The 121,896-nt window shown below is 41.0% G+C and overlaps 10 protein-coding genes and 1 pseudogene across 13 annotated transcripts; 5 read left to right on the plus strand and 6 right to left on the minus strand.

Annotated features, from left to right (window-relative positions):
• The window catches only part of LOC114432447 (protein NLRC3-like), a 4,029-nt pseudogene extending 2,700 nt beyond the window's left edge, over positions 1-1,329 (plus strand).
• Positions 1,330-1,348: 19 nt separating this feature from the next.
• LOC114432450 (NACHT, LRR and PYD domains-containing protein 14-like) lies at positions 1,349-5,737 on the plus strand. The gene is made up of 5 exons (XM_028400471.1): positions 1,349-1,374; positions 1,427-1,600; positions 1,675-1,848; positions 2,337-2,383; positions 3,628-5,737. Exons 1-5 carry the CDS (start codon positions 1,349-1,351, stop codon positions 4,215-4,217), a joined length of 1,011 nt encoding a protein of 336 aa, XP_028256272.1. The 3' UTR covers positions 4,218-5,737.
• A 24,673-nt stretch (positions 5,738-30,410) lies between these two features.
• Positions 30,411-37,656, minus strand: LOC114431588 (homeobox protein MOX-2-like). Its single transcript, XM_028399143.1, has 3 exons — positions 36,839-37,656; positions 34,330-34,502; positions 30,411-30,908 (listed from the first exon to the last, which is right to left on the minus strand). Exons 1-3 carry the CDS (start codon positions 37,326-37,328, stop codon positions 30,681-30,683), a joined length of 891 nt encoding a protein of 296 aa, XP_028254944.1. The 5' UTR covers positions 37,329-37,656; the 3' UTR covers positions 30,411-30,680.
• Positions 37,657-40,762: 3,106 nt separating this feature from the next.
• On the minus strand, positions 40,763-60,040 carry LOC114431735 (death-associated protein kinase 2). Its single transcript, XM_028399342.1, has 12 exons — positions 59,756-60,040; positions 52,940-53,106; positions 50,143-50,364; positions 49,584-49,722; positions 49,374-49,503; positions 48,079-48,127; positions 47,923-47,949; positions 47,582-47,734; positions 46,589-46,634; positions 46,405-46,494; positions 45,365-45,451; positions 40,763-42,433 (listed from the first exon to the last, which is right to left on the minus strand). The coding sequence occupies exons 2-12, from the start codon at positions 52,999-53,001 to the stop codon at positions 42,353-42,355; spliced, it is 1,086 nt and encodes a 361-aa protein (XP_028255143.1). The 5' UTR covers positions 53,002-53,106; positions 59,756-60,040; the 3' UTR covers positions 40,763-42,352.
• Positions 60,041-63,354: 3,314 nt separating this feature from the next.
• ssr2 (signal sequence receptor, beta) lies at positions 63,355-67,062 on the minus strand. The gene is made up of 6 exons (XM_028397207.1): positions 66,955-67,062; positions 66,282-66,442; positions 64,444-64,542; positions 64,105-64,213; positions 63,938-64,015; positions 63,355-63,860 (listed from the first exon to the last, which is right to left on the minus strand). The coding sequence occupies exons 2-6, from the start codon at positions 66,440-66,442 to the stop codon at positions 63,750-63,752; spliced, it is 558 nt and encodes a 185-aa protein (XP_028253008.1). The 5' UTR covers positions 66,955-67,062; the 3' UTR covers positions 63,355-63,749.
• A 1,323-nt stretch (positions 67,063-68,385) lies between these two features.
• Positions 68,386-71,211, plus strand: sostdc1b (sclerostin domain containing 1b). The gene is made up of 2 exons (XM_028399351.1): positions 68,386-68,584; positions 69,018-71,211. The coding sequence occupies exons 1-2, from the start codon at positions 68,386-68,388 to the stop codon at positions 69,449-69,451; spliced, it is 633 nt and encodes a 210-aa protein (XP_028255152.1). The 3' UTR covers positions 69,452-71,211.
• A 5,562-nt stretch (positions 71,212-76,773) lies between these two features.
• Positions 76,774-81,616, minus strand: LOC114431900 (ankyrin repeat and MYND domain-containing protein 2-like). 2 transcript variants are annotated; one of them, XM_028399577.1, is made up of 10 exons: positions 81,494-81,616; positions 80,553-80,617; positions 79,610-79,748; positions 79,442-79,540; positions 79,206-79,366; positions 78,811-79,025; positions 78,374-78,482; positions 78,057-78,185; positions 77,838-77,961; positions 76,774-77,496 (listed from the first exon to the last, which is right to left on the minus strand). In XM_028399577.1, the coding sequence occupies exons 1-10, from the start codon at positions 81,558-81,560 to the stop codon at positions 77,333-77,335; spliced, it is 1,272 nt and encodes a 423-aa protein (XP_028255378.1). In that variant the 5' UTR covers positions 81,561-81,616; the 3' UTR covers positions 76,774-77,332. The 2 variants fall into 2 exon arrangements, with proteins under 2 accessions (XP_028255378.1, XP_028255377.1); XM_028399576.1 differs by having other exon boundaries at positions 78,347-78,482.
• Positions 81,617-81,894: 278 nt separating this feature from the next.
• Positions 81,895-92,135, plus strand: bzw2 (basic leucine zipper and W2 domains 2). Its single transcript, XM_028395624.1, has 12 exons — positions 81,895-81,984; positions 85,758-85,828; positions 86,460-86,636; positions 87,586-87,689; positions 87,785-87,850; positions 88,918-89,053; positions 89,143-89,252; positions 89,978-90,148; positions 90,226-90,372; positions 91,074-91,212; positions 91,300-91,422; positions 91,757-92,135. Exons 2-12 carry the CDS (start codon positions 85,765-85,767, stop codon positions 91,783-91,785), a joined length of 1,266 nt encoding a protein of 421 aa, XP_028251425.1. The 5' UTR covers positions 81,895-81,984; positions 85,758-85,764; the 3' UTR covers positions 91,786-92,135.
• A 971-nt stretch (positions 92,136-93,106) lies between these two features.
• Positions 93,107-98,827, plus strand: tspan13b (tetraspanin 13b). The gene is made up of 6 exons (XM_028398148.1): positions 93,107-93,332; positions 94,456-94,623; positions 95,081-95,161; positions 96,865-96,978; positions 97,089-97,199; positions 98,210-98,827. Exons 1-6 carry the CDS (start codon positions 93,270-93,272, stop codon positions 98,282-98,284), a joined length of 612 nt encoding a protein of 203 aa, XP_028253949.1. The 5' UTR covers positions 93,107-93,269; the 3' UTR covers positions 98,285-98,827.
• A 5,369-nt stretch (positions 98,828-104,196) lies between these two features.
• On the minus strand, positions 104,197-106,565 carry agr2 (anterior gradient 2). Its single transcript, XM_028396349.1, has 8 exons — positions 106,450-106,565; positions 105,989-106,107; positions 105,839-105,902; positions 105,708-105,760; positions 105,516-105,592; positions 105,118-105,181; positions 104,530-104,613; positions 104,197-104,438 (listed from the first exon to the last, which is right to left on the minus strand). The coding sequence occupies exons 2-8, from the start codon at positions 106,098-106,100 to the stop codon at positions 104,389-104,391; spliced, it is 504 nt and encodes a 167-aa protein (XP_028252150.1). The 5' UTR covers positions 106,101-106,107; positions 106,450-106,565; the 3' UTR covers positions 104,197-104,388.
• A 1,232-nt stretch (positions 106,566-107,797) lies between these two features.
• Positions 107,798-117,382, minus strand: ppp1r10 (protein phosphatase 1, regulatory subunit 10). Of its 3 annotated transcripts, none has more exons than XM_028396564.1 (18): positions 117,353-117,382; positions 116,901-117,186; positions 113,666-113,774; positions 113,333-113,555; positions 113,200-113,251; positions 113,027-113,113; positions 112,812-112,940; positions 112,628-112,733; positions 112,391-112,494; positions 112,175-112,302; positions 111,742-111,898; positions 111,489-111,632; positions 111,147-111,393; positions 110,944-111,019; positions 110,610-110,828; positions 110,401-110,524; positions 109,910-110,281; positions 107,798-109,767 (listed from the first exon to the last, which is right to left on the minus strand). In XM_028396564.1, exons 3-18 carry the CDS (start codon positions 113,770-113,772, stop codon positions 109,616-109,618), a joined length of 2,427 nt encoding a protein of 808 aa, XP_028252365.1. In that variant the 5' UTR covers positions 113,773-113,774; positions 116,901-117,186; positions 117,353-117,382; the 3' UTR covers positions 107,798-109,615. The 3 variants fall into 3 exon arrangements, with proteins under 3 accessions (XP_028252365.1, XP_028252358.1, XP_028252375.1); XM_028396557.1 differs by having other exon boundaries at positions 113,666-113,885; positions 113,955-117,186; XM_028396574.1 differs by having other exon boundaries at positions 117,110-117,186; positions 117,353-117,378.
• Positions 117,383-121,896: the final 4,514 nt, after the last annotated feature.

Below are 121,896 nucleotides of genomic sequence, written 5' to 3' on the forward strand. Positions count from 1 at the left end.
GGAATCTGCAGCTTTCAACACCACCAGGTGGTCTTCATCTTTAACGGTCTGGATGAGTGTTGACTTCCTCTGGATTTCCACAACAATGAGATACTGACTGATGTCACAGAGTCCACCTCAGTATATGTGCTGCTGACAAACCTCATCAGGGGGAAGCTGCTTCCCTCTGCTCACCTCTGATTAACCACACAACCTGCAGCAGCCAATCAGATCCTTCCTGACTGTGTGGACGTGATGACAGAGATCAGAGGGTTCACTGACCCACAGAAGGAGGAGTACTTCAGGAGGAGATTCAGAGAGGAGGAGCAGGCCAGCAGGATCATCTCCCACATCAAGACATCACAAAGCCTCCGCATCATGTGCCACATCCCAGTCTTCTGCTGGATCACTGCTACAGTTCTGGAGGACATGTTGAAGACCAGAGAGGGAGGTGAGCTGCCCAAGACCCTGACTGAGATGTTTATCCACTTCCTGGTGGTTCAGACCAAAGTGAAAAAGGTCAAATATGATGGAGGAGCTGAGACAGATCCTCACTGGAGTCCAGAGAGCAGGGAGGTGATCCAGTCTCTAGGAAAATTGGCTTTTGAGCAGCTGCAGAAAGGAAACCTGATCTTCTATGAATCAGAACTGACAGCGTGTGGCATCGATATCAGCGCAGCCTCGGTGTACTCAGGAGTGTTCACACAGATCTTTAAAGAGGAGAGAGGCCTGTACCAGGACAAGGTGTTCTGCTTCATCCATCTGAGTGTTCAGGAGTTTCTAGCTGCTCTTCATGTCCATCTGACCTTCATCAACTCTGCTGTCAACCTGCTGGAACAACAAACAACATCTCTGTGGTCTAAAGGCTTTAGAGACAAACCTAAACTAAAACATCTCCACCAGAGTGCTGTGGACGAGGCATTACTGAGTCCAAATGGACACCTGGACTTGTTCCTCCGCTTCCTCTTAGGTCTTTCACTGAAGACCAATCAGACTCTCCTACAAGGTCTGCTGACACAGACAGAAAGTAGCTCACAGACCAATCAGGAAACAGTCCAGTATATCAAGAAGAAGATCAGTGAGAATGTGTCTGCAGTGAGAAGCATTAATCTGTTCCACTGTCTGAATGACCTGAATGATGGTTCTCTAGTGGAGGAGATCGAACACTCCCTGAGATCAGGACGTCTGTCCACAGATGAACTGTCTCCTGCTCAGTGGTCAGCTCTGGTCTTCATCTTACTGTCTTCAGAAGAAGATCTGGAGGTGTTTGACCTGAAGAAATACTCTGCTTCAGAGGAGGCTCTTCTGAGGCTGCTGCCAGTGGTCAAAGCCTCCAACAAAGTTCTGTAGGTGGATTTATACGATTTATATGACATATAATTCAAACATATTTCCGTCTTTACATGACAAAACATTAGGTTTATGTTTATTCTTAATTCTTCTTCAGGTTGAGCAGCTGTAACCTCTCAGAAAGGAGCTGTGAAGCTCTGTCCTCAGTCCTCAGCTCCCTGTCCTCTAGTCTGAGAGAGCTGGATCTGAGTAACAACAATCTGCAGGATTCAGGAGTGAAGCTGCTGGCCGCAGGACTAGATAATCCACAATGTAGACTGGGAACCCTCAGGTCTGTTGATCCTACTTTAGGTTCATCTAATTTTCTTTCTTGCTACTGAATGCATCATGTGTTTCCAACTGCAGGCTGTCAGGCTGTCTCATCACAGAGAGAGGTTGTGCTTCTCTGGCCTCAGCTCTAAGGTCCAACCCCTCCCATCTCAGAGAGCTTGACCTGAGGTACAATTACCTAGGAGACTCAGGTGTGAAGCTGCTGTCATCTGCAATAGAGAGGCAACAGTGTAAACTGGACACTTTCAGGTAACAGACAACAGGAGACTGTATTGTCTAATGTGTTCTTTCAGTTCATCCACAGAGAGTTGCATAGGATGAATCCTCCAGCTCTGTTTTCACACTTTTTTGTAAAGCATACTTACAATTATTGACAGAAGAGTAACTTGTACAGACATCATCAAATTATATGATACCACTTTGGTAGTGTATGGAGCTTGACACGCCCTGTCATTTGAGCTTCGGGCTGGAATACGTCAATTACACAAAAACATTGGAATCTGGATGTTGACTGATCTGTGAACAGGATAAAAAAAATGAATTTAGTATTCATGTTGGTGAAACTGACGCAACATGTCAAATCGAATCAGAAGAGAATCATCTTCTTCTTTCTTCTTTTTCCTGGTCTTTTCTTTATGGACAGTGGTGAAGCAATCAGAGACAACTGACACAGATAATATTCAGCTTGTTGTAGCTTGTTGGATAGAAAATTATTCCGACTGTGTTTCTTCCTGCAGGGTGGGCCAGGATGGAGAACAATGGTTAAAGCCTGGTCTGAAGAAGTGTAAGTTTGACTGTTGATAACAAAACAATAAACTGTCAGGTATCTTTAAATACAGTCATGTTCAGGTCAAGTCTGTCTTGAGGCTCTGCAACCACTCCTGGTTGCAGAGAGAACTCAAAATGCAGGCAAATTATTAAGCTTTCCATGTGAGTTTTATTGTAAAACAAGCATGAAAACCAACCATAAAGACTATGAAACTTTATCAAGAGGAAAAAAATAAAAAATAAACCATACTTACAATAACTCAGGGGAAACAAAAGGCAACAAGATGATCTGGCACAGACAAAGGGAAGAACAGGACTAAAATAGACAAGGTAACAATACACAGGTGAAAAACATTAGGACGGGGCAAACAATCACCAGAGGCGGGAACACAGGGGAAGTAAAACACATGGACAAACACAAGGGAGACAGGACTTTCACAATAAAACAGAAAACAAGACCGAATCAAAGCAACATCACACAGACAGCCAGAAACAGGACCACACAGGGAACGCCAGAAGTACATAACAAAGAAACTATAAATAAATTATAAAACAGGTAAATAACAAAATCACAATAAACCAAAAAAACAAATCATGACAAAGTTTCATTACACCATTATTTATCGCAAATGAAGTCTAAAAGAAAAGAAAAACATATGGGTTATGTTATGTTATACTAAGTACCCCCTTGTAGCTTATAGATTCACTTTTAGCAACATTAGCTTTCCTGTATGACTATAATGATTCTCTCACACCATTGTGGCGGAACCCTTCAATCAAACCCTTCAACCCTTCAATCAAACTGTACTGCCTTCTTCTAATTGTGTTGTCACATTATCACTGAGCATGCTCTGTAGGCTCTGACATGTAGCTCTTGGTTTTTTGTATTTCTCTGATCTTGGGGTGAATTAGCTGGGACATCCACTCCCGTGAAGATTGACATTGATTGTTGTTTTGAATATAGAACAATGAACTTCAAATAGTTTGAAATGGTTTTAGAAGTCTTTCCAGATTGGTGTGCAGCAACAGCTGCTTCTCTAACTGTAACTGTACAAGACTGACTGTACAAAGCTGATAGTAATGTATTTATTAATTCAAACATTAAGATATGAAATATAATATAATATAATATAATATAATATTTTATATATATATATATATATATATATATATATATATATATATATATAATTTTATTGACTTAATATGAATGAATGACATATCAGATCATACACTGCAGCTGTTTTCTCTTCCTGTGAGATTTCTGTGAACTTGAAGTCAACACAAACTCAGTACACAGAAACCTCAGACTGTCTGACAACAACAGGAAGGTGATACGTGTGGAGGAGGAGCAGCCATATCCTGATCATCAAGACAGATTTGATTGCTGGTGGCAGCTCCTGTGTACGAATGGTTTGACTGGTCGCTGTTACTGGGAGGTCGAGTGGACCGGAGTAGTTCGCGTGTCACTGAGTTACAGAGGAATCAGAAAAAAAGGAAACAGCACCGACTGCTGGTTTGGCGGAAATGATCACTCCTGGAGTCTGAGCTGTTATGATTGTACCGGTTACTCTGCCTGGCACGATAACAGAGGAACAACCATCCACTGCTCTTCCTCCTCCTCCTCCTCCTCTGCCTCTCACAGAGTAGCAGTGTATGTGGACTGTCCTGCAGGAATTCTGTCCTTCTACAAAGTCTTGTCTGACACACTGATCCACCTCCACACTTTCAACACCACATTCACTCAACCTTTGTATGCAGGATTTGGGTTCTGGTCATCTGGCCCTTCAGTGTCTCTGTGCTCGCCACAGCAGCTCCAGCTCTATAGATTAAATGTTGATAGTGAATGATGTTTCACTCTTTATGTGAATCACTAAACTCTTGTTTAAAAAAATAGAGCTGACTTGATTAATTCTGTCTGGATAATCCTGGACAGAAGTTCAAACATTTGCATTCAACTGCCTTTACACAGTCAGGGCAAAATACAGCCTGTGGCATAGGACCACCGTCCATAGCCTTGCAATCTGGACCAGTATTCCTTACTGCAAATGTTTATAGAATGACCATCTAAAAAGTATATATTCTTTATAAACAAAGCATGCCTGATCTGATCCAGATGTGTTTGCGTTCATATGACTTCCGATGTTTAATTGTTGACCAAAATTTGGAAGCTTTACTTTAAATGTATGCAAAGGTTTACCACTGAAAGTAACGTTAGTATTGACAAATGGAGCGACCCAAAAGCACGACAGTTCACAGATCAAAAGCCATAACCAGGGGTTCTCTATCATCTCGAGACTATTGGAGAGATAGTCTCTTCACTCAGAGAACCAGGGTTACATTGTAACCCGAGCGTTCAGTACATAAAAGGTCAGTCCAGAAAGTGGCAGTATACTTAAGGGAGCAGGTAAAGACAGAGGTTAAAAATTATCAGCCAAAATACAAACAGAGGGACAAAGAGGCAAAGGTAAAAATCCAGAAACACTAACGATCATGCACAGGAATCAGTCACAATCAAGGGAAAGCTGGAACGCACAAAATGATCTGGCAGGGAAGTAAGAGAGACACACACCTTAAAAAACACAGGAGACAATTGAACACAGGTGAGACACATGAGGGCAATTAGGTAAGGGTGGTGACACACGAGGAAGGTGGAGTAACTACAAAATAACAGGAAATGGCCACATTTTCAAAATAAAACTTAAGATACTGCTGGGACCAAGAATCATGTTAGTAACACTTTGTGTTTCCTGCAAACTGGTATGCTGTTGAAGTCACAACAAATTATGTTGTCCTCGGATGTCTCGTGGTTCCTTGTGTGTCCTGAGTCTTCAGCAGCAGCATGTTGCTGGTCTTGTATAATTATTGCACACCCCTTCAGGTTGTTTGTGTTGCAGTACTCTTCCTTTTCAGTTTCTTGGTTTTTGTTTAAGGGAGTGCAGTAAATGTAAATGTTGTTATAGGAGGACTGAGCAGGTTGTTGTATTTGTGTGAAAGTGTGGTCTCTGCTATGGATAAATGTGAGGACAGAGAGGAGGGACTTCCTTCCTCTAAGCCCACCCTGTGTGAGGAATATGATAGCTGAAACAAAACTTTAGTTCAGTCACACATAGTGTTGGTTTATTGGTTTGTTATAGATCCCCATTAGTCACTGCCTCAGCAGCGACTATTCTTCCTGGAGTCCACCACAACATCCTAACCGTGTTGTTCTCTATGGTTAAGATAAACACATAAATGCTTTCTGAAAGGGGTGACATGCGGCAAAGAGAGAGTGAGGATACAAATCTGCTGTTATGTGTAAAAAAAATGCCTAGGTTTATAGTATGTGTACAGTATAATCATATATAGGCAAAATCTGGCCCATTTTTGAAGACAAATTCACATACACAAAAAACACACAGAATGTTGATGTGTTAAGAAAAATAATTTCAGCTTATATTTAAATATACACTGAAATAAAGGGAACACTTCCACAACACACTTCTGTGAAATCAGCCTGTCCAGTTAGGATCAACACTGATTGTGAATCAGTTTCAGCTGCTGTTGTGCAAATGGAACAGACAACAGGTGTAAATGAGAGGCAATGATCAAGACAAGCCCTATAAAGCAGTGGTATGCAGGTAAAGAAAAATTAATAGCACTATTAGCAAAGACTAACTGTTAGCAAGTTTTCCCTAAATATTTAGAAATGAGCTTCACAACATCACCTTACCACAGAGAGCACATTAGTTCTTTGAGCAAAGTGATTTGTCCTCTTAATGTAAAGCGTTCCCAGCAAACACACACATCGCAAACGCAGCTGGCTGGTGACAAAAGCTTTCATTTACCTCCACTATTGACTGTAAATTCAATTGCAATAGTTACTTTTCAACCCATAGATGGCAGTCACCACATGTGCTTACAACACAATATGTAGAGTTGAAATACTTTGTACAGATGTGTCAGGACCTAAATCAGTTAACAGCACTAATATATATATATATATATATATATAATATATAATATATAAAAACAAGTACCTTTAAATCTGTGCCAAGACTGACAGGCAACCAGTGCAAAGACTTTAAAATAGATGTGATGTGTTCTCTCCTTCTGGTCCTGGTCAGCACTGGCTGCAGAGTTCTGCATAATCTGCAGCTGATTTATGACTTATTGAATAAACCAGACAAGAGAGCACTGAAAAGTTAAGTCTGCTTGAAATGAAAGCATGGAGGAAGGCCTCACCCACTTTTCTTGCCTGTTTGTTAGTTACTCTTCGGGTTTTTGACAGAGGACCATAACTCATCCTTTATTCTGTAGCACAGGTCAGGAAAAAGGAATAAAAGGTTAATAGCTTTCGTCCTTGAAAATAACTACTGTGTACCTGCGTGTCTTATGTGTGAGGGTTTAGGACTCATCACCATGGTAGCTGACAGATGCAAAGTTTGCTTTAAATATGTGTAATATAAATGTTAAGAAAGCCTATAATTCAGACCCAGGTGTTTTTTAATGCCTAATCCCAGTAAAGTGAAAACAAACTAAACTTTACATCCCATTTTAACAATCAAAATTCATTATTTCTTTATTGTATTTGGGCTCATTCAGGCATAAGCAACAATATTTTTTGTAGTTTTTTTCACATAGTTCGTTGTCTTGCTGTCACTGTTCTTACCAAGCATAACAAAAAGTTTGAAAAACGAAGCAGAGGGAAACCCTGAACAGGCCGGCCTCAGAGCAGTCTGAGCCAGGAGTCAAGTCTTTTTTCCACAGATGAAGAACAGTGGTCTTTCCTGCATTTTCTCACCAAAGTCCTCCAGCTCTGCTCCACAGCAGCTGCCAGGATCATTCAGGACATACAGAGGAGTGTGTGTGTAAGAGAGAGAGAGAGAGAGAGAGTGCAAGAATTTGGAAGTGGTTGGAGCACATTTGCTTGGATGGTCCTTTAGTTTTCTCTCACACCAGAGGATTGGGGAGGAAGCAGGAAGTTGTGGTATTAGGAGAAAGCATTAGGAGTGGTGCCTGAATTTTTATTTTTTTTTAATATATATATATATAGCCAATTTTTTATGTTCTGATGTCAAACATACAAAGTAATTGATCTGTCGAAAAATAAGAACTGTCATTGGCTGTTGGATGTCAAATTTGAAATCTTTCCAGCCCTTCATGAGGCAGTTTTTTAAATAAATACAACAAAGGGCATGCTTTGTGATGTTTGAACCAGAGCCGAATATAATTGTGTGTTTGAATGGAAGCTAATGGCATCATCCTCATTAACCAGACAGTGGGAACTCCTGAGGCCTCTGTAGGAATTTAAATGCTGGCACGCTGTACAGTGCGCCGGATATCAAACCAATGCTAACTCCCACTTTTTACGTGGCCAGTAGTCTGCCCACGCAGTATCACTCACAACGACATTGCCTGCTCATATTTCATTTAGTGCTTTAATACCCCCTCGACAAAAAGCAAACAGCTGGGTTGGAGTCTTCGTGTTGTTTCCTTGCTTCTCTTGCCTTGAAAAACGGTCTGTTGAGCATTATAAGGAAATTCTTATTTCTCTTTAATGAATAAGAGCAACTTCAGTGTCAATTGTTATTATGTCAAGATAACAGTCTAATTTGACAGCACGATTAGTACTCCTACAAAAATACACTTTAAGATGATCTCTTTAAAGATGAAGTGAAAGATCCTCTTGCAGCACTAATCTTTTTTTGCCCTGTCTGTACTTGTTCCTTGGATCAACCACCTGAGACTCATCCTACTACTAATGCCTGGTGCCCCAGATCTGCACTCCAGTCTTTGCCACTTTGTCTAGTCAACTATACCCAGCAGAATGCTAGTTGAGCTAATGCTAATATTTCTGATTCTCCTTGTGTTCAACCAACGTTTGCTCATCTTGATGTTGCCATAGATGATGGTAGGAATGTAGGGCAGCAGGTAAAACTAAGAGCTTCATATTGAGCCTCAGCTCCTCCCTCATCATGACATCTTGAAGGGGCAACCCTTTTTTTGCAGAGGCTGATGATCCCTAGCAGGACCAGATCAACCTGCAATCCTGAGGTCACTGAAGTGAACACTTCCTACCTCATATTTATGAAAATTCTGCCCTGGCACCAAATTTCAAAATAAGTTAAACTTTTTGAAATATATATACATAAACTTACATTTCCCATTCTGATTTCATCTCAATATTTCATCACCCAGCCAAGCTGAAAGATTTACGAGGAAGAGAGTGGGGAGTGAAGAATGTGTTTACAATGTGATGGTCTTTTATTTTCTCCATTCTAGTCTAGATCTTTCTTTGAGATATTTATTTTTTTACACGTAGAATGTTAGTGAGCATTATGTGGACACATTATTACACTTGAAAATCCGTGGTTCATAAAGGGTTAATACAAGCCACTCCAGGGCTTTTGGAGGAACTGCACTCGTGACTGAAATCAAAATATTCCAGAATCAGAGCCTGTCAGTCCTCTGATGTACGACTTGTAATGGGATGTTTCCAAAACCCCCCTCTCCATATGGCTGCTTACACGTTTAGCAACACCCACCGCCTACAGAGTGGGACTCTCACTGCTGCACATCTGGCAGACAGACCCTTTCTCTTTTACACAGATGCACGCACACACACACACACACACACATTGAACCTTCTGTTTCTATAAGGCCCTGCATCTGTCTTTGTATTTGCAAGCAAATGCAATCTGTGTAAAGCAAAGTGTAGAGTTAAGACTGCACATTGATTAAAGAAAAAAATGATAAGGAGTGTGAAATACATGGGTGGCAGAAGCTAACTTCTTTTGACCACTAGTCTTCTTTTGACCACTGTGGAAAAGAACCGCAATACCCAGTCATAACACCTCCAGCACTCTCCGCAGCCTCAAAGAGGCATAAATCAACACTGACACACTTGGCTATCTGTAGCACATCCACTTAGCTTAATGGACCCTCACTGTGTAGGTTGCCCCCCAACAACAACAAAGTAACTTCAGAGGCTGCCATCCAGTGGAGGGTCTGTCCAAATACCCTTCAGATTGATAGTAGAAAAATAAAATCACCTCATGTGTTCATCTTAAAGTCCCTAACAGACACATGGCCTTATGTGCTCTGAAGGTTTCCCTCAGCGAAATCCATTTTTCTTACTGCCATTAATTGTGGTCCAACATTTTAAGGCTGTTATTAAACAGTGATGATATACAACCATCAGAAGTATGCACTGGGGTGCAAAAGAAAGCTATGATTTCTACATCCTCTACATCTATTCAAACTGTGTGTTCATTTATTTTTCTAACCAGCCTGGAAATAAATCAGCTGCAATCAACTTTGAAAATTAATCATGCTACCTAACCAGGGACCCAAGGACAACCAAAGGTACTTTAAGGATTCCAGGTATCCCCGTAAGCAGGTTTAAAAATATCCAACTCAGATCTCTCAGAAGAGACACAAGGCTGTGAGAAGGAGTCTTTGAAAAGAAGGATGTTGGATGAGGTTATAGTGATCTTGCTCAAAGAGTCCCCAAAAGAGATGTCTATAAACACTGATCAAAAGTAAATAGAAACAATATGCATCTTTAGTGTACTGCTGCTCAGTTCTTGGTTAAAACAGTTGGTTAAAAATTCCACTGTCTAATTGTTGCAGCTTTAGAACATGCAATGAGTATTTAGATGATAACTTTGTGCTTCTGTTTCAACATGGAACACAGAAATCTCAAAGAAATCATCTTTCCAGTTTGGTGTGGAAGAACTCCTGACATCATAACCCTGCCTCACACTTAACAAATGAAGCTCTTAGCGCAAGTTCAATCAGGAACTCTGCTCTTCATCATTGTTTACAGCACATCATTCACCAATTATCTCTCCCCGATCTCTTCCTTATCTCCCACTCTCTCTTTCTCGCTCTCTCTCGCTTCCTTCATAGTAGGACAGGCAAAACTGACAATGACAGGAGCAGGAAGGACCAAAGACAAGAAGATCTAGCTTTCAGACTGACAGCCATGTTTAAAGGCCTGGTGAAAGCCAGGAGCCAAGTGGACTTCAGGTTCCACTCGTGACTCATGGACATAGAGGAGTTCTAGTTCTAGTTCACTAGAGCAGTGTGTTCTGTTGATGACGGACAAATGTCTTTTAAATCAGTGTTTTTATATTATATTTTGATTATTGTATCATGTTAAACTGATGGTTTTGATCATTTATCTGGAATAAAGGTGTTTTAAAAACTTTGTTTACCGTTTACTTTTGGGTTGCCTTCTATGCACATATTTTTCTTACAAAGCTAAAACCAACTTGCTAAAACATGCTAGTCTCCAAAAGTCCAATGATCCTCTAAAATTGTTGCTCTGGTTGGTTTAAACTGTGTGAAAAACATGACAGACAGATACTCCTTCCAATTATCTGCCAGTATTATTTCAAAAGTATTCCTTTCCAGTTTCCTTGTATCTCCCAGGTGGTTTGTTCACCTTGGTTCTGGGACCTTTTGTCTAACTCTGAGGCCTGTTGTAGATTTATTTGGTGCTGACATTAAAAAAAAAGCCTTGGAGATGTCCAGCCGTGAAGTGTCAGTGTTAAAGGCAGGCAGGTGGGTTTTTATTGGCTCCACTCTTCAGTGATTGTGACCTCACTGGTGGGACTTGCTGGGTAATTACCACAAGCCATGCTCAGCTATCAAATGTCCCAAACAAGTCCAGGTGTTACATCATTGTACACTCATACAGTATTCACACAGAGTATGAACACATGCACCCTCATCTACACATTCTACACTTTAATATGCATACATCAACATCTATGCATATCGCAATTGATTAGATATAGATAAATTGATGAGAAATAAGAGACATCTGAGATGTGTGTTAATCTGTCCCTGTTCAACACCATATAAGCTTCGGATTTTTGTATTTGTAAGCTATAGTGCCAAGTAACTGTTACATCATCCATCTATCCATCCATCCACCTTCAACCGCTTATCCAGGGCCATGTTGCAAGGGCAGCAGTCTAAGCAGGGACGCCCAGACTTTTCTCTCACCGGACACTTCTTCCAGCTTTTCCATTTCCATCCTTGAGGCGTTCCCAGGCCAGCCGAGAGACATAGTCTCTCCACTGAGTCCTGGTTCTCCCTGGGGTCTCCTTCCAGTGGGACATGCTCCTTCCCCCCCAGCAAGGTGACATTCCATGTCCCCAGAGCCATTCTCCGTGTCCAGTGATTGGGTTGCCGAGGCCCCTGCCTTCGACTGCTACCTGATCCTGTTTGCACCGGTCCCTTGCGGTTCCTCCCGCAGATGGTGAGCCCATGGGAGCCCAGCTGGGCCCCAGGGGGGAAAGGCCCGGCCACCAGGTGCTCGCATTCAAGCCCCAACCCCTGGCCTGGGGCCCCGGCTGCACCATGGAGGGGCGACATCACGGACCTTGTTAATGTGCTCATCATACGGGGTTTTGGAACATCATATTCTGCTATTATCAGCATAAATTGTGTTTCAATGATGTTGGAAATAGAACCTATTTAATTAGATATTGCACGTCTTGTAACAATACTAAATTATGCAAAATAAAAGTTTGTCAAATATTTGCTGATACATGTCTTGTTTGCCAATTTTATATGCAATTTAAGAGAGGGAAACCTGTGTGCAGAGTGGGAGAAACTGCATGTGGTTAAAGACCAAGACTGCTAGACTGCTTGTTTAGCATGGTGCTAAATAGACAATTCAGCCCTAATTAATTTCCACACTGTAACAACATTTAAACACCAACATGTGCATAGGACTAATCAGAGTCCAATAGAAATCACATTGTAACATTTATTTTAAGCATGCAAGGCAGATTCATTCATATGTGCTCCAGCATAAACAGTGAAAGAAAAGAAAATACTCTTCTGCTGGATTAGATGAATGTGGAATATTAATATAAAACCTATGCTGTTGTCTGGCTGAATGTTGATGAGAAGTCAGAGGGAGATCCAATAAACAATCAGACCTACACAATCAGAATTTTTGATGCAGAACTCTCAAGCTGATAAGATATCTGTGACTGGACTTCAACCTAACCCTCTCTCCATACTACACCCTTATAAACAACAAAAAAAGCAACATACTCATTTAACTGCAACAATCCCAGTCTCTTATATTACATTTTCTATCAGGAGTTTAAATACATCAGGTCTTTTGTTGTCTCTTTTGACTGTGTGTAATAATCCTGACAAGAGGGAGCCTGTGTTCCACCTGAGCTAGCAGATGTGAGGTGATACAGTAAATGACACCTTTAATGGGCACATGTGAATCCCATCAGTTTAGCAGTTAGCAGCAGACACTTGTAAATGATTCCAGATGGCTGATGGGAAGGGAGGAGGCAGAGTATCGCCTGTTTCTGACCCACAGATAATCCTCATGAGCATGACTGTCAAACAGATTCTTCACTTTAATATTTAGAGCAAATGACATCATATTCAACATGTGATTGTAAATACATGGGGAAGCTCAATCCAGCCAGAGTGGGATGGAATCGGGATTGTTTTTAAACTTTCATTCCACCTCTGAGAGGTGAAGCTAGCCTCTGAGAGGTGGATCTACCTGGGTGGAAATCAGCCAGATTTTCGCTGTTCAGATTGAGAAAAAAAAAATCAATCCGGTTCTAGCCATCTGAACGGGGTCTAGATGAACGGGGACACAGAGGCAGGACTGGGGTTGGTGGCTAAAGGCAGCTACTGTCCTGGCAGATCCCCACAGAAACCATGCCTGCCTCTTGGTGCCATTATGACCAGGTGCCCCCCCCCCCCCCAAGATTGAAACATGAAGGATATCAGATTAGAATACCCAAAATGATAAGAATAGTCTATGAAAACTATAAATATAATATTATATATAATAAACTAACAAACCAGATGGACTAAATACACCTGGGTAATGAGACACAGGTGGAAACAATGAAGGCTGTGTAGCCAATCACAAAGGAGGCAACACGACAGGAAAGAAGTGATTATTGTGCACATATGCACCTGTGTTTGTATCAGCTGTATGTAATGTACTTCAATTCGGCTGCAGTGTGAAGATCTGTTTTCTAAGGGCAGAAAGAAAACCAATATGTTGACGTGTTTGAGTGTGAGTGATGTGTTGGAATTAGAAGTTAGTAGGAAAGTACTTCTGAATCATCAACTATTAAGATATTTTTAGATGCCTTCACTGTTTTACTGTCATATTTCTGGCTCTGGCTCTTTAGTAGAAAAATGTACTGTTTTGCTCCTGTTACATAATGCCATGCTGTCATTGCTGGCAAGCCATTACAAACAAAAAGATGGTAGAAACTCCAGCCACACACACAGTTGGGATAGAACCGATTCATGAACATTCAGAATGATTTTTTTTTTTGTACGCAGGAAAGAGGAAGCAATGCTATATTTCAACTTCTCAGGATTAATATAATGAAACATAATCACATAATGAAACGAACCCTGCATAAAAAAGCCCTGGCTGTGAAATTTAATCCAGCTTCATGAGCCAAGAAACAAAATGCAAAAACAGGCACAGACACACTTTTATTTAAAAAAATAAAATAAAATGAAATAAAATCGCTTCATTTCTCTGAGAAACAATAAAAGCCTTGTTGTGTTCATGTTACCAGAGATGCCATTTTTACCATAGCCAGGTGGCCACTTAAAGTCCTGAGCATCCACACAGGAAATCTCTCTGGCTGTGGACTGGGATGGATTTATGGATGGATTTGTTAAAGGATATTCGGGCTGAACATCATTTATTAATTCACTTTACTTCCTAACATACCACAGTGGTCTTGTTGTGGCTACTTAATAACTTTTAATGCACATTGTATCCCCTAACTGTCATCTGGATATGACTCTTACAATGGACATATAGAAGGAGTAAGACCTTTAGATTCACTTAATTTTAGTTAGTGGGTCTTATAAATTGGTACTTGCTATCCCATCTTAGTACCTTTGCATTGCCACCATTGGTCTAAACATGTTATGATGATGTCCTTACATTTATGGATTACGGAAACTTACTTTGGTGAGTGCAGACATGTCACTACCAAAGAGTAACAAGGCTGTGACCACACTACAAACATGAATGCAACACTCAAATTCATTTTATTTTCATGTTTGTTTTAAAGTGAGTGTATGTATGTATGTATGCCAGAATATACATCTATATTATCGAACAAATGTGCCATTTTTGTTTTTTTTGTTTTTTGTGATGACGGGAATTAGCTTTGACCATGCTTTTTCAGCATTGACCAAAATCATTATGCCTGTGATGTCACAGGATGACAAAGTCACTGTGGTCACACCCACTGAGCGGTAAAAATCCATATACTGATGATTCATCTATTAAATATTTAGCACCTTTTAGTTCTATTTCGTAACTAATTTGTTGAAAACAACCATGATAATGAAGCTTTTGTTCTTTAAAAGAAAGGGGATGATCGCTACACAAAGATAACACATATTGTCTAAGTAAGGATGAAAGATATTAGTAAAGATAGTATTCGATATAAGTTCTCGGCTCAGATTGTAGGAGGTAGACCCAAACGGAAAATAACACAAGGAGCAAATACAGACATGCTGACAGGTGAAGCACACGGTTTAAATCCACAGAGAGAGATGACGAGACACAGGCGGAAACAATTAGGGCGGGGCATGCGATCACTGTGGAGGGAAAACAACAGGAAGTAACACACAGAGATACACAACGAAACTAGACCTTCAAAATAAACCAGGAAAGTGAAGGAGGACACAGAGACTGAGGACATGAAGTCAGCTAAACTAACATAAAGACAGACATACAAAATGCATGAAACTATACTACTAAAAACAAGACTACTGCAGAACTATGAAAACATAATAACACCAAGGATAGAATTAACCAAAGATCATGACAAAAGATGTATATTCCCTGTGCAAAGATGGAAATAAATGAATATTCATTAAATTAGCATTGTGTTTGATCTTTCCCTATCTAACTAGGTAAGTTATAATCTTTGGATCTGACTGACTTTTGATGCCTAATCTTAACAAAGTAGTCTCTCATGTCTAAACCTAACTGCACCTGATTATAAAAATAAAATGACAGTTGTAATAGGTGATAAACCACCTTAATAGAGGTTATATAGAGGGTCCCTTGGGGGAATCCAAGCCTAATTTGTGACAGTCTAAAGCAGAGATATAACCATTATCCACCCTTTCACCTGAATTTTGAAGCCTGTATACTCAGTTCTATTGCCAGATTACATCTTAACAATGGCAATATTTGTCATTCTGCCAATCTGTCCAAATGCGACCATGTAGCCATTTTGGAGATGATAAAAGTTGAGCCAGAAAAGTAAAATATACAAAAATTCCAGGCTGAAAGCCACATGTAAGATATGAATCAGTTATTAAATGTCAACAATTGGCCCTGGTCTGATATGAAAAATCAAAACTGGTTTGGCTTATTCATACTTCCCACTGCTCTGCTTTAGTTTCAGACCACCCCTCCATCTCTCTGAGGTTCTGGCAGCATCACAACATACAACACCAAGACTATTAGCTACCACTACATACAACAAGAGCAGGTTATCTTGATTATCACAGGCTAAGCTCTGTTTTAAAAAAAATGACTCTCATGCACCAACTTCAAAACAAACATTGTAGATGTGCGCAGTATTTATGTCACTTTCCCTCTTCTGACAGAGTGTTTCAGTCAGAGAGTATGAGGTAGCTCTGTGCCAAGTGAAATACACAAAGGAGAGCCTGCCAACCAAACGGAGCAGGACTTTGTGAAAGTAGGTTTGAAATATGCTTGCTGAGCGTTGTGTTAGTTGGCAGGCAAAAGCACTTCATGGAGGAAGGAAAAGAAAAAACTGCAGGGAAAGTGTTGTCGTGAGTGCTTTTATCATTTCTGTCACTGACATGCTAATGATATCGTTTCTCTAACAGATGTGATCCTAAGCTTCCATTAGGCCTGTATTCAGAAAGTGTTGACACTTGTACTGAAGCCTGATCTATTATCCAATCTGTGCGGGTCCCCCATAGCTTTCAAACATCTGCTAACATCTTTCCATTTATCCTTTATTAAAAACACTAGGAGTAACATTCCATTCCTTTTTTATAAATACATATATCTCATTTGGTTCCTCCACCTGATAGAATGAATGGGTGACTGTCACACCATCCAAGCCAAGTCAGAGGCACCTAAGACCTACTTTGTCAGACAAAGCTATAAATACAAATCTTTTTTTCAGAATGGCCTCTGGAGATCTCCTGGCATTTTGTGGGAGGTGCTCCAGGAGTACAGGGTCCGAGGCCCTTTGTTAAGGGCTGTCCGGTCCCTGTATGTCTGATGGTTATGAGCTCTGGGTAGTGACCGAAAGAATGAGATCATGAATACAAGCGGCCGAAATGAGTTGGAGAAGGGTGAGGCTGGGCACTCCCTTAGAGATTAGTGATTGTAAAGTCTGACGGCAGCAGGTAGGAAGGACTATCAGTGATGTGACAGTGCTGTGCATGGGGTAGGTCGTGTTCTCCATCAGGGAGGATAGCTTTGCCAGCATCCTCCGATCTCCCACCTCCTCCACAGGATCAAGTGGGCTCCCCAGCACAGAGCTGGCTTTCTGAGGTGCTGCTGCTCCAGCAGACCACTCCATAAAAGATGGCAGATGCCACCACAGTGTTTTATATATATATATATATATATATATATATATATATATATATATATATATATATATATATATATATATATGCAGCTGTGTTGTCAAACCAGTCCAGTTTCTTGTTTAGATGAACACCCAGGTACTTATAAGAGTCCACTATCTCAATGTCCAGTCCCTGGATGTTCACTGGTGTGGGGCAGGAGTAGTTGTGCCTACGGAAATCAACCACCAGCTCCTTGGTTTTACCTACGTTGATCTGGAGGCGGTTTCCGTGGCACCAGTCTGCAAAGTCGTGGATGAGTCCTCTGTACTCCCTGTCATCCTGATCCAGATGGGACGTCTGAGTGCCACTGGTCTGTAGCTGTTGAGGTCCTTAGGGTGAGAGATCATGCTACATCTTGTAGCATGTAGCTTCTCTATGTGTGTGCCACATCTGTCCTAAAATTCAGATATGTATTAACACTTCCTCTTCCCTTCTCATGTGTTTTATATGTTGTTGTACACACAGTATGTTGGTCAATACAGCACAAATTCCATCCATCCATCCATCAACCATTTTCAACAGCACAAAATTTTATTATGTTTTTATGCATCCTAAGTGATTTCAGGGATATTTAAATGTATTGCACTAGAACAGGTCAAGCCAAGCTGCTTGTCAAACGGCTAAAGTTACAGGGGGGAAAAGTTAGGAAAAAATCCTATTGGCTTTTTGTTGAGCGATCCCTTGTGATGCTAACTTTTTGGTTGGCCAACAAAAATACATTAGCCTGAGATCTAAGAAACTACCTCCACTGAAGCTAATGAATATAGCCCTCCTAAAGGATTTATTTGTAAAAGTTAAACCTGCTAGGGTTAGAATAATGCAGCGACATACTAAACAAAATAAATGAGTCCATTAGCAGCCGACTGCGGCACTGTGAAAGCCAGGAAATACATCCACAGTTGAAAGGGTAAGGGGTAAACCTTCTGCTTTAGACTTGAGTGATAAAAAGTTTGAGTCATCCCTGTTTTGCTTTAAGAGGGGCTTAGAACTGATGATTATGTGGGCTGTCATTTGAAGGTCAGTCAGTGAGGCCAAGCCTCAGCTCTGCATTTGGATTTTCTGCCATACAGAAGTACAGTGGTGAAGTATGGCTTCAGATGACACGGATGGTTGAGCCGGAGGAAACACTCAGTGCTATGTGGAAAGACGGCGAAATATGTTGAAGAATTCACCAGTTGGCCTATTTTGTCCAGTCAGAAGCATACAACAAGTCACAGCAGAGCTTGCTTACTAATCATGTTGAGATGTTGCCGCTGACTTCAGTAACTGGATGCCCCATCAGTCATGTTATCAGTGGGGTGTGAGAGGATTTTGTGTTTGGCACAAGATGTCTTACATCACAGGATGTCAGGTCAAACAGCAGCTTAAACCACAGGACAGTGGACAAACTGCCATTGACAGTGTTTCCAGTCACATTAAAATAATATAATATAATAAATAAATATATATAATTTTTAAATACCATTTAAAATAAAATGAAGAAAAGTTACCAGACTGAAACATTGAGTGTGAGGTGTGTCAAGGAATGTGGTAGGATGGTAGACACAAGACAGCAGAGGCACAGTCTTTATTACAGGTGAAGGTCTGAACACAGGTGGACAGGCAGCAAGCGAAGGCACAAAAAGAGTTAAGCAGAGGCAGGTCAAAACCGTCCAAAGTCTAACACAGGAGCTATCAATAATACACAAGGCTCAAGCACAAGAGTAATCCAAAAAAACACACGCTAAGGTCATACACAGAGATCTATGGTAAAACAAGAGCTGAGAAGGCTGGTGAGGCTTGAAACGCATCACAAGACAAACTGGCACAGAGTGAGGGGAAGAGAATGAGGCACAGGTGAAACACATTAGGGAGGAGCAGGTAATCACCGGGAGGAGGAGGGAGCATGCAAGGAAGGGGAAGACATGACATCTGAAAAGAGAGGGAGGTCAGTGACTTTCAAAATAAAACAGGAAATAATGCAAAGTACAACAAAACTACAAAATAAAGGCCCTGGCTGATGATGAAACCATTGACAGTAAAAACTATGGACAGAGCTTCCGTGACGTCACCCGTTTGTTTCGGAAGAGCTGTTTGGAGGCTCGGTGGGAGGCCCTGGGGCGCTTCGACCGCTGCCATGTTGGCAGTGTCACACACCACCAAAACCCCAAATACAGACAAAGAGGGGAGCACGAGTTGAGGAGGTTGGGCAATCGCGGAAGCAGGAAATTTGTCACTGAAAGCGGCAATGCCCAAAAGTCAGAACATAATTACCGTACTTACCGTACAATTGACAGTAGAAGAGAACTTATCATTCGAGACCAGAATGTTTTTTTTGTACCAGGCTGTAAACATGTTTATTTCTGCTGTGACGTTGGCCATTTTAGTTTTAACACTTCCGTGTGGGCTTCAAGTCTGAGACCCAGAGGTTGCTGCTTGGCTGGAGAAAAGTCTTATCATATTTTCCACATACCTCATACATGGCTCTGTTTTCACACTCTCTGCTGACAAGTTTGTTTCTTTTCTTTGAAGTGGCAAAAGGCATTTTTCATGCCCCACTGTATGACTATGCAGTGATGGAGTTCATATAGCCTCAGTGACATGTTTGTACCAATGGATTGGAGTTGCGTGGAGGAAGTGGACAGCTTGCAGTTGATGATTTAGGACAATTCAAATAAGTTCTGCTTCTCATCGAAGAGTGCTTGGAGATAATGTGAGGCTTTAATGCCTAACCATAACCAGCTTTGTTTTTATGCCTAACCATCACCACAAGTAGAAAAGTAAAACCAACACAGTGGCAGCACCAAAATAAAGCAATGGTGCCATAGGGTGAGCGGCCCACATGTGTGTGTGACTTCTGCAACCTTTTAGAGGGAGCATTCATTACTACCACTTTTTTAATTAAGCTATCTAACTACTGGAACCTCAAATCTGGCTTTTCTCAATCTGAACAGCACACATCTGTATAAAGCCAGATTGATTCTAACCACCTCTCTGAGGTGGATCTAGTTAGAGTCGCTGAAATCTTCGGCTAGCGAATCTGGCTAGCGGCATCATACTTACTGGGTTCAAAGGGACAGTATCCGGGGCACGTACAAAAGCTGTAAACTATGATAGCTTTCCTACAAAGGAATTAATTGCATTCTGGACCTACCTCAGCCTTTCAAGGTCTGAATTCTACGATGCACCACCGAGTGGTTTGCAGGATAGAAAAGTGTGTGTGCAAAAAAACAAACCGAATTCAATCCCACTCTAGGTGGATTGACTTTCCCCAGTCTGAACGTGTACTCAGGAACCCAGCCCAGTTTTCTCACTGTCCCATATTCTGTCATCCACACATGTGACACCACCCCTCAGCCCCCATGGTTGGAGCCAGTGTACACATTGTTTTACACTCCCTGGGGTGCTGCTGAAGTACAGCTTCCTGCCTGTTTTGATGCTTTTGTCCACTGTCCAGCACACACAGCCAGAAACTTCCAGTCACAGTGAAGATTTATGAAGCACTGGCTGTCAAGGGTTAACCTCTTTTTCACAGGCTAAGGTCCTGTTCTTTAAACAATGACAACGAGACATGTCAACTCTGTTCTGAAAAGATCTATAGATTTAGTTGTTAAAGTGTATTCACCTTCATGGGTGCAGACTGCCAGTTCAAATTACGAACACTCTTATGTACTTACTGGAAATTATGTAATTACACATAATTAAAAGGTCTATTCTTATGCTTAAATTTTAAGCTCAATGTTATCCTTCTATTAAGCTTTTCTCATTAAATGAAACCATGCACTGCTCAGGAAGGCTGTGCCTCTTGACACACCCAGTCAAGGATGTCACACAGAGTAGAGTTGACTGTGAGGCTGTGCTTATCCGCCCATGTGAGGGAGTAAATGTGTGTCTCCATGGCGACAACCTTATTGTAGCTTTGGATTGTTTCCTTATAATGTGCCACAAATGAGAGAAATAGAAAAATAGAGGTAGGTATAGTGCCTCACAATTTGACGCAGGTGTAGATGATTTTGATTTTGAAACCTTTAAGAGATTTGTTGTCCTGATCACAGGACCACCCTTTAACCACACTTCCAACTCTGAGTGTGCAGACAGCACAGACGTGAACTACTAGATTTGATTCATTCTGCCTCCTTCTTTCCTTTCTGACTCCCTCCCACATTGGCGTTTGCTTCTCTCCTTCTCAATTTTCGCCACCCTCCTTTTTGTTCTGGACAACCTAGCACATGCAGCGTCTCCTCTGAAATGTGCATGATTGAAAAAGAGAGAAAGTGATGAAAGACTGCTTTAAGCAAGTGAAAGAGACAGCCATTGGAGCATGTGCTTCTTGCATGTACAATATATTTTTGTATGGGTTTTCAGGGGAAAAAAGTTCGAGAGAAATGGCCTTTGTTTATTTAATTGTCAGCTGTGGCTCTTGACAAGTAAAGGGCCATTGTGGGGAAAGAGGTTTGTTTTGGACAAGTCTGACATCAATGTCTGGTTACTGTGTGTTTGGAGCTTGTGGCAGATATTTTAAAAGGAATCCATTCAAGATGAATGCTGACTTAAAAATGTTTGAATGTGAAAAAAAATCAGAGGAAAAATGCAATGTCCCATCAGCTGAAATTGTGTAGATGTGATTTGATGTGAGTCTCTGGGCATTTTTTCTCAGAATGCATATATAAAAATTAATGATGGTTTTTTTTAGTAGTATGTTTTTGAGGGGGTCACACACAATGTTTTGCTTCACTCACAAATAAATAAAAAATAATTTCAGTATTTTTTTTTGCATAATTTTTATGACAGCCTTTTTGTGACAACCTAAAGCATCATCCTTTTTGAATGCCTAACCTTGCCTAGTTGTGTGGATAATGCCTAACCCCAATCAGGATCACATATGCAGTGTTAGTCATGCCTAGTTCATGTATTTCTTTAAGGTTAGGTTAAAAAGGGATTCGGGTCTGCTGTAGCCCTTGCAGCTGGCATTGCCAACACCAGCACTTTATACAGCATACTGTCTTTTTTTTACCCTTTGCTTATGGTCCGGCTCCCCCTATCCCTTCCTCCTCTTTTTCACTGCACTGCTTTATAAATTGAAGTGTTGGTTTATGTAAACATTCTGATGCCACCTGAGCCCTGCACATTTTCATTATTTTCTGTAAAGGTAACTCCGGCAAGTATTACACTGTCAGTTGCAATTTTGTTATATCCTGATATGCAAGCAAAAGTTATCATGGAGTCGTGTGAACACAATCAGGCTGTCCTCACATCAGGGTCCATATTTCAGTGAAAACAGACTTAAAATGTGTTTAATGTTTTAAAATCGGTGCATTTTGAGACCATGATCTTTACCTCTGAGAAGTAAAAAAAGGAGTAAAAAAAAGACAATATGCAAAAACTAACGTTAACCGCAAAAGAAAAACAAAACAGCTTGTTGTCAGGGTGACCTGAGTGACAGGCATTGGCTGGCATTGTACTGCACCCCTACCTACCCCAGTGCAGACTTTTGCTGTTGTATTGGTCCCATGATTGGTTGTTAGTCACAAGTTGGTCACAATATTGTGGCGTGAACACAATCATTAATGTTGTGCCCAACAAGACACGCCCTCTGTTAGGAAATTTTCAAGAGAGGAAATATGTGTAAGCAGGATATATTTAAAGCTACTGGTGTGTTTTACAAAAACCCAACCTATTTTCTTGTCTTTATGCTAAGCTAAGCTGTGTCCTGACACATATAACAGAGTTACTTATAGTCAGAAAGAAGGCACGCAGAACATCTCACAAAAGCTGCAATCTGTTGCCCATACTACACTGAGACCTTTGGAGATATACATCTCTGGCAGCACTCCCAGGATGAGAGGATGGCAAGAATGGTGGTTCATCTGTCATTGACCTGGCCTCTCTGTCTCTCTTCCCTGGTTTTCCCTTTCCAGCTTTTCCCCATGGACCTGCAGCTCTTTACCACTTCAATCTGTCAGCACCCTCTTGCTGCATCTGATCTCTTTGTACTTTTTTTCTGTAATTCTTTCCCGTCCTCTTGCGATCAGGAATACTAATTGCATGCTGTATATCTTAACCATAAAAAGCAAAGAAGGAAACGACCTTTTCCTTGCAGTCTAGTTATTTGTGGTGTGTGGATCGTTGACTGAAGGTCTGCAGAGGGAGGTTTAATGAAGGACTGTGGTGTCAAAAGCTAGTGGTTGGAAAAAGCCAGCCGGCCAATGACAGCATGTGGCACTTTGGCAGCCGAAAAAGACTAGATCAGTAGTGGCAAAATGTCTTCATGACTGGAAAACAAAACCCTGGAAAATTGCACAGGGACTGGGAGGAACACACTGAGCTGAAAGAAGCATGGCAGGAAAAACAGACCTCTGGAAGAGGGAAGACCCTGGAAACCCCCGGGGGAAAAAAAGACAGCTCAAGTGAAACTGGTGGTGACATACCAGTCTATAACTGTGTCACAGTTCATTGAAATGACACTCACATTATACTTAGCTGTGTCAGGTCTTTGTACAGGAGGCATACAGCTGGATGTTTTCATTTGAGTTTTAACACAAGATGCAAAGTCAACTTTTTAAGATGTATTCAAACTTACGACTGCAGCGTTCCTTTTCTCTCTGAACAAAGACATTCCCCTTGCTGCCAAGCCTTACATTTAAAAAGTTGAAATCAGAGAATGTTTGATGTTTTTGCCAGATAGTAAATGTCAGTAAAGCCTCAAGTTCAGGTTCAGGTGACTTTATTAGTACCCATAGGTAGACATTGTGCAGAAACAATAGAGGAGGGTGTCTGTAATAATCATTAGACAGTAAAAGCATTAACAGGGGAACAGACACACCAGAGACATGGCAGACAAAGACGAAGCGTACTCCAAGGAATAACTAAAGTCAGAAGACTTCGGAAATGCTTTATCTGCCCATCTTTTTCTGGCACCTGGGCACCTGAGTACCTCTGCATTCACTGGGTGGATAGCATAGTCACTGGTCAGTCTGTATGGGAGGCTCCAACTGTAGCCATGATGGCACTCCTAAGGTATTAAGGTGGACGAGCAATGTGAGTCAGCATTCACGAGTCACTCAAAGCAGTCATTTCCTTAAGATATTAGTGAAATTGGCACTCCTTCAGTGTGGCCAAGGACATCACCTCCTCTGGCTGTGGTCTGAGCAGTTTGATCACAGTGCATCTAGAGTGCTTTCACACGCCATCTTGGCTGCATAGTGGAAAGAGGTGGATGACCAACAAAAGGTCCTCCGTGTGAAATCAGTAGTACAGTTTAAACTGCAAACACTGCACAATAGAAATGTTACCTTTCTCATGAATATCTATAAAACGATGGTGCAGTGCATTATTTTGTCCTGAGTAAGACACTGCCTCTACTCTATCCAAACCAATGATTCTTCCACTGCAAGGCTTGATTATTGATGACAAAATATTGTCATATTGAATATGCAAACCTGACTTCTGGGTTGGTAGACTAGAAGATGGTGGCATAGAGAACGGGCTCCCGACATTTGAGTTAAAAACAGCCCATAACAACCCGAATTTGTAAAAAATTTGAAAGATCATGAAGGATGATTAGGGCGTTAAGATGCCAAGAGGAAAATACAATAAGAAATCCAATGTTGTACAGCACGAGTTACATGAGGGAGACCAAGCTGAACGGGCTTCGCCGGTTAGCAGGACCATGGAGGATAACGATGGGCTAATTAATGATGGGGAACAAACTAACAACGCAAGCATGGACCTTATACTCAGAGAACGAAGGGAATATGCAGAAATCTGTGCTATAAGAGAAGAAAATCCAGACCCCGTTCCCGGCTAAAATGAATGTTTTTGTAAATGTCCATCAGGGAGGGGAGAGGGCAGCCGAAGATCTTCTGTGTTGTCTTTACAACTCTCTCTAACCTCTCCCTGTCTGCTACAGTGCAGCTGCCATACCAAACTGTGATGCAGTATGTCAGCAGGCTCTCTCTGTGAACTGTGGTAAGAGCAGAGGCCCCCTCCTCTGCTCTTACCGGAGTTCACAGTCCTGTCGCAGCGCATCAGAGTGCAGCCTGCTAGCTGCCCCGAGAATCGGGTATGTCCAGATGAAGCCAGGTTTCGGTGATAATCAGCACACAGCAGTCACAAACATATCAGTTTCCAGCGATTAGTGCTTCCAGGTCGTCCGTTTTATGCACTAGGGATCTGGCGTTGGAGAGAAACAGGCTCGGTAGAGGTGGCTTGTTGTTTTCTTAGCCTTAGCATAGTGCCGGACCGGCAGCCCAGCTTCTGCTTCCTCTTCCATCTGCGCCGCCTCCCAGACCCGATAACCATCCACAGAGGGCCTGGCGGTCTCGCTATGTAGTCTGGAATGCTGTGCATGTGGTTAAAGTCACTTGAAACAGATATCTGGTGTTGGTTCCCGATATCCAAAAGCATCTGGCGGGTGTACGGGATGTTCGCAGTACTGGTTGTGCAAAAAAAGAAGATAAACGACAAAGAAAGAAAACAAAAAGAGCACTGAAATGGAGAGCGACATCTGGATATTGCCAAGAATAGACTCAATTAAAATGAATATTCTACCTAAATTATTATCGTTGTTTATCGTGGAATAAAATTTTGTCTAGATAAATATGGCAGGGTAAAAGGCCTATATTCTATTTAAAACTTTACAATTAACCAAAGAAAAGGAAGGATGGGGCCTTCCCTCCCTCAGAGAGTACTACTGGGCAGCAATAGGCTGCAATATGTTTAAAAAGTATAGAAGAGAAACTGACCTCCATTAGACTTCATTAGAAAGATAGAAAACCCATGGATCAAATTAACTTTGACAATTTGGAAAACCATTGTACACGGTACTTGTTTGTTGTGTGTGTATGTCTGTTACGTGTGTCTCTGCCTTATATGGGCATATCAGTGGAAATGTAGTAGCTCACAGAGTTGGAGGGAATTTGGCTGGAAGAGCCTGATAAGATATTTTATTACACCTTGCCACAAACCTCACTATGAAGGCAACCTCTTTTACCCCTTTTTGGGGGGATTTTTTGGTTATTAAAATGTACTGGAAAGGAATACATAAGGCAATACAGGAAATATATGGATGCCACCTGCCTCTAGAAAGTAAAACTTTTTTCTTTGGATTTGTGCCTGGATATTGGCCAAAGAGAGACAAATATTTGTTTAATATTCTGTTGGCGGGAAAAAAAAAAAAGAACACGCAAACCTACCTGTAGGTAGCCAGTAGGCTAGTGCATGGTTCTGCACGCCCAACGGTGGCAGCAGCAAATGGCAGGAATCGATCATTATCATTATCAAAATGAAATGAAATTCGCTACTGAATGTATAATATCTCGTCTGTATTAATCAATGTTATGTTTTCAAATATATATTTTATCATGGATTTTTGGTGCTTATAAGAGCCCTAAGCGACTGCATATTTCGCATATGCCTTGGGGTAGCATTTCCATAGAATCTACTAGCCCGTAGGGCCCCAGTGGTACCTTCTTGCGTAGGGCCCCTATAGTGTCTAGCAACGGCTCTGGCTCTTGGGAGTGTATTTATTATTTTTGAAAATGATGATGTGTGCACAATGTTATTTTGGAAAATGGAAGGAAGGAAATATTCGTTTTTAAAAATGTAAACGGGGTCTCAGACTAAACCAGAAAACTATAAAAACAGAAAACCAATAATATAACAATAATATAACAAGACTATGCGTCAGCATATTGACCTGGTGGGAATTAAAGAATTTGTACAAAAATTAGCATATCCTGTAATGCAGTCTGTGAGTGTCTCTACATCCTCACCATGAGCGTCACAGAACACATTCCAGTCAGTCACCTCAAAACATCCCTGCTCTCAGGGTTTCAGGTGTGAGCCAGGGCTTTTGTTTTGAAATTGGTTTGTGGTTATTTGTGCTTGTCTTACTTCCTGTTTTATTTTGGTATTTCCTGTTTAGTTCTGTGTCACTGACTCTCCTCTCGTTCCAGGTGTCGTGACTTCCCCCTCCGTGTGTTCTCCCTCCTCCTCACCCCAGTGATTACCTGATCCTCCCTCATGTGTCTCACTTGTGTCTAGTTGTCTACCCTGATCCTTGTGTATTTAGTCTGCATCCTCCCTACTCTCGGTGCCAGTTTGTCTCGTCGCCTTGGGAATGTGTGCACGCTTTGCCAGTCTAGGTTACTTTGCCTTGCCATGCTTTTTGAACCTGCCTATGATTCCTTGCTAAGAGAATTTGTTTTGCCACGTCTTGTGTGATTTTGTGTTTTTGAACTTTGGACAATTAGCTCTCCTGGCGCTAAAATAAAGACTGTTAAATACCGCTCTGTATCCTGCATCTGTGTCCGCTCACCTGCACAAACCCTGACACCTGCAGCGTCTCCAGAACGCAAGTCCCCCTCCTTTCTTCCTGCCACTCTCAGTGTAATTCCTGTCCGCCCGTACCAACTGAAAGCCAGCTAAACTCATGGTAGAGTCCACATTGTTTCCTCCTCAGCTCTTTGGGGATTTCATGTCACTGGCCATACATCCCGCTGTGCTGGAGATTCATCAGCTGATCCCTGGTGTAATCAATGGAGCCCTGGCGTGTTTCTGCCATGACTGGGACGCGGCATGATAAAAGTGCTCCAAAAGCGATGAAGACCACGAAGAAAGTCCGAAAAAGAGGCATTATTGCAATGCCTGACCGCTTGTACTCTGGTTTACTGCGAAGTAAACTGTTTAAAATAGAAATAAATTATTCATGTCATATTTCATTTGAGCAGTTAAGGGTTAATTAATGTGTTAAGGAAATAATTTGACACTTGAAGTGTTTCAGATTAGTTTTAGGATAAGATTCAGTGTTATGCAGTATTTTGTCCCGTGTGCTTTCGATTCAGCTTATTAAAAAACCCCATCACAAACAGCTCATCAGAATAATACAATAGGCCTATAGACAGTGCAGGTGTGTGGGCACTCAGCCCAGAGATGGGAGGGCTGCTCTGCACCGTGAAGGTCATAACAGACCGCAGACTGTATGAATGCAGTGATTCAACAATGATTTGTGCAATGAGGAAAATATCTGCAGTTTCCTGACAACTCATAATTACATGGGTCAAATTGAATCTGAGAAAAGAGAAATGCATGTCCTGCACATTTATGGGATTTTTCCTCTCAAAGGATGCACATGCATTAAGGAATATCTTAAAGATGGTACAGTAAAGGATGTTTATTAAATTTACCCGATTCTAACCCAATGATGAGATTCAGCTTTGTCCACATTGACTTGTTGTGTTGTTGGCTCTTGTCTTATGTACCTCATGTGTCTCTGATGTGCCCTGCAACTGTGGCAGATGTACAAGCACTTTGAATTCAGGCCGTATCCGGATATATCCGGATAGTTTTTTTCTGAGACTGAACAACACAAATCCAGATATATCCGGATTGATTGTAATCCACCTCTCGGTGGTGGATCTAGCCGGATTGGCTTAAAACTGGCACAGGTAAAATAAGAGGGGAAAAAACGCATGAAACATGTACGTTGTCCTACCATGGCCTGAACGGACTCTGAATTTTTTACGAGGTGGAGGACAGCAAAGAAGCTGGTTCAAGCTGGCTCCAACCATCCAGTGCAGTGGTCTTTCACCAAACTCCTAAACACCTGTGACACTGATTGTTTGGCAAATTTAAGTGGCAGAAAGCAGATTTCTCTGTGGTCATGCACAAAGTAGAGTCCTCCACACTGGGAGGAGCCAGTTGAGGTGGTTAGGGCATCTGGCAGGAATAGCCCCTAGCTCATTCAGAGGGTTTACCAGGCATGACTTGGCAAAAAAGCTATAAGGGCAACCCAGGACCCGCTGGAGGAATTACACTTCTTAACTGGCCTTGGGGGCAGCTGGAGATCCCCCTGGAGGAGGGGATAACAGAAGAAGTTCCTGGAGATAGGGAGGTCTGGACATCTCTGCCCAGATCTCCCTGTCTCCCTTTATATATACAGTATACTGTACTATATGTATATAGTCAGCTTTAAATGGGTAAAACAGCTGTCAGTCAGGATCCATTGCCAGGTTATTGGAAGGCTTCCTGAGCACAAGAAAATTCCTTGGCAACAAATCCCATTTTCCACTCACACTGTGGTGTTAGACTTACAAATGTTATTTATCCCCCCCACAAAAAAAGTCAGTGTTTTTCTGATCGTGCAGCTCATCGATTTCAGCATCTACTCCATTTTCAGCCTTCACAAAGGATCACATTTCTCCCCCTTTCAGATGGGATTCACAAGATTTGCAGGAATATTCTCCAAAGTGAAACGGACCCCACTTCAGCATGCACCACCTATCAACACCAGCACAGCACTGTAAATCTTACTAAATCATTTGGTTGGGAAAGCAAAGCAGGCATTCCAGTTGAATGTGGAAAAGTCTTCAGCTGGCTGTGTTGATCTTGGCACGCTAGGCTATAATGACAACATGACCCTTCCTGCTTGAAGGAAAGCTGTTCTCTCTCAGGGGTCAAGGTACGAACCTCATCCAAGATCAGGGGTGATGCTGACCAGATGCATTCTAAAGCGCCTGGCTTTCTGTCCTCTTCTCACCACTAATGCAAACCTGGATCAGAGGGGGAATTCAAATATAACAACAGCACAGTCATTCTGACTTTAGTCATCACTGCAACTCATATAAAATATGTTCAGAGAACTTCAGAGGAGGATTTGGAGGCTTTTTCACACTAAAATATAACAATTTTGACTTTATGCTCAGAAGCCTGACTTTAATCTCGTAGTATTCTCAAAATTCTGACTTTTAACAGAGAAGTCTGAGATTTAAAAGAATTCTGACATTTTACTCAGAATATAGAATTTATTGGCATTTAGGTCAAAACTAACATTAGAGTCTGACATTTTTAGTCTGTTTTAAAGTTATGTTTTTGTTTTCTCTAAAAGAGTTCTGCCCAATTCTGAGAATAATGTCAAAACTCTCTCATAAGTTTGACATCGTGGTCAGAATACTGATTATTATTTTTTATTTTTTTCTGAGAAAGAAAAAAGTTCTGAATTTTAAAGATCATTTTGACAGAATTTTTCTTTCTTCTTCTTCTTCTTCCTTTCTAAAGTAAGAATTCTGACCCCCGTGAATTCTGGCAGTGATTAAACCAAGATGATGATAAAAAAAATACATATATATTTAAAAAAAAAACAGTAGTAAAACACATGCAAAACACTGCACAGGAGCGTTTCTAGGCAGAAAACACTTTTTTTCAAGTCAGATGACAAATTCACCCTTGTAAAGCCTGCCACCATACATGCTAAGTAATCCCAACAATGACAATTTAAACATTTCTGTTTTATTTGCATAGTAATTCCAACGTTTTGCAAGTTAAAAGTCTGTAAACATTTAGAGGAAGTGAGATGAAAAGCAATAGCAAAAAACACATGTTTATCAATATTTTACATTGCAAAAGCTCTCTTGAGTAGTTCATGTTTTATGATGGTACAGTCATGTAATCTCATGCGTTTTCATAACTTAACAATTCTAAATGGTTTAATAACACAAGTGCCTTCAGTTCAATGTATTTTACACACAATATAAAGATTATTTACTGAATTCAGAACGTACAGTTGGTAGTGCAAATCCAAGTCCTTTGATAAAATGCAAAGTGTGTCTGGAATGTCTCAGTTCTTACACATGTCACCATCACTTCTGTCTTCAGAAGAAGAAAAAGGAGCGCCTTTGGAGGGGTCATAGGTAAGGCTGCTCCGAGCTCTGATCACTGTCCTGGCTGTCCTCTTCTGTCGTCTGCCTGGGCGAGCTGGCTGAGCGCTGCAGTCCTACTATCCCTGAAATCTCTGATGGGAGTAATGTTCCTTTTTTTACATTCACCAGTTCTTTTTCCCGTGCCGCTGCCCCCTGCTGGCCTCCTTTCACGCGCTTCCACTTCATCCTCCTGTTCTGGAACCATACTTTAACCTGAGTGAAAACACACACAAAATCAGTGTGAAGAGGATGAGTGAGAAGCAAGCAAGCTAGCTTCACACATTAGCAATATTAATCTATTGGTGCACATATTCAACCTCTTTCATATTAAAGAACACTGTAGTGCGGTAGATGTGAATAACCCCCGATCAGAGTGGGTTGCCTCTCAGTGTGTTAGCCCAACAGAACTGCTGTCCATTGACCCCACCTCTTTCCCAATGACAGTCAATCATCTGTATTATACAAAGTTAAGATGAACTAAACTGTGGCTGATGCAGCGTGTACTTTAGACCAGAAAATGTACGCCCATGCATAAGCAGAGTTGGCTGACATCTGCCATCTGACTAATTCTTTTGGGTGTCAGTGTAACACTACAAGCCAATGACTAGATGTGTGGTGTGGTGGTTAGTATCACAGCGTCTGTATTTCCACATAGGCAGATATGTGCTGATGTATGAGTCACAGAGGCCTGCTGGCTCGCCCTTCCTCCTCCTATCCCTGACTCCACAGCTTACTGTCAGTATTTGTGTCTCTCATAGTGATGAATAAGCTGTTGCCTAAAACGGGGACATCCAATATGGACCAACGATGTTAGCCCCAGTCTTCTCCTGACTCCCTGTACCACCCCCCTCCTACAATATTACATTTCAATCCTAAACTCATATATTAACACACATGAACGTAAATGTATACTTAACTGCCTACTATCCATCCCAGGAGCAGCTTACTTTCTCAGAGGTCTTATGAGATATTGCAGCATAGTGGCCTGTGGGCCTTACAGTTATGCAGCTTTTTTTCTGATAAACAGCCTGGTTCTAACACAATACACAGTTAAAAGTTAGAGCATGGCAAGAAATGACTGGAGAAGCTGTGTTATGCTATGACATCACCCGTTGTATTTTTCAGACAAACCAATTGGGAATTTTTGTTGTCAGGATATCAGCAGTAGAATTTTGTACATTTGCTTTGTTCTACACATTCTCAAATTTGGTTGATAATTATGTCTCCCAAATATGACACACAGTTAACGTTATGTCAGATACCCAAAAAAAGACATGTCATCTGATTATGGGACGCATATAGCAAAGAAGTACACATAAGGAGGTTGTAAGGGGTGGGTGGTGGTATTAACCTGCAGTACACTTTCACCCAGGAGTCTGGGGTTTGTGTACACACAGACATTGTTGCTTTATTTTAGTTAGGGCAATTCTAATTCTTTGTCCTTAAAAAAAATTAGTCTGCTCTCTGTGGGTTTAAGTTCAATTTTCAGAGGGCAGTACTAATAGACAAAGAATAACTGTTCTCTGGATACATTCATACAACCAATCAGATAAATGAAGCATGTGATGCAAATATATAAATATGCATGGTCTTTAGGCATTAATCAACAGGGTTAGGTTTAGGTAAAGATAATTGAAAAAAATCTGCTGCCATCATTTTCTGTTACCATGGTGTCAAGTCTGGCCCCCACAACACATATGACATGACAGCATACGTGTACAGCACGATATGTATTCCCAAGTACTGGAAATATTGACTTCAAATTATGTTTTCCTGGTGATGACAGGTTGTCTTGACCTGCCAACTCAGGAGACGGGAGGTATGTTCCATTTTATAACATAAAACATCATTCAGGAGTTTGGAGAAGGGCAAGGGTTACCTTAGCTTCATTAGCAAATCTGATAAATGCTACAAGAAAAACAGCATAACACATGAACAAGATTTTTCCTTCTGTAGTGTAAAGTCCATATATGAGCTCAGGCTTAAAGTCTATCATTAATTTCCCAAATGCTAAACAGTAATATCTCATCTGTGCAATATTACCTCAGTATGCGGTATAATCAGAAATGATATGCAGTTGACACATATTGCTCCGGCTTCCCAGTCATCCTTCACGGTGACCGTTCACACAGCTGTTTCCAGACCCTTTTAACCCCACCAAAGGAGCAGCAGTAGCCTGTGCTGGTGTCAGCGCTGCCAACTCCATATAAATGTTTCTTTGTGAGCATTAAGAAGACCATCTGGAATGTGACATGCAGCATTAGGAAGTCACTTCACAGCCACTCCGAGACATTTCAAAGAGTCTCGGTGGTTTGGTATCAATTAGTCTCAGAGCATTAGTATGACATGTCCAAACGTTTGCTAATGTCAAAACAACTCCTGTGAAAAACGTTTACTGGTTTTTAATAGGAGCCATACATCAGCTGTCCTCATCCACAGAGTGATGGATGTCATGCTAGAAAATGTGGACAGCTAGAATTAAACATCTCTAAACGCAACTCTGCTATAAAGAATTCTTGGCTACAGCTCCTTGAGCAAAATACACAATTTTTTGTGCTGCTCAGTAACACAACACTACCTTCATCTAACCATTTTAACAGATTTGTTTTCTTTTTTTTAAAGAGAGAATATATGTATTAATGAGGGGTGAGTGGAAGATGTTTTATGAATTTTCAATAAAGTTTGGCTTCCCAACAAGAAGTTTCACACCGAGTAGCTATTGTGTACTACTAACAGTCAAACAGTTGCATGTTAAACAATGAACACTTCTCACCCTCAAAATTCACTAATCACTATTTTCCCTAGTGGAAAGGGAAGGAACAACCAACCAACAGAATGCAGCAGGTATGACACTTTTTTTTAAGACTAGGTAAGTAAGTTAGCATCGGTTACCTCATCAAAAAGCCAGAAAATAAGCACCATGACAAAACGTACGTAAGTTTATGATAGATGTTTTGATACAGAGAAAAATCACAAACAATCAGCTCTTTTATGATTTTTTTTTACAATCCCAAGCAATTCATGTGACCCTGGATAAGTCTGCATTTAAAGTACTGCTCTCTGAATAATTTAAAGGGCAATTCTGCTTTATTTGATTGCATATTACTGGAATGGAGTGTAGTATTTAAAGCTGTACTGATGTATCTATTTTAGTTCTGCTGTTACTCTGTGTTGTTATTTTTGGGGCCTTTTGCCTTTATTAGGCACAGTAGAAACAGGAAACAGTGGGTAGGAAATGCAGCATGGATCCCGCAGCCCGGAGTCAAACAGGGGCCTCCGTTGCTACTGGCATTCCAGCCCATGCGGAATGCAACCAAACCACTCATCCTTTGGGTCGTCTGCCTCTGGTACTATGAAGTAAACACACTTAGTATAGAAACCGCTAAAGTCTTTCCATGTAGTGAGACACCTACAGCACAGAGCAGCACCTTAACGTATTTATTTATAATTCCCAGCTAACTCATGTTTGAGACCTGTTGATTTTGTTGCTGTTCCTAATTGCCAATGAGTGTTAATAAAAGTTATGGGCCCATATAACCTCTCTTTATTTGCATTTCATGACTTGGACCATGTATGCTAGTAAGATTTCTTTGATGCCATTATTAAGCACTCAAGTTCAGCAGGTATACCGTACTTGTCGTTCCGTGAGGTCGAGGTTGACAGCTATTTCGTAGCGTCTCAGTCTGGTCAAATAGTTGTGGTGTGCAAACTCAGACTCCAGTTCCCGGATCTGTTCTTTGGTGAAGGCTGTGCGCTCCTTCCTGGGCTTGCTGCTCATGTCTGACTTATAGCTCCCGTCTTGGGACTCTGAAATGAAAAACAGAACATTTTCCAGCCACAACTCTGTGTCCAAAAGAGATGAGGAGGAAGAACAAAAAAGGGGGGGACTGAAAAAAAGTAGTAGGGGTGGGGGGGTTGGGGTGGTTGATATGCTGTGGGGGCCCACCTGAAACTGAAATTAAAAAATGAAAGCAAGATAAATGGGAGAGACCATCACCCTTGATTGTAAGTTTTGGACCTAATCAAAGATCAGAGTGAGTGTATGTTTTTACGATAGTGAATACTGGTTATGATAAAGTCATACATTCACATATCACAAGAGATTGTTCAGTTGTAGTAGTTTTTCTAATTAATCCATTCATTTTTTTGCTTTCTCTATTTTCTCTTTTGTTTTTGTGATTTTTTTTCCATGCATCAATTTTAGATTTTACTTATTTATTTAGTTATGATCTTTTTTTTTTACTCAATTACCCTTTTTTTCTTACACATGTATATATGATCTTAGCACGGCACAGACAAAAACATCAACAGTGCTGCTCCAAAGTCGCCTAGCAGTCCAAATTCCTCTCTGTTCAGTGCTTTTGTTTTAACTCTGTGTTTGATGTTATCACAGTGGCCCTGACCATATAACTCTATCTACCATTATAATTATTTGCCAGAGCAAATCTTTCACGGGATCATCTATCTGATTTTATAGGCCTGCAAGCTTATTGGTTGATTAACTTAACAAATATGACATTAGTATTACTAAGAGGCAAAGAATTATAATTCTTAGAAACAGTACATCGTGTCTTTTCAATGACTGAGACGTGCCGACTCTGACTATATAAACATATAAATTAAAAAGGCACCTTCTAGTCTTACTTGCTTGCATATAAACACAAGCCTTTCCCCGTTCACTCGTGTTTGGAGGGTGAAATCATATATTCCTCACTCATATTGTCTGTCATTACATGCATATATCAAATAGGCCTACCCCTTTTTATGGATTTGTGGTCAAGTGAATGGTGAAAATGAATGTGGCGTTGTGAAAGTGAGAAACACTCCGTTATTATCCATGCAGTTGGCAGCACGAAACTCCAGCTGACATTTCATTAGCTGTGTAAATGTGACATGTGCTGACAAACTACTGCATGCCAGGAAAGATGTGCTGCCTGTGCCTATAATGTCTGTTTCATCCATTTGTTGCAATTAATTACTTACAAATTACAGTTTGTAGTCTTTTTTGGTATTTTCTGTAACAGGTAATATTCTTACATTTTATTAATAGCTAGATTTTGTCCACACATACGCTCTTTGCAGTTGTATTTCATCATCACATTACAGTCTTTTTTTAAAAAAATGGATAAAAGAGCTGCGGCTTATGTAAGTTCCAATGAAGTTATAGTTAGGAAATTGGATTTGGGTTAGACCACTGGCAGCTTCAGCACATCCTTTCCAAGTGTTCAAACTGTCAGTCAAAGCTCCCCCCTTCTCCTGGCCGGGATGTCAGGTTGGATAGTTCTCAGCACCCAATTCCAAAATGCTCATCAGTGGAACTCAGTGATGCAGATATGGTTTAAACCCTGGGGAACTATCCTGCAGATGATGTGCTCCTTGTGACAGCGCGTGTGAGTGGATGTTAAACATCCTTAAACAACCTCACTATTTCAGTAGTCAACAAAAAATCAAAAAAATCTTTTTCAGTCTCTACATATAAATTTATGTCTAAAATTAACTGTTAGAAAGTCATCTGGTGTTTTTCTACAGCATTCAGGTGATGGATCTAATTAATGTTTCTTTTCTGAAACAGGCATTTCCTGCACCATTTAATCTTTCTCTTTCTTTTTCTTTCTTTTTTTTTTAAAGGTGTAATTTGTTACACAAATAAAGTAACTTTGTCATGTGAGCAAATGATTGCATTCTGCATTCATTTTAAATTGATAGCATCATTTACTTTTTAGTTAATTTTACAGTAGACTGTCATTTAGGTTATAAGCTAATGATAAATGAACTAAAAACAATTACATGTCAAAAATGTCATTGAATTGCATTTTTGTGAATTACATTATGTATGTATAATATTTGGGCTCTTCTTCTAAAATACCTCAGTTACCACTAACAGCTGTATGAAATCCACTGAATCAGTTGAAATATTAAAAAAGACTTAACTAAAACACAATAAAAGTGGACACATTTAAAACTTGGTAACAAGTAAAATATATACTTTTTTCAGTTTAAACTACAAATAACAGCTATAAGACAAGTAAAATCAGTTTATTCAAGGTGCAGGTCCTCTGAGAGATATCTTTGCTGTGAAGATCCTAAAAGTCTTTTTTTGTGTGTGGAGACAAAGAAAAACATTATAGACATCCTCATCTTACCTGCGTTATCACTCCTGCCCTTATTGCTTCTTCTCCCCGAGTCCTCAGAAGATACACCCTGTTGGCTGTAGTCCCTAGAAACACATGATGCCTCTGTAGGATCACCACTGCCCGAGCCCGGCTCACTGTCACTCACATTTGAAACTCCCAAGCACAGTTCTGGAGCGGTGGCCTCGAGTGATGGAAGGCAGACACCGTGCCGAGGGGTAGGTGAGGGCATCTGCGGCGGGACAGTCCAGCCTGGTGGGTGCTGAGGATTACGTGGGTGCTGCTGCTGAGTAGTCAGGGATCCTCGGTGGACTGGACGGCCAAACACACCATTGTCTTCTCCTTCTGGGTAGTTGCAGGAAGGTGAAGAACTATGTAGTTCCAGGTAGGAGACGTGATTGCTCCGACCATGCAGGGTCAGCGGCGACTGTGGGATGACCGGGTGCAGGCTCTGGGCCGAGGTGTGAGGGCTTCGTAAACAACCAAACAAAGAGTGATCCATGCTGTGGGGTGTCCACTAAACCCCCACTCTTGCCTGTCAGAGTCAAGGGAAAATTCTCCAAACAACAAGAAAGAATAGAAAAGTAGGAGTCAGGGTCCCAGGCTCCTCTGCAGCCCTTCTGAGGCCAGAACTCCAGACCCACTTAACTCCCAAGAAAAACCCAGCTGTAGGAAGGCAGTGGTGGGTTCGTTCAAGGAAAAAAGGCAATCCTGGTAATCCTGAGCATGCAGATGGTTGTCAGGCGGATGGTAGGTAAACACTGAGAAGAATCTAGGATGACAGCGGAGAACGCCAGGACCAGTGTGGAAGGAGAGCAGCTTCCAGGGAAGTTGTGTTGGAAAGGGAGGGAGGGAGCAGGAGGAGGAAGAAGGGGAAAGTTATATATAGGGTGTAACCTGAGAGGTAGGCTGGCTCACTGGCTACTGACCACATGTGATCATCTTCCAAAATGCAGCGCATAATAAATCTGAACCATTCCTATAGCCTTTCCTCAGGACAAGGAAAAGTGGGAAATTTATTTTGCAGCTGAGATCTGACCCAGCTGAGACTTTCAGAAACTGCACAGAAGGCAGCTGCAAATTCATTTCGTTCTGCAGAAAACATATTTAAGATAAAAGTCTATTCACTGTGAGTTTCCAGCCTGCGTACTGTTGACCTCATAATAGAGCACAGTCACCAAACAACTTGTAGATTTTTCTAATGAATCTAGTTTTCTAAAGATTTGAAATATGTGAAATTAGTAGCAACTATGCCATTATGATTCAGACCTTTGTGGATTCTGTTGCAGAGATATTAAAATAATAAGCATACCAACCTGGTAGAACCATACCACATTGAGCCATTAGATGGCCAAGCAAGATAATTTTGTGTCTTATCTGTCCCCAGGCCAAGAAGAACTAGGATACAGTTACTGGTATTTCAGTCTAGTACAAAAATCATTCAACAACAGTCTGTAAGAGGATCTTCTGGATGAGCTTCATGGTCACTGTCGCCTCACAGCATGAAGGTTCCCAGTACAAATCCAGCTGCGGCCTTTATGTGTGGAGGCATGATGAAAGTAGCTATTTCACACAAAGACTTGCCACCCTATTCAAGCAGTGGATGGGATTGCAGGATTGCATATTATAGTATAACCCTCTCAGCTGCAAACATGTTATTGTTGTCATTTATGGTGGCGCAGATATTTGCCCAGCACGCTCCTTTACATTGCTTACGTGACTTGTGTGTGAAGTGTGCAGTGAGGATCTGAAAGAGTGATGTCAGTCATTTGATGAGCCGGTCATACACACACAGCCCTTCTGCTGGCCCTGTGCAAGGTCCTGAACCAAAAAAACACTATGTTTGCTTAAGAAATTAGGATAATTAGTAGCTGTGTAACATAATCCCCCACAGCGAGCCAACACCGTGTATTATTGTAATCCTCACATGGTTTCATTTTAAGGCAAGTAGCAAGAGTAGTGGCCTGACTGGGCCTTCAGAGGTAGATGTGTTTCTCCTGGCAGTGTGTCATCACTCTGAAGCCTGTAATTTGACAGCTCCCACGGGGGGAGAAGGTTTCCACAGGTGAGTTTAAGCATGTGAGTGAGCGGTGGATGTGTGCTAAAAGCACTGGAGTCAGTAAGGAAGATCTGTTTTCTGTTATACTATTCCTCTTATTCCTCTATTCCTGATGCTCAATTGTTTTTTTCAATTCACTTTTCCCACACTGTCAAGATCACTTCATTCACAAACACAACACATCTCCATCCATATTCTATTAACCCACTTTGACCTGCAGTGCAGGGTCGCAGGGGGCTGGAGCCTAACCCAGCTAGCTTTGGGTGAGAGGCGGGGTACACCCTGGACAGGTTACCAGTTCATCACAGGGCAACATACAGACAGACAACCATTCACACCTACGGGCAATTTAGAGTGCAGGCACATAGAGAACGTGCAAACACCACACAGATAGGCCCCAGTCAGAATCGAACCGGGAACCTTCTTGCTGTGAGGCGACAGACCACCCGTGCCGCCCAACAACAACTCTATCAGTCTTATGAGCATCCTTTGAGACGAGCAGTCCCTAATACAGACATCCATAAACGTAATCCTCAGAAACCATTTAACAGCCTTGACTGCACATCAACTGATAAAAAGTCTGCTCATCAACGCATCCTCATAAAAAGTGCTACTATTCAGACACATTCAATTACATTTATGAGAATAGTACATATGATCATATTAATACAGCAACAAAAGTGTTAGGAGGTGGGTAGGGGATTATGGGGGTTCATGCAACATGGCAGACTTTGAGTCACAAGTTTAAGTCCCCCTCACTCCACGAGCCATTTTGTTTTTAATCATGGCATTAAAAGGTTTTGATTAAGGTTAAGCATTAAAAACAGGATCATCTTAAAACACACAAAGTCATAACATTAAACACTTTTTTTACAAGGAAAGCCGCTCTGGTCCCATGAACACATAGGAATGCAGTCAGAGAAATGCACACACATGTTCAGCTTACAGTAAGAAAAGTAAGAATATTTTTATAGAATTTAGTGAATTTTGTATTGAAACATTGTGGTTGTGTTTTCACCCAGGGTGCTTTCACCATTCGGAAAGTCAGACAATTCCGCCTCTATGATAAACGCTTTGTATTTCAGTACAGCTATCTCTAACTGTACTTTTTATCCTATCACCTACTTCAGTTGGCACACCTCTTTTTAAAATCACTCCCTAATATAAAAAAACAAGGCTTTTTTTAACTCTTTTATAGTCATCATTATGCTACAGCTGACATACTTTGATCTGGCTTTATGAGCTTTACAGTGGAGGTGATTCAATCCATATGGAGTCCTAGCAACAATATTTCCAATCAAATAAATGGATAAGCTAAATAGATGCTGCCATTTGTATTGAAGTAGAAGTGATCCATAAAAGAAATCTGTTATCTAAGAATGTTACAATTTAATTCACACATTTTGTGATTGGTCAGCAGTCTATTTTTACATCTTATTATCTTATTTAAGTTAATTTACTTATTGGAGCAAGCACAGATTTTCATTGAATAGGCCTTTCAACTAGAGACCCCTTAAAAATTACAAGTGAAGCACCAGAATTTTAAAGTACAGTATATTTCTAATAAAATACCCTCATCTCAAAGTAAGGTGGGATGGATTTTTATGCAACCCCAACATTTATTCTTCACCCAGTGACCAAAAGCCTCTTCCTTCCTGCATATGACTGCAAACTGTATAGTCTGTGTTTCACTGCAAAACCAATAACTTTACATTGGAAAACTGACACAGGAAAACATGACTTACTTCATGATAACACAAAGTTTCTTATAGATGTTATATAGAATGGGCAGCATAAGCTCAGCTATGGTGATGACAACCCTCCAATAACAAAGACTGTAAACCAGTTACACAGGGACACACAAGTTTACTCTATCATAGCTTTCCCTTTACCCACTTAAGCCTTTAATAATAAAAAATATTAAAATAAAATATGAATATATTTTAAACAGTTCCACACCTGAAGCTTATTACAGTCGCTGCAGTTGTGCTAGATTACATTTACTGCAGGGTGCTTTGTGAACAAATGAACTAAACACAGGTCATGCTAACACACATCTGAGGAGAAAACACACACAGTGAGAGCTTTGGCTGTATTTAACACAGTGATTGTTCAAGTATCAGATGAAACCATGTGATAATAAAATAACAACAGGTTATCGAAAAAGGTTATAAGACACACAATGCATAACAATACAAAAGTCATCTCTACAATACAAATTCAGATATATGTTCTGTTGTATGAAATATTACACAGACAAAAATCTACTATATAGTGTCATATCAACAGCAGTCACCCCCCCCCACCCCCTCCACACACACATACACACACTTTCCTGCCAGCTACAGTAACTGCTGATGCTTTGAACTTCAGTGGATTTCAGCTTAACACTTCATCCGTTAGCTTGGAAACAAGCTGTCCTTTGAGCTCCACCTTTAAACCAACACGGAGGAGGAGCTCTGAAAGGTTTTAATAACAACTACACCTAACTTAGAGTGTTACGGTTTAAAAAAAATGAAATATATAACTCTTTAAAATATGTTTAACACACTTAACAGAAACAAAAGATTACCAAATTACACACTCATATTTTATTGTCATAGAAATACATGGCCCAGGCTCAAAATGTGGATAACCAATGTAATGAAATGCATGGATATTACAGGGTTTTTGCACTGTTAACTTAAAGTTTTCTGTCATAATTTTGTGATTTTTAAAAGACGGAATATACTATAGTGATTTTTGTCCCCCGAAAAACTGATGTCAGAAAACATCTTAAGTTTATACCTTTGTAAGAAAATGCATACATTTCTCTTACAAACAAAATAATGACTTTAATGTCAGAGAATATGCAAGTAATTTCATGTGATGTCAGAAAAAGATGTCTCTCTTGTAAACATATACCTTTAATGTTAAAAAATATCTTTTGTTTGTTTTGTGTCATTCATATTTTATTTATTTATTTATTTGTGTATTTATTGTTATGTTTTAGAATTTGGGATTTTTGCAGTAATACTGCACCCTCTAGTTTAATCTAGAGTAAACTCCATTGCAGCTGAAATAAGAGTGATGTAAAGGAGTAATGAATCTTTACACCATCTGTCTGCCGACGTACAAGTCACAGGACAACACAAGATTATCAGTGTGAAAGTCATGGAAGACATTGGTTATGTAAAATGATTTTAGTTTTTTTACACTTTCTGTCTATCCAAAGCTTTTCTGAGAGCACGGCGTCATCAGAGAGTTCAAACCATCCAAATGTGTCCTGTGTAAAGGGATGCACCATACCTCCTCTATGAAGAATCCTTCCCCGGACAAGGCTCACACTCCAGGCACTTCAGACACTGTGTGTCTGTTGTCCTTTTTACTTGCACAGTGTAACAAAATAGTTTCCTTTAGTGACCCTTCTCCTGCAGCCTGGTCCTCTGTTGAAAACTGTGGACTCTGCTTCCCCCCTCTGGTCAGCTCTATGAACTGCTGCTGAGTCTTCGACGCAGCAGAGAGGTCGGTTTGGTCTCTGTGTCCTCCACGTCACTCTCACATTGTCTCTGGAGAAAAGCAGCTGGATGTCAGAAGGTAACCTTATTCGTGCTGTATATGACTTTGGTTTACTTTGGATCTAATCTTTTGGTAAAGATATCAAATGAATTAAATGTGGATGGTGCAGTAAACAACATGGTGTTTTGATAACAGCTTCATTCTCTCATCTAGCTTTATGAGCACATCACCTAAAGCTTGACTTCCTATTTGCATATGGTGCATGCATGTTGGCTGCAATCTGATTACTCTGGTCAGATAAGCTCATACTGAACCCAGGGTTCAGTAAAGTTAATTGCCTCGTTCATGTGGCAAAATGATGTGTAGATTATATTATTGCTTAAATTTAGGACATCAACACTTTGAGTAAGAGGTAAGTGCTGACTCAGAGATCAGTTTTGCCCATATTTAGATTAACTGGAATTAGACTGATTCAGGTACATCTAAGAGGACCACAGCTGGAGTCTTTAAAAGGTTGACCCATCTGACATACACTTATCAAGCATAACATTATGACCACATGCCTAATAAACTTAAAAAAACGGCCCTGATCCATTGAGGCATGGACCCCACTAGACCCCTGAAGGTGTTTTGGGGTATCTAGCACCAAGATATTAGCAACAGACCCTGTCCTGAAAGTTGTGAGGTGGGGCCTGCATGTCACAAAGACAAGAGAGCTGGTGGTGGACTTCAGGAAGCACCTCCCTAACCCGGTCAGCATCAAGGGTACCAACGTGGACATTGTGGACAGCTACAAATACCTGGGTGTCCACATTGACCACAAACTGGACTGGTCCACAAACGCAGAGGCAATATACAGGAAGGGACAGAGTCGCCTGTATCTACTGAGGAGACTCAGGTCCTTTAACGTCTGCCAGACCATGCTGCAGATGTTTTACCACTCGGTGGTCTCCAGCATCATCTTCTACGCTTTAGTGTGCTGGGGCAGCAGGATGAAGGCGGCCGACACCAACAGACTCAACAAGCTCATTAGCAAGGCTGGCTCGGTGCTGGGAGTGGAGCTGGAGTCTGTGGTGGAGGTGACGGAGAGGAGGATACTGAGGAAACTCCTCAGTATTCGTAACAACACGTCTCACCCCCTGCACGACACACTGCTGTCCTACAGGAGCACATTCAGCGGCAGACTGAGACTACCGAGGAGCAGCACAGAACGCCACAGGAGGTCCTTCCTGCCAGTGGCCATCAGACTGTATAACTCCTCCCCTTTCTGTAGGGAGAAGCCCTAGATAATCATGTCAGGCATCACTGTCATTCCTATATTATGTTTACTTAGCACCTTACATCTCCATATTGTATCCATGTATCATATATTGTGCTCATACCGCGTACTGTACTCTTTTTGGATCATAGTGACACTTATACTCTGTACTTAACTGCATTTAATGTAACTTAATACCTCTGGCACAAGAATTTCCTTCGGGATTAATAAAGTTTTATCTTATCTTATCTTATCTTATCTTATCTTATCTTATCTTATCTTATCTTATCTTATCTTATCTTATCTTATCTTATCTTATCTTATCTTATCTTATCTTATCTTATCTTATCTTATCTTATCTTATCTTATCTTATCTTATCTTATCTTATCTTATCTTATCTTATCTTATCTTATCTTATCTTATCTTATCTTATCAGACATGATTGTCATGTACATCCCACAGATGCTGGATTGGAGATCTGGGGGATTTGGAGGCCAAGTCAACACCTCAAACCTGTTGTTGTGCTCCTCATGGCACATTATCCTGCTAAAAGAGGCCTCAGCCAGATAATACCATTTCCATGAAGGGGGTCTGCAACAATGCTTGTGGTTCATGTCAAAGTAACATCCACGTAGATGGCAGGACCCAAAGTTTCCCAGCATAACATTACCCAAAGCATCACACTGCCTCCGCTGGCTTTCTATCTTCCCATAGTGCATCTTGGTGTCATGTGCTCTGCAGGCACCAGGCCATCCATTGCCCATCGTTGGCACTTGCAGCAGTGGCCAGAGGTCGGCGTGCCTTCCCTGACTGGTCAGCCCTATACACAACTAACCGTGATGCACTGACCCCTTTCTATCAGAACCAGCATTAACTTCTTCAGCAATTTGAGCAACAGTTAAGATCAGACCACACGGGCCGGCTTCACTCCCAATGTGCATCAATGACTGCAGACCAGGAGCACCACACAAGAGCTGCAGTTGTGGAGATACTCTGACCCAGTCATCTAGCCAGCACTATTTGGCCTCTGTCAAACTCACTTAAAATCCTTCTGCTTGCTCATTTTCCTGCTTCTAACACATTAACTATGAGGACAAACTGTTCACTTGCTGCCTAATATATCCCACCCACTAACAGGTGCCATGATGAAGAGACAATCAGTGTTATTCACTTTACCTGTCAGTGGTCATATTGTTATGCCTGATCGGAGTATAATACTATAGTAGCTAAAGAGGATATTTCTTTTGACTGACAATACTGGTCTCTCTCCACTGTCTGCCTTTGTATTTTAGAATGTGACATCAATAACTTTTAAAGTGTTTGGGACTAGCTACATACTAACAAAGTTAGTGGCCCTCAGGTTTGGATTGACCAACCTAAGGAGATCAGTGTATTCTTTTAGGTCATTTCTTCAAATTCATTTGTACAGAGAGGCTGCTGACCTGGTTTGAATGTCAGTTTTTAGGTATAAATAAAGTTATTGTCACTGTTATTATTTGCTGTACTGTCTCACAAAGACCTCACCATGGAATATATTTACTACATATAATATGTATTATAGTCTGTATGTCTTCAGTTCTACACTTTAGAAAATAGTAAAAAAATAAAGGCAAATCCCTGGAATAAAGAGAGTGCAGAGAGAAGTATGTTGTTACGAAGACTATGCATAGAACGTATATAAGTAGCATTGTATGACCAGAAAAATATAAACTAGTAACTCACCTGTAGTGGATCTGGTTCTGTGGTGCCCTTCCGCACCAGCTTCAAGTGTACCAGCCGGTTACACATCCTCACCATGTTGTAGGACATCTGGAACAAAGAGTGTTTGACATTTATCTGTCACATCAGCTCAGTGTTGTTTCTAATGTTTCATTTACAAGACATCTAAGCATATATATATATTTATGAGAACAACAGGCAGACCCCTATGCAGAACTCTCTTGTCTGATACAAGCAAACAGGATGAAAATGTGGGTTGTTCTTACTCCATTGCCTGGAACACATTTTCAATTTACCATACCTAACATTTCTTTACATTTGTATCATAATTTGTGCTCACAGGCCTTATTTACTTTACCATAGGCCTTATAAAAGCAGAGGTGGTTCCTGGTGTTTGTCCATCCTTGTAATAGTGATTCTGGAAGTGCAAGTAGTTAGTAGCACTGGGTGTGAAGAGGCGCCTGCCTGTATCCATCAGATGAACATTTCTGCACACCTACTGCTTTGCAGTATGCAGAGCTGATTGTATATGTGTGTATTTTTCCAGAATACAATGGGTTTTAGCAGGGAAAGAGCTAAATAAGTGTGCCTGTGAGAGAGGTAAGAGAGACATGGGGTGAGCATGCACAATGAATCTTCCTCTTCCTCTCTGTTTAGAACTTACAGAATTTAATTAAAAATACTTTTGTGAACGAAGTGATACCATTGTTAGATGTGCAGATTATGAAATTCATGTGGAGGAAAAGTAAAAGTCTAGGAGAGCAAAAAGAGAAGGACAGGAAAATGGAGATGACATGATTTATTTCACATGCAACAGATCATTTATATAGTTTATGGTGTATGCAGGGGACTAACGTTCTTAGCCAGATTGGCTCAAAGCACATGGAAAAGAAGACCAGACGCTAAAAACAAATGCTGATGATCACCTACCAGCTGTGGAACCATCAACGCTTTGTGGTGCTTTGCAGCTGTTCACTGTGTTTCTACATCCAATGTGAAGCTGAAAATTCATTACATGGCCAAAAACATACATTCAGACGCACCTTCCATTTCCTTCTGGCATTGAACTTCTTGAAGTTCTTCATATTGATGGATGACCGATTTCTCCTGGCCTCCTGTTTGCGTGTGATGGGCTGTAACAGTAACAGATTTTGTTTTTACTAAAATGATAACAAATGCACACTGAAACATGTGTGAGCCTTTATTTGTCTCAATAACGGTAACAACCTTAATCCATGGGTGAAGCAGACACACCTCAGCTGTCATTCTCTCACTGCAATACACACACAAGGAAGAACAACAGATCAGTAGTTAGAATACATTTCAATAGTCTCTGAGCAGAACACATAAGTAGCCTTCCTTTAATAAAATTCTCTACAAAACTGCAAAATAGAACCCAAACCATTATGACATACTGGATGTAAACATCCATCCTGTCTGTAGTGTATCTGTTTTATTTTTAAAGGTGTAGATTCTTGTGTGTCAATGTCAAGCAGCAAACTTCCAGGGCTGAAAAATGAAGCCAACGCAGAAAAAGTGCAGTTACCCCATGGCCTCTGGAGGCTGCCAGTGAGTCAATCCTGGAGGTGGGGTGATTTTTTATACTATTCAGTTATTTTAATGATATAAAGACTTTAACATCAACCATAATTTATGGTATTAATATCGTCAATGACAGGCTTGTGTACACTAACGTCAATTCTCCTTGTCTGCTCCACCCACACTTTGTCTCAGTGTGTGTCTTGTTATCCTCAGTCCTCTTCCATGTGCCCTCCTCCTCATATTTGTTTGCTTGTTGTTTTCTTTTTAGATTTGTCAGTCCTTTATTTTGTTCTATCTGCATTTACAGCTATTGGGAAGCTACATTTGTGTCCCATTTCATTTAACAAGCGTCAGAGCATCTTCTTTTTTTTGGTGATGACACTGAATTCTATCTATAATACTCTTTACCAATATCTGTTAAACCAACTAGTGTCAACTTGTTTTTGCCTTGGAGAACAAGAGGCATCAACCCCTACAGCTTCTCATCCATCTCTCTCCCCTCTTTACCACCTTTACTGTCTCTTTCTAATGTGCTGGATCAGCAACATACACTGAACATATTTTGCTATAAATCTGGACATAAGGGGGCAACAGTGTTGGACGTGTTCTTTCCGTGAACAGGGATAGCGAGTGGGAAAACTAAACATGAAAAATGCTGCATTGTAGTATAATACATACTTGGGATTCTTCACCAGCAGTTTCTGGATGAAGTCTTTGGCCATGGAGCTGGTCATCTTGAAAATCCGTTCATCAAACTCATACTTCATGGCCAGGATGTTTCCCAGAGTCTCTTCATCAGTATCACCTTGGAATGGTGACAATCCACTCAGGCTGAGGACACAAAGGTACACAGTGAGTGGGAGTCTCCTTCATTTTTACATCACTGATAAAAACTTAAATCTGACCATAAATCATATCACAAAACACATGAGGTATTTAAAAGTAGGCTTCCATACAAAGCATAGGATAAATGCGCCTTTAACTTATAACCACCCACCACACAAACACTTACAACTTACAGTATGTAGGTAATAACTCCGATGCTCCTGAAGAAACAGAGAACAGACAGGACACAGACAGTTAGGTAAGTGTGCTTTTAGCAGCAGGGAGCTACACATCCTCTGTTCAGAACAGGCCTCAACACGCAGAGCATACTGTGTGAAAGTGCAGCTCACCACATATCTGCTGCTGTGCCCAGAGGCTCACAGCTAATCACCTCAGGAGCTGAAAAGGAGAGACAGAGGCAGGGAGGGAGAGAAAATTAGGAAGTGAGATCAACAACACACACAGTTCCAGGACAAGCTGTGAATCTGCTTTATTTCAATAAATACCCAAGTTACACCAGCCGAGTATGTATGCTGCAGGCCTGTGTGAGTCATGGTGAAACAAATAAACACGCTTTGGTTTCTGGGAGGTTGTGGGAATGTGTTTCACTGAGGGCATATATCCTACAGACTATAAGGCTATAGGAGATAAAGTAAGAGATAAAGCTAGTATTAGCATCACATGTGGCATCAAAACCACAAAGCAAAGGCTCTGTTTGGTACAAAGTATTTGACTCAGTCTCAAAGGACAACGACAGGAAACTGTAAATCAACACAAAATCCCCAACACTGACCTGCTAGACTTATTTCCTGTATACTGTGTAAATAAACACAAGTTGATGCATATAAACAAACTGTGCATCCACAGAGCAGAATTTCATACACACCACTAACAGGCCACTGTCATTCTTAGTGTAACAGTGCAGCGGAATTGTTGCAACAACAGCTACATAAACTGTCTGCCTATGTAAACATTCAATGTAGACAAAGTAATTTACAGTGACAGAATTATTCATTTTCATTTATTCTAAAATAATTATCCTTAACTTAAAATAACGGCCGACACACTAAAAGTCCACAGATAACTGCATTCTCTGCTATGTGAGCCGAAAGTCCTATATTGCAAGCTGGATGACATTAAGCTAAGTTGTGATGCCACCAACTCAACTGTTTATTGATTATTGGCTGACTGATTTTGGGGAATGTGTGCAGGCTGATCCTTTTTCAAAGGGTGCCAGTGACATTATTATGCATCAGATTCATGTATGCGAGATCTGAACCAAAGAAGAGGAGGAGCAGCAGAGTGTGATGAGAGCCTGCCATGCTCGCACAGACACCGAAAACACAGCAAGCGGCCAGGGGCTAACGGAGAGGCTGTCAATCACCTGGTCTGCAAACCAGGAAGATAAGAATGGACCATGGTACTGACAGCCAAAGTATGCCCAGACACACAGGCACTAATCACACATAGAGCCATCACAATACAAAAGTATATTTAGCATGAGGAATAAACCTGCTAAAAACAACAAATCATTCAAAATACTTAGGAAAGCAGGAAGAAAGCAGGATGCAAATACTATGTATGAATGATTAAATATACTAGCACCATGTAAACACAACCACCATGAAGGAGTGTTCATCCTCACCAATGTATTGTGGGGTGCCACTGCTGCTCCTGTACTCCTCCCCAGGACAAAATAGGTGGGCCAGGCCAAAGTCGATGAGTTTAATGATGGGGTTGGGTGACACCTTGTCAGACAGCATGATGTTTTCTGGCTGGATAGTGAGCAGAATGTTAGTAGAAAGTTGTTTTGTCATTCTTTTGTAAAAAGTCATTTCAGTCAGGTTACTTTTACCTTCAGGTCAAAATGGGCGATGTTCTTGCTGTGCATGAATCCCAGTCCTGCCAGGATCTGCTTCATGAACTCTATGGCCTCGCTCTCCAAAAGGTTCTCCTTCTCAGCAATGAAGTCAAACAGCTCACCTCCACTGACACTGAGATATACAACAACAGATAATACTGTACAGACACACGACTTCTTTTAGATTGACACTTATAATGCTGTGCTAATTTAGTATTGTGTAACCCAACATTCTAAAACAAAGCTGTGATACTACACCCTGTTTTTAGTATATTTCGATACATTTACTCACTAATGCCAGCTGAAATGTAGGAGTGTCCACTTTGTCAGAGCTGGTTAAAAAACTGGTGAGCAGGAAATCTTTCACATTTTTGTAAGATAAAGTTCGACCCTATACACCATTGTTTTTCTATGGACAGCATCATCTTCGTAGGACAGAGCCCAATTTAGAGTCATTACTTAAGAAGTACATTCAGGTAGATTAAGTGCACATTTTTCTTTTGTGTGTGTGTTAAAGCTGCTCTCCTGGAATATGATCAAAACACAAACTCACAGTTCCAGAATGAGCACCACTTCTGCTCGGCTCTCAAAGACATCATTGAGGGTCACGATGTTTTCATGTTGCACAGCTTGAAGGATCTCCACCTCTTGCTCCACGCTGCTCCTTTCCAAGCCCAGGCGGCTGCATGCACTCCTCCGAATCTTCAGGAACTTGCCTGCCCAATAAGTCCCAGTGGTCCGCTCACGGACTTTGCACACCTGACCAAAGTGCCCTCTAGATGGGAGGACAAAGTACAGTGAAGTCCAAGCATGAAGGTAAGGTAACTGCAGAGTTCTGACAGTCCGGATATCAGCACGCACCTTTACATCACATGTTTCAATCCATGTATGCATTTCAGCAAAGACATGAATGAACACATTTACACTCAAAGAGCTAAACCACACATGTGTGTAATGAGAATTGTAAATCTGTAATTTATTAACAAGAACCAAAAACCTGAATCTCTCTATAGGGAAATATGAGTTATAGGCCTTGGACCTGAAATTAATGAAGTGAAATCCACCAGTGGTAACAGTATGAGCATAAGATCTAAGGCCTGGAGGCAGAAGTTGGAGTGAGCAGCTACTAATGGAAGCTAACAAGCAAACATCACAGGCCAGCAGTGGACATGGCGCTGAAGGCTCTGAAGGAAAGCGCCCACACAAATACAAACACACACATACACACACAGGCCCTGGGTGTAATTCACATGTCGTGAAATAGTTAATTAACACTCCAGTTAAATAAATAACTGCTATGAAAAATACTAAAATTATATTTGTTGAGAGGCTTTTACACCCGTGATATTCATGTTAAGCATTCACTTCCTTCATATCTGCAAATAACTGCCTGCATTCTGGTGCACAAATAGCCACCCGCTATATCCTTATACTGAACAGGTGATAAGGTGATAAGACACAAATACATTTCTCTTGTTAAAGTAACACTCTTGTTTCTAAGGGTTTCACTTGCAGTGACACATCTAATTAACAGTGCGGAGCTCCAAGTATGCAGCATAACAAGGAGAGACATTTTAATTAATGTAGAATTTATCGCAAGATGGCATTGTAGAATACTTATTACATAATGCTTAGAAGTCTGCCATGCACATAGGAACAGAGGTCTCTGTGGCTTTTTTGCAACACTCTTTGCTAATCTCCCACATTGCCCTGGTCATACTGTGACAGTTTGAAACACCGTAAGCATTTTACAAAAGCTGTTCAACACAGACTGCACATTATGCTTGCATTAACAGTGCAGCAAGAACAGCAAAATAAACATGGGAAATGAGAAATATGTAGAAGGTTGTTTTTAGAGTTTTATGTGGTTTCACAGGAATGTGTGCTGACCTTCAGACAGCTGTGGACATGGCAGGCCGTGTCTTACATTTCTCATCCACCCATTCAGCTCTGAGCTCTCCACCACCTGAGCCACCTGGATCGGCACTCACTAATGGATTTGTGCTATTAGGGTGCACAAACAGTCACCAAGACACTAAACCAATGTATGACAACTAGGTGCTGCAAGTTTGTGAACCTTGAAGAATTTACTATATTTGTTACAAATATAACAGCAATTATAATAGTAATTAAAATACACAAAGAACCCAAATCTCTATGAAACATGGTGGTAATAAATTCTCAATGATAGGCCTACTCAATTATACCAGTGTATCAGGGCATCTGTCTGTCAGTGGAACTTTAAGAGGAAGTGGGCAAGAAAGTCAACAACCCACAGTTACACGACACATGTGGTTCTATAAATGAATGGTTAAAGAAAAACAAAGTTTATGTTTCGAAATGGTCCTAACCTTATTCCTTTTAAGTTTTAACCCTTGTGAACTGTTGATTAAACTAATACTACTAAAAACATATTCCATGATTTGAATTCTTTAATTGTCAATTCCATTAAGTGATGTCACCAAATTGGGGAAAAAACACACAAAATGACTAATTATTAAAAAGTGATTATGGACTGGATAGTTTTGTTATTTTTTATTGATTTTTTAACCTTTTATCACAGTCTTGAAAACACACCCACATACTCAGCTCTGCTGCTCATCCCACAAATGCATGTTCCTTACAAATGTGGCACCATTCAAAAGGTAAAATGGTCAGACTTTCCAACAGTTGGCAGTAAGATTTACTGCCAAGAAGCATTGCTACAACAAAGAAATTATCTACCAAACAATAATGTCCTTACTTTTTTGTGCTTAGCATAGTTCTCTGTCCATTCTCAACTCTCACATCATTGCTGAGTTTATTTGAGGTTGTTGCATTTTGGTCCATACTATATTGTTATGTTCACAAATCAAAGAAAGACTTACTCTACTTTCTACTCTTTTTACTATTTTTGAGTAATTCTGTCTGCCTATTGTGTTCTATTGTGTTCTATTGGGATCAATAATCTATCTATATCAAGTCAACAATCACTTCTTGTATTGAACATAAGTCATTTTGTGTTGTTTCTTCCATATCACTTCAATACTTCACTTCTGCTAATTAAGACTTAGAAATCCTGCAATATTTTTAAAAATGTAGTTGTTTTAATCAGAACTGAGGTTGATTAAAAAGTTAAAAAGAAAAAAAATGTTTTGTTTTTTAGTGGATGTTTTTGTCCTGAACATAACATAAGGATAGTCAATTTAACCACAAAGTAACAACATTGCACGCCTGACCTGGTGCTTTGAATTTTACCTCTTTTAGCACATCTAGAAAATCACGGCCAATTACAAATGTCCAGATGTTTTAATGACTGATCTGTATGACACTGTACACCTCCAAAACAGTTAAAACACATTTATACATACCTTCCCAGAACTTCCCCAATCTCATAGAAGTCCTCCACATTTTCAGGCTTGAAGACAGCCATGTTGGTTTGCTGTATGTCACTCCCCACGTTCCCGTATTTGGCTATTTGACAGTCAACCTGAGGTGGTTCATGATCCTCCAAACTCTACGTACACCAAAGCTGGACCTTTGAAATCAGAATACAAAAACATCCATATTACCATATCATTCAAAAGAGCACACTGCTGCTCTGTGTGTTCTGTTCAATCTGAAATCTTTTGTTGACACCACACACCGATGACATTTAGTTCCACATCTTGTATATAACCTTAAATAAGAACACCGTGATCCCAGTCACAACAGGTCACACGACCTGAAGATGAAGGTTACCCCAGCTAAAGTCCATGACTCCTTGTGTTTACATCACCTTGTGCCTCAGCCATTGCTTATTTTCACAGAGAGAGACACAGCATGCCGTTTCACTTTAATGAAGGACTAACATTTTACATAACTGACTTTTTATATGCTCAGTTTGTTGCAGGACTTGCTGAAGTGTCTCACTGTTCAGAGAGGTAGGACTGTTTGGAGAAGATGGATGTCACTTCTTGTTTAATTCAAGGGCCCTGTCCCCTTCACTTCTTGTTATAAAAAAATCTGGGTTGCCAACTTTCATTATGTGTGGCTCTTGGAACAGTGGTCAATTTTAGGAATGTATGTGAACAGAAGCACAAAAAGGACAGAAGATTGCGCCCTAAATACTCAATAGTATCCATATTCAATTATCCATATTATTTGCCAAATCTGCTGTCTGTGTTTTTGTTTTCTAACATAGATTATTGTTATTATCAAACATAACAACAACAGACAGTCATTTAGGTAAAATTACATATTCAGTTTGGTTTGTTTATAAAATGAAGCTGAGGTGGGCGGCAGTTGTGGAAGCATGCAACTCACACTGATACGGCACCCACCTGTCACTCAAAGCAGTCACACCCATAATTTAAGGTCCTAATAAGTCCCAGGTTTTTTCCACTTCCGCACAGTTTTTTTTCCCACACACACATGTAGACACATGTAGACACATGTGTGTGTACACTCTCCCTATTGTAACCAGATGAACGCTAGTGACAGAAGCGTAGGTCACTAGTGGTTGCAGCACTTCCTAATTTCAGGTTCTATGAATGTGAGTGATATATTGCTCAATGATCAAATACCTTAACCAAAGATGGAGACTCTTTCTTGGAACCTGGCCTGAGTCATCTCTTTATTAGGATGTATCATCTACTCACACATATTTCACTGGAATGCCTGGAGAAAGTCTCTCTTTCTGATTATACTACCACACAGCTGCCCTACCTACAGTACAGAGCATGACATCAGCTGCACATAACTTCCCTCTGCACATCTGACTTCCCTATATGGTGCAGAATGAAAGAGATATAGTGGAAACAATTGTAACATTTGTACCTGTGAAACTGAGTCTGAGAATCTTTCACGTTGTCTGGTCATGTTCACTGGAAATCTAAAGTTAAACTTTTCATCTCAGTCAGTTTGGGTTCAGTATTCACTGTAATGTACGGTCCTGCATTTTTATGGAAACAGCACAATCATGGCTACAACTCAGACATGACTTTGGTATGCACATAAAAAAAATTTAATAAAAAACATTTTATACCACAGGGGCTACAAATAGAAGAATAAAATGGGAGCTTCACATGCTATATTTTTTTTGTTTTTGCATGCATTTACAAAGATCTTAAGAATCCTGTCAGAAAACTCCTAGCTTAGCCTAAACTCTCAGCTTAAAAGTGATGTGACATTGTTTTAGGAGATGTGATTGGTTGACAGAAAAACTGCATAGAATGGACAGTAACATTAAGTCTTGTAGTCTCAGATGATGATGTGATCATAGACACAAATGGCTTGGATTTAATTCAGACTATATGATATTAATGCAGGACTACCTGCTCAGCTGTCATCACCTTTCTGTCTGTTACATAGAGGCACTGGTTGGAAACAGGTGAAAGAACGTGAACACAAAACTGGACAGAGGAGCAATGCTCACTCTGACGAGAGAAGAAACATTCTACAAGCAACATTCAGGCCCAGGTATTACAGTACAATCTAAGGATAGACATGAGAAGGTGACACTTCAATGAATCAACTGATTGAAATCCAATAGTAGAATACATTGCTTTATCTAAACAGGCAGCCACAATATGATCATGTTTGTTTTATTTAATAAAGACAGCACATCTGTAGTGTTTTATAGCTCACGGTCATTCATAGTTTCGAGGTTTCTCCTCTCTGTCCTCTCTGTTAAAGGAACTCATAAGCCTCTTAAAAGTCCTCCTCTCTACACTCTCTATACTTGCTGATCACACATAAGGAAGTCAAAGCCTCTTAGTAGAAGTGCAGAATTTGTTTTTTTTACAAAATCTTGTTAGTAGGCTCTGGCTGGGCCATTCAAGAACAGTCACAGAGTTGTTGTGAAGCCATTCCATTATTTTAGCTTTGTGCTTAGGGTCATTGTCTTGTTGGAAGGTAAACCTTCGGCCCAGTCTGAGGTCTATAACACAGGAGAAGGTTTTCGTCCAGGATATCTCTGTACTTGGCCGCATTCATCTTTCCCTCAACTGCAACCAGTCGTGCTGTCCCTGCATCTGAAAAACACCCCCACAGGATGATCCTGCCATCACCATGCTTCCCTGTTGGGACTGTATTGGACAGTACCTGGTTTTCTCCACACATACCGCTTAGAATTAAGGACATAAAGTTCTATCTTGGTCTCATCAAAGAATCTTATTTCTCACCATCTTGGAGTCCTTCAGGTGTTTTTTTGGCAAACTTCATGTGGGCTTTCATGTGTCTTGTACTGAGGAGAGGCTTTCGTCACACCACTAGTGGAGAGCTGCAGTGATGGTTGACTTTCTACAACTTTCTTCCATCTCCCGACTGCATCTCTGGAGCTCAGCCAAAGTGATCTTTGGGTTCTTCTTTACCTCTCTCACCAAGGCTCTTCTCCCCACAATAGCTCAGTTTGTCCGGACAGCTAGCTCAACCTTGGCCAGATCTGTGCCACAATTCTGTCTGTGAGCTCTTCAGGCAGTTCCTTTGAGCTCATGATCCTCATTGCTCTAACATGCACTGTGAGCTATAAGGTCTTCTATAGACAGGTGTGTGTCTTTCCTAATCAAGTCCAATCAGTATCATCAAACACAGCTGGACTCAAATGAAGGTGTAGAACCATCTGAAGGATGATCAGAAGAAATGGACGCACCTGAGTTCAGTTTTATGTGTCACAGCAAAGGCTCTGAATACTTTTCTGTCAATATGGAGTGCTGTATGTACATAACCTTTTATAGACAGGCGTGTGCCTTTCCAAATCATGTCCAATCAACTGAATGTACGCAGGTGGACTCCAATTAGGCTGTAGAAACATCTCAAGGATGATCAGTGGAAAAAAGAATGCAACTGAGCTTAATTTTGAGCTCCATGACAAAGGCTGTGAATACTTATGTAAATGTGATTTCCTAGTTTTCTATTTTTAATAAATTCAAAAAATGTAAAAAAAAATACTTTTTCTACATTGTCATAATGGGGTATTGTGTGTAGAATTTTGAGGTAAGAGATTCATTTAATACAATTTGGAATGAGGCTGTAACATGACAAAATGTGGAAAGAGTAAAGTGCTGTGAATACTTTCTGGATGCACTGTATATAAAAAAGGCATGCATTTGGGGTTCAGAGTGAATAAATCCTTGGTGACCATCCTCATAGTCCACACACACACACACGCACACGCACACGCACACACACACACAGTTCCCAGTGACGGTGCATTACCATAGAGGTGGACACAGTTGCAACAATGGTTGCCATTGTTGCATAATGTATCAGAAACACAGGGGGATGATGATAACTGTACCTGTTCATTCAGCTCTCAAGCTCAGCTTTCAACAGTCCTTATATAAACTGAATTAAAATTACTTTTAGGCTTAACTATAAACATTTGATTGGCATTTCTTACACTTGTTTAGTACATTAAATCTTTCATAAATATATTTTTACAACAGCATTTAATTTAACATCATTTGCCTGTTTTTTCCTAACATAAATTCCTACATTGCTCAAAGCAAGCCTGTGATTCAGAAGCAAGTCACAGTGTCAGAACACATTTGCAGTGATGCACAGATGATGTCAGCTCTCTTCGTGCTCAGGTATAATGCATGTTGTGTGCGTTTTGTGAACTAGATCTAAGAATGGATGTGTAGTTTAGGTGGCAGACAAAAAAAGAGCTAAATCATCCCTGTGGTGGAATTAACATGTACATGGTTTATTAAATGTGTAGTGTTGTTCCTCCTGTATGAACAATGCTAAGCTATCATGAGCTAAAAAGCAACATTTCTGTCCCGCTTTAACACTCCCTAATTTAACGACTAATGAATAATTATTTTACTTGATGCCTTAAAAAATACACCTGGGAAAATTCAAATAGCAGATAATACCTTTGGCACCTGTGTCTGTCAAAACAGTGGACAATCGCTTTGTAACCTCTATCACACTATATAACTACAATGTGACCACAGTGTAAGCCCTTTGTGCATATTGTTTTCACTCCATCTAAACACTAACATGAACCCTAAATAGGAATTTCACAATGAGATTAAAGTGGATGGAGATTGCTGCAAGAATGACACACACTGTCCTGTGTTTTCTCTGCAGCTCCACACTTTACATATTCAAACTGCAGTGGACGGAAAGTCCACAACTGCTGCCAATAAGCACAAGCGGTTCCTAGAATACTCTAGCATGCATTTCCTCCAATGGAATTTCTCACTGATTAGAGACTCACATGTTCTGTGTGTCAGTTAACTGAGGATGCTGCTGCTTCGACCATCCAAACACAAAGCAGTTTGTGCTGACAATCACTTCTGTTACTGCTATTAGCATGAACACTCGCCTGAATTGTGACCGGGTTTTATGTCTATGCGGCATAAAAAAGCAGAAAGGCAGCACAGTGCTGAAGTGTATTTTATTCCTGACTGTGAAGTTGGTTGCACTTGGCTGTTACTGTCGAGCGAGCCCATCACCGAGTGCGCAGTGCACCGGTGGGAGGAGGGGAACAAACAGGTGGGAGGCTCATGCAAATATGGCTGTGCAAACAGAGACAAGGTTTTTTTTTTCCAGCAGACTACGCTCAGAATCTCAGATTGAAATATGCACTAATGACTATTTTAGGTCTAATAACATTAAGACAATAAGATTATTAAGATTATTTGCCTGGTGTGACCGATGACAAAGATACACTAACCCACAAGATTAATACACAAATGTAATCAGCTGACCATGAATATTCATGACTCCTCACCTGAATCAGTGCACGAGGCTTCCAACTTTTTGACCATTATTGGCAGAGAGATGAAAATATAACCTGTAGATTAGAGGCGTGTGGCCGTACCTGATTTGGATTTCTCAAACACATTCACTGACAAACTTCTTTGTACAGATAAAAGCAGAGCAGTAAGTTGTTTTGGCCAGCAGCAGTTTTTGTAATAATTTGCAGATGTGGCCACAGATTGCTTGAGGGATTGCCTCTGGGAGTAGGAGTGGAAGAATATCTAATCCTTATACTAAAAAACATAATGAAGATTTCCAAACATTGCAACCACATTTTCGGGTGTGGCGATGGGACAATTCCTTTTTTTTTATTTTTTGCATTTTAGGTGTCTATTTCAATGTTCTCCCACCTTAAATATGTGAATAAATAACACACATTTAAAACTGGCATTTTACAGGCCTGCAGATTAATGTCAATCAAGCTGTTTTCAGCAGTTGATGTCCAATCGATCTGTGCTGAAACTTTGTCTCTAAACCTTTTAGGTTATCATTTTGAGCTTGCCTTCAGATAACCTAGTACACCTAGGTAATGCTAACACGCAACCTTGACGCCTGTGAGTACTAACAGTATTCACGTTTGTGTTTTAAACATTCATCCTGACAATCTGAGGTGTTTTCTTACTGCTAAATGACACGTTAGAGTCATTGAACGTACCTCAGCCTCTCTCTTCACAACTCTGATAGCTGTTGTGATGGAGCAATGCTCATACATGTCTGAAAGAGGGAAGTTTCCCTAGGGGGAGGGTGTGGGTTTACACAGAGCCCTGAGGAGATACTACCTTCAAATCATGCTAGCTCTTAAGGATTGGCAGCCCTGGCTTAACCTCTATGCTTTACTTCTGATTATATGGCTGTATGCATCCCCATCCACAGAATGAAGTGTGCACATTACTCACACATGTAAAGTAATAATAATATGTGAGTGTGACCACTTGGATGCGTTCAAGGTCTGTGATTTTCATCAATTACAAATGGAAATTTATTTTTCTACTAACTGGCAGTGAATGAGTCGTGCTGTTTTTAAAACAGGGCAGGTACACAGGATATAGATTGTTATCTATCACACAGTTCCATCAGTCATGCATTCATTCCTGAGGCCAAGTGGAGCCAAATACTGACTGTTTCTCTTCACAGCACTGTGTGTGTCCCTGCCTGAAAGTAAACCCATTCCTATCATTGTATGTAGCAACTTCTGTACGAGCCGTACTACTGGCTTAATCTCACAGTTCAAATGTTGTTGGACTCATCATCTGTTTCTCATTATCAGCAGCATTTTATGATCTCACCCTCTTTTGACAGATGGGGAAAAACGCGTTAAAACCCTCCAGTGTGATCGCAACAAAACTTTCTAATCCCAACACTTCCCACAGTTTAAAGCGAACAAACATGTCAGGCAGTAACATCAATCAAATGACAGGTAATGTGTGCGCACTGACCATCGACATGAAGACAGAAGTCGCCGAAGCAGCGGATCCTCGTATCAGAGCGTTTTTTTTTCCTCGCGTTGCGTGACTTGATCAGCTTCCAGGTCGGATGTTCTCACGACCCCGTCGTCTATCCCATGGATGTGTTCCTGCCGTGCCTGTACCTCACAAATATCCCGGAGTGCGTGTGCTGCGGTGTGAGCGCGGCCCCGAGACTCGCAGGCAGGTTTGGGAATGCGGAAAACACACATTCACAGTTTGATGTCATGTCCGATTTACACGAGTTTAGCGTCCTTGAGAGGCGTTCATGGCCCCTCCTACCGGTGAAGACATTCAAAACCCTGCCTTATCTACAATTTTTTTGACAGGGACGCCACAAACTGACAGGTAGCCCATAACACAAGACTTCCGGTTTTACACTCAGCCGTAAAAATAAGAGCGGAAATGTTGCGTGAGAAGTGATATGGATAATATAATGATATGTATATAAGTGATATATCCTCTTGTATGGAGGATAACACAACCTAGGGTAATTAGGATTATAGTACCATCATTTTCTGCCAGCGGATTTCGGATGATAAACATTAATACATTATTATGGGAGTATTGTTTTGTGGGACAAAAGGTTAATTGAAAATTCCTTACCTCTTTTCGGGGCTGTTTAAAGGGCCAGTTCACTGCTTTCTAAATCATTTCGACTTAATTTAGAGGAAGATTGAAAGCAATGTTTATATATGTAGAAGATAAACTTCTATTTATTGTCATTATACACTGTTAAAAATAAAGGGAACACTAAAATAGCACATCCTAGATCTTAATGAATGAAATATTCTAATTGAAAATCTTTATTCATTACATAGTGGAATAGGTTGAGAACAAAATAACATAAAAATGATCAAAGTAAATCAGAATTACTAACCTATGGAGGTCTGGATTTGGAACCATACTCCACAAAATAAAAGACAAAAAAAACATACAAAATAAAAGTGGAAAATAACATTACAGGTTGATCCAACTTGAGTGGAAGTTCCTCAAGACAGGTCAAAATGAGGCTCAGTAGTGTGTGTGTGGCCTCCACGTGCCTGTATGACCTATGACCTTCTTGCCACAGCTCTCATTGATGTTCCATCCTGGATGAGCTGCACTACCTGAGCAGCTTGTGTGGTTGTAGACACCGCCTCATGCTACCTCTAGGGGTGGGAGCACTGACAAAATGCAAAAGTGATCAAACATCAGGCAGAAAGGATGAGAGCAGAGAAATGGTCTGTGGGCAGCACCTGCAGAACCTCTCCTTTATAGGGGCTGTCTTGATAACTGCCTCATTTCCACCTGTTGTCTGTTCCATTTGCACAACAGCAGCTGAAACTGATTCACAATCAGTGTTGATCCTAACTGGACAGGCTGATTTCATAGAAGTATGACTGACTTGGAGTTACACTGTGTGTGTTCCCTTTATTTATTTATTTATTTATTGAGCAGTGTATATAATTAGACTGTGATTACATTTGTAATGTCAGTATACAGCTCAAACAATTTTTTGCTCAAACAAGTTTTTTTTAATATTTATAATAGAATAGAATAGAAATACTCTATTCATCCCAAGTGGGGAAATTTCGCTATTGTAGCAGCAATATACAGGCACTCATCATCCTGACATAAACCTCTAATGGTAAAAATAAACAGTACAGACAATATTTACAGAAAATAAAAGTATAGAATATAAGTGCAGAAAAAAAATTGTGCGATTTGAAAAGTTAAACCTAGTGGCACCCTCTCCAGACTGAGACTCAGGTTGTAGAGATGCTGGAGAACTGCAGACAGCTTAATTTTTATTTATTAAAAATCAAAGCAGCTTCAGTCTTGTGTGACCAGTGGCATCAAATGTATTAGAATGATGTTACTAGCAATGATCATACATGGATTTTAAATGTTCTTATTTATCATTTATTTTATTTCTGCAGCTTTTCTTCCTCATATGTGGTCAAGAAACACCTACCACGTGTAAGTGTGGCAGCTACAGCATCACTGGAGAGGGATTATCTTCATCAGAAGATTTAGCTATAATTGTACCTGAACTGTGGTAAAATTCAAGATTCAAGATTTAAGAAGTTTATTGTCAAATGCACAGAGGTTACACTGAGCAATGAAATTCTTACTTTGCGAGTTCCCTTCACATGACTTACAACTAAACTAAGATAAAAACAGTAGACTTATTTTAGGCATAGTAAGAATAAATAAAAATAAAATATGCCAAAAGTGCAGTTCTATGTACAGAGGGTAAAGTGTTACCAGTGTTTAAGATGCATTGTTTATGCATTATTGCCAGAGGTAGTACATTTAGAATGTGCAAATATGTTTACAGTTTTTACATGTAAAAACAAATATGTGCAATTTTTGTACTGTGGCAATGATGTTACATGATAAATGTTCAGTCAGTGTTCAGCAGCCTGATGGCCTGTGGATAGAAACTGGTTTTAAGTCTGGTTGTACTTGATTTTACACTCCTGAAGCGTCTGCCTGACGGCAGGAGTGTGAACAGTGTGTGCTGTGGGTGAGTGCGGTCTTTGATGATGTTGTGGGCCCTCTTTGTGACCCGGGCATTGTAGATGTCCTGTAGAGGTGGGAAAGCTGCTCCACAGATGAATTGTGCCGTTTTAATGACATGCTGGAGATCCTTCCTGTAATGAACGGTGCAGTTCCCATACCAGACTGCATCGAGTTGGCCTCATTAATGTAAAGTGGGGCGTGCTGGTCTCTCCTCTTCCTTGGGTCAATCATCATCTCCTTAGTCTTCTCAGCGTTTAAGGAGAGATTATTTTCCTGGCACCAGGACACCAGCTGAGCCACCTCTTGCTTGTCGGCTGCCTCATCTCCTCCAGCCCGATGATGGTTGTGTCATCAGCAAACATGATGATGGACGTGTTACTCTGGGAGGGGATGTCGTAGGTGAAGAGGGTGTACAGCAGTGGACTAAGCACGCAGCCTTGGGGAGTTCCTATGCTCAGTCTTTGTGGCTGATGTCCTGGCACCAACTCTGACAGCCTGGGGTCTATGTGTGAGGAGGTCCTGGACCCAACGGCAGATGCTGCAGTTTGTATATTCTACAGATTTCATGCACTACATAGAGTGGACCCAAACAGTGAAGCTAACTTTAAGTGTCCTGAAGTTATAATACCACAGAGTGTTAAGCTGTAAAACATAGCCACTTAAAACGCTGCCTCAGACTTCAAATTCTGTGGGTGATGTTTCATCAGAATCAGAATCCCTTTATTTATCCCTGAGGGGAAATTTAGTGCTGTATTCAACACTGGTTTCTGGTATGCAGGTGATGTTTAACTTAATAATGCCTATTTGTACAGAAGTAGGACCGTTACATGTAAATGACAGCTCTGCCTATAACTCTTGTACTACACACACTCACTGGCCACCAGCCACAAAAGGAGTTTGAATCCCGTATCAGTATTCCTCTGCAAGGATGAGAATGACTTCATTCAGGTGAGATTCTTACAAATATTGTTCTAAATTAATCTGACCTCATTCATTGGTGCAGTTGAATATATTTAATATTCAAAAACAGGAACATCAAACCTAAAATATTACTCAGACCACGGTTTAAAAAACACTTGTTTTATTTCCTTATGTTGAAGTTCAATAACTGGCTATAAATTCACATCTGAATCCAGCTCATTACAAACGATTACAAAATCCCAAACACTGCCATTGTAATTACTTTGTCACATGAACCCTTTTCCAAATATGAAGGAATGACCACCAGCGATTTGTGAGAACGACATCTTATGCACGTCATGTCCTGCTCCAAAGTCCTACTTCTGACTTCTGACAGTTGTTTCTGTATGTACTGCTGTTTTGATCGATTCACAGTGACATTTCTTGGTCACTGTACATTTCTTTTACTTTCCCAATATGGGTTAAGCATTTCAGAACTCCTGTATTCATTACCCAATATTAATTCCATCCCACCCCCCCCAAACCCAGCAGGGCGTCCTCAGTTCTTCTTGGCCTTTGGTGAGTCGTATTTCCTCTTGCTGGAGTACCAGAGGAGCAGAGGGATGCCAATGGAGGGCAGAGTCATCACACCAAATGCAGCCCAGTCCAGCTGGAAAACAAAGACAATATAGTGAGTGAGGTCCCAAAGGACTGTTGAAACTGAAATGCAGTGAGGATAACACTCACATAATGTGGGGAGAAGCGACGGTCAAACTCCCTCTGAGCCAAGATGCCTCCCTGACCAGGGGCGCTGGTGAATCCAACCTGCAAGAAACAAAAAACACTTTTAGTTTCTCTCACATCATCACACACTGAAACTGCTTTGATTATTGGAGATAATCAGCAGCTTTTACCACAACTTGTCCTCCCTCCTGAGCCAGGTAGCTGACAGACGCAGAGGTGAAGTTGAAGTAGCCTGCCTTCAGAGGGCGAAGCACCACTGTGTGAGAGACATTACTGGCTCTGAAAGTTCCACTGTTAAGTCTGACTACACGGAAAGGTTGAAGAGCCCAGCAATGTATACATGAAACATTCAACGATAACCTACTAGTCCGTCAGTGATTACAGATCAGTTTGATTTTTTTTTAAGGTATTCTTTTTGTGTGACAATATGCCAACAATTCCAGTGTGGACTATACAGTATTAACAGCTGCATGGTGAGATAATAACTAAATGTTTCTTTTGAAGGATACGGTGCAATCCTGTCCCATTTCACGTTCAACATGCCAGAGACGATTCCGAAGTCTTCAGGAGGAAACGAATCATCTGACAGCTCCACCTCCAGAGCAGCACTGTAGAGACACACAGGATGACATGCGGTTACAATGTATGCACCTAACATGATGTGTAAGTGTCAGCTGTGTTTTGCATCTGAGGTTTGCAGGTGGGGACCACGGTGGATGAGGTTGCTTTAGAGGTGGCATTCATACAGCTAAGTAAGCCTAAGTAAGCAACGCTAGCTGCCCAAACTTAGCATACAGTCCGAGGAATGACAGCTGACCTGATTGCAGAAATGTAACAATGACAGTTTTTTTGGCAGTTTATGGCCTCAGCTATTTAAAGTGAATCAGTGACAATAGGATCACATTGTCTGCACTGAGACACACCTTAGCTCAAAGTCTGCTGTTTTTCATGAACATTTGCATGTTGTCATATTACTTTAAATATAAACAAGCCTCATGAGTTGGCAGTTCTTTGTTTTTGCAGCACGTGCAGGCTTTGCCTGTGATGCAAATTGCATGGATACGATACTCTGACCTGCAGAGCTGAAAAGTATTCATTTTGCTTTAAGCAGCAGGTGAGCACAAGTTCAGGGTTCTGTCAACAGAGGGTGATAAAACACCTAAGCCTGTACTCACAAATGCTCTAAGAACACTCTCCGAGAGCTCAGTCTACTGCTTCTAGCAAGCAGTCAGAGGACAGGAGTGATTTAAGAATGTTCTCAGAAACTGAGGAAGAGACTGCCTGAGGGTTGCAATCTTTGTGTTAAAATTACTTCTATAGTAAATTATTATATAGTTGGTTGGAAGAAAATATAGTAAAAGTATATAACTCAAATGACTTTGTGCACTTACAAAACTAACAAAAGTAAATCAAAATTATACAGAAAAGGTGCCAATTGGTCAAATGTTTACTGAGACTGGGATGTTTGTTTGTGGTTCAGTATTGTGTTTGGATTAAGCGAATAAGCTTTTCCCAATATACCGCACCCCAGATTTAAATAAAAATTTTGATGAAAAACAAGTGGGAAACAGAAAACAGTATAAGTAGTAAGGAAAAAAAAGACAACTACTGAATAAAAAAAACTATAAAGACTCTGGTAGATGTGAGTGCATTTCTAATTTGATCATTCACAAACATTACCATCTACAGTCCCATTACTACACTGGGACGTTTTTAAGCAGAAGATGCAGATTAGTCTTTTTTTCACTAGGTCAAGCATCCTCAGGATCCTCATTATGATAACTATATTATCACCATGCACATACAGTGACCACAGCCTGCCCCATTCTAAGGAGATATGGTGTTGATAGTCATAATTATGTGCTGCTTAAGTTGCAGTGACAGAGGACAGTGCATATAACCTAATCAGAAGCGGAACCTCACACTGTATTGATCTATGTCTGGTGGATGTACAACCCTGTTTCAGGAACTGAATGCAAGCCTTACAATCATTCCAAACCTACATTTAATAAAACTGAAATAAAACAGTAGTTTTGATTAATGTATTTTGTTTTACTTTACAGATTTCAACTACACAGCAATGTGCTGAGCATATGATGAGTTGGCTTTTCTACAACAGCTTCTAAATACTGGGCAGCTGTGCACACTTCACTTAGCTAGGTCATTAACTTTAAATACTTACTTGCAAAATAAAACACCTTTAAACACCGTTCTAGGTTTATCTTACATTACTACACGAATGGTGTGTGTGATTTCCCCACTCGTTCAAGTGCAAAGTATAAAATGATCTCCCAGCTATTGTGATTATGTCCACACAACTGTACAGTGACCATCTGTGTCGTCTGACCTGGAGCCCACGTTGTAGATGTTGTATTGAAGGGTGAGGTCCCGGCCCTCCACAGCATAGCGGTTCAGGAGGGCTTTGGAGGCCAGTAACCGGGCTCCCTCTTCTCCTGAGCCCAGGGCAAGCAGAGCCAGGAGCACAAAGGCATGTAGCATCTTGGTCATCTGCAGAGAAGAAGAAAGAGAAGCAGCACTGAGTGACAAATAAAGACAAATACAATCCAACGTATGTGGACACCTCAGTGGAGACTACTTGTACACCGATTCAGTCTTAAATTAAGTCCTTATACATCTGGCTATGTGTTTTGCACGTTCATTACTTCTACATTACAGTTACATTACTCCAGCTTTTTCAAGCTTCAGTCACACAAACATTTCAGGGCTTGAGTTCAGAATAATGACATCATAAATGGATAAATAAAGTCTACGTGTTACTTTTCTGTCCGGCTTCAAGTCAAAACAGCTGAACACTGACAGACTGACAGACGCTTACGTGGACCTAACGAGTCATCTCTGCCTTAGCTTTTAGTGACAAAGTAACAAAACAGAAGCAGCGCGCACTGTCTAAATGGAGCAGAGCTGAACTCTGTGACGTTAATATTGTTTGTCGTAAAATATTAAACGAGTAAAATTGAACAGTTAGTAGAATTCAAGACAAGAAAATGAGACACCGTTACCGTTCAAGAGTCCTCTTTGAACCGCAGGAACTGAAGGAGCTGCCGTGGCGCATGCTCAGAGGCTTAAAGCCGCCGTTGGCATGACGTGTCCGACAGGAAGACGACAGGGGCTTCAGACTGCAGCGCCCCTGCTGTCCCGGTGGAGGTATTGTTTCCTCTGCTGGATACAGCGACAGTCTTCCACAAACCAGCAGCATCAGTACACGCTACAACTACCGACCACATACATCTGTGAGATATAATACACTATATTTAAGTATTAAGATATGTGCTATTTATTTCAGTGGCAATTAATTAAATGGTTTGGCATTTACTGCACACAAGATGACTCATTTGGTTAATGACCCATTCATTTTGTCATTATTTGGCCCTTGATAAATTTTGTTCTTAAATTCAAATTTGAACTGAATTTAAAATCATGAAGACAGGGATAATCTAACAGATAGAGTTGTGCAGTTGTACATAGATAAGTGCATCCTTGTGAAGTGTTTCAGACAGCAGTCAGTTTATAGGCTGCAGCGCTGCTGTGCCCGTGCATCACTACAGGAGGACTTTCCAAGTTCGTGAAACCAGACCATGTTTGCCACCAGGTGGAGACAATTAACCTTTGCAGCCAACCTCTGTGGGCTACCAGCAGTCACACCATTAATATGACGATCTGTAAAGGGAGCCCATTGGATCTGAAGCTTAAGTGAAAAGTAAAAATAAACTTTAAAAAAGTATGCTTAGGCTTGTTTTGATAAATGTCATCATATACTTTTTTTCCATGAAAACTGCTCCCACCAGCGGTAAAGTTAGATCCTGAGCCGATTTGCTTTTATTAATATTTCTTAAATAATTTTAATAGTATGCCTAAAAGTTGTCATTTATTTCATCAGAACATCAACGTGTTTTTTGTTATTTTATTTTTTTTATTTTTTAACCATGTAAATAATTATTTTATGTGTAATTTTCTTTCTTTTTTTTTCTTTCTTTCTTTCTGTATGTATGTAGGCCTATGCATGTATTTAGGTCGTTAGTTTAGGCTAGTTAGTTAGCTATTTCGTTGTTTCTTTGTTTTGATAGTTGTTATTTTTATCCACTTTTGTAAAGCATCTACTTTTTCCTTTGTCTCCTCCTCAGTGATTATGATACCACGGTCTAAAAGACAACGTGCTGTTTATTTTCCCCACAATCATGAGTCAAAGTGACATCCACAGTAACAGTCTAATGGCCGAGCCGATTGATGCAGTTCCACTACAAAATGTTCTGATCATGTGGAAGCCACCGACACCCAGAAGCCTGCCGTGCAGGTGGGCGTGCCCAGTCCATTCACAAAGTGCTACAGCAGTAGAGGATATAAAGCTTCAGCCTCAGCATGTTACTCATTCATCAACTGTGATATTCCCACTAACATCAGCTCTCAGATCAGCCAGGTGCAGAACTGCAGTCATGCTCCGTCCAGCTCGCGCAATCCAGCTCATGGTGCTCATTCTGCTGCAGAGCATCAGCAGCTCAGCTGTTCACAACGACGCCACAGAGTCCGTCAGTCCTGAGCCGGTCTTCGACACCCAGGACCAGCCGGCGGAAGAAGAAGACACGAACCAGGCGAGGAACGGCGGGCGAAGGCAGGCTGACGGCGCGCGTAGTGGTGAGTCCAAACGGTTACACACGACCTGGTTTGCTTTGACGCATTTTGATAGACAATTTGTACATTAATAAATCCAATATTTATCAATATATAACATTAAAAGCCTTCATTACCATTAAAATAAACATTATGAGAAAAATGTAATAAATAGGCTACATACAGGCCTGATTTTCCTGGAAGGTTTCTTGTCTCAGGAAAAGAAATCGTCATGTCAAAGATCATTTGACCAATGCTGGTATCTGTAAGTTTGCCTATGAGCTGATTGTGTGATTCAGCTTTTCAATATTGTGGGTAGCTTTTTAACTCTTTCAGTGAAAAATTGTGCTTATGTGTGCATGCTGTTTTAAAAGGTTATATCTCTTTAAACTGGCTGCATGTATAAAACTTGTGGATTTATTTTCTGTCTCCTTAACTTTGACTTCTCATGTTTTAGGCCTTGATCAAAGCCAAGTGGGCTGCAGGGAGCTGAGGTCCACAAAGTACATCTCTGATGGCCAGTGCACCAGTGTCAACCCCATCAAGGAGCTGGTGTGTGCCGGGGAGTGTCTTCCGGCCCACCTGCTGCCCAACTGGATCGGAGGCAATGGTCACACCGGCAGGTACTGGAGCCGCCGTGATGCCCAAGAGTGGCGCTGCGTCATCGACCGGACCAGGACACAACGCATCCGCCTGCAGTGTCACGACGGTAGCTCCAGGACCTACAAGATAACAGTGGTGACCTCCTGCAAGTGCAAACGCTACAGCAGGCAGCAGAATGATTCAGGACAAAAGGACATATCTACTCACAACGGGAAAAAGAAGAAAAACCAGGGCAAGGCTGGACTGATAGAAGTGACAGCAGCAAGCCAGGCTGAGAACTCAAGATAATCTTCCAACAGCTACTCATTAAGTGTATGTGTGCAAACCAGATATTTAAGAGCCAGACAGACATTAAGGTGTAGACTTGTATCCAGATATAGTTCATTGTAACAAATCATTTATTAGTTATGTAGTCACACATAGTCAGATGGGTATCAGTCAACTGTCTGTCAAATTATGCATAAACAGCACTCCTGATTAACATGTTGCATCCTATTGCAACATCTGTAAACACAAGTTACAAACTAGAACCCTTCTATAAACTTTAACCCACTAACCCACTATCTTGCAGGATCTGTGTACAATCTGTGTACAGTTTTGTGTGTCAAGGAAAGTCGCATCAAAATTAGAGTGCAGTATGTGAGTACTGGATTTGCCTTCATAGGCAGCTGTACAGTCCTCAACACTATGCTGATTTCTCACCTCCTTTGCTATCAAATTAATACAACCCTGAACATACAGACCTTCTTAACAGGCATCCAATAGGATTTTGGCTTTGGGTTAAGAAATTGTGATCAGTTTATTAATAGTAGAATGAAGAATGAGTTGATTGGCTTATTGGTTGGTGGCAACCTAACTTTAAGTGATCTGTATTTGAAGGAATGTTGGTTATATTATGCCTGAATTGACATTCTAAAATATAATCACTGGTGTTGTGGTGCGTACAGTCAAGTATTTGATTGAATAGCGTGTATATAGATTGGATTTCAGTGATTATTTCACATTTAGGTTATTTGCCAAAAAGGATTTTCATTCAATTATGTCTATAAAAACAAACATGTGTACCATTCTTTCATTTACGGTGTTTGGTCTTACAAAGCCCAGAGGTGTAATGGCACAAGTTCCAATAATGCCACCAGACTTGTCTTGTGAAATTGAAACCTAAAACCACACACATTACACACACACACACACACACAAACTACTACCCAGACACTATATTCTGGTTCTGCTGGTAGTAAAGCCATAATGTGATGTAATAACACGCAACAGTCTGCCAGTGTAGAGGGGGTTAAGTTGGTTATGTTTAGCATCTTCGTGTGATAGAACAACAATAGAAAATTGTCATATGTTAAACAATTAAATGGCTCGAACAATGTTGGGTGCAAGTTTTAAATGTGAACGCAGATTTATATAACATAGAGTGATAATAATAGTCTTTTAGTGTGAAAATAATTTACAATATATGGGTAATCTTCTTTCAGGGTTTTCAGAGTGAACAGTAATTTATTTTTCTACCAGCATATTTGAAGTTCTTTTTTTTAAAAAAAAAAATATATATATATACTGTATATATTTGTCATGGACTGCAATATGGAGAATTGTTTACAATGCTGTGGTTCTGACATAATGCTGTAGGCATGTCAGACAGGCTCACAGCTAACAGGATGAAACTCAGTTTTCAACAGGTCTACCATACTTTGTTTTATTGTGAAGGGGATATCTTCACCTCCAGGCTAGTACGGCTTGTTCCAGCTGCGGCAACATGTTAAGACGCTTTATTGTCTCATGTATCCGTTCATTTTTTTACCCTCTCTGAAAACTGTGGCCGGTGAAAAGAATCACCTGCACTGCATGACAACAGGATGTTTAACTTGTGTTACCTGCAGAATGAAAGGATTGATGTTGCTTTGTCAGTTATATCCTGTGGGCTTGGTGTTAAGGGGCTTCAGAACAACATTTAAAGTCCAGGAATGTTGATCAGCAGGTATTGGGGGAAACATATTACAACTCTTTCTTTTTATTTTATTTTATTTTATTTTATTTTTGGATGGGAATCTTTGTACAGGAGTTGTGTGGTTGAAAATAAATATATTTACTCAAATATGTTTCTGCTCTTCTTGTTTTTGTGCGGTTCTGTGAGTTCAGTTTTCATGAAGATATAATAATGGAGCCCTGATCCTTGCAGTCCACCCAGCAGATCATCATACACATTGTTGTTGGATGATCCTACTTATGAACAATGGTGACTCTTGACACCACTTCGTCACCTGTTGTTGCACTTATTGATTCCATCTTGAGGGTTTATTATGTAAAGCCATGATCTACCACCTGCTGGTCAGCATGTTACCAGTGATGTTATAGCTCCTGGATGCTCACAAAAACATCCAGGAGGATCCTGTTCTAATGTGTGCTGCTGTAAAGTAGTTTTATTTGTTATTTATATTAGCTTTTAAACTTGTATGATGTTCCCTAGTAAGATGGAATCACCTCCATTATATATTGTTCACCTACTAACCGTGCGTTCATATCCAGAGTGACTAAAGCTGCAAAAGCTAAGCGACTAAAAAAAGTTGAAGACAGCTCAACTTTATGCAAATTGGCAAGATGAGATTTGGCTGTGAAACACTGACAACCATTTTGAATGTAGACATGCTTTGCTTGTGTTGCTCTCAGGGAAGTCGATCACTGCCATCATTGGCAGATGTATTTTTGCTTTTAGAGATCGTTGCAAAAAGGCTCTGGAATGGTTCCTTACACACATTTTATAATGCGTGCAGTGTAATGTAGCTCATTCACATGTTTAAATCACTGGGTTACTGGGTGCTGGATGATAAAATCTGTCAGAGCACCCCTAAGACCCTGCTCCTTCCAGCAGCTCCAACCTGTTTCCAGCTCAGCCAGCTCAAAAAAACACAAAAAACTTTTGTTTGTAGCACATTACCCTTTCTGCCTCAGGGCCACAAAACATCACAAGCTACACAGGCTATAAGACATAATTACATGTCTATTGATGCCACCCTTAACCACAGGATTATCATACTTTATCTGAACAGACACAACATCCTGTCAGTATATGGCAGTGCTGATCTCTGAAGTCATGGATACAACATCACTACAAGGTGTCAGGAAGCTGTGTGGTAACAATGCAGGCCAGAACAAACAGCAATTAACCATTATAAGGTGCCACTGTTGGGTTATGGCCACACCATCGTAAAACCCAATTGTAAGAGTTATTCTTCCTTCCTATATTATGAATCACATCAGTGGAAATTTTTGTATTCCATACATCAAAGAGAGGGTGGGAGCCACATCAAGAGCAGCAGAAAGACTTCTTCTGCAAACATGCTATGTAAAAAGACCAAAATAGAATCATACAAAGGTCCATTTTGTTGAGTGTCCCAAGGCCTGAAGCCGTGAAAGGTGCATGCTGCTGAATGTCTGCGTGTTCTGCAGTCAATAGCCTGGAAAAGTCAAAGAGAGTCTAATCTCTCTGCTGCAGACACACCTGTTTCTCATTCAGGCAGGATGTTAGCGAAGGATGCTCTCATAGCCACAATGCTCAGAAAACCATCATCACACAAAGACTCTCTCTGTTTCACCTCCACACAAGGATCACAAGCCTTCCCTCTACACTTCATTCAATTATAATGCTGCTATTTCTGTTAAAGAAGCTCAGGGAAGACAAAAGAGAGTCAACATCATTTCGTTTTCGCATAACACAGAATTACTTTATGTTCTTTTTTGCTGGTGTATTCTCAGTGTGACCGCAGTGCGGGATCAGAAACATGAAACCACATCACCAGGAGTATGGAAGTGACATATAAACAGACATGTACATATCAGAAATCCTGCCAGCTACTTTATATGCTAAACACCCATGTTCTGATTATTTATCCTAATATGTTCATTGTTTGTGTTTATGCACATGTGGGGAAGATACAGTATGTGTCAAAACACAGGAGATCTGAGGATCAGGTAGAAGCTCAGCAGTATGCCCTGGTAATGATCAGTCTGAAATGGCCCATTAGGATACACATTTCCTATCCACGAGGCAGTCCTATTGTTACACACACACACACACAGCCCCTGCAGACAGAAGAGCATAAAAGCTGGGCTGTTTGTTCTACATCAGGTATTAGGTGACTTCGCAGAATGCTCAAGGAGCATTTGATAGCCTTGTTGCTTTCTTATGATCTCATCTCTACAGAAAACTGCATTAGCGCCAACATGCTCTTAAATTACAGTTCAAAACACAGGGAGCACATGTAAAGAGCCTGAGTCTGTGAAATATCTTTTCCTACAAGAAGTGATATATATGTTTTTGGTCTAAGGTGGAGGAAGATGAGTTATTGATTTCCGTTGAACACCTTGAGCGGTTATAGAAAGTTGTTAATAAGGTTAGTTTTTGTCTTTAGTCTAACATCTGACATCTGACACATCCTCAGAAACAAAGGAGTTCAGCGAACCTTCTGAATGTCCAAGATATTTTTACAGCTAAAGTAAAAAGATGTGACTTCCTGATCATCATGACAGGCATCCTCCTCACAACCAGGACCTTATACTGCAAAGAAGTAACCCTTGCACCTCAGGACCTTCTGCAGATTCCCTCGGAGAACCACTGATTAGAAGCTCGTGGACTGATTGGCTAACCCCAAGTTCCTCGCTGATCTGTGTGAACAGGTCCATCATGCCACAGTCTTGACAGCTTTTCATTGTACAGGCTGTAGTCTGTAACAATACTCATTTTTTTTACTTCTCTACAAGGTACTTTGGATACAACAAACGTAATGTAATGGAATTGAACTATCTATCTTACTATCTGAGTAAGTGTCTGAGGACAGTGATGAACTACCACCTCATTTACCAATCCTGTACAGGCTCAACCAAACCTTACAACATCAAGAATGTCCTTCTGGAAACTCCTTCTACCTCCGGAGCCTTGCATTTGTTGAGTTTAAACTACCACAGTGACTCTTTCTGTCCTTTCCACATTTTTATGTAGGATTGGGGGGGGGTGGGCTTTAATCCCGTTTCTTCACTGGGCCCCATCCACGCAAAGCTGTGTGGATGATCTCACTGTCGTGATGTATGTGTATGTCCATTATCCAAATCATACAGTAGCAATACAAAGCCTCTTTTCTACCTTCATCCTGCCGAAACTTTGCCCCTAAGACCCAAGGTGTCTGCTTACAAGCCTTTCCCAGGGCTTTCTGACAATGACTTTACTCCAACTCTTCTTGTCTCCCTGTTGATACCACTGAAAATAAATCCACTCCAAAACTGGCAAGCTCATGCCATCATTGTTACACTAAGGTAGGGAGTGTTTTTTTTGCTCTCAAAATGATCTCCAATTACCCCAAAAAGCTGTGTTTGTCACATCACATCCTGGAGGTAAAGGTATGGATGAGGAGAAGCAGAAGATAACAGACCCTGGCAGGCTTAAGGTCATTTGATCTGACAGAACATTTGCTAATTTTTACATCTCAGAAACCGGAAATTTGAGATCAATCTTTTTTTCCCTGTGTGTGACACAGAGAAGAGGGGGGGGGGCACAATAGGGTGGAAACAGGAGGATGATGGCTTAAGTTGGGGCTCCACTGACATCAGCTATGCATACTGGTGTCTGTGAGCTCAGTGGCAGGGGTCAGTGTTTTCCCATGGGAAAGAAACTTAATGCATCGCTAAAGGATGGTCATATGAGAAACTTTAAGTTAAATTTAGCTGAGTTAGACTAGTCTAAACTAAGCAAAGAGAAAGGTTTAGTCATTTTTTTATGTTTGGATTGATAATGGCATGGAACAACAACAATTGAATGAAGCAGACATAAGTGGAAACCAAAACTACATTTTTTCTTTAGCACAATTAGCACAATTGGCATCCATCATGACAATTCCACCTACACTTAACACTTTAAATGAAACTGCTGCCATCTAGTGTTTCAACTCATGTTGTGCAGAAGGAAAGGTTTTTCTTTAGTTTTTTAGCTTTTTTTCTATGCTAAAAAAACACACACAATGGACATAGGATAGACAAAAAAATGTGTTGGGAGTGTTTAAACCATCAGTGTTTACTATCTTCAGTCTTCAAATCAGAGCCCTTTGCTCAACAAAAGAAACAAACCCACCATCAGGTGAAGGGTTCCTTTGTTTGATGAAGGTGACAAACCCAAAGAGAGACAAGTTCTTGATATCGATTCCTTACAAATGTTTCATTGCATTTCTCCTTATGAATGACTATGGGAAATATAGGTTATTTGTTACAGATAATTCTGTATGAATTAAAATATGAGGACATCATCATCAGGACACGCTTGAACTGGTAGTTTCCTTTCCCAGACAGAGCAATCTCTGTTTGGAGACAGAGCAAGGGACCTATCTGGGTAAACAAACAATAGAAATGTGTCTTGTGTCAAGAGACCTTCAGGACTTAGGGTGGCAGTGCACATGTTCACTTGTGTTGTCAATTATGTTCTCCTCAGCTGAGCTGTACCAATAAGTGTTTCTGCATAAGACTTCCAAGAGTCTCCATCATCCTCCATTCCTCACCTAAGAATCCTTAGCCTTTCCCTGACTGGGCCAAGGTTTGTCTCTACTGACAAAAAAGCAGAACTGAGCAAAAAGAATAAAGGAAAGAAAACATAAAAAGGACGGAGAGAGAACAAGAAAGACGAGAATAAGCAATGTTGCTGTCATCTTGCTACGGCCATAAGGGGCTACCTCAGCCATACAGCCATTGGACCATACATTCACTTTCCTCAAAAGGAGGCCAGAAAGTTAACATTTAGTGAATTAAAATAAGATACTATGGACTGTTTTATATGCTAAAATTATACCATAGAGTGAGACTGTGTTGGAGTGGAATGGAACTTGTTTTAGTTGTAAAATGTAAATGACCAACCACGACCTAACCCCTTACGTTTTGAAGCCTGACCTTAGACAGTAGTTTTTTAAGTGTAACCGCAACCATGAATGAAAATAAAACGTAACCGTGCATGAAAACAATTGCTGAAAAAAAAGTTAATAATGCAGATATAAAATATGTGCAACACATCAACTAAACAGTAAGAAAAAATATTACGAATAGTCTCCTGCAAGCCAAATGCCTTTCATTGGGACTCTTTATCTAGCTCTTTGTGTCTCTTGTATTATGGCGTAATATCAGAAGGATGTCTCCAAGGTTTTAAAATCATAACAAAGTCTAAAAAATGGAAATATAATCAAGCTGTTGCTATTAAGTCGGACACTTTAACATGGAGGTCTGTGGAGATGGACTCACTTTTGGAGCCAGCTCCTAGAGGCTGTGGGATAAAATGTAATTTCAAACAGTTCCTTTATTTTTATGCCCCAGTACCAAAATCCAGCCAGAATTGCAAATGTAACCAATACAACCACCAACATATTAAATTATTGAATATTGCAAGTAAACAAGGTTTACTGCAACACAAAACAGTTTGGTTCCAAATAATTTACTGAAGCACAAAGCCTGAACACCAAAATATGAGCAACTGTCCAAATACAGTGCTGTACACTCTGAAATTACTAACATTACACAGAACACATTTGGATTTGCTAAAAAAAAATGCTAGTTTTCTGTTGTCGTTAATAATTAATATAGCGCACACACACACACACTGTAAACACTAAGATCATGTTAGATCTTTTTTTAATGCTATTGATCAGTGAGGCTCTTGTGCCTCTTGCCTGTAGATCAGAAAGCCCTTCTTATTGGCCCAGAGGTCATGTGAGTTCAGATGACAGTGTAAGACTGCCTGGGGCTGCAGAACCAGGACATTTTGAAGTTGGTTGGCTTAAAAGTCATTCTCACCAAGAGGGAATGTAATTTTAGTGAGGCATTATGGTGAGGGGATGGTTTGGCAGGGGGTGCATCCTATATAAATTTTTTCTAAATTAACAGTGACCACATTGTTTTTCCAAGCTTAGCCTTGTCTTCAACCCTAACCACAATTAAAAAATTAAACTACTAGTATATGTTACTGAGTCCATAATTTTTTAATATTTAATCTTATTTTAAATGTGTGTGTGTGACAAATATCAATATATATACACAAAGTATCCTGCTGAGGTGGTTTCTGTTCAGCTGGGCATCTCCCTGTGTGACTCCTGTGAAGATTTACATAAAGAATAAGCTCGTCATCATTTGGGATGTCTAATCAAAGGACTTCTGGGTGCCGGGCGGCCCAGTAACAGAGTTAGAGGGACAACCCAGCAGCTCCACTGGACATCCTCCTGCAGCAGCAACCTTCTCCTCTGCCCGCATGCACAGCTCCTGCAGGAAGTTGGCCGTCTCCATCACCAAGTCACTCTCGTCATCTAACAGGGAGTAGACACAGACACGTCATGTGGTGCTGATGTAGCCGCTGGTGCACTCAAAGAGGCACTGTTAGAACTGCTAGCTTGATTGCAACTTATCAGGTGATGATAATGTAAGATCACACATCATAAGAGAAACACTAAATATGTCTAAATGAATAAGGTAAATCATCAACTCTCGTTATTATCATCAACTCCTGTAATGTAAATAAAGCAAAACTGGTTTCCACACAATCAAGTGTAAGTAAAAACAATGTGATTATAGCTCCCTTTAAAACAAAAATATAATGTGTGCACAGACTAGAATCAATAGGCTACTTTAATAAGTGTGTGGTACCTACCTTTTAGTTCTTTCAGTCTGGGTGTGTCCTTCTCTAGGTCAGCATCCTGCTCCTGCAGAGACCTGCAAATCTTTTTATGGGTGAACCAGTGAAGCTTTTGGCACATCAAGCTGCAGTAAGTCACCTTTCAGACAAATAAAGAAGAATTTAGGCAAAAGGATGCTCACTAAGGAGACTTTTGATGACTGATTTGAGTCACAGATGTTGGCTTTTACCTACCGCTTTACAAAGCGAGCACCTCTTGTCTGCTCCCTTCTCCCCACATGTAGCACAGTAGTCAGCATCTACAAATGTCATCTGACCTGTAAGGGCCTGGGTCAACACTGAGAATGCGGTAGGATCATTGCCCTAGAAACAAGATGCAATGACATATTAAAGTTTTATCATTGTGGTGTTTAAAAAGAAAAATATTACTCAGAAACCTAGCACTATTCTTCCTCTTAAGCCATGCTCCTGAAAATGACACTTTATGCACAGCACTTTAATTCTCTGAATTCTTCTTCACTTACAATCTCTACCGGTGCAATGCTCCTCACCAGCTGCTGAAGGAGTGTAGCTTCACAGTAAGGAAACTTCCTGATACAGTCCCGAATGAACTTCTCCTGGTACTGTGGGAAGCCGTCACTATCTCTCCCCCTCAACAGGCTGGAGGTCCCAGCAGCAGGACAAGAGATACCAGAAAAAAAAGACTATTACAATGACTTTAAACTACACTCCTCTGGCACAAGCAAACTTGTACACAACAGTAAGAGTGTAAAGTGTAGCATAAGGGGAACAAAACGGTCAATACTGGAGTGACTTTTACGACATACTGAGAGAGGATCTGGGCTAAGCAGAAAAATGATGAAATGCAAACATTCTCTCCTTGAAATAGGTTTGCAGCGACATGTTAGATGCCATTTTCTAGCTTTCAAATATTAAAAAACATGAACTAGCTGTTGGTGATGACAAATTTTCCAGACAGAAGTCTCACCTCTTGACGAGTGCGTCCAGTTTGTCGTCTCGTTTTTGTAGGAAGGTCAGACATTTCTGCAGCACGCAGCTGATGTAGTGCATTTTCATGGCCAGGACCTCATTCATGTCTTGCTGCTTCACGCACTGTTCACACAGCAGGTCCATCACCTGGTAACACTTCTCCAGAGCTGCCACATCCACGAGCACAGGGTTCTCCTTCACCAGCATGACTATCTGACAGATTGGAGAACTCGTTAGACAAACCATTCTGGCAGAAGCCAAGTCATTACTCGGCTGGCCTGCATACAGCATCCTCTATTGCTCTACCATGTTGAGTGGCTGCCATTCAGATATATTTAGATGAAAGGGGGGGACTGAGAATGCAGCCTGTTTCAGCTCAGCTGCAGGCCTCACCTTGACAGGGTTGAGGTTGGTGGTCATGATGATCTTGTGCAGTGGCCCTGCCAGTGTGGGAGGAAGCTTTGGCTCCCTCTCCAGCCCCTGTGGCTGGGTGTAGTATTCCAGCCTCGCACGTGAGAAGAAGTTGTTGATCACTGTTACACAATCATGCTGGCCTGGACAGACAATTAACAAGTTATAATGTTAACCTTCTCTTAGTCATTTATCAGTACAGTCTTTGCCCGTCTCACCTACAAATGCTGCCATCTGCGCAGCAGTGCGACCCACAGAATTCACCAGATCTGTCTCAGCTCCTGCATCCAGCATCATGGAGGTAATGTCTGTCTTCCCTGGAGAAAATAAAAACCAGTTTCATATGCAGAAAATTACAGGAAACTAGAGGAAAGACTTAGTTATACCTGACAGTCCAGCAAACATGAGAGCAGTGTAACCATACTCATGCTGGTTGCAGTTGACATCAGCCCCATGTTGCAGCAGCAAACGACACATGTCCGCCTTGCCTTTATAGGCTGCATGCATCAGTGGAGTCATGCCATACTTAAACAAAGGAGACAGACACATATTACAAGAGGAAAAAAAACAGGTATTGTGACTAAACAAGCTGAGAACACATAATTAAAAGGATCTTTATCTGTGTATGACCTGCTGCGTAGTCTATCAAGATTCAAATAAAAATGCTCCATTACGTGCATCGGTTAGTGTCCAAGTCAGCTGGTCTGCTGGTTGATGCGGGGCAGATTACACCTGATTTTGTTTGGTCTTGATAGGAAATTTCCCTTATTTGTAAAAAATCTTTTTCTGCAAATGGTCTCCGATAGCTGTCAAACAAGTTTTGCTTGATTTGCACACCTATGTGAGTTTATAATGCCATATTGCAAATATGTAGGGTGTAGGGAGGTGGACACAAAGTTTGTATTTTTTATATCACTACCAATAGCAGTAGACTGCAACACCTTTAGAGCCAACATATCAGCATAAGATTTAACTTTAGTCAGTATGAATTTCCTGTGTGCCTTACATCACATATAGTGTGGATGAAGCTCTGTCACCACACCTGATTCTGACAGACATGCAGTGAAGTGATGCTATTGTCGAACAACTTCAAGGGGCTGTGCTAGCCTCTTAAGTCGCCTCCATATGTCTCCATCACAATGGATAACATATGTTACAGTGACATAACTGTTAGAAGAAGAGCATTGGGTGTCACATTTTAAAGATGTAAGGATTTAGTTTCACTCTGACCCCATCATTGTCCTCCAGTGGATCTGGGTTTTTGTTTGTTTGTTTTAGAAAATACTTTAACTGCTAAAAGTACACATCATTTTCTTTCCATTTTCATACCTCATCCAAACAGTTGACTCGTACTTCCTCGCTAGCAAGTAGCTGAGCGAGCTCCTGCACGTCACCTGCAAACCAAATGCAGTAATGTGAGAATGCCGGCAACATAGGACACATTGTACAAATGCATATTGTCATCAGATTGTGCAGTACGACCTTGTACTGATCACAACAGCAATAATGTGGTCTTAGATCTAATTACATAAGCTCGCTATAAATAAAGCAAAATAAAATTTCATAGGCAAACTCTAATCTTACTGGTAAACTGTTGCAAGACACTGTTATGGCTGGACAGACTTATCAGGCGGGCCGGCTCTGTGGTCGGCATGAAGCTGGACTTCCTGGTGACAGTGGCAGAGAGGAGAACACTAAGAAAACTCCTGGCTATTGTGGACGATGCCAGTCATCCTCTGCACACTGTCATCAGCGCTCAGAGAAGCCTGAACAGTGGCAGGCTGCTCCTCCCCAAGAGCAGGACCAACAGACTCAGAGACTCCTTTGTCCCCCGATCCATCAAACTTTACAACTCTGCTTTTGGCAGGAGGGGGAGAAGGAGGGAGGAGTACAGCCCGCCTGATACAACACACGTGCAATAATTTATATGTGCAATAATCCATCTGTACTGTTTATGCTGCTGTGCAATGTTTGTACATAATTCCTCGTATCTTTTATTTTTTACTGTACTATATTCTATTTTATTCTATTTAACTCTTGCTCTGACTGTCGGAGTTGTATTGTTGCTGGTACCCAAATTTCCCTGAGGGACCTTCCCAAAGGGATTAACAAAGTATATTCTATTCTCTATTCTATTCTTATAATATTAAACCCATTAGTTTAGGATATTGTGCTACATGATGCTCTTGATCACCTGGTATAAGGTGTGTAAGTGACAATAAACTGTAGCATAATGTTCATAATAAAGAGTAAAAGCAGCTAAAGCTTACCAGAGGCAATAACTTGCAGAACCTGCCTCTCAGTATCTGACAGGTTTCCTTTCTGTGGTTCAGCCATCCTTCTGTGATCTGGTCTCTCCTTGTCTGATGATGATCCTGATCTGAACTTCTTCTGATCTGGTCTCTTCTGCTCTGCTGTTCAGTCTACAGCAGAGTTCAGCCATCCCAGGAACATACCACTATGCCAAACAAAGCAGGGGGGCAGGGCACCTGTTGGGATTTAAGAAAACACATTCATATAAAATATAGTCAAGTATACTGAGTTCCATTTGGATTCATTGTTAAATAATGTATGTGTAATGCGAGTGTCCCACTCTTACAAGTCCTTTTACCTGCTGTATGAACAAGTCTTTATGAGTGCAGACCCCTGCAGTGAGGTGTGAGGTTTATCCCACACTTGCTGTAGAGCGCACTCATCCTCCTGTGGCTGGATCAGACAGTGAAGTGCACTCCCAGGATACATAATCTCCAACAGCCCACAGGTAAGACAGCCTGTATGTTCACTCTCACCGCTGACACACAGGTCATTCAGCCAAGCTTCTTCTTATCAAAAGTTTGTAGGTTTATTTGTATATAACTCATATTTCATCACACTTGTTTGGCAATCTGTTGTTAAGGAAGGCACAACAAGGTCAGGGTAACTTTTTTTTACTTTTTTGTGGTAGTCAGCAGAATGTGTACTTTTTCCACACAATTCAGTCCATTTATTTTTATGCTGTTCATACTTCAGCTCACAGACAAACACTATCCTCCTTTTTTTCACTACAGTACATTTTACTCATTCCCAATGTTACCTTCCTAGGCAGCTAGATTCTTCAGAAAATTGGACAAATCTTACCAGCACTCAAGTGTTTGTGACTAAAGCACAGATGTTTCAGACCAATCAGAATCCTGGGAAGATATGCTGGCAGTCATGGGTCTGTTTAAGATAAAAAAAACCTGCTAAATAATAAAATAAAAATAAAAACTGCTACTTTTTTATTGCATAGATGGCAAAAAAATCTATGTGACAATGATCTATAGGGGCCGAGCTTAGCATTTGTTGATCTATTTTCGTCATCAAAGCCTTGGTGTGTTTGGGCTTATTATTTAGCTGTATGAGTGTGTGAAGAATAGAGTGCTCGTTTTTATTCAGTGCGGCTGTCCAGCACATTGTTCTTCTGGAGTTTCCATGAGTTGGAGGCTGAAGATAGAAGGCAGCATTATGAATTATTATTTGCGTCAGACCAACCAAAGTCCTGATCATGGTAATTTGTTAGGTTTAGAGATTAAAATCAAAGCCTCTGAGAGAGAGCACCTTAGAAAACACACATTGCCACAGTATGACAACGTTGAATGGCTGACTCCCTGGATTTACTTCCCAGAACTTTATAATGGAAAGGGTATTTTTAGAGTGGGGCAGAGCTCCACACAGACACACACACACACATACCCAAGCTGGAATCTGAGAGGGCACATGGCTGAGGTGTGAGTTACTACAGCATGTGCATGAATATCGAAGGACTTATCCCTACGAGGGTAGCGCAATCTGCTCCCTCTGTGATACAGAGCCAAACTGTCAGTCTATTATAGTGTTGATATCAGTTACATTTAGCTGTTATTTAAAAATAAGCCAGATGTTTTTAACAGTTTTTTACAGGTTATGTACGTATTCTGAACAATTTCCCTACTTTGCCCGTTTGTATCAAGACCTGCCAGTGCAGGTTGTGTTTTTTGGACATCATGGAGATCAGCCCATTTAGGACGACTGACGAAGACAAAAGACTTGACACAGGGGAAAAGGAAGGAGGGAAACACAGATACAGAAGGAAGCTACACTTTCAAACTAAAACCGCAAACAGGCAAAAAAAAACAACTGAAAAATACAAACAACAAAATTACCAGGAAAACCAAAAAATGTAATTAAAACAACATCAACAGAACAGGGAAGTACCCTAAAGGTTACACAAAATGTTATATTTGTTTAAGAAAAATACATAATAAAGCTCCAATTAGGTCAACAGGTCAGACTAGAGCAGAGCCTGGCAGCTTTGGTGTTGTAAGGATCTCTGAGTGGGAGTAGATAAAGTCTCTCTGTGAAGATTTCTGATAAACAGAGATTAAATATGGAGAAGCAATTCTTGCTATATGATGTGTAGTGGCTATTTCTAATGTTCTAAAACAGCCACAATCCAAATCCAATCCACAGTCCAAAAAGGTTTACAGTTCTCAAACAGCAACAGGTAGAAAACTCTGTGCTCCCATTCCTGATGTAACTCCTCACGGAACAGGCCTACGTGATGACATCACACATTTCAATACAAAGGGAGCTGGCTCGAATAAAACAATGTACAGATTGGAACCCATTACATTTGAACAGTTTTTAAACTTTTACCAAATCATGAATTTGATTGATATTTCATTTATTAATCCTATTTTATTTAACTTAGATCATGTATTCTTTTAACCATATGGCTCTCACAGTATGAATTATGTGCTGCAGTTTAATTTGATGGCTTCAACACAGAGGAGGATGTTCGGTTGCCACAGCTTATTACTCTTAATACAGTTCTTTGTGTGTGAGTAAGTGAGTAACAGACAACAGGGATTGCGGTAGTGGATTAGAAAGTGCTCTAATCCGTGACCCAGCCGCTAACACTGAACCCTGTCTGCCAGAGCACAACCTGAACCTGTCTGTTTGTCTGCTCTTTTGTCATCATAATGTTTAAAAGTACAGTGTATACACAGCCCATGTGTAGATGTGTGTGCATGAATGACAGGGAAAAAAGAGATTTACCTACTCTCTGAGTAATATGACACGTGTGCTGGGCTTGAGTAAGAAGCAGGTTTACACTGCAGGGATGAGCACACTATATATAGAGCAGAGCAAAAGGTTGGCATACAGTCAGTGTCAGTCAGTGCCGTCTAACACACATACAGGCAGCAAGGAACTCACTGCTGGTAAGCATGTGCTTTTCAACTTCTTTGGAAAAAATTCTTAGTGTAAGAGCTGCTCCTGAGCCAGAGAATAAATCTTTTGTTTAGTTAAAACCAGTTAATTTCTGTTTTTTGGCTAAATAAGAGGGAAGCATAGTGAAAGGACAGTGGGAAGTTATAGTGTGATTACACAGTGGCTGTAACTCAGGTGGTAAAACAGTCGTCTATAAGCATGATGTTCGATCCCCAGCTCGATTTGTCCTTGGGCAAGACATTAAACCCAAAGCTGCTTCCAGTCATTGGCATGTGTGCACAAAGGGTGTGCAGTTTGGATAGGCCTACCTTTGAAAAGTAAAAAACGTCAGCGTTTAAAATGTTAAAATGTTCTGAATGTGATCCTCTTTAATAATATGCCTGAAGTTAACAACTGTCAGATATGAGTTAGCAGCAGTGTTTATTACAAGCATTGTACATTAATATTAACAGTTCAATGGCATTTATTAACACATGAAATAGCTGGTGCAGTGCTATTAGTGCCTGTATAAATAAAACATCCTATTAAATCATCAAAGTGGATTTCATATCAATCATTTATTTAACATCTAAGTTTGAGGCAACTTCATGCTAGCTTTGTGGCTATCATATTATAATTAGTCACCCCAGTTTAGGTGGTTTATATTAGTTTAGATGCTCCTGTCCAGGATGTGCTGGCACAATATTTGTGCATCGGTATTACAGACACCACAGTCTGTTCTGCAGTACAGTAGATTAATAGCCTCTCTTTAGCTGCCAGGTGCCACTACTGCTTTACAGTCAGTGGTTTCAGTTCACTGATGGAGTCTATCACCTTAAAAACATAATGAGGTTGGGACCACAGTATACATATCTGTTGCTTACTTATAATTATGGGTGTTGTTGTGTACTGCACTTGTCACCATAGTGGCCAAAAATGGTGGAGACAGATGGAAAAGTTTTGGCTTGTGTTAAAAAGACTGTGTTTTTAGTGCCTAACTGTTCTAAAATGCTCATTATATCAAGAGCATTGACCAGTCAGTCACGTTCAGCAAGGCTTCGTGATGAGTAAAGCTTGTTCATTGCTCACTGTCACACACACACTGTCATTTGTTCTCCCTGACAGTCTGCCCACTCCTCTACCTGCTGCTGCACTGCTGACCTGATAACTTTACACTGTAAACTTCCCTCTGGGGAAAGTTGCAATTATCACTTTTAAGTGGAAGCGATGGCTGCTTATCAGCTCTGTACATGTTGGGCATTTGCATGATTACAGAAGACCAAATTCACTATTTGACATATTGTACTGGACTTGCATTGCTTTCAGGACTTGTATGAATACCGGTAAGCAGCAGAAGCCAGTGCTCACAGGCCAGAGGTTTAAGACCAGGAAAAGGGGTAAGTAAAGTTTGTGTAACCTTGATGAACTGATCATCAGCAGGTGTACAGGGGGGGAGGTAAAGACATAAACAATGGTGTTAGAGAAGCCTCTGTTGCTGCACAGCAATCTGAAAGACTTATACAACCATTTGGAGTTCAATGTTTTACAGTGAGACAGATTATTCACAAGTGGAAACATTCAAGACAGCTGTCAATCTTCACAGGAGTGGACGTCCCAGCAAATTCACCCCAAGAGCTACATTTAAGAGCCTACAGACCTCACTGAGCATGCTCAGTGTTAATGTGACAGCACAATGAGAAGACTTAAGGGTTACCAGGGAAAAGAGTTTTCTGTCTAAAAAGTTGTTGTTCATTTAGTTGTATTTGAGACCCACCATGACCAGAGGATTTTGTACTATGTTTTCACCATAAAAATGAATTAACAGACGAGTTACTAACATGACTGTAGTTCTTTGAGGTTTCCTTCTCAGAAAAAGCACACACACATATACACACACATGCATAAAAGACATTAAAGTCTTTAGGAAATGTCACATTGGCAGTTACAGTAGCTGGTTTCTCAGTTATGTCTCAGTGTCAGCAACCAATCCACATGTCAATTTTCTGAGGGTGTGTTTTTGTGTCACAGATGAAAAGGAGAAGTTTGAGCCAACAGTTTTTCGAGACACGATTGTCGCAGGCCTCAATGAAGCGGGCAGCGACCTGGAAGCTGTAGCCAAGTTTCTAGATGTGACGGGGTCTAGACTGGACTACAGACGCTATGCCGAAACTCTGTTTGACATCCTCATCGCAGGGAGCATGCTCGGTGAGTGTCACTGTGATGCTTGACTGGCTGTGGGGGGTTTTCTTCAGGTTGACTTGTTTAATCATTTTAGTTGTGATCAGATTCTTAATAATAATAGTGATCATTAATTCTTTGTACGGACATCATACCGACATCAATGTTCTTATGTCAGCTGTGACACAGTGGCCATCCCATACCTTTCAAAGAAGGACAGTGAGATCACTGCTTTGTCAGATTAACAGTAATTCCTACTAATTAAACAGATCACCTCACTAAGCTCCAGGGTCATAGGTTTTTCTTAGAAAGCAGCACTTTTCCTAAAACCTGCTTGTAGTGTGTAAATCTCATTTGTTTCATCTGATGAATCAAGAAAAGAACATTACGGAACCAACCCACAGAGTGGTAGAAAATCTGTCAATCCATTGTCCACAAGATGCTCCTGAAGACTGAAGAACAGTGGGTACCGAAAGTATTTAGACCCCCTTAAATTTGTTTTTTTCTTTTTTAATAAATCTGCAAAAATGTCAACAGTTCTGTGTTTTTCTGTCAATATGGGGTGCTGTGTGTACATTCATGAGGAAAAAGATGAACTTAAATGATTTACGCAAATGGCTGCAATATAACAAAGAGTGAAAAATTTAAGGGGGTCTGAATTCTTTCCGTACCCACTATAGGTCTGCTCCAAAAACTATGTCTCTGTAGAAACGACACAATCATGGGAAGATGAATGCATCCTTACAAAATAAAATAAAATAAAATAAACAGCACTAAATTTGGTCAATTAAATTGGATCCATTGGATCTGACATGATGGTTGGTTAAACACATGGTTAAAGAAAACATAATGCATTACAGTGCAATAGAACATATGTTTCCAAAAACATATTGGTCCAGCTCATTCTCACCTGTTAAACATAACATGAGGCTGTTTTAAAAGCTCTGATTCTAAACTTCCCATTTCCCTGCTTTAGCTCCAGGAGGGACTCGTATTGATGAGGGCGACAAAACCAAGGTGACAGCATACTGTGTGTTCACAGCTGAAGAAAGCCCTGCCACTGCACGTCTATATGCTCAGGTGTGTTTTTATTCTAATTTCTACCAACCAACAGGAAGAAGGTCAAGCCATTCACAGATGTTATAATTATCACACTGTCTGCTTTCTGATTGCAGGTTTTCAGTAAGCTCATTAGAAGATACAAATATCTGGAAAAGGCATTTGAGGAGGAAATCAAAAAGGTGGAGGCTCCACATGTGTTGTAATGCATGACGTACATTACTGTGCAAGTGTGAGGCTCCTTTAAAAGAGCAGGGTTGAAATGATGAGAACCTAAATGGAATCAGCCGAACAAAGTGATGAACAGTTATTTCAATCAGGAGAGACTAGATGTTTAGATGAGAAAGTATTTATTGAAGTACAATGAATGAATGAATTGTGCTTTGGCGTTCTAGACCCCGATGCAATGACCAACATCCGAAGGGGGAAAGGACAGGAGATGAGGCCGCTTAGGCAGGAATCCCCCCGGGTCTAGACCTGGTGGTGGTGAAGGAGCAGAAGAGCAGGAGATAAGAGGCCTTGCCCTGATGAGGAACTGGTGGAGCTTGGGGTGGAGGAGGGTTGCCGAAGTCGATCTGAAAAACAGCTGGAGAGGAGACAGGGGAATTTTAAATGATTTGCTGAGCAGTGATTGGGCAGGAGAGGGACGGCTCGGCCACTGATTGGTAGGGAAGTTGCTCTATATTAACCAGCTGATTAAGTGGGAGGCAGAGAGAGGAAAAGGGGCAAGGGAGAAGGAGAGATAAGTGCAAGGAGGATGACGAGGAAGAGGTGGTTGGAAGAAGTGATGAAAGAGTGAAGATAGTCTTCCTGATTGAACTTGCACTAAAAGCTTCATATAGGAAGCTCACCACTCTGACTAGATGTTTGGGATTATTGTCATGTAGCGTGAGTGCATTTTGTGGCAGCCAGACTCGTCTAATGATGATGTGAGCTGTATATGAGTAATATGTGTTTGCATTGTTTTGTGCTGTAACTGTATTTTCATAGTGTTGATCTCTAACCAATGTGCCAAGCCGGACAACTATAGTCAAAGAGAAATGTGATAGTCATCTGCAGTAATGCCAAATTCTCTAAAGCTGCAACAAAGCGTGGGTTGACGCTGAGATCAGTTGTGGTCCCCTTAAAAACTTACATTGCTCTTTGTTGCCTATCTGAACTCACACTGAATTTGTTGTATTCTAAAACTTGCCGTTAAAATAAATAAGCTGGATGCGTCTGTCCTCACAGTTGTGTGCTCTCCTTGTAGCTCCTGCTCTTCTTGAAGGCCTTCAGCGAGTCAGAGCAGACCAAGCTGGCCATGCTGACCGGCATCCTGCTGGGCAACAGCACACTGCCGCCTCCCATCATCACCAGCCTCTTCACAGACACTGTGGTCAAAGAAGGTGAGAGGAGGCATCTCTTGCTGCACACTGTGCGTTGCACCGAACCATCATGTCAGCACATTAACAGCTGCTGTGCTGTTTTTTTTCAGGGATCTCTGCATCATTTGCAGTGAAGATGTTCAAAGCATGGATCACTGAGAAAGATCCAAATTCAGTAACCTCTGCTCTGAGGAAGGCAAACCTGGATAAAAGACTCCTGGTAAGGAAGAGCTAGAGCTCCAAGTGATTACCTCATAAACCTGGTTAATAGCATGCAAATGTGTTACCAGACTACTATGACCAAATCTGAAATTATAATTGTGATATTTTACTGTGACCACTTGGTCATCGATGTATCCATGAAAAAATGTCCTAAATGTATCCAAAAAATGTAATAGTCCATCCATCCATCCATTTTCAACCACTTAACTGGGTGGCGGGGGGCAGCAGTCTAAGCAGGGACACCCAGACTTCCCTCTCACCGGACACTTCCTCCAGCTCCTCTGGGGGGACTCCGAGGCGTTCCCAGGCCAGCCGAGAGACATAGTCTCTCCACCGCGTCCTGGGTCTTCCCCTGGGTCTCTTTCCAGTGGGACATGCCCGGAAGGCATGTCCAGGAGGCATCCAAAACAGATGCCCAAGCCACCTCAGCTGACTCCTCTCGATGTGGAGGAGCAGCGGCTCTACTCTGACCTCCTCTCGTGTGACCAAGCTCCTCACCTTATCTTTAAGGGCGCGCCCAGCCTAGTTCTAATTCTAATTATGTACATTCAAGTAAAGGACAAAGGACAAAGCTTTTTCCTTTTCAACCACTCCTCTGTTTGGAGTTTGGAGTATATTAAACCTGTTTTACTTACTAAACACATTCACAAGCATTGTTTTATAGTGTATAGTTGATTTTTAACATTAACAAAATTCCCTTTTTTCCCCTATGCTAAACTTTAGGAGCTGTTTCCTGCAAACAAGCAGAATGTGGAGCATTTCTGCAAGTACTTCAATGAAGCTGGGCTAAAGGAGCTGTCAGACTTCTTGCGTGTGCAGCAGAGCCTGGGAACCCGCAAAGAGCTGCAGAAAGAACTGCAGGAGCGCCTGTCCCAGCAGTGTCCAATCAGAGAGGTACAAAGCACTCCACCATACTACCAGAGCTGTGGCTGTAATTATATTTCTGCCTGGGCTTTAATGTGTGTGTTCAGATGGTGCTGTATGTGAAAGAGGAGATGAAGAGGAACGAGCTGCAGGAACAAGCTGTGATTGGCTTGCTGTGGACGTGCCTGATGAACGCTGTGGAGTGGAACAAAAAGGAGGAGCTGGTCACGGAGCAGGCACTCAAACACCTCAAAGTAGGTCACACAGCTGATCTCTCATGAACTTAGAAATAAAAAGACACAGCAACATGGAGATCACAAAGCAATAGATGCAAATTATACAACCCAAGGAAAATGCATCCTCTTCCTAAACATAACACTAGCTCTAGCACACCCTTTGACCCTGTTGTGTGTGTGAAAGAGTAAATGTGCTCAAGTACATATATCTTTCACAAAGGGTTCACAAACACATTCTTAACCAAGCACTTTGCTGGCATTAGTGTGAGAAACAACAAGTTTTTATATGTACTAAAAACTCAGTCATTTCCCCAAAGCACAGTGTTATTGTATAAGCTTAGACTTATTGTTGTGCCAACAGGCTAACATGAGCAGGATTGTTTTACTAATACAGGAACAGTGATTCTGCTCATCAGCGGAATTTTATGTTGACATGTAATAAACTGTAAATATAATGGAAAGTGTTGGTATTTTTGTTTTGTTTTTAATTAAAATAGAAACCCATACAGGATGCGACAGGTTAAGACAATGGATGAAGGGGTGGATGGATATTGATTATCCATAGCATATTGCTTGTAGCTATATAATTGTTGCATTGTTGTTGTTTGGACAGCTGTGAACTTTATGAAACATATTAGATTCACAGTAAGCCCAGTCTAGCATTATTATTTGTAGCGTTTAAAATATTAAGGATTGACTGTGTGCTCTCTGTCTCTCAGCACTACGCTCCTCTGCTGGCAGTGTTCAGCACTCAGGGTCAGTCTGAACTGGTGCTGCTTGTCAAGATCCAGGAGTACTGCTACGACAACATCCACTTCATGAAGTCCTTTTCTAAGATAGTGGTGCTCTTCTACAAAGGTCAACCTCTCATTTATCACCTAATTGTTTATTTCTAGATAATGAGAGAAGCTACAAGGACTGATTATTTTTTTTATCCTGGCTCAGCTGATGTCCTGAGTGAAGACGCCATCCTGAAGTGGTACAAAGACGCCCATGCTGCCAAAGGGAAGAGTGTCTTCCTGGAACAGATGAAGAAGTTTGTCGAGTGGCTCCAGAATGCTGAAGAAGGTAATAAAATGAAATGTGCATTCTCATTGGGCATGCCCAATGAGAATGCACATTTCATTTTATTTTTTACCAAAATTTTACCATTTTATTTTTTACCAAAATACAGCTCAGTTTTGATTATGCATTTTGGTTATGTGTGTGGCATTCCGACTGTTTTGATGCACTGTATGATGTCTGCATTTAACTATATACTTGTATGATGCTTATTTACCTATACAGAATGTTTTTCCAGAGCCACAGCAGTGGAGTGTTGTACCAAAATGAGTTGTAATTTCTAATGTCACCAGCAGATGGAGCTGTCTGTAACGTTTTTTTGTTTCTTTCCTGTTCTCAGAGTCCGAGTCAGAAGGTGAGGAAAGCTAAAGAGTTCCTGTAGTGTGTGCATCCTGTGGCCTGAATGACACTACAACAGCTAGAAAACATGAGTAGATTCCACCTGAGCTGAGGTGGTGGCGCTCCAGCCACAGACCTACACAACACTCCATAACCCCAACAACCAACAGACCTACACCAGCAGATGACATGGGTTCAGTCCCTCGCATGTAGACAGCCACATTGATAGTCCACCTCAGCACAGACTCCAGATGATCTCTGTACTAGATTTGACACATTTTTGTTACACACAAGTGAGTTTAACAAACCACATGTGTGGATGTCACACTGATCTTTTTATGAATAAACGTGTTTTTTATGTGTATATATATATATATATATATGTGTGTGTGTGTGTCCTGCTTTTTAAGTACAAATCCATTCAGAGTGGTTAAACGGTAACCAATGTGCAAACAATCCAGTCAGCCATAATTAAGAATACAAATCAATAGACAAATCAGCAGAGTAAGTTTTGCTAAATAATGATAAATATAGAGCATACTTCTATAATTAAAGGTTGTAATGTGTTTATTTCTGCTGCTATAGCACGGGTGTATGTAGCCACTGACTTACTTGTGGAGCCAGCCTCAACTGGTCACAAGCTCTGTGATCTTTATGTGATAAGTAGAAATGTGCAGTATTTCCTGTTGAGTCTGTGGTGGATCTGTCATATTATATAGGAATACATGTTTATTTTATTTTATTTCTCACAATGTACCCCTGACACCGTGTGTGTCTGAGTGACCCACAAAAGTAGGTGTAACTGTGGAGTCAAACAGTGATGAATGATAAATGAGTGGTTTCTGACTGCAGGTCTGCGCAGTCGGTGCAGCTTAGTACAATCTTTCTGGAAAAATTTCAGAGGAAACTACTGGACTTCCTTGTAGCCAATCAGCGGGCCGGATGTCCTGTTGTCCGTCCCTGACTGAGCAGGTGTCAAGTTTACACCAAGTGACCACGTTCACGTCGGAATTTCACTTCAGTTTCCTTCACAATAAAATAATAAAAAAATAAACTCAAACCAAAAAAAAAGAACACATACAGTATTTCTGCCAATGAACAACCCCTCTACTATTATGGCCCATTATTTATATAACGATACAATTTAGACTGCTCTTTTTTAATCACCTAAATGACTACAGCAGCAGTTCATGCATGTTATTATGACTTTGCATCATACTTGTAACAAAGAAGAACTCCTGATAACCTGACACACATCCGCTCCTGCCCTGTTCAAGTCTGTCACGTCTGCGGTGCTTTTACTTTGAAAGTCTGGCCCGTACCACCCTGCGCTCCTCTGTCAGTCCTTGCACTCGACGCTTCTTTCTTTGCAGGTTGGAGCGACTATCTAGCGGGGGAAGCGGAATTCGCCGAGTTATTTCTGGATTTTTTTTCCTGCTGCCGACTTTTTTTGTATTTTATATATATTTATTGAAAGACTTATTTTAAGGATTGTATCGATTTTTCTAGCCGACATGGGCTGCGCTGGATTCACCTGCTCCAAACACTCCCTGTGCGCGCTCAACATCCTCTATGTTGTGAGTATCCAGGGGCAGAATTCACCATATGGATGATTAAAGTGGCGAATTAATGAGTGGCCGCTGCATTTTAACCACCCTGACCGTGTGTAAATACACTATAGGAAACATCCAGCTGTAAACAACAACACACTGATGAGGTCAGATACTGCTTTAATCCATTATTCAGAGTGGTACCAGGATCAGGTAGCTGCTGTAAGCATCACATGAGATAGAGGGGCAGCTTTCTGTTTAATAAGGTGGATCTATTCCGGCTTTATATGTGCTCTTACATTTTGCCGTCACATTGTGGGCAGAGGTGGAGGCTCTCCCCGCTGCTCTTATCACCCCTGCTTTGCTAAGTGACCCTACAGGTTTATAGTAACATTCACTGGGCATGGAGACAGTCCGCCATAATGCTTGTCTGTTCTCCTATATCTCAGCTATTTATTTAGGCTAAGGATATATTACAGAATGTTTTTTTTTAATGAGGAGGCATATTCTCATGAGAAAGATTGCTGCCATATGTTCATGTTTAGAAAACAAAGAGAGAGAGAGAGAGAGAGAGAGAGAATCATTTCTCCCAAGATCTCACATTCGGTTTGTTTTTGGAGGATCCCAGTGTGAAGATGAGTGGGTAACACCTTCATTGTACACATAGTGTGTAATCTTAAACCCCTTTGCCAGTCAGTGGCCTGATGTAGTAACCTTTGTTGAAGTACTGTAGATACTTGCTATTTTATAGCACATGTACACTGATACAAATTAAGACATGTATATAATGCAAAACACTGGTTAGCACTTTTACAGGTAACCTGCTGTATTTGTAGTATTCATTGTCAGCATCATGGAGTGTTTTACTCTGTAATTTTACATTAGTAATGATGTCATTTGTATCACCATGCAGTGCACTAAACTGGTAACCAGGTGAACGATTCTTGGCTCACTCCGTTTGGTCAAAGTCCACACAGACATCATGACAGAACAACATAATGATGCTCCCTTCGAACTCAGAGCAGAGTTCAAGTAGATTACCCTAATGAATTTTCCTGAATTGTACAGGTTTATTACTGAGTTGAAGACATCTGCTGAATATCGAAATCTGTTCAATTCAGTGTATTATTTGTTCGTGTCTGTGCTGCAGATGGTGAGTCTGTTGATGATCTGCATCGCAGCATGGGGGAAGTGGTTCGGTCTGGTGTCCAGTTTCCAGGTGGTGGGAGGCGTCATCGGTGTGGGCGTCTTCCTCTTCTTCGTGGCTTTGGCAGGCCTCATTGGGGCAATGAAGCATCACCAAGTCCTGCTCTTCTTTGTATCCTTCACAGGCTCATGGATCCGTATTTTAAATGATTTATCACTGAACCACTCCTGCTCTGATTCTTTGTAATTAGGTTATGTGTGTGTGTGTCACTAAACCACAAAACCAATCAGGGCTCCAGACACTTCTTTAAATATTCACAGATCCATTGTCTTCTCACTAATTGTCTTTGTTGGTAATGAATTGACCTGTCCTGTTTATGACCCACAAACTGTTTTTAATCTACCACAACAGGATCTGTTCATGCACAGTGTTATGGAAAATCCATTTTCCATTCATGTATGCATGCGCAATAAGATAAGCTGCATCGTGTTTCAGTCAGCACAACCTGCACCTCTCATTCCACTAATGTACAGTGTGGATGGTGCTTCAGTAACACTGACTGTTAGCAGAGCCCTCTGTGCTGTGTAAGCAGTGTGTAATGCTGTTCCTCCTTGACGGTGAAGCTCAGTACATGATCATCCTGTTCATGGTGTTTATTGTGCAGTTCTCTGTATCTAGCGCCTGTTTGGCCATCAACAGTGAGCAGCAGGTAAGAACCTCAATTCCTCCATCATAACATATTCATCTAGACAAATCTAAGAATGTGTAAACCAGGCCTGTGGTTCAAAAAACTACTTTAAACTACTTTTTACATTCACTGCAGGATGTAAACAATTGAAGTATGAACTTAAACCATAGCATCCCACAGACATGTTTAATCATTAAACCCCAAATATTAAATCAGTCGACTATTCAGAATTCCTTGATTATTCCCTGAGGGGAAATTCTTTAATTTCTATTTATGTCTAATACAGAAATAATCATGTAAAAAAGTCACGCTTATTGAAAAGTGGTACCTTTTTTCCACACACTGTACATGACACAAAGCTAATTTATTTAAATGAAGGGACAATGAAATGAAAACCCCAGGTAAAAAAAAGTAGTAGTATCCTACAGACAGTAACCAGCAGGCAAGGCAGCCACCTGTTGTTATCAATTAAAGTCAAAGGTTACTCTTACTGAGCTTATCAGCAGCACTCCATCAAGCAGCTCTTTGCCCCCAGTTAAAAAAAAGCCACAACAACAACAACCTGAAGCATACGCACAACGTAAGACTGGACCGGGTACAGGACAAGTCTCTGACATCCTACCCAATGTGACTCCGTCAGAGGAAGAGAATCCAGGTCCAGGTTTACAAAAAGACATTTTTTTGTGTAAAAAATAACTGAGGAATATTTTCTCTATTGACAAAAACATGTCTTGATATTCATCTGTATAGGCCAGAGTAGACTAAGTAAACAACATCAGTACACCAGGCATGTGGCTGTGCAAAGAAGAGGAGCCTGTCTTTGACTTTAGTGAGTCACACCTACCCCATCAACATTTTACAGCATATTTTTTAATATAAGAGTTTATGTGGGACAAAAAAAGCCAAGTCCAACAAAAGGTGAGCTTTAATAAAGCCACTGACGAATACAAAAACAAACTACCATAAGTACAAATGTCCAAAACAAAACGTAAAAAAGACACAGGTAGATAGAAAGGTAACAGAGGTAGCGCACAAGAACAGCACAGTACGAACAGACAGAGATGAAGAGGAGCACAAGACTTAAATATATGAGGATAGCAAGACACAGGTGAGGGCGGGGCAAGCAAGCACAATGGAGGGAAAACACAATGAGGATACACAGGGAGAACAGGACTTTCCAAACAAAACAGGGATCACAACTAAAACAAGTACACCAAAATAACCAGAAGTACAATAGGAAACTAACCCAACTAAAACAAAGGATCATGACATATTGTATATATTACCAGAGTGCAAACTTTAAATCAACACCCTTTTGCATGTGAAAGAAAAAAGGCATTTTACAATAAATAGATAATTACACGATACTAAAATACGTAACCTAACAGTAACAGTAACACCTTAAGTGTTCTCTGCAACCCCCAAAGGTGTATCCCCCAAAGGATTCTGTATCTTTTAATAACTTATGCTGCCTCCTATGGATCTTTCTGCCAGAACGCCCTCTCCTGGCCGTTCATCATAGATTCAGAGTTCTCTTAAATATCAGCAGACACACTGGTGGACAGAGGATTCTTACTTCTCTGATGCTTTGGCAAAATATTCATAATAGCCCCAATAATTAAACCTTAGGCCCCCTCTGGCTCTGTGACCAGTCTGCTGTGGCTCATTCAGTCCAAGCTGAACAAGCAGTTCTGCTCCATGTGTCTTCTGTCACCATGATACAGGATCACCTGCTGGAGGTGGGCTGGAATAACTCAGAGAGCACTCAGAGGGACGTGGAGAAGAGCCTCAACTGCTGTGGCTTCAAACACGTGGACCCTAACAGCACCTGTGATGCTGTGAGTTGGATTTATGTTCAGTTTGACATAAAATCTTCTAACCCTGCAGTCAGAAGCCATGTGTGATTGTCTTTTTGTTTTCTGTCCGTGTGTCTCTTGTTCTTATGCAGTCCTGCTTCCCTAACAACTCCTGTGCGCCCTGTGCTGATAAGATAGAGGAACATGTTGGAGAAGTTCTCCGTGTGGTTGGAGGTATCGGCCTCTTTTTCAGCTTCACTGAGGTGAGACCTTATACACAAGTGCACAAGTGTGTGCAAGTCTTTGTACTGTAATACAAAGTGTACCAGTAGCAGCAGTAATGACAGGCGTAGCAACATAGCAGCTGGTTTATACAATACTGTGCTGAGCCATGCTATCTCAATAATCAAACACACACTGATTACATTGCAGCCACCTCCACAGTAGGTAAGTAAAAGAAGGGAATAAAATTAGCAACTGGATATGGGCCGCTCAGCCAGCAGTGACACCCATTTCCAAGCTTAAAGGTCACATCAGTACTCTTAATAGCAGCCAACGTAAAGCATTTTACAGCCAAATGTTCTAGTTAGTCTGCCCTGGTAACATGCGTTTTTTATGGTTTGACAAGAAGTACACAGCTTAGTTCAAAATCGTTTCAAGGGTCAGAATTTCAGGGAAGCATCCAAACACACAATTATCCTTCTGCAAATATCCCTCTGTGAGACTGTGAAACTTTGCACTTTACTGCTTCACATCAACAGATCTTTCTTTATCAAAAATGGCTGGAACTTAACACATTTGGTGTGCAGTCCAGAGATCAGTCACCTGTTGTTAAGTTTAGAGTTCAGATAGGACAACAAAAAATTCAAAAGGTCAAAGAATTCCTAAATGCAAAATAGCACACCATCAAACCAAAACAAAGTACAAACTAAAAAGCAAAGAACAGAACCAGGATGAAGGAAACTTCACTGGAAAACAGAGAACACAGGGTTGCAAGACACAAGCAATAAGAGAACCCATAACAAAGACAAAGTGACTGTGAAGGATACTTTTTTTTTAGCCTAAAGCCCATTGCTTCTACTGCTTTACTGTTTACTGCTGTGTTTTAATCACACATTATTCATTCAGGAGGAATAGTAGAATTGTATTATGTATGCTTTGTGTTTGTGTAGTGGTCTCATTGGTATTTTTAGGTAAAGAGAGACTTCTTTAACACAAAACAAGCAGATATTGTGTTACCTCTGATCTAACTCCCTAACTGTCCTCGTGTCAGATCCTGGGAGTGTGGATCACATATCGCTACCGGAACCAGAAGGACCCCCGAGCGAACCCCAGCGCCTTCCTGTAAAGGCGGCACCAGCTTTAGCCTGTCTGCACTGTCTCCTCTCCCTCTGTGGACCTTCTCTGAGATAATATTAGACTGAGCTGTGTTTCCACAGATTGCTGCAGTGATGTTATAACGTGATGAGAAGACTCACTTAATACACTGAGCGCTTGTGAGTGTGAGGGAATATTGTCTACAGCTGTCTGCTGTATATTCCAGATGTATTTATGCAGCCTGCCTGATGTTAACACTTAACACTGTTTTTGTCCTTTTTGTTGTTTGTACCATAAAATAATCAGTCCCACTGAACGCAATAACCACGTTTTGCACATCAATATTTTGTGTGTAAGTATGCACCATGTGTGAGGGGTGGATAAATCTGGAATTTGCTGTTGTTAAATGTGCCTCTGTGTGTGTGTGTATGTGTGTGTGTGTCCTCCAGTCCTCCCGTGTGCTGTGTATTTGTCCTTTTGCATGACTCTTGTTCAAATATAAGCTACTGTATGAGAACTGCATTGATGATTCTGTACATCATATGTCCTTTGTCCTGCAACAATAAAACACTACTGAAGATAACAAGAAAGCTTTGTGTCTTTTTCCTCACACTTAGAATCCCTGGAGCTTTAGACGTATGCAAAAAATCATGCATGTTACTAAATTTAGTTAGAACCAGAGTTGCACCATTCTAAAACAAGTTTATTCATTTTAGAACAGTGCTAAGTGTTTTGGCATTTGATGACGCTTGCAACTTTCTGCTTTAATTCACAGGGTTTTGCCAAATGTGTGGCTTGTGCCCTGGTTACTTCATGACTAATCAAGCAGATAAAGGTTCTAGAGGTGGTTCTGTGTGCTACATTTACATTTGGTAGGTGTTCACTGGAAAAGGTGTCTATGCAAGTGTTAGGGACATTATTGAAAAAACAACATAAAGTCTTCAGATAGGCAGAACATTCTTAGAAGGAAGGAATGAACTGGCAACAACAGCCAAACATCCAGAAAACCACACAAGTCAACTACAGTGGATGACAGTAGGATTCAGTTCATGCACACCCCTGGTTACACTGCAGGACAGAAAGATTCAACTTTTGGACTGATGACAGATGAGCTTTTACCAAAATAATGAGAAAAGTGTGAAGAAGGAAAGAACAGCAGCACATCTATAGTAAGACATGGTGAATGCAGTGTTGTGACCTAGACGTGTATGTCTGCCAGTGGAACTGCTGCTTCATACAGCAAACAGACCCAAACACAAGGCAAAGAGCTAAGAGATTCTTCACCGGCCAAGTCAGTCACCTGATCTCAGCCCAGCAGAGCTGATATTTGCTTACTGAAGCCAGACTGAAGGCGGAAAGAGCCACAAACAAGCAGCAGCTGAAGAAAGCTGCAGTAAAGGCCTCCAAAGCATCTCAAGGGAGGAAAGTCAGCATTTTGTCCATGGGTCCAGACTTCAAGCCGTCTATATGTAATATGTATATAAAAATGATTCCCTAATGGTTAATGCCATACTGTTTACTATATCTTGAGTGTTTCATTTTAAATTGTGTGGCACTTGCCTAAAATAAACTCATTGTTTCAATATCTATGAACCAGACTGCATAGCATACACTTATATCAACCATGTAATTGCTCTCAATGCCAGAAGAGGGAAGCATGTAGTCAATACAACCACTATCAGCAGCATTTAAGACTCAATTCACTTGATTTTCCAGCCAAAACAACAAGTCATGCTTACTCAGTGAAAAAAAAATAGTTATAAAGCTATGAACAAGGTTAAAATTATTCATTAATTCTGTCATTTGAGTTAATCAGCATGTGCGTTAAAGTTCTGACCAACAGCCTTGAGCCACGCTGTCCTTGCTATGTGGAGCTCATTACTTGGGACAATAGCTTTAGCTGAGGTTCAGTAACCAAGCAACAGCAAAAAAGTTTTCAGCGCTGACAGCAAGGACCTGCCCAACCAGGATGTTCACACAGCACACTGCTGATTACACATGAATAGAGCTCTCCCTGAACTATTTGAATGAAAGTCATTTTCTCTCTGCTTCTAAAGATCCTTTAGTTCCTATAAAACATTATCAGTTTCAAATGTGAATCATGTCAAGAGTGGATGGAACAGTTTTTCTAAACTGATCGTATAACATGTCAACAAAAAGCTTATTGTTAGTTTTCTGGCAGACTTCCCAGAATGCATTTCGTTCGAGCAAACTGTAGCCTACTGAGGAAACTTTTGTGCTGTCGGTAGGTGGACACAAACACCACTCCAAATGAATGCTAATGCTGCTCTGTGTGTGCTGCCTGTTAAAAGATCATCCTATGAGGCAGTCATATCAGCTCAGTGTTTTTGTTATAACTGGTGAGAATAGTGAAAAGCAACCGGATTGGTTTGCCTATGAGGAGCAACCACCATATCGCTGCTGGACACTCCTCGACCCTGCAGCCAGCTGCCTCTATGACACCAGAAGATGCCATCAGCCGTGTTCAGTCTGTTCTAAACAGGCAGACTCCTGGAACATACCAGAATTTGATGGCAGAGTGGAAGGACCATGGGCATGATTCTTGAAAAAGCCATACTGACACCGAGCCTGTCAGCACTTTACGCCAACATGTGCCGCTGTCTGCTGACAGTTAAGAGTTCATGTTCTGTAATGTTCCAGAAGGTGATTGTCCAACGCTGCTTGGCTGAATTTGACATGATTCATGGACAATCTAATACTTTTTAAGAGAGACAGAAACAACTGGAGGCTGCAAAGGGACAAGAGGAGGAACTGGAATGGCTGAGGACAGAACTGGAGGAAGTCAGAGCCTCCAGCAATTCAGTCAATAAAATCCTGTTCCTCGGCGAGCTCTTCCAATCAAAAGTCTTCAGCAACACTGTCATTGAAACGTGTATTAGGAGACTTCTGGACAATAGAGATGAGTAATCCCTGGAGTACCTGTGTGAGCTGTTCAGTATTGCAGGCAATAAACTGGAAATGTCCACACAGAAGACACTCATGAGCTGTGTCTCATTTCAGGGTCTGCATCCTTCGGAGTGCGCATTTTAAGGCCGCTTACGTCACAAAGCTGCGCGAAGGCTGTCCCAATTCGCCAAAAGTCGAAGGGTCCTCCAAATGCGTCCTCCTTTTGCCTGAATTCGAGGACGCATCGCTACCATCCTTCGTGGCCTTAAATATCCCACAATGCTTTGCGGGCCTACTTTTTGTCCAATAGTACAATGACGGACCAAGCGAGCGGCAGCGGCAGGAGTGCCGAATTCACATTTAAATGTAAGTACAGAGCAGTAGTTCGAGAGTTTTAAAATGCTAACTAGTGATAGCGGCATTAAAAAAATGAGTTTTATATTTACAAACATGACGTCCTGTTGATACGAGGCGCTGTAAACTAAACGCTTTGATTGAATGTTTCTGGACTGTTTACTGTAGTATAGTATAAAGTATAGTTCACGTGAGGAGCAATATTGTCGTTATTATATCAAACGGTCATTCTGCCTGTTGTCATTTTGTTGTAGGAGAATTGTTCTGTTATGTACAATATTTACAAAGACACAGTTTGAACATTTCTAACTATTTACCAGTAGGCATTATGAAAATGTACAGTTTATTATTTATAAAAATCAGCAGAAAATACTATTCACAAAGAACATATATATAAATGTTTGGCTGAGCAGGAGTCCTTGGTGCTGCTGGACTGGATGATGCCACGATGAAGACCTTGGAGTCCTCTGGCTGTGAGTGGGACATCATCTGGGGGAGGGGGGTGTCTGTCTCCTCTGTCCACCACATCGTCCATCAGGGTTTGCAGAGCTGACGATCGGCGGCTGCCATGTTACTAAAGATGTTTTTAAAAAGGGCAAAAATAAAAATAATAACTTCCACAGAGCGGCTTCCAACGCAGCTTAAAATATGAAAAGCTATAAAATATGTATCCTCACCCTCCAAAGGTGATGATGGTCAGTACACCTCCTCCAGGACAGACAGCTGGTCCTGCAGGGAGCCCCACTCTCCTCCACCCAGCAGTAATTCTCTGGTGTAGTGACAGACCTGATGCTTAATGACACATTAAAGCAGTGCTTTCAGGGTTATTTGCAGGGTTCTTACACATTTAGCTATTTAATTTAAAGTATTAAAATTACAAACAGACCCTGTATCAAGTCTTACAATTGAATAAAATATAAATTACATTTAATCATATTTGTCTATCTACTGGTTATATATCTAGCGTTTGCTCAGTAACTGGTATATTAATTATGATCAATAATATGGTTAAACAGCAGCTTACCGTCACCTCCCCACTGCGCTCTCCCAGCCTGAAGAAAATGAGCTGTCACCGGTTTTGCTGCCGCTGGAGCCGCCTCTCCTCTTCCTCCAACAACAAATAAATATATTAAAATATTCCAAATTTCTAAATCCACACTGTTGTCCCGCTTGTTGTCTAGTCCGTGTTGTGTCGCTGTCGCTGCTTTTGTTTTTCCCGGGGCAAAATTTATGACGTCGCGCCACAATCAGGAAGTGCTTTGAAGGCCAGACCGTCCCATTTACCAACGGTGGAGGATCCTCCGGAGGAACAAAAACAACCCACATCTTCTCTACGTGTTTGTCAGACTGGCAGTCGATATGACATATGACTGTAGCCGCACCACACAATGACAGTTCGGCTTGTTGCTGTACGAACTGCACAAGTTAAGGATCCTTTCATCGGAGCAGCTCTTTAAAGGCCTGAAGGACATCTTGCTAGAAGCTGGAGACCTGTCCTAACCATGGGACTTACCTCCACTGAGGAGCTTGCCAACAATATCAGGACACTGGTACCTCAACAGGCTCCTTTTCTCCTCTCGGCGGACTTCACAAATCCAGACCCTACCTGCCCCAAACACCCCAACTTGATACCACCCTAAACCCCTACGCTGCTCCATTCACCACCAGAGTTTTGTGAGGGTGTGAGTCTGTGCTTTAAGCTATAGCTATATTATATTATATATGTTATAGCTATAAAGCCTAAGCCCACATGAAATCAAGAAAACAAAAACAAAGAAAACATCAAATAAAAAACACAAAAAAACTCTAATAAAAAGTCAAACTTAAAATCTTCATTATTATTATTATTATTGTATAATGTATGTTGCTTGTTTATTCCCTTCCTCTTTTTCATCCTCTCCTATCTTATCTGCCTCTTCTTTTCCACCTCCCCTTTCCACTGTCTTGAGGTCAGGCTCAGGGTTTCTGTGAAGCTCCTAGAGACAATTTTGATTATAAAAAACAAACAAGTGTCAACATTTCTTTAATAGGTTTTAGACAATAGTACCATGTTCAACTGACTAGTGAAGAATATAAGCAAGACTCTGTATATACAATATAAGAAGATTGTGTGCCAATAAGATTACAGTCATTACAGTGAGATGCTCTCTGGCTTGAATCCAAAGACAAGTCAGCATATGATTTTAAACATTAAAATATAACTATAGTTCAATTTAATTCAGTAAATAATTAACATGGTTCTCTGTGCCAATGGTGTTGAATCTATATGGGATTTTAAGGTTCCTGTTTGTAGGTGATTCAAAACTGATTAAGGCATTTAAAGGAGGAGGTGATGCCCAATCTTATACAAACATTGTTTTGTCTTAGCCAAGCAGTGTGTGTGTACATATATATATATGTATATATATATATATATATATATATATGTATATGTGTGTATGTGACAAGCTGTCACCTCATACTATTTTGATAAGCCTGACAAACTAGTTGCAGAATGCAGTCAGGCAGCTTGGTCTGTTCTTTTTAGCAACCTAATACTTATACACTCACACTTATACTAGACATTCATTTAAAATGGCATGCCCAACATAGAAGCTAACCATTACAGTAGTTTCATATTATTTAGGAAGTAGAAATGACAGAACAGGTTGTTGGCAAATAAAAAGGCTGAATATCCATCTGTAATGTATGAATGATTTCATATTTATTGACACTCAGATGCACACAGCAATATAACAAAAGGAAAGAATAAGAAAATGAATTCAAAGAGTAAAACATTCATGTGGAGGTGAAGAAAGGAAACATTCCAGTGCTTAGTTCCATGCGTAAACTGTAGTGACAGCATGTTGTCTGTAATGACGGCAGACATGGAGATCACAGCTCAGACTTCAGGAGCTTCTTAGCCTTCTGCATGTTGGTGACCACTGAGGAGAAGGAGGAGGAGAGATCCCGTTTACACAAACAGACACAGCTGGCACTAAGCACACCTCACGGTGCAGTTCGTCACACACTTACAGAGTTTGATGTCACTTGGCTCATAGGCATACAGGCGGTTGGAGTAGCGGCCAGTGATGTCGGCCCTCACGGTCATGCTAGGGTCTGTGAATTAGATAGCATGAATATAGGAGGTCTGCATTCTATTCTACTGTGTGTTTGTTAAGCATGAATGATTAGATTATTGGAACCAGTGTCAACAATTTCCTACAATTTCAGTATTTGTACATTTGCAGGGAGCACTATAGAGTCTAAGGCAGGAAGATCACACCTCTTTGACTTTCCATGTGCACACATGGAGAGCTAAAGGAAGGGTAAGCATGCTTCCTTGAATTTACAGTGAAAACACAGAAAGCCTAAGGCAGGGAGAGCACCATTCCATATGTACACATTATCATGCAGGGAATGTATGGAAAGCCTTCGGTAGGTAGAGGACACTTCCTGACCTTTCTATGTGCATCAATGGAAGGCCTAAATCAGAGAGAAATAACACCCCAACACCTTTCAATGTGTTATTTGGAAAGCCTAAGGCATATGTGTGCCTCCACAGGTAGTAGCAAAGATCCTTTTTCTATAGAAGAGACATAGAAGCTTTGAGTGATGTCTTACCAACAAATAGGATTCTGGGAACATACTGTCCATCAGGAGAGAGATGTTTGTCTGTGGTTTCATACTAGAGATGAAAAAAATAAACATTAACATATATGTTCAGCTTTTAAAGGCTCTCTAATGCAACTTATTATTTATATTTTATTTCCTGGTTCCTGGTCTCACAAAAGGCATTTATGTCTGGCTTTAATCACTGGTGCTCAGTCACAGTAAATATTGCTATAGTTGTGGGTGTGTTGTTTACTTATGTTAACTCGTAGTAAATAATTAAAAATATAATGTGAAACAAGCAATTTAGTAAAATTAATTAAAAAGTTGTTGGGATTCTGAGCTGCCACACAAGCAATGCACATATAAAACACTTCACTTAATGGGATCTGAGAAGACCTCAAACCCACCACCAGATTGATGACGACAAAGTCCTCATCGAGGGTTCTCTGGATGTCCAGGTCCTCGGAGAAGATCTTCTTCATTGCTGCAGGAGATAACACATTTATATTGTGCACAGTTTGGGGCAGCAACAGCATGTGTGAAAGTGATGTCACAAATGAGTAAACAAATGAAAGTCAAACACCAACTAAGTTTCTTACCCAGGCTGTGTGGGCAGTCCTCCAGGTGAAAGATCACCATCAGAGGCTTGTTCCTTAAACATAACCATCAGCAACAGTGAGAAACAATGTTAAACCAATATGTTCATATCAGGGTTGGAACTGTTTCTTACTTTGACCTGGACCAGTAGAGAGCCTCCTCGTAAGTCTGAGCCCAGATCAGCTGATCACCCCACCCTGGACACACATTAAATAAATCAATTAGACTCAGCTTTACCTTTAGCATTGCACAATCATTCAGCCTTAGTTAGTAGCTCACACACCTCTGGACATAGTCTGGGGGATCCTCTTGCCGGTCTTTGGGATGTAGGATTTTGCAAAGGTGGTGGACATAGCCACCAGGACTAGGAGCACAGACAACACTACCTTGATCATCTTCAGGCTGAAAGAGAGGACAGAGACAGCTGAATCACACATTCCTGTTTATGTTTCCTGACAGGCAGGAAACAAGACACATGCAACGCAATTCACACACAGCTCCAACTGCCACCTAAAACAAGACGGTCAGGATACACTGTCATGCATGAAACATCTAAGAAGCTATTAGAATCTCTGATTATACAGCAGTGGTACAGCCTATAGGAACACAGGGATCATTATCTGTAGCTATTTTTTAATCCTTTAAAAATAACTTCAGGCTAATTTGAGAATGCCATATTTCTGTAGATTGGCATATCAAACGCGTGTTCCTCCTACAGTTACAATAGAGTATGCCGCCTCATACCTTTTTCCCCCCGACTGGACAGATGCACCGCTGGACCGCAGCTTCAGGATCTGCTGAGTACCTAGAACCTTACCTGTGCCGTATTTAAGCACCTGTTCCCCCGAGGGCACGCCCCCTCCACTCCGCGCTGTACCGGAACGCCAAGGTGACGTAGACGCTTTTGTTTGCAAACCAAACTTGATTTTGAAAGTGAGGTTTCCGTGTGTATGACTAAAGACATCCTGGTGTAAGACCATGACAGTAAACACATTATGTAGGCTATATGTACACATACATATATATTGCTTTACTTCCTATAATTATTAAGGCTATATATCACTATGTGTGCCAATAAGAGCACTAAATTATGACTTTTGTATATCTATTATAATAGTAGTGATGACTTCTTCGGGCGTGTGTTACAGTGAGATGCTGTCTGGCTTGGATCCAAGGACAGGTCAGCATATGATTTTAAGGAAGGCGATTTAGAGGCTGGGTGATGATTGGTCTCTTTGTGATTGGCTGAGACGCAAAGGTACATTTTCTGAAGCTGAATTCATGCAGACTCTACTATAGAGCCACCACACCACATGTTTTAATATGCACATTATTAGATTTGTGTGCGTGTGTATGTTCGTCTGTGTGTTCCATCTCCACGCATTATGAGTGTGTCCTGTGAGCTGCATGCAGCAGCGTGTTCCGCTTTTCGTGCAGCCGTCAATGGCAGCTTTGTTTAGGCCCAGGCCGCAGCAGACCTCCTGATAGCCGATCCTCCTCCCTGTGACTGAATCGGTCCTTTATTCACTGCAGCGCTTTCTGCATCCTGGAAGAGCAACGTCCAACCGTCCAACAGCGGACTCGCCCTCCCTTCTGCACACAAAGCTGTGGCTGGAATACCTGCACTCTTCGCTCTCACCGATTCTTTATATTCCTTATTATGGCCTAAGATTAAAAGTCGATTTTTAATATTTTTTAGATTTTTTTAAAGGAAAGTTTATGCCTGTTAAACGGCCTTATTAATGGATCATAAGTAATAAAGCCTATCCTTAGAGCAAGAAATGGGTTGCCAGGTTGGGAAAAGCCTCCCAACTTTTTCTCGTTTTTAATACCTATAAAACTGCTGATATAATTCATCACAAGACTTTATTCACAGTGATAATAGATTTTTTTTACACTGAATTCATTAGAAAGTCAAAAACAACGGTCACTTTGTTAATGAATTTAATTTTTTTATTTATTTATTGCTGTTCTCTTATAATGAAAAAAAAATCAACAATCACAATCCATGCAATCACAGTGACCAGATTCCAGTGGAGGCTCTGTCACATGACATCTGTTGCTCAACTGAAAGAGTTGAACTTCTGTGGTCTTTCTGTTAAGGTTTAAATAGCGAATACACATATTGGACATAATGAATGTGTTAGGAAAGATCTGAAGTGTATCGCAGGTGTGGAATGACTGGGAGGACTAACATTCATTCACATTTTTATGTTCATGTTTGCAGTTGTAATTTAAACAGTGAAAACATATTAAAAATCTTTAGTCTTCATTAAGGTCTATATATTTTTGGGGTTAGGGTTGATCTGACCCTCCTACTCCTCCCTGGCAAAGTCCATTTCACACTGCATGTTAACTTTTCTCCCATGTGTTACTGTATGTTACCCACACTCACTCTTAACATAGTCTTTGACAATAAATACGTTTTTGGTTCTACTAACCACCAGGATGTAGACGTTTAATGCTGAGGTGTCCTTAACCCTTTGCTCTTGCTGTATCGCCTGTCACTCCCTGTCTCCTTGTGTTGTCACAGCGCCACAGTCAATATTTGCACTAAAGGGCCGGGTTAAAGACCAGTCCTATTAACATTTCTCATTCACCAGCTGCACACTTGCCCTGCCCTGATATCACGGAACTGATGCTGACAGACACACATACACTTCTATTGACAGGCCCGTTCAAATAGGATGCATTTCGCTCCTCTGAATTAAGCTGTTAACAAACACGTCACTTTCAGGCAGCAAACGATGAGAAAACACAGCGCTGCTTATATTTGGACATTTATTTAATACACTGTGTACAAAAAAACTGAACTGAAAAAAATGTGTATGAATGTGCTCTGTATTCATACAAACAGTTCACACTGACAAAAAAATCAGAACCCATATTAAAAAGGGCCAATGTTCAAGTTGTATCAAAAAAAAAAAAAAAACAGTGGAGGGAGCAACAAAAACATTACATTCTTACAGTCCCACAAGAGACGCAAACATTACTGTTTTCACAGAAAACACTCAGTATAGGTGACCCATAACGGGATTCATGTTTCCTATCTGTAACACTGACAACACAAACCCCTCCTGGGTTTTTAGGTGAGTACATGGAGCAGCTGCTTTTCTGACCATGATCATGGCATGTCATCATTGTCGCATCACATACACACACACGCAGGGAAAGCTTACACGCTGATGTTGCTTCACCATCACATCTCCACATTCAAGGCCTTCGTTAACTACATCAGCAGATTTCATTTCTGCATTCATCTCTGGGAAAAAAATAAGCAGTTTTAAAAATGACTTTGTTCTTTTTCAGGCCCATTCTTAATAAATCCTAGATGTGGCTAAATAATGTTGGGCTTCATTTTTATAAAGTGCTTCCTGAACCTTTGTGTCACATCTAGTAATAATCATGAAGGAAGAGAGACCCTCTCAGACTTGTCTACAAACCTTACTGATGACGTTACACAACCACAGGAAATATGAAAGCAATTTCACATTTGGTACAACATCCACAAATAAAAGGAAATTCAGTCATATGGAAAGCTTTCTGCGGAGTGGGACATTTGGTCGACCATGTTAACAGCATGGAAAGTGATGAAGCAGACAGGCAGGGCAAAGTGGTGGTTTGTTTCAGTCTTACTGTTAAAATGACGACAATAAAAACACAGTCCCATCAAGTGATCGGCCTTCGTAAGGCTTTGAGACCCTTCTTGAGTCTTGAGACTTTCTTGTGTTCTATCTTTGTTCTATGTCTGCTCATGGATTCACGTCAGTCACCTGGAGCATAGGGCAGAATGTCACTCTTCCTATGCTTATATCTTAAACAGCAGTACCGACACCCGGCACTGAACTGCTCACAGCAAATGGCTTTCCAGTGCCCAGAAGTTCAGTCAGTTCCAGAATGATAGCATCCTCTAGTGTCCGTGCTGGTTGTGTTGGTTGTTAGCTTGGTAGTTGGGGGGCAGAGGTGGTCCGTTTACACCAGGGTGGTAGAAAGCACAATTACTCTCGTACCTGCAGCTTCCCTTCATCATGAAGTGACGACACACAGGCCTTTTGGACATATCTGATAGGAGAAACAGCATACATTGAGATTTTCAGACTTTCATACTTTGTATTTGCAATTTAAGCAATTTTCCCATTGCAGGACAAATAAAGGTTTTCTTAATCTTAATATGCATGCTGAGCTAATCCTTAACACCATGTACCGTTCATGTTGTTGTGTCCTCCTCTGGGGCCTCCTCGTCCTCTGCCCCTGAAGCCTGGGTCTCCCCCTCCTCCTCCTCGACCCCGGCCACCTCGGTGGAAGTGACCCCCTCGGTGGGGTCCTCCTCTCATGGAGTCATCTCCCCAGTAATTGCCGTCACCTCTGCCCTGACCCATCGGCGGCCCCATCATGCGTGGACCTCCGCCGGCATTGAAAGGTGGTCCATGGTTGTGAGGGGGTGGGGGGTGGTTAAAGCGGGGGCCACCTGGAGAGGCGTTGGGAGGGTAGCCGTTCATGGGCATCTGCATGTGCATGTTGTTCATGCTATTCATATTGTTCATCCCTGGACCATGTCCAAGTAGGCCTGGGTTGACTACAGAGAAAAATAAAAGTTCAAAACCATGGACCAGAACAGATGAACACTGTATTGTATGTATGTATTGTATGACTGGACCAATATTGTTGTAAAGTGGAATAAGATGCTGGGTATACCTGGTGGTGGTCCGTTCTGGTTCTGGTTCTGGCTCTGCTGCAGGGAGCCCAGCAGCTGTTTAATCTTGTCAGAGAAGTCAGGCTGCTTTATCAAGTCTTCAGTAGACTGGTTACCAGAGGCACCCTGCCAGAGACAACAGATATTAGCTATATGCATCCATCTACAGAGTCTCACAGACCAAAGAGATATAAAGATGCTGCCTACTAACCATGATGGACGAAAGCAGTTCCTGTACATTAACACTGGGAGCTACAGGGTTGTTGACAGTGTTAGTGGCTTGTGGGCTGCGCGAGCTGTTGCTCAGGTTAACCATGAGGTTGGCCAAGACAGGAGGCAGCTTGGAGCTCTCATTCTGGCCCATGGCAGAGCCCTGTTGAGATGTGGTGTCCATGGGCTCAGCATAGCCATCGTCCATCATAGAGGAGTCCTGTAGTGAAGACCAAACCAACAGTTTAGCAGGCTAGTTACAGATATAGGGAATATAACAAATAAAACAAGCTGAGAGGGAAGACAGAATGTGTGTGAGTTTTGGCTAAACTTACTTCATCCAGTGGGATGAGACGAGGAGGCATGGGTTCATAAGGCTCTGGATCAGGCTCATGTGGACTGTCAGGCACACTAGTGATGAAAAAGGATATGAAATTCTTAATACCATCTTCCAAAGGACAGTTTTGACTCAGTTTAGTCATAAAAATTCAGATTCATACAAATACTAGTATAGAGCAGCTTTTGCCGTCTGCCATACCTTTCTTTGCTGAGGAAGATCTCCTGCAGGATGCCCATTTCGCGGTCTCTTTGGGTGAGCTTCTCTGTGCTGTTGGCCCCAGGAATGACAAGACTGCCAGTCAGTGTCAGGGGTCTTGGGGGTGTCCAAGGGACCCTTTCCTCCATTGTGTCATGGGAAAGTCGACGAGCCATCTCAAACGTCTGCCTGTCCATCATCAGCTCACGTTTGGCAGCCTCGCCAAAGTCTTTGATCTTGTTTACGTTGACTGTGAATTAAATGCAACATAAATGTATAAATAATTTATTAATAATGTTTAGCTTCTTTACACAGCACCTAAAAGTTAGGACACACGGGCCTTACCTCTCTCCGTTTCATCCAGATCAAAGTAGAAGTAATGTTTGAGGTGATCATCTTCAGCCCAGTGAACAGTCTTCTTCTTTTTGCCCTTTTTGGTTAAGTTTTCTTCTTCCCCACGTGGTTCTGCCAGAGCATTAGGCTTCTCACCTACAGATAACAAGCAGTGTCAAACACCTTGTTTATAGGAAACTATAAAAACACAAAAGGAAGGCCACCATCATCAAAAACTGTGTAAGTGAGCTTGTAAGGGCTTTACCGTTGTCTGAGGCCTCTGGGTCCTCAGAGGGAACAGGAGTCCCAGGCTGCTCTGGCTCCTGGTTTTCATCAGTAGCATTGCTGGAAGCAGCAGTTTCTGGAGATGATGGCTTACCAGAAGAGGAATAGGCAGAAGGTTTGCCATCAAATGGACTCACCTGAGGACAAAAGCAGAATAAGAATGAATGCCTTATGTTCTTGGAATCTCCACCTGCATATGAAGACAGATATTTGGATCCCAATGCAGCTATTTACAACAGAAAATGGTACTGAACACACAGCAACACCTCCCATGATCTCATATAAACTTCTAGATTTATACTGAGTACTTTGACTTGAAAACTTGAAGAATAAACAAAAAACAGGAAAATATTCTGAGAATGTTTTAAACCAACAGCAGCTACAAAAATGGTGTTACTTCTAAATCTCAGTACCTTATTGGTTGTGGGGGAGACAGCCTTTGTATTAGCAGCTGTACTAGCTCCGGGTTTCTTCTTCTTGATCTTGATCCCAGGCACTGGAGCAGAATTCAGAGCATCTAGGAACCCTGTGCACTCAATTGCTGCAATAAGGACACACAACAACAATAAGCACCAGAGCTACAACAGAGTTAACAGCTTGACTTTACCAGTAAGTGTGATTGAACTTACGCTGTGCTGGAATGAGCTTCACTTTGATCTCTTTGGCAGAGTTAGAGGGCATATTTAAAGGTTTGTACTTTTTCTCTAGAGGTGGAGCATCTAATGGACCAGAGCTGTTGGATTAGGATGATAACAAAGGGAACATGTTAGTACAATTGTCTGCCACATGAGGGCACTAAGGTGTCAGTTGCATGACAACACCGCAGGATGGTGCTGTATTCACAGAGATGCAGTGGACAGCAGTACCTTGGCCTCTTGAGAACTGGAGGTTTGATGTTGTACTTGTCACCTAGAGGGGGGGCAACCGGTGATTTTTTAGCTGGGGCTGGGTGGGTAGGTTCCATGTCCAATCCTACAAAATGCAACACACATGGATGAGCAAGGAGAATTTTAAAAGTATTCAAAACAAACAGCATCAGGTTCATTTTACCTATGGAGCGCATCTTTGTGTGGCTGGGTGCATGAGCCTTAGGTTTCTCCTTCTTCTTCTCCTCTTCTCCACTCTTTTCCTTTACATCCCGCACTACCATTTTGCTCTCCTCCTTCTTCTTTTTCTTATCTAGGAGTTAAAAACAGAATATGTTACAACTTGATGCCAGAAGAAACATCTGAGTATACGTACAAAAAAAAATGTTATGTCTGTACCAGCAGGAGAGCCACTGCTTGAGACGCTTTGGGAGCGGATTGTAGCCATCCAGCCATCTACGAGCACAGCTGCCAACTTTCTCAGCTCTAAGAACAAGAGACAGTAAGATCAGCAGTTAAACACAATATTCTAGCTATACAGAGTTTTGATCACAGATGCAATATCAACTGACCCTCAGTCTCTGCACTTTTGCTCAGCTGCTTCACCAACTTGGCAGTATTGTTCTGTGAAGGACAAAGGCAATTTAGAAGATGCAGATGTGTTTCGAGAGGAAATGTGTCACAATGTATCAGATGAGAAAATACCTGCTTGAGGTGGTCTACTTTGAGAGGCAACTTCTGCAGTGTGAGCAGGATGAGCTGAAGCAGGGGGGTGTTGTTGGTAGTTTTGGAGTAGGTGAGCCAAGAATTAAGCAGTCTGTAGCCACCAACTCTGATAAACCTGTTAAGAACATCATGGGATTTCGTCTGCAGCAGGATGTTCAGGTACATACATCTACTGACCATCTTTGTAGAAGCTTTCATCAGGCTACAATGGGGAAAAAGGTGTAAAGATACCACTTAATATGAAATCTATAACCAGTTAATCAGTTAGCAATAAGGCACAAAAATACATCATGTCAAATTCCTGCTCCTTACCTAAAAACTTTTGGGACTCCCTCCAGACTGCGAAGCTCTCCATCCTTTCCCAGGAGACCCTCCACACCTTTTAATATCTCTCTGGGGTCCACAGGTCCCCCCGCCATATCTGAAACACACAACAAATAATCAAATAATTAATCATACGGCAACAAGACAAAGCTGTATTATGTTTTCATTTTACACTTTCTATTGTTGTGAGTTAAAATGTATTACAGTGCTATTAAAATAAGACTGTTTTGCCAGGTAAAAAAAGGACTTCCACGGAACAGAGTCAGTTAAAGTTTTGGACTCAAACACTTTGTCACCTCAAGAGTCACCTCTCCACTAACCACCATCCACAATCCTCTCCGTTCACTAAATGACAACACCAGCCAGCCCACATCAAGGACATTCCATCAAAAAGTGACACCGACATCTTAAGCCAACACACAACTCTCATCAGATTCACTGAAACGCAACATCAAAACTGCCAAAGTGTGTTACATACAAACAACTTGCAGTCCTCCTGGAACTAACCAATCTGACTTACTTCCCAGTAAGTCATTTGAATGTCAAATTTACAACGAAGAGAGAGCATCACCTAGAATCATGGCTGACATGATGACATACAAACTGTAAGTACAGACATCAGCATTATATTCCTGCCACACGGCACTCTGTTGCTCTGACAAACATCCACAGTACTCGATGGCTTCGGTGTGGTGCCTCATACTTGGGATGTTTGGAGTGTTTCATAGGGCCAACGTGACAGCACTTAATCAGGGACAAGGGTGGGACACTGTAAGTTGAATGTCTGATCTTTAAACGTTTACTTGGAAGGACAGGACATTCTGATGTGCTCTTAATTTGTGTGTGAAGAAACACTTTTCATTTCAGTTCAGGCTGATTTAAGTCGGGAGCAAAGCAAAACAATTCATTAAAACATCAAATTCACTACAAACCAATCCATCTTTTTATTTTATTGAAATATTAAAAAAATGAAACCTCTTTGGTACTCAGTGGCTGTTATTACATTCTTTTTCTACATGATCTGATAGAAATAGGTTAAGGTTGTCTTTAAAGTAACACTGACCAAAAAGGATTTTTAAGAAATGTTACTGATAATGATATAGATTTTTAATGGCACATCTGTCATAATCATTGTCATCTGTGCAAAAACAAAAATCACACATAAAAGTTAACATCAATAATATTCTGAATAAAACTCTTTTAAATATTGTTATCTGGTAACAACAATATTGGTAGAGATTCAGGTCATATGCAACTAATAAAATGTGATTGTAGATATGTATGAAATATAAAATGCTTGGAAACTGCTGGATTAGTTTGTTATTATTCATCTGTGCCCTTAAAAGTGTGATCAAAGTGAAGTTATCACTGCATTGGCTTACTGTGTTTAAATTATATTACTGTCTTTGTCAATTATTGCAACCAGAGGGCATAATTCTGAACACTTACTGCCATCTACAGGTTAGTTCATGTCTGTACACTGCCACTGTACTGTTTCTTGTAGTTACATAGTATAGAATGAAATACAAATTAATAGTTGTTAGTGCAACAGCATGACAATGACCAGAACTGTCACAAATAAAAAAATCATGATTGTTGGATGTTTCATAATTTAACTTCATTTTTTTAAGTATACGAAAAGCGGCCGACAATAGGTCAGTTGGCCTGTTTGGATATCATCATTTAAATTTTAAAAATAATCTTGACTAAAGGTCATATTAATATCCCAAAAGGAGTCATAATATGACTGCTTTGATCGATTCCTATAAGCATGCACTCATTGTCCCACATTTGAATATGTTATGCCAATGTATAAATTCATGTACAGAACTGCAATTTTGGTGGAAATCAATTCACTGGAAATGTCATGATGTGAGGAATCAGTTAGGTCTTACCCGCACAACTGTTGTAGTAGAAGTTTTATAAAGTCTCAGACCTCCACAACACTGCAAATAACCCAATTCCTGTAAATGTCACAATTGTTACACATATACACAAAATCTGTGTTAAACATAACCCTGGTTCCTGGTTTAGGTGGGGAGAGAACATCAACATTATTTGTGAATAGTCATAATGTAATGTCACACATTACCCATACAATATGGAAAACGCCATTATAACGGAACTCAGTGACAAGAGTCATCAATGAAAAATATTATTTCCTGTATTTTTATAGGGGTTATGTAACATCAGATTTGACTATGAGTAAAGCATCAACATATATTGACCAAGGAAACGCTAAAGGATTCAAATAACAGTGTAAGACGCCCTCGGTTACATAAGGGCACTTCTCGATACTATAAAAGGCTTGTGCTTTAGCTGACATCTGTCACAACAGAGAGTAGGCCTGTTCCTGCGGCTGAGCTGCTGACAAAGGGGAGGGCTCTAGATGCAGACTACTAATCAGAGCCCTCCCTCTGTTAACCACTTCGACGACTATCCCTTCAGAAACAACAATGGCTCTCACAGCAAAGACCGTGCAGGCTGCTATGAAAACAAGGCGACGAGCAACAGGAATCAGACAATGCGATGGGCAGGAGTCTATGCTTGTTCTGAAAATACTCCCAAGTGTTGATCCGAAGAAAACACGTCTAGCCCCCTGAGATGTCCGAGGACGAAAAACAAACCACAATCAATCCACCACATTAGTCAATCCCGACTGTTTGTGCTTCGAAAGACCACTTCGCGAGTCATCCTGCAATCTTTATCCGCAGATTGCCGAGTACATGAAGCGGGATTTCGGGAAGTCCCTGCGCTATAATTAACACATTTCTACACATAATAGTACCTAATAAGATATGTCCACAATCCTCAAACTAACGCAATCTTTATGTATAGATTGCAATGGGTGTTCGTTCCGTGGAGCAGCCCCTACAAAGCAGAACTGGCAGGCAAAAAGTCCCGACTTCATTATCTGGAAATGGCTCTCTGTGCCTACGGCAATCTTTATGAATAGATTGCTTATGGTTATTTTACGAATTTACTTTACACATTTACTTTTATTTGAGCTATTCGGCCATTCCGTCTCACACACAAAGAAACGGAGCCTTGTGCGTCCGTCCACTTTCCTGTGTGAGCTCATACTATGTCTATTTTTAAATTGTTTTCCAAGAACTAAGCTAATTCACGTGCCTGCTAGCCAGCTACCGCTAGCTAGCCTATTGTCTACGACTATTTTCATTTTGATGAAACTCGATTCAATTTAACTTCAAAATCAACTTACTATTGACACTATAGATCCTCAGCGTCTCGGGTATATTATACTGTGCTTTTCAGGCACTTATATCTCTTATTTCATCAATTATATGTCGTCAACCTTCATGGTTTAATATCAACTTAAAGACTTCTTATGGGTGGGGCTGTGATAGCTAAATGCTAGCCTTCCCTTCTGGAACAAACTGGAGGCAAAAATAGTAATCAAATGTCCATTACTTGAAGAAAAAATATGAATTTGAGTAGAGTTGTTCAAAGTCCTCGACGGTTCAGTCTTCGGCAAAGCAAATTCACACCTGAAAAACACACAGAAAACACACATTTAACTGCCTGTTAAATATTCTCGCCCTTAATCTATACAAAAGTCTTTGGACGTTTTTTATACATTAGGACTAGTTTTCGCATTACGAAAAAGGACAATTCGTTGAAAATAAGCCGCACTGCATTTCTGACTTCACTTACCTTTGACCAAATCCAGGAATGAGCTGGAAGAGGAGGGTCTTAGTTTTTATACTGCGTGACGTTTTTTACGTCACAGGCACTGTATTGCTCGCGTTCCACTGAAACAAAATGGTGGATAGCTGTCCTTTCTTATCCGCTCAAGGGCATAATGGCGTGTCACCCACGTTACTTTGAATTACTATGTGAATTCACATTTAAAGTCTTGTATTTTTGTACATTTAACGAGACATTTAAACTACAATACACTTTTTGATAACGCAGCTACGTTTCAATTAGTATTTAATTTTTTAAAATAGGTAATAATATTTCTTCAAAATGGCGACTGTTTTGTCCCACTGTCACACACGTCACTCTGTCGTCACACTATTTTGAGAAAAGTCTACACGGTCTACACCCACTTGAGTACGGAAGCGTATTGCATTCACTTGGGTAAAAAATAAATCCTGTTTTTACTAGAAATATGTTCTGTTTTTACGAGTAATGATTTCTTAATGTGATAAGAATTCTGCGGTTAAAGTCTGCAGGAATTTAACCGCAGTCCTGAGCAGAGAGAAGAAAGCACTTACATTAAATAATATATTAGGAGATATATCTAAAAATTTAAAGAAAAGGTTAAAGATATACTTAAAAACATCGTATTTACATTTATGTAAAGGATTCCTTCTCACTATTCTCGAATTCCAAACTCCAGTCCAGTAGATGTCGCAAAATGCACCTTAAATTGGTTGCTGAACTCCCAAAAGAAGAAGGTCTGCAGGAGGCCCACTCGCTCAAAGGCTATGGTCGTGTTGGGTGCTAAACTAAAACGCTAAACTAAACCGACCAATTTTCAAAGCAAAGAAGACGACAGTATACTTGTGCTTGGCACTGTCCTGTTATTTACATCCCCTCGAGCACATAAACAAACATCAGGATAGTCTCTGGCTAAATTACAAAGTCCATATACGATTTTGGGTGGCTATTTATGTTATTGCAGCTCCAATTGTAGTGTAGAAGCCATATATTGGTGATCGGTTGTTTGTCTATTTGTTAGTCGGGTTGACATGGTGATGGGAAATATTTGCGTCACGTATGTGTAGGTACTCACTTTGCACGTTATTCCCGGTCTCATTCTTTTGGTTTACCAGGGCTCTAGAGTGCGACCATTTTGGGCGCACATGCGACCTAATTTCTCAAAGGTGCAACCAAAAAATATCAGAGGTCGCACTGGTACGACCAGAGGGAGATACGTTCTCCGCGACTCTCAAAAGTCTCCAGCAACAGACACACATCAGGCCCATATTGTGGTCTAAACCAATCAGAGACGGTGAAGGGCGGGACCTCCGTGTGTGTGTCTTTGAAAACGTGTCTGCTGCGGTCAGCTGAGACCGAACATTCAGAGAATGACGCGGACATATGCTGCACAGAGCTGATGCTGTGTGATAAAGCTTGTTCCATACTCCACGAGAACAGAGAGATATGAACAAAGTTCGTTTCGGCCCGGACTTTTTAAAACGTGTGTGCAGAACTCATACGACCCTCTCACTGCAGCGCGCAGCGCGCACACACACAGACAGACCGGTATTAAAGACGTTTAGTTTAAGTGAACATACAGCGGAGGAGCAGGAAATGTTGCAACTATGCGGGTTTTGCTAATTTGCTGTTGACCTGAATGACGGGTGATAACGAGCCGGTCATGTTCAGGGAGGGGGCGTGACGTGCGCGTAGCATTATAACAGAACAGCAGGTCTGACGGACAGTGTTATCTGACCTGTGAGGTTCATCCATGAAGGCTGAGTCACTGACTGACAGCAGTCAGCTGGTTTAAGGAGTTATAGTACATGGTTACATGATGAACACCCATTTAAACAGTATTGTTATTATCCTGCTATAGTAGAGCATTGTCTGCCAGTATGATGTCTGCATACAGCTAAAACTGTAACAGAATGAAAAGTCTGTCAGCTGGAGCTCAGCTTTAGAAAGAGAGGAGACAGAGAGGAAGAGAGGAAGAGGTGAGGAAGATGAGAGAAGAGATACTGTAGCTGCATTAGAAATGTGTTGAAGAAAACAAAATATATATCTCAATCACAACTATTAAATAAATAAAGGTGTATATGATTTTAATCATTTTTAATTCCCATTGCCAGATAGATAAGTGAGGAGCAACAGCCAGAAAATACAGAGAGAAAGCAAACAGGGAACTGAAGAGTGCTGTATGAACTTTGAATCTTCATTATGGATTTCTGACAGGCAGACCTGTTGGCTGGTTTGTCCATAATTTGAATGAGTACTCTCAGTACATGTATTTATTTATTTGTATTTACCTGTGTTCATTAAACAGGGTCCAAAGTCAGTTTAGGATGATATGTGATTATTAAGCCCGTTCATATTTCCTAGACATCAATTTTTGGACCTCAGTATTTCTAAAACTTTGGCTGCAGCCCTGCGAGGCCGTCAGGTAAACAGTGGATGTAGCTGCAGATGATGAGAGAAGATGAAAAGAACTTCTGCGTTAGGATAGGTGTAAGTTAAGGCCTGATCGATACAATATATGGACAGCAATTAAAAAACAAACTGCTGTGTGATGTGTGATGCGGTGCACCTAACTTTTGTGCCGGTGCACCCAAGAAAAAAAGGTTAGGCGCACCGGTGCAACCAGTGCAAAAAGTTAGTCTAGAACCCTGTTTACAAGTTTCATTTCCGCAATGCAGTGCTTCATTCTGTATAAAACCTCTTTATTGTTCCTTTTACTGTCCCCTTTACTGTCCCCTTTACTGCACATATTCTGGTTTTTATTTTTCTTAGCGTACAGACTGATGACATATATCATAGGGGGATGTGGAGATGGCTGCGAGTTAGAAAATATGGCTGCTCTGCTTCTCTGTTTTTGGTTTTACATTATGTCTTGGCGGTCATTCTTTCATTAAGACTTTCCCTAAACAGCTGGCTGTACAGGCAAAATGGTTTGGTGTTCAGTTTTAAGAGTCACACTGTCAGAAAGCTAATGACGATGACATCAACCCCTTCTGGCTCCCAACATTCCGCGCAATACACACTGGCGTGCGGAAAGATAAGATAAGATAAGATAAGATAAGATAAGATAAGATAAGATAAGATAAAACTTTATTAATCCCGAAGGAAATTCTTGTGCCAGAGGTATCAAGTCACAATAAATGCAGTTTAGTACAGAGTATAAGTATAAGTGTCACTATAATCCAAAATAAGAGTACAGTACGCAGTATGAGCACAATATATGATACATGGATACAAATATGGAGATGTAAGGTGCTAAGTAAACATAATATAGACAAGTGGAGGGAATGACAGTGATGCCTGACATGATTATCTAGCGCTTCTCCCTACAGAAAGGGGAGGAGTTATACAGTCTGATGGCCACTGGCAGGAAGGACCTCCTGTGGCGTTCTGTGCTGCTCCTCGGTAGTCTCAGTCTACCGCTGAATGTGCTCCTGTAGGACAGCAGTGTGTCGTGCAGGGGGTGAGACGTGTTGTTACGAATACTGAGGAGTTTCCTCAGTATCCTCCTCTCTGTCACCTCCACCACAGACTCCAGCTCCACTCCCAGCACCGAGCCAGCCTTCCTAATGAGCTTGTTGAGTCTGTTGGTGTCGGCCGTCTTCATCCTGCTGCCCCAGCACACTACAGCGTAGAAGATGACGCTGGAGACCACCGAGTGGTAAAACATCTGCAGCATGGTCTGGCAGACGTTAAAGGACCTGAGTCTCCTCAGTAGATACAGGCGACTCTGTCCCTTCCTGTATATTGCCTCTGCGTTTGTGGACCAGTCCAGTTTGTGGTCAATGTGGACACCCAGGTATTTGTAGCTGTCCACAATGTCCACGTTGGTACCCTTGATGCTGACGGTCTGGTACTTCCTGAAGTCCACCGCCAGCTCTCTTGTCTTTGTGACATTCAGCTGCAGGTGGTTCTGTCCGCACCACTCCACAAAGCTGTCCACCACACTCATATACTCCGCCTCCCGACCTCTGCTGGTACAGCCCACAATGGCAGAGTCATCCGAGAACTTCTGCAGGTGGCAGGACTGTGAGCAGTGTCTGAAGTCCGATGTATAGAGTGTGAACAGGAATGGAGACAGTACCGTGCCCTGGGGTGCCCCCGTGCTGCTCACTATCGTGTCCGAGACGGTGTTCCTCAGCCTCACAAATTGTGGTCGACCTGTAAGTTAGTGATCCAGGTGACCAGTGGGGTCTCTACCTGCATGTCCAGGAGCTTCCTATTCAAAAGGGCAGGCTGCACTGTGTTAAACGCACTGGAAAAATCAAAGAACATGATTCTAACAGTGTTGCCTGCCTCCTCCAAGTAGGTGTGTGCTCTGTGCAGCAGGTAGATGATGGCGTCCTCCACTCCAATACGGGGCTGGTAAGCAAACTGCAGGGGGTCCAGCGATGGTTCCACAACAGCACGCAAGTGTTTCAGGACCAGCCTCTCCAGAGACTTCATCACATGTGAAGTCAGAGCAACTGGTCTGTAGTCACTGTGTGTGCTTGGATGTTTGGTCTTGGGCACAGGAACAAGGCATGTTGTCT

The sequence above is a fragment of the Parambassis ranga genome, chromosome 2 (genome assembly GCF_900634625.1).
Source record: "Parambassis ranga chromosome 2, fParRan2.1, whole genome shotgun sequence".
Lineage (NCBI taxonomy): Eukaryota > Metazoa > Chordata > Actinopteri > Ambassidae > Parambassis > Parambassis ranga.

Bases quoted from the DNA above. Each gene is read 5' to 3' on its own strand.
- LOC114431588 (XM_028399143.1), bottom strand. From the start codon at position 37,328: ATGGATCACTCTTTGTTTGGTTGTTTACGAAGCCCTCACACCTCGGCC. The intron at 34,503-36,838 runs GTAAGATGAGGA...TTTTCATTTCAG, and splicing joins GGGCAGGAGTGATAACGCAG to AGTCCCAAGACGGGAGCTAT. The intron at 30,909-34,329 runs GTACGGTATACC...GTTTTCACTCAG, and splicing joins TCGACCTCACGGAACGACAA to GTTAAAGTATGGTTCCAGAA.
- tspan13b (XM_028398148.1), top strand. From the start codon at position 93,270: ATGGGCTGCGCTGGATTCACCTGCTCCAAACACTCCCTGTGCGCGCTC. The intron at 94,624-95,080 runs GTATCCTTCACA...GGTGAAGCTCAG, and splicing joins ACCAAGTCCTGCTCTTCTTT to TACATGATCATCCTGTTCAT. The intron at 95,162-96,864 runs GTAAGAACCTCA...ACCATGATACAG, and splicing joins CCATCAACAGTGAGCAGCAG to GATCACCTGCTGGAGGTGGG.
- bzw2 (XM_028395624.1), top strand. From the start codon at position 85,765: ATGAATACCGGTAAGCAGCAGAAGCCAGTGCTCACAGGCCAGAGGTTT. The intron at 87,851-88,917 runs GTGGAGGCTCCA...CTCTCCTTGTAG, and splicing joins TTGAGGAGGAAATCAAAAAG to CTCCTGCTCTTCTTGAAGGC. The intron at 91,213-91,299 runs GTCAACCTCTCA...ATCCTGGCTCAG, and splicing joins AGTGGTGCTCTTCTACAAAG to CTGATGTCCTGAGTGAAGAC.
- agr2 (XM_028396349.1), bottom strand. From the start codon at position 106,100: ATGATCAAGGTAGTGTTGTCTGTGCTCCTAGTCCTGGTGGCTATGTCC. The intron at 105,761-105,838 runs GTAAGAAACAGT...GTTATGTTTAAG, and splicing joins CTCTACTGGTCCAGGTCAAA to GAACAAGCCTCTGATGGTGA. The intron at 104,614-105,117 runs GTAAGACATCAC...TCTAATTCACAG, and splicing joins TCCCAGAATCCTATTTGTTG to ACCCTAGCATGACCGTGAGG.
- LOC114431735 (XM_028399342.1), bottom strand. From the start codon at position 53,001: ATGGCTGTCTTCAAGCCTGAAAATGTGGAGGACTTCTATGAGATTGGG. The intron at 50,365-52,939 runs GTATGTATAAAT...CCTCCCATCTAG, and splicing joins ATTGGGGAAGTTCTGGGAAG to AGGGCACTTTGGTCAGGTGT. The intron at 45,452-46,404 runs GTGCGTCTGAAT...TCTTTGTTCCAG, and splicing joins ATGCCAGAAGGAAATGGAAG to ATGTCCTACAACATGGTGAG.
- ppp1r10 (XM_028396564.1), bottom strand. From the start codon at position 113,772: ATGGCGGGGGGACCTGTGGACCCCAGAGAGATATTAAAAGGTGTGGAG. The intron at 113,556-113,665 runs GTAAGGAGCAGG...TCCCCATTGTAG, and splicing joins GGAGTCCCAAAAGTTTTTAG to CCTGATGAAAGCTTCTACAA. The intron at 113,252-113,332 runs GTATTTTCTCAT...TGTCCTTCACAG, and splicing joins AAGTAGACCACCTCAAGCAG to AACAATACTGCCAAGTTGGT.
- LOC114432450 (XM_028400471.1), top strand. From the start codon at position 1,349: ATGACATATAATTCAAACATATTTCC. The intron at 1,375-1,426 runs GTCTTTACATGA...ATTCTTCTTCAG, and splicing joins TATAATTCAAACATATTTCC to GTTGAGCAGCTGTAACCTCT. The intron at 2,384-3,627 runs GTAAGTTTGACT...TCTTCCTGTGAG, and splicing joins AAAGCCTGGTCTGAAGAAGT to ATTTCTGTGAACTTGAAGTC.
- sostdc1b (XM_028399351.1), top strand. From the start codon at position 68,386: ATGCTCCGTCCAGCTCGCGCAATCCAGCTCATGGTGCTCATTCTGCTG. The intron at 68,585-69,017 runs GTGAGTCCAAAC...CTCATGTTTTAG, and splicing joins GGCTGACGGCGCGCGTAGTG to GCCTTGATCAAAGCCAAGTG.
- ssr2 (XM_028397207.1), bottom strand. From the start codon at position 66,442: ATGACCAAGATGCTACATGCCTTTGTGCTCCTGGCTCTGCTTGCCCTG. The intron at 64,214-64,443 runs GTATCCTTCAAA...TGGAACTTTCAG, and splicing joins AAATGGGACAGGATTGCACC to AGCCAGTAATGTCTCTCACA. The intron at 63,861-63,937 runs GTGAGTGTTATC...TTTGTTTTCCAG, and splicing joins GTCGCTTCTCCCCACATTAT to CTGGACTGGGCTGCATTTGG.
- LOC114431900 (XM_028399576.1), bottom strand. From the start codon at position 81,560: ATGGCTGAACCACAGAAAGGAAACCTGTCAGATACTGAGAGGCAGGTT. The intron at 77,962-78,056 runs GTAGGTAAAAGC...TTTGTCTGAAAG, and splicing joins GGTGCTCGCTTTGTAAAGCG to GTGACTTACTGCAGCTTGAT. The intron at 77,497-77,837 runs GTAGGTACCACA...ACTCCCTGTTAG, and splicing joins CAGACTGAAAGAACTAAAAG to ATGACGAGAGTGACTTGGTG.